The 142072-nt window shown below is 47.1% G+C and overlaps 5 protein-coding genes, 1 long non-coding RNA gene and 1 other non-coding gene across 9 annotated transcripts in view; 5 read left to right on the top strand and 2 right to left on the bottom strand.

Annotated features, from left to right (window-relative positions):
• LOC112314007 (disintegrin and metalloproteinase domain-containing protein 30-like) overlaps nt 1-2050 on the top strand; it is a 2232-nt gene extending 182 nt beyond the window's left edge. Inside the window, exon 1 of the mRNA XM_024570609.2 lies at nt 1-2050. This exon is cut by the window's left edge and continues 182 nt beyond it. Coding sequence (XP_024426377.2) covers nt 1-2050 — 2050 coding nt within the window.
• Nucleotides 2051-14267: 12217 nt separating this feature from the next.
• On the top strand, nt 14268-19459 carry LOC112314006 (disintegrin and metalloproteinase domain-containing protein 30-like). Its single transcript, XM_071220104.1, has 2 exons — nt 14268-16449; nt 19389-19459. Exons 1-2 carry the CDS (start codon nt 14268-14270, stop codon nt 19457-19459), a joined length of 2253 nt encoding a protein of 750 aa, XP_071076205.1.
• A 12019-nt stretch (nt 19460-31478) lies between these two features.
• Nucleotides 31479-47556, top strand: REG4 (regenerating family member 4). 2 transcript variants are annotated; one of them, XM_024570607.3, is made up of 6 exons: nt 31479-31616; nt 37035-37209; nt 40143-40240; nt 42813-42950; nt 44900-45005; nt 47363-47556. In XM_024570607.3, exons 2-6 carry the CDS (start codon nt 37143-37145, stop codon nt 47440-47442), a joined length of 489 nt encoding a protein of 162 aa, XP_024426375.2. In that variant the 5' UTR covers nt 31479-31616; nt 37035-37142; the 3' UTR covers nt 47443-47556. The 2 variants fall into 2 exon arrangements, with proteins under 2 accessions (XP_024426375.2, XP_045059655.2); XM_045203720.2 differs by having other exon boundaries at nt 31542-31632.
• Nucleotides 47557-59542: 11986 nt separating this feature from the next.
• Nucleotides 59543-77219, top strand: HMGCS2 (3-hydroxy-3-methylglutaryl-CoA synthase 2). Its single transcript, XM_024570421.3, has 10 exons — nt 59543-59718; nt 63567-64021; nt 67083-67208; nt 67797-67961; nt 69329-69494; nt 71094-71264; nt 72332-72438; nt 72999-73124; nt 74642-74753; nt 76395-77219. The coding sequence occupies exons 1-9, from the start codon at nt 59615-59617 to the stop codon at nt 74746-74748; spliced, it is 1527 nt and encodes a 508-aa protein (XP_024426189.2). The 5' UTR covers nt 59543-59614; the 3' UTR covers nt 74749-74753; nt 76395-77219.
• On the bottom strand, nt 64876-72297 carry LOC112313794 (uncharacterized). 2 transcript variants are annotated; one of them, XR_008425838.1, is made up of 4 exons: nt 71977-72297; nt 70645-70763; nt 69646-69744; nt 64876-65570 (listed from the first exon to the last, which is right to left on the bottom strand). It is a non-coding gene; the product is annotated as an uncharacterized lncRNA (long non-coding RNA). The 2 variants fall into 2 exon arrangements; XR_002975729.3 differs by having other exon boundaries at nt 71984-72297.
• A 3482-nt stretch (nt 77220-80701) lies between the features above and the next one.
• On the bottom strand, nt 80702-114845 carry PHGDH (phosphoglycerate dehydrogenase). Its single transcript, XM_053914834.2, has 12 exons — nt 114578-114845; nt 106294-106445; nt 104083-104148; nt 100491-100545; nt 100299-100397; nt 89069-89201; nt 88525-88673; nt 86949-87101; nt 84293-84425; nt 82970-83100; nt 81761-81998; nt 80702-80992 (listed from the first exon to the last, which is right to left on the bottom strand). The coding sequence occupies exons 1-12, from the start codon at nt 114713-114715 to the stop codon at nt 80838-80840; spliced, it is 1602 nt and encodes a 533-aa protein (XP_053770809.1). The 5' UTR covers nt 114716-114845; the 3' UTR covers nt 80702-80837.
• LOC112314105 (small nucleolar RNA SNORD62) lies at nt 103117-103201 on the top strand. The gene has a single exon (XR_002975771.1). It is a non-coding gene; the product is annotated as a small nucleolar RNA SNORD62 (small nucleolar RNA).
• Nucleotides 114846-142072: the final 27227 nt, after the last annotated feature.

The raw sequence follows: 142072 nt of genomic DNA, 5'->3' as shown, positions 1-142072 counted from the left end.
CCACGTGTCCTACCTCCTGCAAGTAAAAGGCAAGAAGCATGTCCTTCACCTGTGGCCCAAGAGGTTTCTGTTGCCCCGACACCTGCCGGTTTTCTCCTACACAGAAGAGGGGGAACTCCTGGAAGACTACCCTTACATCCCCACGGACTGCAACTACATGGGCTTGGTAGAAGGAGTGGAGGATTCGGGAGCTACTTTCAGTACATGCACCGGGGGTCTCCGAGGCATATTGAAAATTGATGCCGAACATTACCAAATCGAGCCCCTTAAGACCTCTTCCACTTCTGAACACGTCGTCTATCTTCTGAAGAACGAGGAGGAATTTCAAGATCAGATCTGTGGCGTAACTGAAGAGGAAATCGAAAATCAGATGAGCCAGCCTGAGAAAATGGCTAGGATCAGTGACTTTAGTGGAAGTGTTAAGCACCAAAAGTACTTGGAATTAGCCATGGTCTTCGATTATGCTAGATATATGTATGTGCAGTCCAATAGTAGTCGAATTATAGATGATGCCGTTCTTCTGACCGGGATTATAGACACTTACTATCAAGAGATCAGTGTGAGAATACAGCTAAAAGGTATTGATATATGGTCCTATGGAAACAGAGTAAGACTTTCATATGATGAATTAGCTGCAGCTTTAACTCAATTTTTAATATACAGATATACTCTGCTAAACACGAAGATCCCGGCAGATTGGGCACATATATATATTAAAAGAAATTATACAGATGGTTTTGCATGGTCCTGGGGAAGAGTGTGCAAATCCGCAGTGGGATCTGCAAGTGTTATTCCAGATGTAAATGTCCTTTTACCTGCCACTTGGACCACTCATGAACTGGGCCATGGCTTGGGGATGATCCATGATGTAGGGTACTGCCTATGTAAGGGGAAGCGGACCTGCATCATGCGCAATGGACGGACTGGGTTTAGTAATTGTAGTTATGACAGTTTCATAAGCTTTGTCCACCAAAAAGCAAAATGTCTAACTAATATCCCAGGAGTAGGTTATGTGGTTAAGAGATGTGGAAACAAAATTGTGGAAGACACGGAGGAATGTGACTGTGGTTCCAAGGAGGACTGTAAAAACGACCTTTGTTGTCAACCAGATTGTAAACTCAAGCCAGGTGCCAATTGCAGCACTGGGCTTTGCTGTCATAACTGTCACTTTCGTCCTTCTGGGTATATGTGTCGGATGGAAGAAAATGAATGTGACCTTGCAGAATACTGCACCGGGGCCTCACATTTCTGCCCAACTGACACGTATAAGCAGGATGGAACCCCGTGCAAGTACGAAGCCCGTTGTTTCAGGAAGGGCTGTCGATCCACATTCATGCAGTGCCAAAGCATTTTTGGACAGGACGCCAGGGAGGCTCCTATCCAGTGCTACGAAGCAGTTAACTTAATAGGTGATCAATATGGGAACTGTGGTATTTTAGAGGTTTCTCAGTACCAGAAGTGTACCAAACAGAATTCAATATGTGGCAGGGTACAGTGTATAAATGTCCAAACCCTCCCGGACAGGCCAGATCATACAAACGTCATTTCTACTCATCTGCGGGATGAAAACCTCATATGCTGGGGCATAGGCTATCATCTGTCCATGGGACCCATGGGGATTCCTGACACGGGTGCGATCATCGATGGGACCTCCTGTGGCAAGAACCAGATATGTTGGAACAGAACCTGTGTGGATAGTTCGATCCTGAAGTTTGACTGTCTGCCTGAGAAGTGCAACCACAGAGGCTTTTGCAACAACAGAAGAAACTGCCATTGCATGTATGGCTGGGCCCCGCCCTTCTGTGAGGACGCCGGGTTTGGAGGAAGCGTGGACAGCGGGCCGCCAGGAATGCGGAAAGTGGAGGTGCCTGACTTCATCCAGGTCTTGTCCCTTATGTTACTGCGCCTTGTTTTGTTTGCCATCTCAGTGATTTTTGTGTTTTTCAGGCAACTGATAACAAACTGTTTAAAATCCATACAAAAAAAAACCAACTACCACTGGAGATGGATAATCCAAGGCAAAAAAATGTCAAATAATCAAAAAAAGTAATCAGGAAATCCATAGTCACTTGGTAACACAGGGACATATATTGAACAAGCTTATCATTTATCCAAATGGCTCTTCATTCTTCCTCCAATTCTTTTTTACTTACTTTCCTTCTAGTTTTGATCAGCAAATAAATGATATTCTTGTTTGGGAAAAAATCACTGCCTTTTACTTTCCTAGTATTTCCTTGCCCCTTAGCTCGTGATAAGGTTTGCATGTCCTGAGAAGCATGCCCTGATGGCTTTCTGACACCAGAGCTCGGAATGTTGTGAGTGTCATAGAATTCCAGTGGCTTCCAGTGGACTCCTGTCTCTCAGAATCCCAGCAAATGAAGGGACTAATCTGCCTTTCTCTCTGCCTCCCTCCGTGTGACCAGTGAGATGTCTGTGCCTGTGTCCCATGCTGTGATAAATGGTGACTTCACACTTTGTGGATAGTGACACTTCACGAGGGGTGTCCCCCAGATAAGCATTTCCCTGTGCAGTCACTCTGTGGATGTGTGGTCTCTGTGTCAGTGTTTGGGGTGGCCTTAGTTGGTTTAAGGCGCGTCAGTCTATAAATGAAGACAAGCCCACCAGTGTCCTGGGGGCAAGGATCTGAGGATGTTCTGTGCTTTGGGATTCTGCTCACAGGGACAGGTCTTGTGTGCCTGTGTGCAGAGGGACAGCTGGCTCCAGGCTTGCCACACCCCTAAGTAGAGCAGAGGAGAGTGAGAAAAGCCTTCCACTCCCCAGTATCCCCACGTCTGCCAGCAGAAATTCTCTCCCCTTTGTGCGGTGCTTTGGGGGCAGGAGAGGAGGACTGAGTGGCCTGCCAGAGGAGTCAGGCCCCCTCTCTGCTGCCCAGGGAGGGCCTCCTCCTCCCCAGACCTTGTCAGCCCAGCTGTTTTCAGTCTTGCTCTAGGCTGAGCCTTCCTGCTGTTCTCTCACCTTGCCCCCAGCCCCGCCTTCCCCAGGCCCCACCCCAGGCCCACTGTCCCCCACCCCATTGCCCTCTTTTCTTAGTCACATCATTCCACTACTCACAGAAGTTGGGGATGCCTCACAATAGTGGTCCCTCCAGACTGCTTGGGGGCTCTGCTCACTCAGAGAACATCAAAATAACCTCTCTTTTGTGGTTATGAAGCTTGGTTGTGACTAGAAAGTGTCCTTATAAAGCAAGGACACTGGCTGACAGCTCAGTACTGATGAAGAGGGCCACCACTGACAGTTTGCTGTGCACCTGGCGACAGTCTGAGTGTCTCACGTGTGTTCATGTCACACTCCTGAAAGTCACTCTCTGAGGTAGGTGTGATGACTGTCCTGTTTTCCAAAGGAGACATTGAGGCACAACGAGGTTAAATAATTAGCTTGAGATAATGTACCTTATAAGTAATGACATTATTCAAGGACTCATTATGTCTTTCTTCAATAGATATTGGGGAAGTGAATTTAGGAAGAGGATTTATTTAAAAACTGTAAGGATACTGATCCATTGGGAAATGTTTTTATGAAGGTTTTCATGGTGATAAAATGTTCATATTTACCATCCTACTCATTTTTTCTTCTACTGTATTGAGAAATTACAACAAATATACTTGTACAGGTATAAAGTGCACAATGTGGTGATTTGATATACACAGGCATGATGGAATGGCTTCCAAGATTAAGATAATTAACAGAACTGTCACCTCATACAGTTTATTTGAACAGGGGGCTGAGAACGCTTAAGAGAACTCTCAGCAAACTTCAGGTACGTTATTAACTGCAGGTCTTAACTATAGTCAGCATGCTGTGTATTAGATGCTTGGAATTTACCTTACGTGTCATTGAAAGTGTGTCTTTGACTTACATCTACCCATTTCTCCCTCCCCCAGCTCCTAGACACCACCATTCTATTCCATTTCTATGAAACTGGTGCTTTTTCAAATTTCCCATATCAATGATACCACATAGAATTTGTACTTTTCTGTGTGGCTGGCTTCATTGAGTTACCAATTGAAATTGATGGTGGGAATAAAACAGAGACTACTCAAAAAAATGATTTCACACAATTCCTTCTACTATACAATTTTCTAGAAGGCTATAGGTAACTAAATGCCTAAAAGTATCTCAAGAATTAAGGGTTGGGTGGGGGGCGGGGGAAGAATTCTGGGCACTTGGAGTTGTCCGTGACATTACTATTACCTTAATTACATTAAGAACAAACTGTTTAATCTACTTCCAAGTTTCTGAGTTATTACAGAACCACATCTACCCAAAGAAACTTTCATAGGGAAGAAGTGTTTATACTGCAGCACCTGTCTAAAGCTGTATAAGTACATTATTTTTTTAATTTATTGATTGTTTTTTTAAAAAATATATTTTGTTGATTATGCTATTACAGTTGGGTCATTTTTTTCCTCTCCCCTTTATTCACCTCTGCCCTGAACCACCCCTCCCTCCAGCATTCCCCCCCACCCTTGGTTCATGTCCATGGGTCGTACATATAAGTACTTTGGCTTCTACATTTCCTATACTATTCTTAACCTCCCCCTGTCTATCTTGTACCTACCATTTATGCTTCTTATTCCCTGTACACTTCCCCTGCAATCTCCCCACTCCCACTCCCCACTGATAACCCTCCCTGTGATCTCCATTTCTGTGATTCCATTCCTGTTCTAGTTGTTTTCTTAGCTGGTATTTGTTTTTTACATTCAGTTGATGATAGTTGTGAGTTTGTTGTCATTTTACTGTTGATAGTTGTGATCTTCTTTTTCTTAGATAAGTCCCTTTAACATTTCATAGAATAAGGGCTTGGTGATGATGAGCTCTTTTACCTTGACCTTATCAGGGAAGCACTTTATCTGCCCTTCCATTCTAAATGATAGCTTTGCTGGATAGAGTCATCTTGGATGTAGGACCTTGCCTTTCATGACTTTGAATGCTTATTTCCAGCCCCTTCTTGCCTGCAAGGTTTCTTTGGAGAAATCAGCTGATAGTCTTATGGGAACTCCTTTGTAGGTAACTGTCTCCTTTTCTCTTGCTACTTTTAAGATTCTCTCCTTACCTTTGATCTTGTATAATGTAATTATGATGGGCCTTGGTGTGTGCTTCCTTGGATCCAACTTCTTTGGGACTCTCTGAGCTTCCTGGACTTCCTGGAAGTCTATTTCCTTTGCCAGATTGAGGAAGTTCTCCTTCATCATTTTTTCAAATAAGTTTTCAATTTCTTGGTCTTCCTCATCTCCTTCTGGCACCCCTATAATTTGAATGTTAGAACATTTACAGTTGTCCTGGAGGTGCCTAAGCCTCGATTCATTTTTTTTTTAATTCTTGTTTCTTCATTCTGTTCTGGTTGAATATTTATTTCTTCCTTCTGCTCCAAATCATTGATCGTAGTCCCACTTTCTTTCCCTTTACTTTTGGTTCCTTGTATATTTTGCTTTATTTCACTTTGCATAGCTTTCACTTTTTCCTCTATTTTGCAACCATACTCAACCATTTCTGTGGGCATCCTGATTACCAGTGTTTTGAACTCTGCATCTGATAGGCTGGCTATCTCTTCATTGCTTAGTTCTATTTTTGGAGCTTTGATTTGTTCTTTCATTTGGGCCATACATGTGTGTGTGTATAAAATATATATATTTGTCTCTGGGCAGCTCTTACGTTGCAAGGGGTGGAGCCTTAGGTATTCACCAGGGCAGGGCAACCCATGTCCCTGTGTTGTGGTGTTGTATGTGGGGAGGGGTCAAAGAGGGAACAATGCCACTTGTTCAACCCTCGGCCGGCTTTCAGTCACTTCCCCCACTACCCACAAGCAAATTGGGCCCTTCTGGTGCTGGTTCCCAGGTAGGTGGGTTAGTATACATTCTAGGACCCTGTGGGTCTCTCCAACAAACTCTCTTGTGAGACTGGGAGTTTATTCCACCACTGCAACCCCTGTGGATTTTTATAGTCAGAGGTTTTGAGGCTTTATTTCCCAGCACTGGAACTCTGGGTTGTGTGGTCTGTCTTGATCACCAGTTGGTCCTCCCAGGTTATCTGTACATAAATGTAGGACCACCCAGTCTGCCAATGCTGCCTTGCTTGCCTGGTACTCCAGCCTCTGCCTTGCTGCATGTCCTCTCCACCCTTTTTGCCTGTCTTTGCCCCTCCTACCAGTCTGAATGAATGTTTCTTCTTTAACTCCTTTGTTGTAAGACTTCCATACAGTTTAATTTTCTGGCAGTTCTGGTTATTTTTTGTTTTAAAATTTGTTGTTGTCTTTCTGTTGATTGTGCAAGGAGGCAAAATATATCTACCCATGCCTCCATCTTGGCCAGAAGTGTCAGTATGTTCTAATTGAAGGAAGACTTGATCTATATCTATTTATGTTTTTATTCCTCAAGTGCCTTATAAATACTAAATGCTCAATTGTTATCTGCTACATGAATGAATAGGAAAAAGGAAAAGGAAACAAATCAGAGAGCCTAGCAGCATGCAGCAACAAAAAGGCAGAGCAGGGAGATGGAATATGCACTTTTGCCTTCACTTTTATAGCCCTTCTTGCAGCTACACCTGTATCCATTCACCAGATTTTTAAAAGTTCCTTCATTTTGATGCCAACCCAGCCTGTATCACAGAAGCACTGTATCTGAAAGAAGACAGAATTATTTTCTGTGGGAGATGAATGTACCATTGAGTCAGAGTTGAATACAGGACTTGGTGAAGACATGAGACACAGAGGAGATGAAGGTAGGCTAATCTCATCTAGGGACCTAATGTGGATCACCATGGACATGGTGTGAAGCACGTGGGCCCATCTGGGGTATGGGCCCTTCCTGATGTTTCCCTGGTTCACAAAGATGCTGGAGAAAATAATTAATCAGTTAATTATACTGAGCTTCCATATATAAACAGTGGTTGATACAACATATCAGACCAATCTGATAGACACATTAACATGGATAAATCTGCACAGCTTCTCTTTTTTTTTTTTGTTCTTTTTTAAATTTAAATTTATTGAAGTGAAATTGGTTGATGACATTATGTAAGTTTCTGGTGTACAACTGCATGCCATCTCTATACTCCATTGTGTGCTCACTGCCGAAAGTCTAGTCTCCTGCTGTCACCACATATTTTACCCCCTTTACCCTCTTCATCCTGCCTCTCTTTTTATATATAAAATGAAACTAAAGCAAACCTTCAGATCACTACTTTCTGGTGCAAAACAGACGCCCAGGAAGTAGATTAGTATGAGAGTCTCAGCCATGCTGGAGATCTCCTGGAATGTCTGACTTCCAAGATATGCTTTGCTCTGACCTGAAATGCTGCCCCTGAAAGCACATAGGGTGCTGAATAGAAAAAGGACCAAAAATGAAGGTAAATGTTTGAAGTATATGGACATTGTTCAGAATTTCAACATCATTGGCCCTTCGAATGTGGTACCAAGAGATGAAAACCTCCTTGTTGGAGATTCTTAGGGAAAATGTGGTTGGGTTGGGATACTTTGAAGGCTGCCCTGCTCTGAAGCAGGAATACTGATGAAATTCATCTCAGAAATGACCTGATTTTCTGTTTGCCTCTAAATGTACTTTTCATTCTTTCACCTGTTGTAAGTATGGCAATGGCAGTCAAGTTGTGCTACACCCACTTTTCCATGACTCGTACAATCACAGCAGCACAATGGGATGTGACCCAAGTCTCTGTCATTGTAAGTGATGAGGCTATATTGCCTCTCTAGCCACAAAGGAGGCAAGGGTTTCCACACTCTTGTACACAAGTGAATATTTTTAAGAGATGTGTCCAACCCTTACCTAACAACCCCATTAACCCACATTTGACCAAGCAGGCCCCAGAAAGCCAGGTGGTCCAGTGTGACTCCACCCACAAGCTGGGCCAATGGGATTTTCTCATAGGAATGTAGGAATATGAATTGTGTGACCTATGGTCTGCAAATGGCCCTGCTTCCTGCTAATCTCTGCAAAGCCTTATTGTTCCAAACTCACCTGAAACCCATGAGGTGCTTTTTGGTGCTTTCACTAAATTCCTTCTGCTTGTTCTATTGTTGTTTGTGTGGTTGTTCATAATTCTTTAAGCTAGTCATACTGAATTCTGTGACTTCAAATAACTTACTTAAAACAATGTCCCATCATAAGAGCACAGGTGAGAGAAGGCATGAGAAGTCATTCTGGGTAGTACCTCCCACTTGCAGTGCCAGTGAGTGAAAAACCACAACTATAACCATAAAGTATCCTTTCTATCTACACACCCATCCATGCTTCAACCTATCAACCTAGGACTGTCTTATGAATGGGTCATGGATTCTTACTCTAGAACTCAAGAGTCTATTCACAAGGATTAACTGAATGAATGCTTTCACCCAGGGCCCTACCTGCCAGGTCTTTCTCCACCCATTACAAGATTTCTTTATGTTGCCTGGGTCTCTTTGCTTTAATTCTGCTGACAGCCACAGCAATGAATTTGGCAGTTCTCCAAGAGATTCTGGACCTTGCCTCTCTATGCTGCCTGCACACCACTCACATCTACTTCTTGCTTTTCTCAGTGGTTGCCTTTGCTGTCCTCCCCAGGGAACACACCTGATACATCCTGCCATAATGATATCATCACAGAGAAAACAAAGTGCTTGCTAAACTGCCACTCACCCAGGTTCCAGTATGCTTGTTATAATGGGAACGATAGCAAGGCCTAAAACAGCCCCGCCATTCTAAAGGCATCCATTTCAATTGCTTGTAAATCTCTCAAATTTCTTTTCGTACTGCAATTTCTCATGTCTGGGGACCAGCCCGGAAGCAAATTGCTTTTGGAAGGTTTCACAAAGATCTATTCAGCCCTTTTAGTGAGTTATCTAAACGTGGGGAGGGGGGGAAGGCATTTTCAACTGTGAAGGCATGGGATGTTTTTCATATTCCTGAACAACTCAAAAGGACTTTGTTTTCAAACTTGGCATGTATGAGGTCCTGGATGAAGCCCAGGCCCCTGACAAGTTTGAAGGAATGCAATTGGAAATAACAAAATACAATGAGGGCAGCTAACCACCTCCCCCACCTTTGCCCCCTACCTAAGCCCTTTTCCTTAAATCGAGAGTGAGCTCTCAATAAATCACTCTGTTGTTCTGGCAGGTTCCCTTCTAACAAAGGTACACACTAGTTAATCTTCCACTAATACATTTGCCTTTGATCTGAGACACAGTACTTCTGTGTCCATTAACCACAATTGTGACCATGACTATTCCTCCAATAAGTAAAACAGAATCCAGTGGAACCTGTGAAACACTGCTGCCCAAGAAAATAATTCAACATTACTATTCTAGACCAGAAAGCACAAATTGGCAAAGATAACTACATCCTCTATGAGCACGAATACTCCTGCAGAGGACAAGGGGGCTGTGCCATAACAGTGACTGTTCCATCACACAGGGGAACCCCCTTGGGATATCCCTGTCACTGTGAAGAGGGGGAAGAGGTTACCTCCAAAGATACTGGTATGATATAGCATGCCAATGAAGACGGTGCCACATTCTCTGACTTGTCCAGGCTTTGCTTTCAGGACAGTGCCAGGCCCATAGCATCCCCACTGCTTATTCCTAAAGACCAGCTGAAGTAGAGATATTGCTGCTCTCAGGGTGCAAGTCAAGGTCAGGAGGGCCTACCAAGGCTAGAGCGTCTAGCATCATTAATGAGGCAAGCAGCCATTGTCAGCCTCCCTTGTGACCTGGACCAGCTGTGGGCTCTGAGAGTTCAAGGACTGGTCTCTGCAGAAGAGCTCCAGAATACAACTAATTAGTCATGTGTACATCACTCTGGGTAAGTGGCAGGTTCCTATATAAGTATGGATAAAAATAATTTCTGTATGTTATGGCATGTTATTTGTAATATACAAGTGAATCAGGAAAGTCTGCTATTTGAAAGATTCTGATGGTAAATACTTTATTAAATTAAAGAATACTTGCATTAAAACATTCACTTTTGAAATTTTCTGAGTTTTGACATAATGGGCTTAAATGTGGATGGGTTGGTTCTGTGTTGTTTGCAGAACGCAGGTGGGGGCTGACCTTGGCCTGCATCAACGGAAAACCCCAGAGCCTGTGCACCCAGTGGACAGCTACAGACCACATCAGAGCACCACTATCCCTGCACAGCTGATTCTCCATGGAAGGCAGAGGTTTGTGGTCAATGGTCACAGCCAATCCTTGCAGCTGACTGGGCTGGGAAAATCCCTGCCATGGACATGCTAACAGCAATCAAAGCTCAACTACAAGAGGAAGGTGTACTCAGCCCACACAGAGGGTGCACCCCGAGTACCCAGCTTGGGTGATGGGAAGGCTGTGCCACCAGACCCAACAGGACACCTACTATATTTGGCCATGCTACCAAGACACAGAATCAAAGCAGCTCTACCTAATTCATAGAGACAAACACAGGGAGGCTGCCAAAATGAGGAGACAAAGAAACATGGCCCAAATGAAAGAACAGATCAAAACTCCAGAAAAAGAGCCGAACGAAATGGAGGTAAGCAATCCATCAGATGCAGAGTTCAAAACACTGGTTATAAGGATGCTCAAGGAACTTAGTGAGGACCTCAACAGCATAAAAAAGATCCAGTCAGAAACAAGTGATACACTAATTGAAATAAAGAACAATTTACAGGGAAACAACAGTAGAGTGGATGAAGCTGAAATAAAAACAATGATATGGAACAAATGAAGCAAAAACAACTAAGCAGAACAACAAGAAGAAAAAGAATTCAAAAATAATTAGGGTAAGCAGCCTCTGGGACAGCTTAGCAGTGCAACATTCACATCATAGGGGTGTCAGAAGGAGAAGAGAAAGAGCAAGAAATTGGAAGTGTATTTGAAAAAATAATCAAAGGAAACTTCTCTAATTTGGTGAAGGAAATAGACATACAAGTCCAGGAAGCACAGAGAGTCCCAAGCAAAATGGATGCAAAAAGTCCACTCCAAGACACATCATAATTAAAATGTCAAAGGTTAAAGTTAAAGAGAGAATCTTAAAATCAGCAAGACAGAAGCAGTTACTTACCTACAGAGAGTTTTCATAAGACTTTCAGCTGATTTCTCAAAAGAAACTGCAGGCTAGAAGGGATAGGCAAGGAATATTCACAGTGATGCAAAGCAAGGACCTACAACCAAGATTACTATATCCAGCAAAGCTGTCATTTAGAATCAAAGGACAGATAAAGAGCTTCCCAGACAAGAAAAAACTAAAGGAGTTCATCATCACCAAACCATTATTATATGAAATGTTAAAGGGACTTATTTAAGAAAAAGAAGATCAAAACTATGAACAATAAAATGACAATAAATACATACCTACCAACAAATGGATCTAAAAAAAAATAGCAAACAAGAACAGAGACAGAACCATGGATACAGGAGTATTTTGATGGTTGCCAGATGGGAGGGGGGTGTTGGGGAGTGGGTGAAGAGATGAGGGGATTAAGAAGAACAAATAGATAGTTACAGAATAGCCATGGGGATATAAAGTATAGGAAATGGAGTAACCAAAGAAGTTACATGCATGATCCATGGATATGAACAATGGTGTGTGGATTGCCAAGGGAATGGGGGTGCTATGTGATTGGGGTAAAGGGGGAAAATAGGGACAGTTGTAATAGCATAAACAATAAAATGAAATCAAAATAAATAAAAAATAAAACTTAAAGTTAAAATAGAAACAGTATATAGCCAATAGGTCTGCTAAAAAAAAAAAGAAATGTGTGTATATATATATGTGTGTATGTGTATACATTTACACATATATATAAATTATTTTAAATGCATACATTATTTATATTTATTACAATAATATAAAATACTTATACATAAAATAAGTGCAAAAATTAGAACAATGCAACTATATCATCCATACACAAAAATGATTAAATTAAGGACTGTGAATACCTCGAATATTATATATCCATAGGGGCAATGATCTAGATCTATATAAATATGACCTAAAAGCTATTTATAATATATTATTTAATGAAAAATAACAGTGTCAAAAACATTGAATAGTATGTGTGATTTTAAATATGACATAATATCTAGTTGTTTAGTGGCATATCAAAAGACAGAATCACCTACATTTTCCCACCAGCACATGAGGTGTCTGGGATCCTTCCATCGAACAGTCCCTCTTTCTACTACAGCGTACTCTCAGAGACTTCTCTTCTTTCTCTTCACATTTAATTTTTTTGAAGAGCTGGTCTAGATTTGTGACTTCCCCTTCCTAATGCCCCAGTCACATCACAACCTTCTGACACCTGGCATCGCTCCCCAGAAATTCCTCACAAATCACTTCTCACCGATGTGACTCTGACATCCCTTTTGCTAAATTCAGTGTTTCTTCAACTCCACTTAATATTTCACCTGTTGACCACATCTTCCATGAAATGCATCTGAGACCACCTCTGATCCTGACTTTCCTCCTATACAGAGAGATATCTGCTTCTTCTCAGGCCATTGCAAGCTTCCAGTCATCACCCTGGCCTTAAACCTGAGGGTTCCAGACCTGTCTGTCTCTGGCTTCCATCCACACAGTCCCTTGTGGCATGTCATCAGCATTCATGGCTTCAGTCAGCACCATTGTGGTGATGACTCCAGGCCAGCTCTGGCCCAGGCACCTCACCACCCTGGTGCTGTCCATTACCAGACCACAGCTTAGAATACTCACTTCATGCTCTGCCAGCACCTCAAAATCAATACTGCCCCAGAGGCACTTGTCATACCACTTCCCCTTCCCTGAGGGTACTTTGTTCTGATGTTTTCTCCCTTCTGGGGGACTAGAACCACAATACAAGCATTTGTCTAAGCCAGAAAGATCAACATGCTTTTAAATGCTTGCCTCTTTCATGCTGGAAAATCCATTCAATCATAAAGTACAGCACAGTCTGCGTTCCTTCATACTTTTTGAAGCTGCCCACTTGTGTCCTTCCCCAGAGAGACAACAGACGTGACTGCTACAGGCTCTGGGGTGGAACTGGCTAAATGAGTGTAGCGACTGTGTCACAAACATCACCATCTGAGCCCAAGACAGTCTCAGTTTCCTCATATGAAAAATCAGAATGACAACAGTGGGGCCACCATTATCTGCAAAGTAGGGTTATTGTGAAGAATTCATGGGCTGATTCGCACAAAGAGCCCAGAACGGTGCCTGGCACACAGTAAGCCTTCCACAAATCTTGTGTTTCTTAGTAGCCCCAATGCTGTTATTTCCGGCCCGTGGAAAACATTGCTTGTCTGGATTATTACAAGAGCTTCTTAAGTGGTCTTCCTGACTCAAGCTTCATCCTCTGTTAACCTTTCCCTGGAATGTAGCCAGAATGAATTCCCTAAGAACTAACCTGAAAATGTTCTTCTTGTGACAGAATCCCTCAACAGACCTTATGACCTTGGGATTTATCTTTTCCATGGACACGTCCTTCCATTGTCCCAGCTGGGGTCTTCAATAGACCTTTGGGGTCTCCTTTCTCACCCATCAGCCATACCACAAACACAAACAACTATTTGCCTTTCTCTGAAACTTCCTGGGGTTTGTGCTTTCTCGGGTGCGTTTCTCTTCCTAGATTCTCCCACCAGTGCACAAACACACCAACAAATCACGCTGAACCCGGGCACCCCGAGGACACACAGCAGAAAGAATGACCTGGCATAATGAAGCCCTCTGGGAAACCACCTCTTGCCTGCAGCCAGGTGCTTCCAGGGGCGGGGGTGGAGGTGTAGCACCTACACTGATGTTCTCAGGCTCTGGTGCTACTCTGGCAGGCTCCAGGCTCCTGCCCTTTGCTGCAAGCGAGCCCACTGGGAAACTGGGAATGGTGGGGTGACGATGTGGGCACACGGGCCTATTAAGACACCCGCATCCAGCCTGTGGAAAACTTCAGGGGTGTCCTAGGTCCTGTAGAAACAGACTAAAGGGCACAGGAGAAAGTCAGCCTCAACAAGGTCTCTTTTCTTGCTCCTGTTTCTCTCTGTTCCTTCTCCTTTTCTCCCTGCCTGACACCCTCCTTTGTCTTCTGTTCTCGCGCACCTTTCTCGCGTTTCTTCCACGTGCGCCCAACGGCACCGCCCAGAAAACGAACCAGGCGTCTTGGACAGGACATGCGCCCTGACCCATCCTAGACCAAGGCCAGCGCTCCCGCACACCCGGCTCGCCCAGCCAGACACTTTGCGCTCCCGCGCCTCTAGCGACGGCCCCTGGAAGTGCAGGGGCTGCCTCACTGGGGAACAGAGCTGTACCATGAGGCCAGTGAGGACTGTCCTCTCCCGAGGCCACTTGCTGCTCGTGCTGGTCCTGGCGGTGCTCCTGGTTGACACCTTTGGCGAGGATTTAATTTTTCACCCGGAGTGGGGCTTCGACTCCTATGAAATCACCATCCCCAAGAAACTGAGCTTCCGGGGAGGGGAGCAGGGTGTGGCCAACCACGTGTCCTACCTCCTGCAAGTAAAAGGCAAGAGGCATGTCCTTCACCTGTGGCCCAAGAGGTTTCTGTTGCCCCGACACCTGCCGGTTTTCTCCTACACAGAAGAGGGGGAACTCCTGGAAGACTACCCTTACATCCCCACGGACTGCAACTACATGGGCTTGGTAGAAGGAGTGGAGGATTCGGGAGCTACTTTCAGTACATGCACCGGGGGTCTCCGAGGCATATTGAAAATTGATGCCGAACATTACCAAATCGAGCCCCTTAAGACCTCTTCCACTTCTGAACACGTCGTCTATCTTCTGAAGAACGAGGAGGAATTTCAAGATCAGATCTGTGGCGTAACTGAAGAGGAAATCAAAAATCAGATGAACCAGCCTGAGAAAATGGCTAGGACAAGGAGTTTTGCTCGACCCTCTATGCACCAAAAATACCTGGAATTAGGCCTGATCTTTGATCGTGAGAGATATTTGTATTCAAATTCCAATGTTACTGAAGTCACCAATGATGCCATTCTCCTGACTTCGATTATGGACACTTACTTTCAGGAACTCCATGTGAGAATACAACTGAGCTCACTTGAAGTATGGACAGATCGAGACAAAGTAAATATTGCCTTTTCAACGTTACAGGAAGCTTTAGGCCAATTTTTGATATACCAAAGAAATGTACTAAGTCCTAAGTCTACCGTAGATTGGTCACAACTCTACGTTAAAAGACGTTATATCGATGCTCTGGCATGGTCCTGGGGGAAAGTGTGTACTAAGAGATATGCTGGATCTGTAAGTGTTTTCCTAGATAATTCTGTCCTTGGACCTGCCACTTGGGGTGCTCATAACCTGGGCCATAGCATGGGGATGGAGCATGACCAGAAAAGCTGCAGATGTAAGGGTCGGCGTAGTTGCATCATGGGCAGTGGACGAACTGGGTTTAGTAATTGTAGTGTTGTCCAATTTTTTAACCACGTACGTAGAGAAGCAAACTGTCTCGATAATATCCCAAAACAGACATTTGTGCTTAAGAGATGTGGAAACAAAATGGTGGAAGATGATGAGGAATGTGACTGTGGTTCATTAGAGGACTGTGAAACAGACCGCTGCTGTCAGCCAGGCTGTAAATTCAAAGAGGGTGCCAATTGCAGCACTGGGCTTTGCTGTCATAACTGTCACTTTCGTCCTTCTGGGTATATGTGTCGGAAGGAAGAAAATGAATGTGACCTTGCAGAATACTGCAACGGGGCCTCGGGTTTCTGCCCAAATGACACGTATAAGCAGGATGGAACCCCGTGCAAGTACGAAGCCCGTTGTTTCAGGAAGGGCTGTCGATCCACATTCATGCAGTGCCAAAGCATTTTTGGACCGGACGCCAGGGAGGCTCCTATCCAGTGCTATGAAGCAGTTAACTTAATAGGCGATCAATATGGCAACTGTGGCATCATAGGAAGTGGCTCCTATAAAAAATGTACCAAGAGAAATGCAATATGTGGCAGGGTACAGTGCATAAATGTCAGAACCCTCCCTAATATGCCAGATCTTACTAATGTAATTTCTACCCCTCTTGGGGATGAAAATCTCATCTGCTGGGGCACAGGCTATCATCGGTCCTTGGTACCCATGGGGATTCCTGACGTGGGTGCAGTATATGATGGGACCTCCTGTGGAACGGACCGGGTATGTTTGAACACAACTTGTATGAATAGTTCAATGCTGGATTTTGACTGTCTGCCTGAGAAGTGCAACCACAGAGGCTTTTGCAACAACAGAAGAAACTGCCACTGCAGGTATGGCTGGGCGCCGCCCTTCTGTGAGGACGCCGGGTTTGGAGGAAGCGTGGACAGCGGGCCCCCGGGAATGCGGAAAGTGGAGGTGTTCGGCTCCATCGAGATCGTGTCCCTTATGTTACTGCGCCTTGTTTTGTTATTCACCTCAGTGATTATTGTGCTTTTTAGACAATCTATAGGAAATTATTTAAAACCGGAACAAAATGAAACACCACGGAGTAACACTGGAGTTACGGAAACACCACTGCCTAGCACTGGAGTTACACAAACACCACTGCCTAGCACTGGAGTTAGGGAAACACCACGGCCTAACGCTAAGGTTAAAAAACCCAAGGCAAAAAATATTAAAAAAACCAAAAAGTAATCAGGAAATCCATAGTCATTCCATGACACAGGATCATATACTGAACAAGCTTATCATTTATCCAAATGGCTCTTCATTCTTTTCCCAGCTCCTTTTTTTTTAACTTAATTTCCCATCATGATTGATCAGCAAATAAATGATATTCTTGTTTGGGAAAAAATCACTGCCTTTTACTTTCCTAGTATTTCCTTGCTCCTTAGCTCGTGATAAGGTTTGCATGTCCTGAGAAGCATGCCCTGATGGCTTTCTGACACCAGAGCTCGGAATGTTGTGAGTGTCATAGAATTCCAGTGGCTTTCAGTGGACTCCTGTCTCTCAGAATCCCAGCAAATGAAGGGACTAATCTGCCTTTCTCTCTGCCTCCCTCCGTGTGACCAGTGAGATGTCTGTGCCTGTGTCCCATGCTGTGTGATAAATGGTGACTTCACACTTTGTGGATAGTGACACTTCACGAGGGGTGTCCCCCAGATAAGCATTTCCCTGTGCAGTCACTCTGTGGATGTGTGGTCTCTGTGTCAGTGTTTGGGGTGGCCTTAGTTGGTTTAAGGCACGTCAGTCTATAAATGAAGACAAGCCCACCAGTGTCCTGGGGGCAAGGATCTGAGGATGTTCTGTGCTTTGGGATTCTGCTCACAGGGACAGGTCTTGTGTGCCTGTGTGCAGAGGGACAGCTGGCTCTAGGCTTGCCACACCCCTAAGTAGAGCAGAGGAGAGTGAGAAAAGCCTTCCACTCCCCAGTATCCCCACGTCTGCCAGCAGAAATTCTCTCCCCTTTGTGCGGTGCTTTGGGGGCAGGAGAGGAGGACTGAGTGGCCTGCCAGAGGAGTCAGGCCCCCTCTCTGCTGCCCAGGGAGGGCCTCCTCCTCCCCAGACCTTGTCAGCCCAGCTGTTTTCAGTCTTGCTCTAGGCTGAGCCTTCCTGCTGTTCTCTCACCTTGCCCCCAGCCCCGCCTTCCCCAGGCCCCACCCCAGGCCCACTGTCCCCCACCCCATTGCCCTCTTTTCTTAGTCACATCATTCCACTACTCACAGAAGTTGGGGGTGCCTCACAATAGCGGTCCCTCCAGACTGCTCGGGGGCTCTGCTCACTCAGAGAACATCAAAATAACCTCTCTTTTGTGGTTATGAAGCTTGGTTGTGACTAGAAAGTGTCCTTATAAAGCAAGGACACTGGCTGACAGCTCAGTACTGATGAAGAGGGCCACCACTGACAGTTTGCTGTGCACCTGGCGACAGTCTGAGTGTCTCATGTGTGTTCATGTCACACTCCTGAAAGTCACTCTCTGAGGTAGGTGTGATGACTGTCCTGTTTTCCAAAGGAGACATTGAGGCACAACGAGGTTAAATAATTAGCTTGAGATAATGTACCTTATAAGTAATGACATTATTCAAGGACTCATTATGTCTTTCTTCAATAGATATTGGGGAAGTGAATTTAGGAAGAGGATTTATTTAAAAACTGTAAGGATACTGATCCATTGGGAAATGTTTCTATGAAAGTTTTATTTTTTAAGTTCAAATTAAAATATCAAAGTTTATTGCCTTCATCTTTTTTTAAATTGTTTACAAATTATATTTTATTGATTATGCCATTACAGTTGTCCTGGTTTTTCCCACTTTGCCCCCCCTCCACCCAGCATGCCCCACTTCTCTCAGGCAATCCCCCACCATTGTTCATGTCCACGGGTCATACATATAAGTTCTTTGGCTCCTCCATTTCCTATACTGTACTTTACATCCCTATGGCTATTCTGTAACTACCTATTTATATTTCTTAATCCCCTCACCGCTTCACCCCCTCTCTCCCTACCCCTCGCATCTGGCAACCTTCCAGAAACTAACTTCTTTCTCTTGTTTTTAAGAGTCTCTCTTTATCTTCACTTTTGGCATTTTAATTATGATGTGTCTTGGAGTGGGACTCTTTGCATTCATCACAGTTGGGACTCTGTGCTTCCTGGACTTAAATGTCTATTTCCTTCACCAAATTAGAGAAGTTTTCTTTTACTATTTTTCAGATAGATTTCCAATTTCTTGCTCTTTCTCTTCTCCTGCTAGCACATCTGTGAGGTGAATGTTGGACTGCTTGAAGTTGTCCCAGAGGTTGTTATACTATCCTCATTTTGGGGGGAATATTTTTTTCTTCTTGCTGTTCTGCATAGTTGTTTTTTGGTTCCTTATGTTCCAAGTCATGGATTTGATTCTCAGCTTCATCCACTCTACTGTTGCTTCCATGTGAATTGTTCTTTATTTTAATTAGTGTATCCTTCATTTCTGACTGGATCTTTTTTGTGCTGTTGAGGTCTTCACTAAGTTCCTTGAGCATCCTTATAACCAGTGTTTTGTACTCTGCATCTGATGGATTGCTTACCTCCATTTTGTTCAGCTCTTTTTTCTGGAATTTTGATCTGTCCTTTCATATGGGCCACGTTTCTTTGTCTCCTCATTTTGGCAGCCTCCCTGTGTTTGTCTCTATGTATTAGGTAGAGCTGCTCTGACTCTGTGTCTTGGTAGTGTGGCCCAATGTAGTAGGGGTCCTGTAGGATCCAGTGGCACAGCCTCCCCTATCACCAAGCTGGGTACTTGAGGCGAGTCCTTTGTGTGGGCTGAGTACACCCTCCTCTTGTAGTTCAGCCTTGGTTGCTGTTGGTGGATCAATGGGAGTGATTTACCCAGTCCAGTCAGCTGCAAGGGGACCATCAACCTCTACCCTCTGTGAAGGATCAGCTGAGCAGGGGCAGGGTGGTCAAGCTCCAGTGTGGTCTGTAGCTGTCCACTGGGTACACTGGCCCTTCAGTTTCCCTGGTGGTGCAGGCCAAGGTCAGCCAACACCTGTGCTTTGCCCAGGGCACCCTGCCGGAGCTATAAAGCAATCTGAGATGGCTACTACTTGTGCTGGGCTTGGAGATTCCCAGGTGAAACCAAGCTGTGACTCTAATCTGGGTGCTGCCAGGGCTGACTGAAGCCAGCCATTGCTTGTTTGATAGGTTTTAGGAGCCCAGACCAACCATTCTTATGTAAAAGCAGCTTTGGTGGGCCTGTAAGTTAGGCGGCCTAGAGTCTCTGTGGATTTCTAAGGTGGTTCACACAGTGTTAGCCAGGTTGATGGAGTCTCAGATATGGCACCAGCCTACTGGCTCTGTGAGGGGAGGGCTCAGCCAAGGGACAATGACCTCTGCTTGCCCAGATGCTAGACACTTCAGTCTCCCTATATACCACTAGTACTCTTCAAGCTGCCTCCTTGGTGCTGGAGCTCAGGGGAAGTGAGTCTGAGTAGGTGAGTGCATGTATGGGTTCCTCAAGAGGAACTGCTTAGGGCTCCAGCAGCCTCCTCCACCGACTCAATTCCCACTGGTTTTTGCAGCCAGAAGTTGTGGGAACTTATCTTCCTTGCCCTGGAATCCTGGGCTGGGGAGCCTGGTGTGGGTCTGGGACACATCACTCCTGGGATATCCCTCCCTGATTATCCACTTGGGTGTGGAACAAGCCCATTTCGCATCTGTGCCCCTCCAACCAGTCTGGATGGATGTGGTTTCTTCAGTTCCGTAGTTGTCAGGTTTCCACTCAACTTGATTTCTGATATTCCTGAGTGATGGTTGTCCTATATTTTAGTTGTAACTTTGATGTGGCTGTGCGAAGAGGTGAACCATGTCTGCCTATGTCTCCATCTTGACCGGAAGCTGAAAGCTAAATGTGATAAAGTGTTCATAATATTTACCATCTTACCCACTTCTTCTTCTTTTGAAAAATTAATGACAAATATAATTGCATAGCTATAAAGTGTACAGTGTGGTGATTTGATATACATATACATCTTGGAATGGCCCCAAGAAGAAGGTAGTTAAGAGATCTCTCACCTCACATAGTGAATTTGGGCAAGGGAGGTGGTGAGAACGCTTAAGCGAACGCTCAGCAAATTCCAGGTGTGTTATTAACGGCAGGTCTTATTGACTGCAGCCACCATGCTGGGTATTAGACTCTGAGAGGCACGTTACTCACAACTGAACATTCGTGCCCTTTGACCTACATTGACCCTTTCCCCTCCCCCCAGCCTCTGCAGCCGCCATTTTATTCTCTGTTTCTATGAAATTAGTGGGGTCTTCATTACATTCCACAGACAAGTAACACCCCGTAGAATTTGTATTTGTCTGGCTTCTTTCAGTTAGCATAATGCCCTCCAAGTTCTCCCATGTTGTTACAAATGGCAGGAGTTTCTTTTATGGCTGAATACTAGTCCATACGCATACAGACACACACATCACTTTTTACTCATTCATTCGTCCCGTGAAGGAGATTTCGGTTGTTTCCAAATCTCAGTTACTGTGAATAATGCCACAAAGAGCATGGGAGTGCAGCTATCTGTTTGAAATATAGATTTCATTTTCTTTTTATAATAATATATATCCAAGAGTGGGATTGCTGGATTATATGCTGGATCTATTTTTAACTTTTTGAGGAACCACTATCCTGTTTTTCACAGTGGCTGTGCCAGTTTATATTCCCACCAACAGTGCTTAAGTTATCTTTTTCTCTGCCTTCTTGTTAACATTTGTTATCTCTTGGTTTTTTTTTTTTAACAATAACCATTTTAGGAGTTATGGGATGATGTCTTATTGTGGTTTTAACTTGCATTTCCCTTATGATTATTATTGTTGATTATCTTTTCATATGCTTATTGGCCATATAAATGTCTTCTTTGGGAAAATATTTATTGAGGTCTTTGCCCATTTTTTATTGGATTATTTGCTTTTTTGTTGTTGAGTTTATAAGTTCTTTATATATTTTGCATATTAGACCCTATCAGATATATGGCTTGCAAATATTTTCTTCCATTTTCTAAGTTGTAGTTTCAATTTATCATTTTCTTTGCTGTGCAGAGATTTTTAATGTGATGTAATCCCACTTGTTTGTTTTAGCTTTTTGTTGCTTCTGCTTTTGATGTCTTATTCGGGAAATCATTTCCAAGACCAATGCCAAAGATCTTTTCCCATATATTTTCTCCTAAAAGTTTTACAGTTTCAGGATATACCTAAGGATATGTTTATTGATTCTAGGGGGAGGAAAGGGGAGAGAGAGAGAGAGAGAGAGAGAGAGAAACATTGATGTGAGAGAGAAACATCAATGGATCTCCTCCCATACATGCCTCAACTGGGGATGAACTTGCAGCTAGGCATGTAATCAAAACCACCACCTTTTAGTGTGCGGGACAATGCTCCAAGCAACTGAGACACCTGGCCAGGGCAGCAGGATGCTTCTTTATCATTTCAATAAAGCCACTTGAACTTGAGCTTTCTGGAGTATAGTTCTCCTTCATCACAAACAAATATTAACTGTAACAATCTCCGATGAACTGTGATTATGGACATCAGGCCCATTCCTGCTTCAGTTCCACTCTCTCCCTTGTAAGACAAGCAAGAGGTGCCTCTAAATTCTCCTCTGTCTTTGACATTCTGTAATTCTGGTTCCTTTCCAACTGCTTTGTATTTGGAAGCACATATCTTAAAGGAGCCCATTGAACACCTTCTGTCTCCAGTGTCCTGGCATTCCTAGGGCTATTTCAGATAAGAGGCTCTCAGACTGCTGTAATCACAACCCTGAGCCAACTCTGCGACCATCTGTATCATGGCCAAATGTTTGTTCATTTGACATGTACATAAAGGGAGGAGGCAGAAAGCTTGCATACTATAAACTGTGTCATCCTAAAAAGAAAACAAACACAAGACTGTACAATAAAACCATACAGTTTATCAATATTAAGGCTGAACCCCATGAAGGATGCCCATAAAATTCTTATCTAAAAAAATGTTTGGGAAATTGTTGAACAAGGACATTGTCATTCGAAAAGCTATAAAGATGTTTTCCTGGCTAAGCATATGGGCTATATCAGAGGAGAAAATAAACAACAATAACATCCTTTCTCTGGAAAAACAACTGCTGGCTTGTTCCCCAAAACTTGTGTATTTGACCCAAATTTGATGCCTCTGTCAGTGTCTTGTCATTTAACCCTGCATTCCTCTCTTTTAAATCTTACCAAGACCTGGGTTGATAAGATATCAAGATCTAGATATGATACTATTTTTTGACCACCCTTATCTTTGAGGGTTACCAAGAAGGAACAAAAAATTTATTTCCCTGCCCCGGAAGCATAGGTGTACTGACTCACCACGAAACACTTCCCTACCGTGGCCCCAGAGCCAGCTCTGCCCTAGTCACTTGAGTGCCCCGTGCCATCTGATGGGAACTCACCCTGGTCCTAGAGTTCCCTACGCAGTTAGCCTACTTTCTAAAGCCCAGGGTGATGATGGTGGTGGAAGTATCCCTGGATCCCATATTCATGCCCCTGAAGTGATCAGCCATGTCTCTGGTTAGACAAATGCCCACATATAGATGGAAAACCACTTTGGAAGTAGCAAAATCTCTCTCCCCTCTCACACATAGCTGGTGGGAATGTAAGTGGTTTAACCACCTTGGGGAAAAGTTTGGCAGGTTCTTACAAAACAAACAACTTCCTATTCTATTACTCAGTAATTGGTAGATAAGTTTCTATCCAAGAGAAATTAAAGCATGTCCACGAAATGACTTATAGGAGAATGTTCATAGTATCTTTATTATTATAACAAAAACTGGAAAAAATTCAGGTTATCTATCAATAGAATGGATCAACTGTGATGTATTCATTCTACAGAATACTAAAAGAGAACAATGAGAAAGAAATTACTGATACACAAAACAGCATAAATAAACCTCAAAAACATTTTATTAAGTGAAAGAAGGCACACAAAAGAGAGCATGTACTCTTTAATTCCAGTGATAGAAGTTCTGGAATTTAAAATTAATCTATGATAGAAAAAATCAAAACAGTACTTGCCTAGGGATGGAGTAGGAATTGATTGGGAAGGGGCACAAGGAACTTTCTAGGGCGATGGAGATGTCCTGTATCTTCATAGGGGTTCAGTTAACATGTTAGTAGGCACTTGTCAGATTTTGCAAATGTAAACCAGAGATGTGTGCATTGTGTTATATGTAATTTTACCTCAAAATAAAAAAACTGCAAATAAATATTGAACTTTAGTAAATGATATGTATTTAGAGGAAAGTGTACTGATGTCTCCAATCTACTTTGAAACGCATTTTTTAAAAACCCAACATGGATTTATAGGTGATTAGAAGATAGTAAATGCATCACTATGTGATATAGCAAGGATAAGAAAATTCTAATGATAGGTTCTAAGTGATGGGTATGTTCAGGAGGGCAGACAGTGAACCAAGGCAGGGAGGAGGGGGGAGATGTGTCTCACCCACTGACTCAGCAGGCCTGAGCCTGGTCTCATAAGATTGCCAGGTGTTCCAAACTTCATAAGAAACACTGTGCTAGTACAGAAGGAGGGGAGCCCCTGAAATTCTGTATGTATCATTAACACTCTCCGGGAGAAAGCCTTTGAAACTGTGTGTTCATCCCAAGGCCTGAAGGGGGTCCACAGTGCCCAGAGAAAGAGCCTGTAAGACGACTTTGGTTAATTGCCTGCCTCTGGTCACTATCTGTTTTGCAAGGGGGTCCACAGTGCTTAAGGAAAAACCCACAAATAACTTTAGTTATGCCCTAACTTTGATTAGCTGCCTCCTGTCACACATCTATCTGTTTTACATCAAGATGACCAAATGTGGTCTGGAGCAAAATAAGAATTCAGGGGAAAAGACCCCCACACGTGCCTATGTTTAGGTGGTCATGTCCCCCAGGGGAAGCTGGCACCACCTTCCAATGCCAGCCACAAAATTAGGCAGTACAGAGCTTTATTGGGGTTTGCGAACCCGGGCGAGGTTCCTGGTCCACAGACTGGGCAGGGGAAGTCGCTCCCAAGCAGGGAATATGCCGGGGTTTTATGCGCCAAATTCTGGTTGGCTCCCCTCGGAGGCTAGGGATTGGTCTCCTGGAACAAAGCGGCAATCTATCATTGGTGGTTCCCTGGTTTGACGTCAGCCGTCTTTTCTGGGTTGTAGTTCGGCTGCCATTTTGTCCTACCCCACCCATCCTAACAGTTACACGGATGTATAGATTTGTCAAAATCCTTCAAGCTTATATTTAAGATGTGTGCACTTTATTCAATGTAAATTAAACCTAATAAAGTAATATCATCATAAAAAATCTTCTAAAAATGCAAAACAAGAAATACTAGACGAGGAATTTGGCAACAAGGGGAATTACATTTTCATCTAGTCGTCTTGAAGATGTGATATGGTAAGTCCCCCTGCTACCCCCCATGAGAAAGAAGCGGATAGTACAGTGGAAATAAAGTGACTTAAAGAGTGAGGAAAGGAAGGGAGGGAGGGAGGCAGGGGGGGAACTAGTTAGGTGTAGACTCTTCAGTTGACATCTCTGTGGCATAATTTCCATTACACGCCTTGAGCAAATCAGCCGATGCTTTCTAGGCGACAGAGCTTTCCACAAAATAGATAACTACGCTGTCCAGGAAATGTGGGGAAGAGGTGATTGCTCTGTGCCACCTGTCCCTACATCGGGGCTGAGTTAGTGGGCATAAACTCTACATCCTCCAGACAAGAGTTCCCCCACGGTTGTAAAAGTTAAGGAACACGTCCCCGGTGACTCATTTGCTCTCGGTGACTCATTTCCTGCTGATAGGACTTGTTCCAGGATCATGGGATGTCACAGGGTTTGCTCGAAGCAGCGTTCGTGACCAATATCCTTGTCAAATACAAAAGCACATAGTCCAAGACTGTAAAAATTTATATCCTGGGGTGCTGAGGAGGAATTCTTCCATAGGTTTTTTTTTTTTTTTCAAATAATGAGTAGTTTATGCTGTTTTCTCAGGATTTAGAATTTTGTAAAAATTCAAGGCTCACTGTTTCATTATATGGCCACTTTAGATTTTTCCCAGATCCCTCTACCAGACTTCATTTCCCACATTCTCCTAAAGCACCTTTCTTGCACTGGCCATTTTGTTAGAATGCTACCCACCCCACTGCCCCAGCCTGGCTGAAGTTCTTTTTGCATGCCAACCTAATAGTATTGAAATGTTTAAATATCCAAAAAATAATCGACCCTTTAAAAAACTTCCAACAGGCACCACCAGTAAAATAAGAACTGTTCATTAGTTAAATGAGTACTGAGTGACTTGCTGCCACACCACAGCTGGAGACAACTTATCCTTGACCTCAGACGAAGAAGCGATGAGAAGCATCGGCGTTTGACTCGAAATGAAGTTCACTGGTCATTTGAAGAGGAAGGCCGAGATCCCAATCATCTGAGCTTCAGACAGGGAAACTGGAGTCAGAAAAACATCCTGCAGATACGCCAGAGGTTTCTTCGTGAAGCGTGACCTCGGTGTCGTCTTGGACATCTAATTCAATGTGACTGAAGTTCAAGTTCCACACCTTTCCGCCCCAAACTCCCTTCAATTCTGTCAAGTTCTCAGGACCCACTTCTCCAGTTTCCCTCCGTCTCTAAGCTTCCTTGCCAAAGGGGACAGTTTCTCTTTTGTTTCACATTTACGTGTTTCTACAAAAAATCAACTCCCATCTTCTTGGTCTGTCCTGTGTGGCAGCCCCTGGCCACATGTAGCACCGGTCAGTGCCAGCCTGGGGCGGGAACCTGGGGAACCGAGGGATCCCCTCTGCCTGCGTTAAAGGACACCGCACTGCCCACACGGCAGTTCCAGGAGCCACCTCTGTCAGTATGCTCCCTCCTTCTCCCTCGTCCCCTCCCCCAGTTGCTAGTAAACCTCTTCTCTTCTGAACTGGTTTCACGTGTTCTTGATTTCTGCCCTGAAAGGGGGCAAGAACCCCTGTCAGTGACGTGAGGAGTTGTGCAACATGGAAGGTTTTTATAGGAAGCTGGATGGGACAAGAAGCTTATTAGCAAAAGGAAAGGAAGGATTGTCCCAGGGAAGGCCACCTGTCTTTGGAGGAAGGGAATGGCAGGGGTCTTACCGGGCAGGTGACCTCAGTTGTGTCAATCAGGAAATTCCAGCTTCAAACTCCACTCCCAAAAGTGAGGCCGTGGAACTGCTGCTAAGTCTTGATTCGCTGTCCTGGGGACAAGCGGCTCCACCTGGGGCCTGTGGGTCCTTATTTTATTTATTTATTTATTAACAGAAGCTCACTGAACATTTGTGAAAACATCTCAAGGGGTCTTATTTTCTTTTCCATCAGAAAATTCACTTCATTGCAAGCACTTTTAACCGCCCTCCTCTTTTGCGGAATGTGTCACCCATCTACGGAGAGGTAGCACTGTAAGCGTTCGCACTTGCAGGCTCTTTTCATAAACCCGGGTGGAATCACCACGTAGGTGAAGGTAAAATGCTTCAAAGGAAACCAGTTCATTTAGAGCATGAATTCTGCCAAGAAAGAAAACATTCAGAAAGAGGCGAACGTCTTCTCGAAAAGAAAAAAAAGTGAGTGAAGCTTTTGTCTGGGGTGGGGGTGGGGGAAGATATGCATGAGCTTGCTTGTCCTCTGGAAGGAAACACCTACGAAGAAAAAGGAACAGGTTTGGAAGCACCTACTCTTTCTTAGGTTTTGGGTCCACTTAGCGTTCAAACTTCCTGAGCGTAAGGTTATAAAGATGATGAGGAAGTAGCATAGAGATTTGTTAGGAAGACAGGCAGGAAACAACTTACCATATTTTGCCGTGTATAAGCGCACCCATGGTTTTGTGTGCATTATACATGGGATTATCACACCCATTATTATACTCATGGTGTGTAATCAGTATGTATACTCATGGTATGTACCCATGTATAATGAGCATCCTTATTTTTCCCTCAAATTTTGGACAAAACATTGCACATTATACATGGTAAAATTCGGGTAAGTACAAGTGTGCCTCAGGCGTCTTGGCTGTCAGAGAGTGGAAAAAGGACAGGCTTGCAAAAGGAAGTTGCCAACCAAGCCAAGCTGAGTCACGGAAGCTCCCGCAGGGTGGGGACCAGATGGACCCTCTTTAACTTTTTCTTACCTCTCTTTCTCTTCCCCACTGCGCCCACATCCACGGATCTTGCATTTAATAGTATTGATGTAAGAATGTCCAAGCCTGTAGAGACTTTCATAAGAATTTATTTGAGCCAAACTGCCAGGAAGGAAATTCTCAGATGCCCTGGAGAATGATAGTTTTGCATTTCTTGTTATGCTTTTGAGATTAAGGAGGGAAGGTAAGAAAGATTACATGGGCCCTGGCTGGTGTGGCTCAGTGGATTGAGCACCAGCCTGCAAACCAAGGGGTCACTGGTTCGATTCCCAGTCAGGGCACATGGGTTTGTGGGCCAGGTCTGCACTGGGGGGCACGTGAGAGGCAACCACACATTGATGTTTCTCTCCCTCTCTTCTCCCTCCCTTCCCCTCTGTCTGAAAATAAATAAATAGAATCTAAAAAAAAAAAAAAAAGAAAGAAAGATTACATGGAAGTGGTAGAAAGCAAGGTGGAGATTGGATTCAGGACAGTTAATGCTCTTGAGGGCAGGTAGCTTATTTCAAGGGTATGTTGACCCATATGTACAAAAACAATGGTCAGGGCTTGCTTAAGGCGAAGATAAAACTTTTACTAAAGCGGTTATATGCCTTGTGTGTGAGTACCCACCGTGACCTACCCACTTAAAACTTTATTGTCCAATCTCCCTATGAGATTACTTTCCATAGAACCCCTTTTTCATCCACAATTGCATTCAACATTTATTGAATGAGTTAATGAAAAGGTGAATAAACATGACCAATCAAACAAGAGCATTGCAAAAAGAATGGCACCAAAAACAAAAAGGCACGGGGACGTGAGCTGGTACGGGGCATTAATTCCAGGAAACGGCAGCCTGTGGTGCAGAGGGAGCGCAAAGTTGAGTGGGTGGAGGGTCGGTGCAGGAGGCTAGAGTCACAGACAGGGGCTCAGACTGGGAAGGTCTTCCCGCCGTGCTTAGGTGTGGGTGGAGGTGGGGCTCAGTTTCAGTATTTCACCATAGATGTTACAACATCAAGTTTGCATTATACGAATGATACTCTGGAAATACATATATTCATTAAAATGTTCTAATGGAATCTAAATGTAATCAGCACCACATGTTAGCACATTTTAACTTTATTCCAAACTCTCTTCCACTCCAGCAATTATTGTCTGGTATTTTACTTCTGGTTTGTATTTTAAAAATTAAATAAAGTCACTATTAATCTTATTCTAAACATCATTATAATTATTTTCTACAGTCAACACATATTTCTGTATTGAACCACATTCTTTTCTTCAGCAGTCATTTTAATTTTTGCTAAAGGACGTGTTTGAGCTGTAATTTCAATAAGAGTCTGTGGACAATAACCTTTCTAAGTTTTTACAATGTTAACATGCCTTTATTTCACGCTTACCCTTAGTGATTGGTTGGCTGAATATAGAATTCTAGGTTGAAAAATCTGGTTCCCTTCATAGGAGGGAGGCATGCTGTGGGAACCAAGCGCGCCACGCTGGTCTGGGCCTGAGTTCCATTTTTATTTCTCCAGCGAAGTGCCACTCTGATCCTTGTGGGTTTGTAGCTAATTGTGTTGATTTGTGATTTTTGGATTCTTTCTAAATTTCATGTAGAAAATATTTTAATAAATCCACTCGGTATTCAGCGGGCCTTTTCAATTCAGATATTTCTCCAGTTAGCTATGGTGTTGTGTCCCAAACTTTTATGTGAGTTCTATCAATGCCCACCTTTGGTGCTAACTAGTGGGGATGTAACCCAAATGCAGGCCCAGCTACCTGCCACTATGAAAGCCAACACTGGAGAGGCAGGTGCTGACGTAAAGGAAAGTGGTGCACTTGCAGATGTCCGTCTGCAAGATGGGGGACTCACGTCTCAAAGCCCATCTCCACCTCTCAGGGGAGGCAGAGGTTTTGATGAGAATGAGAGGGGAACAGACAAAGAGACCAAGGGAGGGGGGTGAAAGGTTCTTTACGTGCAGACGGGCACAGTCCATTCTGATAGGCAAGTGATGGTCCGGTGTGCGGCATCCTGGTTTAGTCATCCTGGCTTCGCGCCATCTCGGCTTCATTCACGTCATCCTGGCTCCATGGATGGATGGAGGTCAGCCAGTCTCCCGGAGCTGGGCTGCTCAAAGGTCAGAGCCTGTATTTCCTGAAGTTGGTTCCTAGGAGTCTTACGCAAACATGTTGTTCATCTACAGGCCACATATTAGTCAGAGTCTGCACTTACAGAAACAATTCAAAAGGATGGTGGGGTGGGTTACAATTTCCCACTGTTACAATTCCCTGCTGTTGCAGGGATTCAGTGAAAGACCTCTTAAAGTCTTATGAGCATCTTCTTCTCTTACCTAATGTCCTTCTTTTTCCTCTCTCAACCCTAGACTTAAAATGTTTATATAGTGGCGTGGAGATAGCAGAGTGAGAGGTAGAGGAGGGGGGTATTTGTCTTAACACATATTTGGTCAAAACTTTTCTCTCTTGCATCTGGACTAGTGCGTTTGAACTGAAAAGCCTTGGAGTTCATATCTTTGTACTGTGCTGTGGCGTGAAGTAATGATGATTCTCATTCAGCCTCCTGAAGGGGAAGGGACTTGCATTCAACAGGTAGTGGAAGCAGTAAAACTAATCCGGTAATATTAAACACACACAGTTAGTTAGGAAACTGAGGCTCAGCGAGGTTCGGGGGCATGCCCAGTGTTACACAGTGAGCGGGTAAGAGAATTAGGACCTGAACCAAGGCCCTTTGGAAGCCAACCCGGTGGTCTTTCTCCGGCGCATCAGCAGAGTGGCAGAGGCTCTCTAAAACGCCCTTTGTAAACTGTGAAAACATCACTCTCTCCTGTCCTACCATGAGTTTATACAAAGGCTGGAGAAATCCAATGAAAACGGCGGAGGACATTGGGCTGGAAATAAGGAAGCCTGACTTCTGAAACCACAGGCCTGACCCGCTATGTACTGAACCAGTTGTGGGGCTCCTCTGGGCCTCGGGGTCCTCGTAAGTAGAGCGAGTGGGACTTGATAATCAACACCATTATCCTGTCCAGCCTTCAAATTCTAGTCTGTTGAGGTTCTAGTCTAGTTGAGGTTTGAATAATCTCTGATACCTGCAACATAGTTAATCCTTTGCTTTCTTCACTAGAGAAGGAAATCTTGTTACCCTTTCCAAATAGGCTGTTTTTTAATAAGGCTGTGACTCTGCAAAGCTAGAGAGCTAGATTTAGAGTCAGGAAGCCTGGGGTCAGCGACCAGCTCCACCAGAGACCAGCAATACGAACCTGGGCAGGCTTCCTAATTCTCTTAATATCGGCTTTCCTGGATGTGAATGAGGATGCACGTCCGACATTGCTCCCAGGGATTCTGTTAAGATCTCATTTGACCACTTAGGTGAAAACACTTTATTGTAAAATATTGTGTGTCAGTGTGAGCTATTTAGACATAATTGCCCCGCATTAGGACAAGATTCAGGGCAGAACCAGGGGCATGCTGAGAAGGGTGGGGTTGGTGCTGTAGGGAGAAAGTCTACATGTCTTCCTCAGACTCACCACTTATACATAACCGAAACCCTACCCTGATGGCAAATCCTCCCTGCGGTGGTCTCCAGAGTTGATGTGGGGCATCTTTCTAGAAAGGAAGGAGAAATAAAAGAAATCAACAAAGAGAAGGGATAAAAGGAGAGACCAAAGGAAAATCGAGTGAGTGGAAAGGCTGTAACCAATGACAGGATATTGCTAGTTTTGACAACCTGGGAAGGGAAGGGAAGAGAGGGAAGGGGAGGGGAGGGGAGGGGATGGAAGGGGAGGGGAGGGAAAGGAAGGGGGAGAAAAGCTTCTGTGTGCGAACAGGGAGAGGTTTGCATTTGTTGTCAACTCATCTCTCATACAGTCTGCTCTGACTGTAAATAAGATTTTATGGATGGGTTACTATTTGTAAACAATGTTATTGCCCTATGATTAAAAAAAGGCCATACAATTCCTGAGGGCAGAAGATATAAGAACTCCGGAAGCTGCCTGGGGTCTCTCTGGAGGCTGAAGAAGGCAAGACGTCAGAGCCTTGAATGCAACCCAGGTAATCCTCCCTGCAGGTGAGGGCAGAGGGCTTTCTTTGAGTATCTGCTTTCCTCTGCCAGCTATTAACTGGGCCAGACATGACAAGCTGCGGCTCTGATGATGGTAGGCATGCTTTGTGTCGCTGTTTTGTTTGATTCGAATGACTTGTTTTCTTTCTTCCTTGATTATAAAAAGCGTTGGTGGCTTTGGTGTCAAATGGTGTTAGTTTAGATCATGGCTCTGCAACACAGCAGCTGTGGAACTTTAGGAAAGTCACTTAATCTTAATGCACTTCAGTGTCTTCGCGCGTGAAATAAGGTAACGATACCTGCCGTGCAGCCTAGTTGTGAGAATTAGATTAGAGGAGATAGAGCATTCAGTGAGCATCAGTCTGGTAACATTCGTTTATAGACGACTTGAAAAGATGCTGTAAGTCCCTCCCCGCAGCCAGTTGGCTTGACAGAGAAATTCTGACCATTTGTGTTTTAAGAGGGTTTCAGGACATTGAAGAGACCTCCGTCACTTTCGGAGGGGGAGTTTGTCAGAGGAGTGCAGGGTTAACGCAGCGATTTAAAAAAGGGTGGGGTCATCAACCCCCACACTCTTCAAGCTTTTGTCTCTTCTTCATTAACACTGTCCGAACGTTCACATGGACATGAATATGGAGCCAACCTTTAAATTTTTCAGGAAAGTTTCCATTTCAATTTTTATAGGTTCCATCATTCCCTTTAAACAATCTATTATTCGAGAGTTAGAACATGTATCCTGATTTTTGGATCACAAAACCACATGCTTAAATGAGAATTCAATGAATTTCCCATCTTAATAATTATTTGGGGAAAAACCTTGGACCCAATCCCATGCTTACACTAAAATAAATGCCAAATGGAAAAAAATAGAGGAGAATATGGGTGGATATGTGGAGGGTGATGGCCAGTTTTTTCCTGATATAAATTCCAAAACTTATAAAGGAGAAAATAGATATGACAATATTTGAAATGTTCAGTATGACACATAAGATAAATAGGAGAAAATGCCGAGTGGAAAATATTCTTAGTAATATACAAAAGACAATAAATGTTCTTGAAGGAAAAAATGTGATTATTTCACTTGATGCAGAAAGTCTTCACAAATTCCTGAGGGGAAAATAAACAACCAAACAGCATAGTGTGCAAAGCTGCAAGCAACAATTTACAGAAGAAATGTTAAAAGGTAATCGCTACATAAAGAAATGTTCAACTTCATTAGCATTTTAAAACGCTAACAAAAAAATGAAGTTTCTCTCTAATAGACCAAAATTAGGAAGAAAAATGGATGAATTAGGCAAGCACTGGGGTTTGGGGAAGCGGCATTCCTGGGCGCCCATTGCTGGGACGTACACTGCAGCCCAGCTGGAGGGCATCTGGGCCGAGGGGGACAGGGTGTCAGTGAGCGAGCTCGCAGAAGTTGAAACCCTGTGTGTGTGAATTTGCACTCAAGAAAGAATCGCAACTATGTAAAAGTTATGTGAGTGGAAAAGTCTCATTACAATCAACTTGTTTCTGAGAAAGAAGACCAGGTTACAGGACTATATGACTCCATTTATGTCAAATCACCCCCCCCACACACACACAAGTATATATAGAAGGATGTCTTTAAGCTAGCCACTAAATTATTTCTCTCTGGGAGATGGGATTCACTTCCCGTTTTCTGGTTTTTCATTGGTCATTTAATAATTCATGTACTGTTCGATGATGGAAAAAGATAAGTTATTTTCTTTTTTATTATTACTATAAAATGAAATTTTATTGTTGAGATAAATAATAAACCATGATTGCTCGAGTTTCCATAAATTTTTTTGTTTTACTTGGAGTAAATAATTGCCATGTTTATTAATTTCCTTTATTTTTCAGTACATATAATCCCCAGATGCCCTAACAGTTTTATAAAATAGTCTGCATTATTATGTTATACACAGTCAAATGTGCTAGGTCACCCATAAAGTGCAAATGTAATGGCTTAGTACCCAACATTGTTAGTTGTGTAGCCATAATCCTTCCTCCCTTCCCCTTTTATTAATGCAAGCCTGGTGTTTATTCAGTGCAGCAAAATGTAACTTTAAAAATGTATTTACTAGTCTTTCTTGCAGCAATAAAATACAAGCCAGCCAATTCCATCAACATATTAAAAAGATTATACACCATGACCAGAGGGAGTTTATTTTTAGAATGTAAGGATGGCTTATTAAATGAAAATTGATTAATATAATGCAACACATTAAAAATGAAGGAAAAAATGTAATTATTTCACTTGATGCAGGAAAAGTATGTGACAAAATTTAACACCCTTATTATAGTAAAAAACTAGAAGTAGAAGGATACTATCTCAACATAATAGAAGCCATAAATAGGAGCTTCTGGCCAAGATGGAGGCGCAGGTAAAAATGCTTCTCTTCCTTGCTCAATCAAAAGAAGTATAACAACCAATTTAAAAACAAAAAATACCAGAACTTCCAGAAAATTGAACTGTATGGAAGTCTGACAACCAAGGAGTTAAAGAAGAAACATTCGCCCAGACTGATAAGGGGGGCACAAACGGGAAGCTGGGGTGGAGAGGACGTGTGGCAAGGCAGTTAGTGGACCAGGAGGGTGAGGCGGTGGCTGGTGGACATGGAAGTCCCACATTCGTGTGCAGATAAACTGGGAGGAACAACTGGGGAGTGAGGCAGACCCCACAACCAAGCGTTCCATCGTGGGTAAAGAAACCTTCAAAAGCTTCGGCTGTAAAAACTTGTGGGGGTTGCGGCAGCGGGAGAAACTCCCAGCCCCACAGAAGAATTTGTTGGAGAAGGCCACAGGGTCCTAAAATGTACACAAACCCACCTACTCAGGAATCAGCACCAGAAGGGCATAATTTGCTTGTGGATAGCAGGGGAAGTGACTGAAATCTGGATGAGTGCCAAGCAAGTGGCGGTGTTCCCTCTCTGGCCCCTCCCCCACAGACAGCACCACAGTGCAGTGAAGTGGGTTGCCCCACCCTGGCAAATACCTAAGATTCTGCCCCTTACAATTTAACAGGTGTGCCGAGACAAAAAAAAAAATATGGCCCAAATGAAAGAACATCAAAACTCCAGAAAAAGAACTAAGCAATGAGGAGATAGCCAACCTATCAGATGCAGAGTTCAAAACACTGGTAATCAGGGTGCTCACAGAAATGATTGAGTACAGACACAAAGTAGAGAAAGAAATGAAGGCTATGAAAAGTGAAATAAAGAAAAATGTACAGGGAACCAACAGTAAAGGGAAGGAAACCAGGACTCACATCAGCAATTTGGAACAAAAGGATGAAATAAACATTCAACCAGAACAAAATGAAGAAACAAGAATTCAAAAAAAAAAATGAGGAGAGGCTTAGGAACCTCTGGGAGAACTTTAAATGTTCTAACATCTGAATCATAGGGATGCCAGAAGGAGAAGAGGAAGACCAAGAAATTGAAAACTTACTTGAAAAAATAGTGAAAGAAAACTTCCTCAATCTGGTGAAGGAACTAGACATACAAGTTCAGGAAGCTCAGAGAGTCCCAAAGAAGCTGGACCCAAGGACGCACACACCAAGGCACATCATAATTACATTAGCCAAGATTAAACAGAAGGAGAGAATCTTAGAAGCAGCAAGAGAAAAAGAGACGTGTTACTTACAAAGAAGTTCCCATAAGACTATCAGCTGATTTCTCCAAAGAAACCTTACAGGCAAGAAGGGGCTGGAAATAAGCATTCAAAGTCATGAAAGGCAAGGTCCTATGTCTGAGATTACTCTATCCAGCAAAGTTATCATTTAGAATGGAAGGGCAGATAAAGTAATTCCCAGATAAGGTCAAGTTAAAGGAGTTCATCATCACCAAGCCCTTATTCTATGAAATGTTAAAGGGACTTATCTAAGAAAAAGAAGAAGATCAAAACTATGAACAGTAAATTGATAACAAACTCACAACTATCAACAACTGAACCTAAAACAAAAACAAAAACAAACTAAGCAAACAACTAGAACGGGAACAGAATCACAGAAATGAAGATCACGTGGAGGGTTATCAGTGGGGAGGCAGAGGGTGGAGAATGGGCGGAAAGGTACAAGGAATAAGAAGCATAAATGGTAGATACAAAAGAGACAGGGGGAAGTTGAGAATAGTATAGAAAATGGAGAAGCCAAAGAACTTATATGTACAACTCATAGACATGAACTAAGGGGGGTAGGAATGCTGGAGGGAAGGGGTGTACTGGCAAGGCAGAGGGGAATAAGGAGAGAAAGAAGTGGGACAACTGTAATAGCATAATCAATAAAATATGCCTTAAAAAATAAAAGCCATAAATAAACCCACAAGTGAACATCATACTCAGTTGTGAAATACTGAAAGCTTTTTTTTCTAAGATTAGAAACAAAGCAAAAATGTCTGTTTTTACCATTTCTATTTAACACAGAATTTGAAGTTCTAGCCAGAGCAGTGAGAGGGGGATCAAATGCAACCAAATTGGAAGGGAAGAAGTAAAATTACCTCTGCTGTCAGATCATATAATTTTATATGTAGAAAACTCTAAAGATTACACACAGAGAGAGAAAATAAAACTACTAGAACTAATAAATGAGATCATCAGAGTAGCAGGATACAAAATCAACTACAAAAAGCGTTGCATTTCTTCCCACTAGCAATGACAAGTCTATTTACAATAACATAACAAAAAGGACAAAATACTTAGGATTTAATTTAACCAAGGAGATAAACTTGTACAACAAAAACTACAAACCATTGCTAAAAGGAAGGGGTTATATAACAGGAAACAAAATTTCCCCCAAATTCCCAGTAAGCACCTATTCATATCTCCTTGGGCAGACTGTTCGTGGACAATATTTGTTGCAAGTTATTTTCTTTTTTAAAAAAATGTGGTATCCCCCAAGTATAAAAGGATTGAGCTGAAGTCAGAAGATCTGGTTGTAGCTACATGACAATGAGCAAATGACTTCAGATCCATCAACCTCAGGTTTTCTCATCTGTAAAATGTGGGTTTTAGAGCATATACTCACTTTTGAATCTATCATCAAATAATTCACTGTTGGGACTGACTTAATCGACTCGGCTATAGGAAGCCCAATGCCGCCTCGTCTGTGAGAAATCTTGCCTCTGTTGCCCTCTGCTGGCCCTCCTGAGAATGGCAGTGGCCTGCTCTCCACAATATATCAAATGCCTCCATTTGGTCACTTCTAAACCATTCAGACTTGCAGTTAGGTCCTGGACTCTGGCCCAGAGACCTTGCAGGAGAAAACAACACCTTATAACTTAAAGTGTCCAGTCTCCTAAATACTGAATTTGAGATTCCCTTTACTGGTTAAGCCAGAAAAAATTTTTTTCTCCGCGTGATTTGGCATCTAAATTCCTGGTCCATCTCACCAGTGCAAATGTGTTCAGATTGCAGATCTAAGCGAACCCAAGAGCTTCAAGCAAACACTGTCGAGGGCTCTGAGGTCCTCTCAGTGAAGGTTTCCGAAGCACCTCTGTCCCCAGGGGAAGAAGAAGATGGCTGCCAGAAGCACGTGGCTGCTCCTACTGCTCAGCTGTGCAGCCAGCACTCAAGTCCTGGGGGGTGAGTATCAGCCACTCAGCTGGGCCTGAGCCCACAGCCAATATTCATGCAACTCGTATGGCACAGCGAGCCTCATTCACCCCCAAATACTTAGGCACTTCAGGAGATAGGTGTTAGAGGCAGGAATGAAAGACACTGTGATGCGGTTATTTTTTAAAAAGCCAGGAATTTAGACTCAAACAATTCCAACTTCTTATGATTGTGAGCCATAGTTGAATCATCAACTACATGTAGATTATAATGATTATTTTGGTTTATTGTGAAGGGTAGAGATAATGTGTTTAAAGTACCTGACACCTCGCCGTCAACAAATGAGAGCTACAGTCAGAACTACCAATGTTTAGACATCACTTTCCCAAGTGGACATACAGGGGATTTGGGTTGGAAACATAGCTCCTGCACGGGTCTAGACCCAGCATCACATGTAAGGTAACATGTCAACAAGGTGGGGACCAGTGCCCTAGAGTCCACCAGGGCAGAAAACAGGAAGAAAACTGCTTGAGTGAGCTAAAAGTAATTATCACTGAATACCTGAAATGGAAGGAAATGAAATGTGGGCTCATCTGTGTAACTCCATTGTTCTATTGATGCGGAAGGGTAGAGACCTGCCCCAGGTCACTCTGTAAGGTTATGGGGTGCTCTGGCTGCTGGTCCTGGGTGCCTCAGAGTCTCCAGTGGCCTCTCTGGGCCTTGCACGTGGAGGGTAAGTGAGGAAACCACGCTGAGCAGCAGTTCTGTTGAGAAGAAGGCCTCTGGAGGGTGTGCTGTGCTGTACGTGGCCTGGCACCTCTCCCAGAGGGGGGATCGATTAGAAGGGAATACAAAGAGAAGCAGGGTTCTTTGGGCATCATGCGGGTGGCTGTGGCTGAAGTCTGTGGCCCAGCCACCAGCTGTCTCAACCATCTACGGCTGCTCAGGACCTGGGCACTCAGACACCTTCTCTGAGCCTGCTGGAGTGTGAGAGACTCTGACCGGCCCCTCCCGCAAGCCGCCTTCCATGGCCCTGTCTAACCAACTAGTCAGGTAGTTCCTGTTGCTCTGGTTCTGGCTTCCCTAAGGCAGCTTGAGCCTGAGCTCCATCCTGGGACGTGAGACCCAAGCCCCCTCCCCCACTCAGGGATCTCACCGAACTTCTCCAGTTTCTCTCCTGGAGAAGGTGAAGCCAGAACACAGCCCTGGTCCATCCATCCCTTTTTTACAGATCTTCCTGCCAGCTGCACAAAGACTTTCTACTTGTTCTTACTGTCTTGGGAGAAACTCTCATGACCCATCCTGTGCATTCCTCGCATTGTGGCTTATGGGAAAGTCTAATCTTGCATGTAAGGCGGCTCTGGGGAACTAAGAAGCGCCTTTTCTCTGCCACCGAGACTTAATGGTCAAGACCACTCCCTTGTTGCCTCGGCAGTGATTTCTTTGTCCTGGCCCTCAGCGGCCCTCGCCTGAAACAATTCACTCAATGTGTGGAGAGAGGAAGAACAATGATTTGTGGACAGTAGTCCATCCAGTGACTATTTTCAAAAATATTACACTGGTTATAATGATAATGTGATTATTTTCATAGCTACAATTGGTTAAGTAGCTACTATTTATTGAACAATTACTACGTACCAGCTCTATGCTAATCACTGTCCATGCATTATTCCATTTAATCCTCCCCAAAATCCAATGAGGAAGGTATATATTGTCAGTCCATTGTTCAAACAAGAAAACTAAAGCTAGAAGAGGTTAACTAATGTCCCCAAGGCCACATCTGGATGTGGGGGAGTAAACAGGTTGTTAGCAGTCCAGGCAGCACGCCGTCTGCCAGAGGCTCTTGGCCCTGCTCACGGTGGCAGGAGCTCTAGCCCCATGAGAGCTCGGGCCGGGGCCCTAGGCTGCTGGAGGAATGCTAGCTCTCTCCCAGGTCCCACCTCCCCTCCATCTAAGTGACCTCTGCAGGTCCCTTTACCTCTTTGAGAAGATTTTCTTATCTGTGCAGTAGGGGTGTACCACTGCATCTCTATCTCTCAGGAAGGTTCTGGTCATTAAACAAGGCAATCTGAATGATTCAGTGACGTGGCCCAGTCACCAATCACCTCGCAGGAGAGCTGTGGTCTCCTGGGTTGCGCTGCCTTGGGTCCTAGGCCCTGACTCCCCTGTCCTTTCATCCTGCTTGCCTGGCAGACACCCTACACTTCAGGCAAACAAGTGCTTGTTCTTCCTGCACCCACCTTGCACATTCCTGCCTCTATCCCTCTGCTCAGCCACCCCCTTTGCCTGACATGAACCCTCTTCTGGGGACTGACTCAGAGCCCACCTATTCTCAAGCATCAGCCAAGTTGCTGTTTCACCTGTCCTGTGTGTTCCTGGACAAAAAAAGAAGAAGAAAAAAAAACCCCACTCCCTTCTTGTAATGCCTGAAGCTACCAGTGTATGCCCTTCACCCACTCTTGTGATACCTGGAACGATAGCTATTCAATCTCAGATCTCAATACCAATGTGGGGTTGTGCCTGTTGCTGAGTATGCCTATTCAATTCTGCATTCCCTGAGAGGGAGAATAACTGCAGGGTGGGCGTGGGGCCCACCAGGCCCACCGTGAGACGGGCCTGAGCCAGAACTCCACTGATCAGCCCATCGCTGTAAGCCCCTGCTCCGACACTTTGGCTCTCCTGGAATTAGAACACGTTCCGAGCCAGTGTCCAATAATCCACAAAGGATCTGATGACGGCCTTTTCCCCGGCGCACAGTTACCCTGGTAAAAGGCCACAGTTCCCTCCGGGGAAGGCTGGGAGACAGATGCCCCGTATGAAGTGTTTGCAGCATAGGAGGATCCTGCCTCCAGGACACCCAGCCTCCCCTTCAGTCAAGGGATCCCGGTCTGTAAACTGGACCAAGTGCGGAAATGGATTGTTTTCACCATCGTAACTTGTCGTCGCCTTTTGTTTATGTGCAGACGTCATCTTGCTGCACAGCTGTCCTACTGGGTGGTTTTACCACAAACTCAGTTGCTATGGATACTTCCAGAAGCTGAGGAACTGGTCAGATGCTGAGGTAAGAAACGTGGCCCATACTTGGACTGGCTTCTCTAAAGCAAGGGGCCGCCCTGGGCTCCAGGCCGCATTTGACTCAGAATCAAGGCCCTTGCTTGGCATCCTGAGAAGTCACCCAGCTGGAGAAACGGAGAGAAGAGGGTTGTGTGTTCCGCTCACTCGATTTTTTGAGCACTGATGGAGCTCTGTGCCCACACCCTCAATGGGCTGCAAAGATGTAAGGATGAACAGGAAGCAGCCCCTACCCTCCAGGAGATCACTGTCAGTAAGAAAGACAGACAGATGTCAATCTGAGGAGGATGAGAAGCTGAGGAACTTACAGGACGAATAACTGGGTTGCAACAGGAGGTTTACCCGAAAGAGAGCCAGGGCGTGGCCAGGCCTGGAGCGCCCGCCTCAGAGCCCTGACGGAGAGTGGGGCAGGAAGAGGCGAAGCTTTGTAGTCTGCACAGCCCAACCAATACTGATACGCCATTGTTGTTTCTCCCCCGACTGAGGCTGGGTCTAAGAGATGCCCAAAGAGCCAGACTAACTGAGTTACCAGAGGTGCACGGGGAGTCCATGCCACTCTCTCTGGATTGTGGTTGCTTAACAGAAGTGACTGTGGGGGCGCCTCCTGGGGAAATATGGGGTGATCTGGGCCCAGAGAGGCCCCAGAACCCCTGGTACAAGCAACTCAGCAACGATGGAGCCCCTACCGCAAGATGGCCACTGAGCATACAAGTCTTCTCTGGCCTTAAAAAGCACAGAATTAATGCAAGATTGTGACATTTAAATGGAAAACTCCAGTGCAGTGTGAGCACATGTGGCCTTCCAAGATTCCAGCAAGATCAACTAGCAAGCCCAGGGAAGCCAGCCCTAACGCGACACTTTCCCGAGCTGCCGTGAACTAAACAAACAAGGTCCAGTGAGAGAAGAAGAGCTCACAGAGAGCGGTGGGCTTTCTCCTCAGGGCGTGGGAAGCAACTTGAGGAAATAAACCTTGGGAGGGCACTTGCATGTGTACCTGTCGCTAGAGATTCCAGCACTAATCCTGCCAAAACAAGGAGGAAGCTCTCTGGGGATGTGGGAGCACCACAGACCTGAGTTTAAGTCACGACTGGTACTCATTAGTCACAGATGTACCTCACTTCACAGGAGTTCTTGCTGTAAAATGGAATAACACTGCCCTGGCCGGTGTGGCTCAGTAGGTGGAGCGTCATTCTGCAGGTCAAAACATTGTGGGTTCAATCCCAAGTTGGGGAGTATGGGAGGCAATTGATTGATGTTTCTCTCACATTTACGTTTTTTTCTCTCTCTCTCAAAAAGCAATGAAAAAAAATGTCCTCAGGTGAGGATTTTAAAAAATGGGATAACACTTTTACCCCTTGGGGTTGTCGGGAAGATTTATTAAAATAACTTGCCAAAAGCCTATGGCACATGGTAGATGCTTAATTCAGGTTTTCGAGGCCAAAAAAAAAAAAAGGTTCACAGGGTTGATACCAAGCTTTGGCAGAGTTAACCATACAGAACCAGAGCACAGAGAAGGTTCTGGACCCCATGTTGCTGCTGCTCTTTGACTCCTTGGCAGTGCTGATGGCTGATCTTAGTTCTTGAGACTCCTGGAAGCTGACCAAGGGGACAGTGAGAAGGATAAGTAGACCCGATCTTGGACTTCAGAGGCGGAGGTCTGAGTTCTGTTCCAGCTTCGTCACTACCAAGTGTGAACTTGGATGGGAAATATCACTTAAACACTTCGAGACCATTTCCTCTTCTGTCCCAGGAATTTCTGTGACTGGTGCACTCACTAAATGCTGACTGGTCATCCGGCTCCTGTGCCTCACACACTTGAGAGTCAAATGAAATTCCCAGTATGAAAGCATTTTGGAATTGTGAAGTGGTGATAAGTGTGAGCACTGAATTATCATCAAACAGTAACCGCACCTAACCCCAAGCACAAACCTAAAGGCACGCATTGGAGTAGCAACCACAGCCAATCCATGTTTTTATTAAATTAAAGTTTTACCACATCGGCAGATCCCATAACACAATTCTGAAAGAGCGCAAAAATAAAGTATATATCGCTATCTATAAAATACGTATGTATAAACTGTTTCATGGGACTGTAAGTTTCTGGTTAGAGAATAGCACATTTTATAGTTCCAATCAGTGATTTCTTAGATTTATTTGACATGCTGTATTATAATGCATAACTATAACCAGAGTATCCTCCTAACAACTCCCTGTGCGGTGGCCATTATTTTCTCCATTTGCAGATAATGCAACTGGGCCACAGAGGTGAGGTGACTTACCAAGGTCACACACACTAAGGAGAGGCAAGACCAGGACCCCAGCATGGACCCTAAAGCTCATGCCCTTGCCTGGAGCTGCCTCTTCCTCTGAGATCTGACGCTTGTGACCGTGTGTTCCCTCCTGTGGTGACAGGAAGGACAGGAAGCCTCCTGTGGGGTTAGGTTACTACTTCCCGCGGAGGCAGGGCTATGTGCATGCAGGAGGCCTGGCACACCAGGGTCCTGAGGTGAGGGCTATGCTCCTAAACATCCATTGTTACGGCCACTTCTCCTTGCCCACAGCTCGAGTGCCAGTCCTTTGGAAATGGAGCCCACCTGGCGTCTATTCATGATTCAAAGGAAGCCGAAGTCATAGCAAAGTACATACGTGGCTACCAAAGAAGCCTGTCCGTGTGGATCGGCCTGCACGACCCACAGAAGGTAAACCCAGACTTGGTTCAGCAGTGCCCCCTGGGGGCAGCCCGAGAGATAGCCTCTCTCTGGGAACTGGCCGCCACACCTCCTGACCAGAGGCACACTTAGAGGGTCTTCTTTAGTTACCTGCCTCCAACTGAGAGAGAGGGCAAGGCCTCAAGGTCAAGTCCAGTTCTGGCTCTCAGTGGGGAATACAACATCCGTGGCATCATTTGGTAGACCTTTTGCCTAAATAAAGTCCTCCCGAATCTTAGAGCACAAAACTGCCAGCTTTACAGAGCTTTCCAAACCACGGGTACATACGTGTATATATAAATACACACAGGCCTGTTACGGGACCTAGCTTAATTAAGTCCCCGTTAGATCTTGGCTTACAGCTGAAAACTCTCAGCTAAGCTTTTTCCTAGATGCTATCACGGTTCTGGGGTTATCCTTAACTTTTTGCAAGGACCCTCATTTTCCCCTCCATCAGCACCTCACCGGAAGGCATGGCGTGTGAGGCCTTGGGGCTGGTTGCTGAGGCTTCTGAGGGGTCAGCAGTGTGCGGGTCCTTGGCGGGGCTCCTACAGCTACCCCCAACAAACACAAGTCACACGGGGTGGAACACCAGGCTGCTTCTTGACCAAACTCTGCCGAAGATGTTACAAATATTTTTTACAATTAATTTTCTGTTTTTTATGTATTTATACTGCTATCAACCAGAGCTCTCTCATTCAGAGATAAATATGTATACTCTTTCCACTAGATAGTTTTTGTTATTTAATTTTGTAAATTAAATTACAAAATCGCATTTATGATTCTCATTTATATTTATGACTGAGGAAAGTAAGCGACAAATAAGTGTTCTAAAAAGTGTTACAATAGCCCTGGCCCGTGTGGCTCAGTTAGTTGGAGTATGGTCCCGTAAACCAAGTGGCGGCAGGTTCTATTCCAGGTCAGGGCATATACCCAGGCTGTGGGTTCAATCCCTAGTCAGAGTGTGTACAAAAAGGCAACCAATCAATGTTTCTCTCTCCCATCAATGTTTCTCTCTCTCTCTTTCTCTACCTTCCTGTCTCTCTAATGGCAATTAAAAAAATGTCATTGAGCCCTTGCTGGTGTGGCTCACTGGAGTGAGTGCTGGCCTGTGAACCACCGGTTTGACTCCCAGTCAGGGCACATGCCTGGGTTGCAGGCCAGGTCCCCAGTTGGGGGCGTGAGAGAGTCAGCCACACGTTGATGTTTCTCTCCCTCTTTTTCTCCCTTCCTTCCCCTCACTCTAAAAATAAATAAAATCTTTAAAAAATAATGTCTTCGGGTGAGGACTAAAAACAGTGTGCAATGTCTCTAGTTGTTAAAGAAATGCAAATTAGCATGACATAACATGACTTATGTTATCAAACTCTTGTTTTGTCTTAATAAATAATATTTTTAAGGCTATGGAGAAATCGCCCAGTAGGTGGGGATGTAAATCCCTCCAGATGAACTGTTTTGGAAAGCGGTTTGGTGATGCATATCAACACCTCTAGCTACTCATGCCCTGTGACCATTAATTCTATTTCTGGAATTCTATCCTAAGAAAATGACTTTAAGTACAGAAACAGCTTTAGGAACAAAGTTGTTTAGAGCACTACTATTTGTAATAATTGTAAGTTGAAAACAATATAAACATCAATCCTTAAGGGAACTATAAGGTAAATTATGGCACATCCTTACCATTAAAAAACGTTTAAGAAGCAAGGTACAAAGCTGAATATATATTTTAAAGATCACCACACTTTTAGTACAAAAGATATTGTGATAGACAGAAGTGTTTACACCAGAAATAAATGCACCAAGAGATTAGTAGTGTGTACAGAGTGACTCTATTTTCCCTTCTCACACATTCCTGTGCTTTCCCAATTTTTACAATAAAAATTGCATTGGAAAGGGGCCCAGTTGGGGCGGCTGACCCCGGTGTGTCCTCTGTCTCGCAGAATCGGCAGTGGAGGTGGGCCGACGGCACCTCGTTTTCATACAAAACCTGGTCTGGCAAGCCCGTGCGTGCGAGCGAGCACTGTGCTGAAATGAGCTCCAAAGGCGGTGAGTTCGAAGGCAGCGCCCTCACCTCTGCCCGTTTCCTGTCAGGCACAAAAACGGACACTCGCCCCCACCCTCCATTTCCCATCAGCACTCTTCTGTTCTAGAGGACAGTGGCCTTGTCCCAACACTGTACACCAACCCCAGTCCTTTGGGTCCATCTCACTGTCTGCCGTGTCACGTACCAGCTGGTCAGTCATTTACTTAACATTTCCTTCATGCCCACTCACTTTTTTCCCTAAGTACATCTATTTTTCAATCCCATTTCATACCGTGGTGCCGGGGTGGGGTGAGATGTGTCACCTTGAAGGAAACCCAGGCCACAGGGATCACATATGGGTGACTCTTCTCTGGCTTCTTTATGGTGAGGGTCCCCAGGAGCCCAGAAACCTCGTCCTGGCCTGGGTCCTTCCTCTTGTTGGTTTCCCTGAGCTTCACCTACAGAACCCAGTGCCCAGAATCTCACCTGCAGGCTGCACATGTCACTTGAGCCTCCTCGTTTCTTTTGCGTGCCTTTCCTTCACTCTTGGCTTTGAATGCTAACATGCTAGAGTTTTTGACCTTGACACCAGGACATTCGGATATAGTAATATCTGTCCCCTACACGGTAGGTTTGGCATACCCTGAACTTCGCTCAGCAGATGCCAGTAGCCCCCGCATGTGCGCATACACACACACACACACACACACAGGTTGTTATAACCGAAAAGGTCTCCAGACATTGCTAAGTGTCCCCTTGGGGGAGCAAAATCACTCCCACTTGAGAAACACAGCCAGTAAGCGATATGTAAGGTTTCAGGTGTGAAACAAGAAAACAGAAAAGCAGAGATGAAAAGGAGACTTGATGCCAAAGAGAACATCCCAGTGGGTTTAAAGGCCATTGTAGCCTCACCGGAACTCCCCTCTGAGGCGAAGAGCGGGCCTGGGGCAGCCTGGACTGAGGACTCAGGGACCAGGGCTCAGGAGGAAAGGGATGCAGAGCAGGATTAACTTGCATCTGAGGAATAAAATTATATGCACAGGAAAGAGCAAGAAAGCTTTCTAAGAGCAAAGGATGAATGGTGGACATGAGAAGGCAAACTCCGAGACCAGGTCCAGGGAGACCCTCAGACATAAGAGCGCTTTATCGCCAAAGAAGGACGGACTTGCACAGACTGACAAGCTGTGGTTAAAGTCACAGGGCAGCTCAGATGAAAGGAAACCAGCAAGACCTATAGGTAGAAGCTACCAAAATGTGGATTTTTTTAAATGAAATTTTATTTTATTTGATTGATTGATTGATTTGATTTGATTGATTGATTTATTTGATTTATTTATTTTTATTCAGTTACAATTGTCTGCATTTTCTCCCCTTCCCTCCACCCCACCCCAGCCAGTCCCACCTCCCTCCCCCACCTCTACCCTCCCCCTTGATTTTGTCCTTGTGTCCTTTATAGTAGCTCCTATAGACTCCTCTTCCCACTATCCCCTCCCCACTCCCCTGTGGCTATTGTTATAATGTTCTTAATTTCAATGTCTCTGGTTATATTTTGTTTGCTTTTTTCTTTTGTTGATTATGTTCCAGTTAAAGGTGAGATCATATGGTATTTGTCCCTCACCGCCTGGCTTATTTCACTTAGCATAATGCTCTCCAGTTCCATCCATGCAAAATGTGGATTTTTAAAATCTGAACTAAGGAAAATAAATTTGAACCATGAGCACTGTTCAAAAATATAACAGGCTACCCCAGGAAGTAGTGAGACACTTGTCACTAGAGTTAACCAAGCAAAAGTGAACATTATAGTTGTTACTGAGGTTGCAGCCTCAGAAATGTGAGAAAAGATGCTCATTGGCACATAAGAATCTACTGGGGAACATTTAAAAAATATAAATTCCAGGGATCACTGAACCTACAACATCAGAGTCTCTGGGGCTCGAGGCCAGACCAGCTGGAGGGAAGTGGTAGGCCAGATGCCTCCCGCAGTCCCTGTCAGGAATCTGAGATTTCAACTGCACAAAGTTCTCAAACAAAAATCTTTCCCGTCAGTCTGTGTTCACAGTCAAGGGCCTGATGTTCTCCTGAGAAAACCAGGTCTTCCTTTCCAGATTCCTTCACTGATTGGATGAGTATCCACATTATGGCGGGTAATGGGCTTTACTCAAAGTCTGCTGATTTAAATGCTAATCACATTTAAAAAAAATACCTTTACAGCACCATCTAGGCCAGTATTTGAGCAAATCATGGCACCATGTCCCAGCCAAGTCAACATGTAAAATTCACCATCACACCTTACCTCTGCTTCCAAGCAAGACACCCAGAAAAGGCTTCTACGCTCAATATAGAATCGATGCATCAAAATGTTTGTTTATTTTCTTAACAGATTTCTTAACTTGGGATGGCAATGAATGCAACAAACACCAACACTTCCTGTGCAAGTATCAACCCATGTATCGACCGTAGAGCAAGAATGGAGATTTCTGCCAGCCCTGCGCTCAAGCCCCTTCCTCTTCCTTCTCGGCCATACTGGCCATGTCTGATCATTGGCTCAGAGAGTAAACGCAGTACCTAAGGCTGGTGAGGTTCTTACTGTGCTGACTTTGTCAGGCTCAGGGGCAGAGACCTCAACATTGATACAGGAGTGGGTTCTAGCTCCACGTGTTCACCCCACAATCGCTGTCCTTTATATTCTTCTTTCCCCCCCTCCACTTCCATTTGGCTTGAGCAGACTAGGAGCACACATCCCCCTGACGAAACAGATGGGTGTTTGGCCATCAGGGATACAGATTTGAAGATGGGAGGAAGAAACCAGGCAGGAGCCTCTAGCCCCCTCTACTTCTACACCCTCCTGTCCTCTCTCTATTGCCCACATCCTCCTCCTCAGCCATCTGCTTATTTTTCCTTTGGCCATGGGCCCATCCAGCTGTATGGTCCCTAGTAGGCTGATGAGGACCATAAATTCCAGGGCCATCTTTTTAAAAAATCCTCACCTAAGGACATGCTTATTGATTTTAGAGCAAGAGGAAGGGAGGGAGAGAGAAACATCGATTGGTTGCTTCTCATACACACCCCGACCAGGGAACGAGCCCGCAGCCTAGACATGTGCCCTGACCAGGAATAGAACCTGCAGTTTTCAGTCTATGGGATTGCACTCCAACCAACTGAGCCATACCAGCCAGGGCTTCCAGGGCCATCTTTTAACAGTCAGTTGCATGCACAGAAGGTTGCTCTGGTCCAGTTCAGTTGTGATGGAAGAGAAAAGGTGAAATGAGAGTGAGAAAATATATCCAAGTCTTTCTTCATTTCCTTCCTCCTGGTCTCTGCTCCCCAACTCCTTGTAATAGCTCCTCCCCAGGGACAGCCCTGACTTGAATAGAGGAGAGATGGAGGGACATGCCTGCCCAACCCATCAGCAGGGGTGAGTGGCAGGGGGTTATTTAACTCTGCAGCCGGCAACCTATGAGGGGTGAAGACAGTCAGAGCAGGCGCGGTGGAGCTGACCTGGCCCTTGGGTGCTCATCTTTTCCCTGCTACTAACAGCCCGTGTGGCCTTGCTCGAGGCTCTGTGCCTGTGAGCTTTAAGATTCCTTATTGGAAGTGGTCGCTCCAATACCAAGGACACAGTTTTGCCCTCATGAAGATTCATGGCTCCCTAGGTCAGGGACCTCCTTGGCAACCTAAGAAGAAACAACATGGACTTGACAATCACGGAAGGCGTGGCTTCGCCATGATCACGTTTGCATTCCGTACAGGGAAACACCACCAGAGAGGAGAGGACATGTGGCCGGGCCGCGTGTGGAGGGTCACACGTGCTTCACCCACGCTGCACTGCTAACCAGTAAACACACCGCGTCACACCCTGACCTGAGAATGCCCCAATCCACTTAGCGAGTGCTAGCTGGGAGGAGGGTACCCCGACGAGGGAAATGAAACAGACAGAGCATCAGCTCTACCCACACCCCTTCTCCTCTCCTTCCCTGTCTTCTTCCTTCCTCCCATCACACCCTTGTCACTCCTCAATTGTCAGAGAGGAAAATACCAGAAATAATGCATTTCTTCCCACCAAGCATTAAGAAGCTACTTAACCCAAAGGAAAACCTCTTCCTAGTGAGTGTTCAGAGCAGATGACAGGGAGATGGAAAGGGATCATTCTTGTGAAGCACACGGTTACTTCAGCAAGAGCCACCATGGGCTCCTGCGAGGCTTCTGGGCAAGCCAAGGTCAGAGAAGCTCACAATAGTATCAGATTCCATAGTAGAGATGGTAGATAAATGGGGTATGCTAGGCTGATATGGGCCAAAAAAAAAAAAAAAAAAAAAAAAAGACCCCTGTTGGATCAGTGCCAGATTCTGTTATTACAATGAAAAAAAAAAGTAAAGGAAATTTGGATGACAATATCCCAAAAGGTAGACATTCTCAGGTTTTTTGACAACAGCACATATGAGTGAGAAAAGACACCTTGACTCACCTATTTCAGTTGAATCTCCGGAGGAAAAAATACCTCGTTATAGCAAAAAAGTAGAGATGAACAAAATAAAAATACAATAAGTAACAAATAGCACGCGCACCAATGCACAAGTAAGTAACGTCTCACAGTCGTTCTACAAACATATTAAGATATTTAAAATATATTTTAAAACAGTTCTAACTGAAAAGCATCAAGCTTCAAACAGCCGTGGCGATGTCACAACAGCTAAGTGCCCTCCCTGCACTTGTTGAACGAGCCGCGGTTAGTGTGTGTGCACGCACGTGCAGTGTGAGCCTGTGACACTCCTGAATGGGGACATGCAGTCCCTTGTCTGACTAGAAGGCTGGTCCTCTGCTAACGCTAGAACTATGCTGCTTTGCATTTACGCATATGGACTTTTAGTAATTCTCACCATTCCTTGAGGAGATACAGTACTCAAAAAAATTCATTTGAATGCCTTCCATGAGCTAAGAACTTATTTCAGAAACTAGAAATCCATTCATGAACAAAAGGAATAAAATTCGTGACCAGTATAGAATGTACACTTCAGTGAGGGTGAGGAGCGGAGGTAGAAAAACGATGAAACACATGAAGAAATAATGTAGTATGAGGAGGTGACAGATGTTACGATGAAAATGTAAGGCCAGGAAGGGGAACAGGGAGCAGGCATGTGGGGTGTGGACAGAAGGGTTAGTGTGCTTTTGGTCACAGCCGACAGCCAGACTGTCTCAAGCAGAAAAGAAAATGTATTGGTTCCTGTTCCCCCACAGTCCACAAGCAGAGCTGGGCTTCAGGCATAACTTGACCACGGGCTAACAGAGTCAGTCATCAGGATGGGGCTTTCTCTCTGGGTTTTGGCCTTTTTTGCTGGGCATTAACTTCATTATGCAGCCCCGCTGAGTTGCAAGGTTGGCGAGAGCAGCTCCGATGCTCCCCTCATCAGGACAGAGGCCACAGCCCTCACACGAGAGCCTCCAAATTAAGGCACAGTGGCCAGGGATCTTGCGTTACGTGCTTGCTCACCGTGGCCAGGAGGGTGGAAGGTGATGCCTAACCGAGCTCGCTGGCATCCCATGCAACTGCCTTCAGGCCCAGGGGTTTGGTCGGCTTCACTTCAGGGACGGGACCTCTGCTGCAGATGTGGTGCCTTTGTAGGAAGGATGCCCCTCTGGGAAGGCACAGCCCATGGACCCACAGGACCGAAATAGGCTGGACTTCGACCCCCACCCACCCTCTTAGCTGTGTACTTTCGGGCAGTGCTCACACCGCACCGAAGTCCCCTGTGGCCCAGCTGACGACACGCACGGCTGGGAGTGGGTGAGGTGGCTCCCAACCTGGGGGCCAAGGGCCACCCTTTGCGAAGCTCTGTCCTAAGGTCCCACCGCAGGATTTAGAACCAAGCATCTGAACTGAGACTGGGGAAGCATCTGACGCCCAAAAAGGGAAAAATCGGGTAGGTGTTCATTCCCAAGATGTGCTCACTTATATGAACGCCAGCCACAACCTCGGCAGTTTATCATAGTGGGAAGAGCAAAGGGTTTGCAATTAGTCCGCCCCGGATTATGTGGCTGCCTCCAACTGGCTGTGTGACGTGGAGCCTGAAGTCTCTGAGCCTTTGCCTTCTTTCCCAGGGATCTGAGGGTTAAATTACTTAAAATAGGTAAGGCATCTGTAATGGGGCCTGGCATAAGTGCTTCACAAATGTGATTGTCCTCTAGGAAAGTCACACGAGCTGTCATAATCAGCTGCCTCCTGCTGTGACACAGGCTGACACCCTTTGCTGGGGCACAGGCGGACAGCAACACAGGAGAAAACCGGATCCAGAAAACCCTGCGGACATGTCAGTCTGGCTGTGCATAGGCACATAGGCGGCAATACAGGCACTCCATAGTTTTGTTTTGTTTTTTTTTTTTGAAGAGCAAAGATACAATTTCTTTTTTTTAATTTACTTTTAGAGAGGAAGGAAGGGAGACAGAGAGGGAGAGAAACATCAGTGTGGTTACCTCTCAAGTGCCCCCTACGGGGGACCTGGCCCGCAACCCAGGCATGTGCCCTGACTGGGAATCGAGACCTGGCTCACAGACCCATTCTCAATCAATCCACTGAGCTACACGTCCGGGGCAGACACGGGATAGTGAAGGAGGCACACACCAAGCATCAATTCAAACATTTCGCACATGTTTCCGTCAGACATGTGAAGTCCGCATAGTCCCTGTACGGGTAGCAAAGGAGAGCCATCTGAGGGCATAAAGATTAAGCCAGAAACCATTCATTTTAAGGTTACATGGACATGCAAATCTTTGCATTCTTGGGTTAGATGCCTTAGGATGTAGAAAGTAAAAACCATAGAAGAAAAAAATGATGAATTTTACTTCAAAATTAAAAACTCTTGCTCTTAAAATATACTGCCAAAAAGCTCAAACACATGCCAGGAAATGGGAGAAAACATTCGTACAAAATACATCTGAGAAAGGACTTGCAATTCCATAAGAAGACAAACAACACATTTTAAAAAAAATTTTTATTGTTATTCAATTACAGTTGTATGCCTTTTCTCCCCATCCCTCCACCCCACCCCAGCTGAACCCACCTCCCTCCCCCACCTCCACCCTCCCCCTTGGTTTTGTCCATGTGTCCTTTATAGTAGTTCCTCTAATCCCCTGTCCTCACTGTCCCCTCCCCACTCCCCCCTGACCATTGTTAGATTGTTCTTAACTTCAATGTCTCTGGTTATATTTTGTTTGCTTTTTTCTTCTATTGATTATCAAACAACACATTTTTAAAAAATGGGCAGAAGAAGTGAATACTTCATCAAAGAATATGTACAAATAGCCACTAAGCAAGCACACAAGATATTCAACACCACGTGGCCTGAGAGCACTGCGGATTAAAACCAAATGTAGTTATCCCAGGAATGCGTGATTCAACTCAAGAAAATCAGTCAATCTGTGTAATGCATAGCATTAATAAAATGAAGGAAAAGCCTCACGTGGTTATTTCAACTGTTGTTTGTAAAGCGGTTGGCAGTCTATTGTCCTTTTTTAATTAAAAAATGCCAGGAGGAACTAGGAATCGAAGGGAACTTATTCAACATAATAAAAGGCATTTGTGAAAAGCCTGCAGGTACCATCATACTCAAAGCCAAAAGGCTGAACGCTTTCTCCCTGGATCAGGCACCAGACAGCATGCCTGCTTTCACTTCTGCTCTTCAACATTGTTCTGGAAGTTCCAGCCGGAGCAGTCAGACAAGAAATAGAAGTAAAATTCCTTGGATCCAAATTGCAAAAGATGAAGTAAAACCCTATTTACCAATGACATAATCCTGTTGCTGAACAATTTACCACATACTGATTTCTACAAAGCAGGCATTGGATTTGTATCTGTTGACCCAATCAAGGGTGAATGAAAGTTTCTGATACAGTAAGAAGTAAGAGTTTCTAACCACCCTCCTGACACCAGAACAGTGTCCATGCTGCCTGTCACCACCAGAACCAATAAATAGAGACAAGGACTGAATCTTCATGGGTGCTTTGTTTACAAGGCCGGCCATCTGAGAAGATGTTGGGTTAATGACCCTCAAAAACCATCTTAACATCTCATTTAAAGCCTACATTTTTATAAGGAGAAGAAAGCGTAGGGAAGGGGTTTGGAAAAAAGATTAATTGGCTAAGAGTTGCAGTCCAGCAGATTTTCCTAGCACTTCTTTATCTGTTGATGAACAATTCTTCTAAGACACAGCTGTTCCCTCCCTGCAGCACAATGGTTCAGATATCATCTCCATCACTTGCAGACCCCCTGGGGCACAAAGGTTGAATTGCTTGTTGACCTCCTGGAGTCACATGGTCATATATTCCAGTTCCTGGAATAATAGCTTTCCACATGCATTAGTGACAGAAGCCTATCAACTATAACTACAGCTAAAATCTTTAATTCTTGAGTTCCCTTTTCACTCTCAATCCTGAGCTGCAGGAGGTGAGACATGAAGGAGATGGTACTGTTTGAAGATCTGTCACTTGGAGCCTGGGATTTATAAATTGGGACTAGGGGCTACAGAGGAATATGGCTGTGTCTAGAATAGTCAGTTCCAGACAGCCAGACATGAGCTGTGGGGGATGGTCTGGAAAGTGTCTTGTGAGGACGCATCAGCCTCTAGAGGATGGGTGGCCTCGCAGAGCTGAGAGATGTAGGGAGACCACTTCTTCAGGAACTATACCATGAACAATACAGTGTGAACAGTGTGTAAGCAGAAAGTGAAGAAAAAGAGCAACTTTTAAGTTGGACTTGAGGAAAAACCAGTATGGGATGGGGACATTGGAGGTAAATTTGCTCACTCGGTATCAGCTGTAGGTGCTTAAAGAGTTCCCTGTGGATGTTATGTTTGTTCACCTTTCACGTATCTGTTGGGAAACCATCCACAAGGACACATGTGAAGGTGTTAACCATGGTTGTGATGGCCTCTGGCATGTTCTCTGTTCGCTTTTTTGCATTTTTCTGAAGTGAGTTTTGTCTTCATATTAAGAAGAAAACAATCAAGGAAACATCCTTTGTGGGGAAAAAATTTACATTTGCTGTCCAGATGTTTTTTTACTAAGAATTCCAGACATTTAACAGTAATTGCAGGCATCAGGATTTTGACAGGAATTAAGTCCAAAGTCCTTGGCACCGCGAGAGCGAAGCGTCCCAGTCTCCTAAACCTGTTTACTCTGTAGGACAGCTTCATTTCCTGACTTCTCCTCTAGATCCTGCTGCCCAATAAGCAAACAAAAACAGCTTTCAAAAAAGTTTCCCAATGAGTACAAGAGGATATTTATTCTGCCTCTGATCTGAGCCGAAGCCAGACATTGCAATTCACCAGGCAGAAAAAACCCTTTTGCCAAGTTACAACCAAAAACGATCTGCGAATATGATGGTGGTGGTTTGATGTCCAACACCCGGAAGCCAGCAAAACTGCAAGTTGCCAAGTTCCTTCCTTCCCAGCCACAAGATTCTTTTCCTTATCTTATGAAAGGTTGATGACATTCCCACAGCAGGCCCTCCCTGGATTTCCCGAGGTCCCACCCACACGCACCAAATGAGAGGCACGGGTTCTCCAGTAGAGGACAAGGGCAGCGGGCGGTGAGAGGGAGCTTCAGGTCTTTCTACAGGACAGTCCTCTTCAGCCTGTGGATACTGGCTCTTCTCATCCCCTCCCCAGTGCACAAGGGCAAAAGTAACAGCATTCACTTACTGGACACTTACTGTGTTCAAGGCACTGTGCCCAGCGCCTTGCATGCATCATCCCACTTACCCACAACCCAATGATGCAGGAACTATTATTCTCCACACTAAATAGCAAAGAAACTGATTCTAAGAAATTTTAAATGATTAGTTCAGTTTACCCAAGTACTATAAGTCCTGTAGTTATGAATATAAAATTTGTGTTTCTATTATTATTTTTTCTTCCACTCCAGCTCCCTCCCTCACTCTACCTTGACAACAATTCCTACTGGTAGCTGTTTTTGTAAACTATGCATTTTGCTTTGTGAATATTTACTTTAAACTCACATAAAGGTTGCTTGGCCCTACTTCACAACGCTGCTGTGGGTACATTTACCGCCTGTGGCCAACCACCTCATGGCACCGGGTGTCACACCTCCAGCCACACTTCACGGAAGTCTCTCCAACGATGGGCACCCTAAGCACCTTCAACTCCCGATTGGAGTTCAGGTTTATATTTCTTTACAAAGTTTGTATCTATTAAAGAATCTATCCTCCCCCAATTAATTTGTGATGCAATGTATATCATGAAAATGTCTGTAGCCAGGAGCCTGCTGCTGAGTGCCCTAGTTTACCCCATGGCCTGTTCTTGCACCAGAAGCACACTAGCTTCATTACTAGGGATTCCTCTACATGGAAGAAGTCTCCTTCATTATTCTTATTTTTCAAGTTTCACTTGGTCATTTCTGAAAATTTTTTAAATATATGTTTCAGAAAAATAATCAAGTTCCTCAAAACTCCAACTGGAATTTTTATTGGGTTTCAATGAATTTGTGGATGAATTTTGGAAGAATAAATATCTTTTTTTTCCCCTTAAAAAAAAAGCTTTATATATTTTTTTATTTTTATTGTTATTCAATTACAGTTGTATGCCTTTTCTCCCCATCCCTCCACCCCACCCCAGCTGAACCCACCTCCCTCCCCCACCTCCACCCTCCCCCTTGGTTTTGTCCATGTGTCCTTATACCCTTTGCAACAGCATGGATGAAACTGGAGAGCATTATGCTAAGTGAAATAAGCCAGGCGGTGAGGGACAAATACCATATGATCTCACCTTTAACTGGAACATAGTCAACAAAAGAAAAAAGCAAACAAAATATTACCAGAGACATTGAAGTTAAGAACAATCTAACAATAGCCGGAGCGGGGGCGGGGGGCGGGGACAGTGGGAAGAGGGGATTACAGGAACTACTATATCTTTATAATATTAAATTGTGCATAGAATGTTTCTCTATTTTTTCAAATTATCTTCTATGTTGTTTATAGTTTTAAAAGTTTTTTCATAGAGACATTACATAGTTTTGTTAAATTAATTTCTAGACATGATATAGTTTTTGTTGCTATTGTTAATTGGATTTATTTTTTTATAGTTCTGAGTCAGTTAATACTAATGTAGAGAAATCCTATTGATTTTTTAAAATTGATGTTGTCTCTGACAACTTTGTTGAATCCTTTCTTTAATTCAAATAGTTTATTAGTTTTATTTTTAAAAATTAATTTTATTAATTTATTAGTTGTAGTTGATTTTTCTAGAAAATCAACATATCACCTACAAATAAGAATAATTTTATATCATGTCCTCAATTCTTTCAACTATCATTTCTTTTTTTAATTTTAATTTATTTTAATTATTGCCATTACAGTTGCTCCCGCTTTCTCTCCCTCTACCGCCTCCACCCAGCCCCGCCCTCTCCCCTCCCTCAGCCAATCCCCACGTTGTTGTCCATGTCCGTGGATTGTGCACAAACGTTCTGTGGTTAATCCCTTCACTATCTTTCACCAGCCCTCCCCCCCTTTCCGACAGCTGTCAGTCTGGTTCATGTATCTAAGCTCTGTTGCTGTTTTATTCATTAGTGTATTGTGTTCATTAGATTCCACGTGTAAGTGAGGTCATGTTTCTATCACAGTGTGGTAAACAACAGTGGTCATCCTCGTCTTATTGCCGATCTTTTTTTTTTAAAGATTGTATTTATTATTTAGAGAGAGGGGAAAGGAGGGAGAAAGAGAGGGAAAGAAACTTTGATTAGAAACTTCAGTCAGTTGCCTCTCACATGCCCCTAACTGGGGACCTGGCCTGCAACTCAGGCACCTGCCCTGACTGGGAATCTAACCGGCGACCTTTGGGTTTGCAGACCAGTGCTCAATCCACTGAGCCACACCAGCCACGGCTTATTCCTGATCCTAAATTAATGTTTCTCCTTTAAGTATTTATAGATTTTTTTTTAATGTAACATTTACAAGTTCTTTCCTAGCCCTAGTTTGCTGACTTTTTATCAACGATAGGAGGTGAATTTTGTCAGATACTTTTTCTACAAAAAGACCTTCCTTTTGTCTTTAGCTGAAGCTGGCACTTAAGGTGGTGGCCTGGGCCATTTGGGGGGTTTTACTCAGTTTTCCGGGGTCTCTCCCGTGTGTACAGGCGGTACACATGTTATTAAACTTGTTTGTTTTTCTCCTGTTACTCTGTCTTTTACTGCAGGGAGGTAGGTCCCAGCCAAGAACCTAGAGGGGTCAATGGAAAATCATTTTTCCTCCCCTGCAGTTTCTTAGTGCCTGACCGTATGAAATCTTCTCTCTCTTTCTCCAGCACACAGAATGTTTATCTTATCTTCTCGGTCTGTCTGTTTCCCAAAACTCTGTTTTCGATGGTATGAGTCGTTCAGCATGCTCTTTCTTTTACCATCTTCAGAAGATTGTTATCTTGGCATTCGTGTTCTCTGGGGGTAACGCCCACTCTCTGGTGCCATATGTAGGGAAGCACTGAAGGCCTGGCCCTAGTAAGTGTGTGTGTCAGGTGAGGGGTGGGGACAAGCCCTCAGCAGAGAGCCCCAGCCATTGCGTAACCATTGTTGACAACCCCTGTTTGCTGCCAGGTCACTGAGACACACCCCTGACCAAGGTTTTACATTTGAACTTCAGGGAAACAATAGCAGCAGGAGGGAATATCGCTGGGCCATCAGTCTGAGGTTTTGAGAACAGAGGTTCGTTACAGGCATCAGAGGAGTATGACTGGTCAATCTGCAAGTCTTTGCATGAACCGGGCACCGGGGTGGGCTTTTACAATGTCCCTCCCTCCACCGCCCACCCACTCCAGCCGCCCTCCACCCCAGGCTCCGGCCCCCTTTCCAACCTCATCTCCACCTCTGCCCCCACCCTTCAGACTTCTCAGGGATTTCTCACAGCTTTTTATTTATTTCCTTTGTAAAAGTCCTCACCTGACAATATGTTCTTTGATTTTTAGAGAGAGAGGAAGGGAGAGAGAGAGAGAGAGAGAGAGAAAGAGAGAGAGAAACATCAATGTGACAGAGAAATACTGATTAGTTGCCTCCCATTCGTACTCCAACTGGGGATCGAACCCGCAGACTTTTGGTGTGTGGGATGATGCTCCAACTAACCAAGCCACCCAGCCAGGACTCTCGCGGCTTTTATAAAAAATCGCTCTTCCAATTCATACTTTACTCACTTTTCTGGTGCTTTTTGGGCTGGTTTGGAAAGAAGCAGTCAACAGCCATGTTGCCAAGTGGAAAAGTTTTCACATGATCAGATGCTGTGCCAATTACCTATTGACACAATTCTGAGGCCTCAAAAAAAGCAAAGGAAATCGATTACATAAACTGGTTACTTTGTGACATATTATTGTTATTGGCAAAGAATGACTGTGAGCAAGCAGTCTTTTTCAAACTGTTTAAGTGTCTGTGAAGGTGAGAGTTGACATAAACGCCAGAGAAGGAATGAGGTACGACGCCGGGGTTTGCTCACCGAGGATCACGAGTGACTGTGCCATTACCACACTGTGTCTCCCCTGGGTAAATATTGAATCTTCCCTCCCAGGACTGCGCGTCGGCTCGCTGGCTGTGTCCCCTGGATGGTCATAGAGATCGCCTGGAATGGGGAAAGTCAGGAAACGAGAACACCGGGTGCTCAATAATTTTCTACTGAGAAATTCCACCAGACTCCATACCCTTCCCCCTTCTTTTCTCAGGACCTCTCACCTAATTAGACAAAAACGTATCCACATGACCCATAAGCGTCAGTACTGCTCCCTCACAAAACTCCAGATCTGAATGTCACCCCAGGTAATAAAAAAAGGCAAGACCTGCCAACGTAGAGATGGGTTAACCCGTAACAAAATCACCCACTGCCTTGGATCTTCCTCGCCCACAGCAGAATCCTTGTGTGGTTGCGGGGAAAGAGCCTTAGATATGGAGAAACAGCCGTGACAGCCAGGCCATGCTGCAGGTCCACCTGAGACATGTGGTTGTACCTGTAAAGCGAATCTGTCAGTACAGTGCTTCCCTGCTCAGGTGCAGGCAGAGTGTAAGACCAGGGGTGACTTCAACCAATGCTGACGGTGTGCAGGGCCACCCTTTCTGATACCGCCCTTTGCCTATGTTCCAATACTCCCAACTACTTAAAGGGCTGCCGTCGTTCCTTTTGGTTTTGAAAGATTTTTCTTATTATGCATAATACATTAAGATCATAACAGCTGACTCCACAGAGAGCATTCTGGACCACCAAGTGAGAGTCTCTCAGATGAGGAGCTAGGGCCTAAGACAGGCGCGGGGGATCTACCTTAGGACGTGTTACCAGGAACCTCAGAGCCACCTGTGGGGGCTGGACATGACTAGGGCTGCTGCAAGAGCCCGAGAAAGGAGGAATCAGAGCTGCACGTTCCTGCACGCGCCCGGGGGCAGGATGACTACCTACATGCTGGAGAGATGTTTTTCTTTGACTTGCCGGTGTTCTGAGTGAGACCTTTGACCCAGTTTGAGAAGCCAGCCGAGCTTTGGTGTGCTGGGGCATGACTCAGAGGGCAGGTGTCTCAGGGCTCTATAAAGCCTCACTGAACACCCCCAGGCGCCTCTCCCGAGGACTGTGCGTCAACTCTGGCTTTCTGCTGCTCCTCTGAAAATGCAGCGGCTGTTGAGTCCAACGAAGCGAGTTCTGCAGGTGAAGAGAGGGATGCAAGAAGCACCTGCTGTGGCTGCTCGCCTTCTCCCTGCAGCCCTCCAAAGGTGAGTCACGCTGTTCCCAGGTCTATACAAGTCACCCTTAGAGAAGTGTCACGGAGCCGGTGAAAGACAGGCAGAGGACCTGCCGTGAGGAAAAGCTCACTAGAATCCGAGTCACGTCGCAAGGCTTGTGCACAGCCTTCGATAAGCACATTAACCTCCTGTGGCCTGAGTTACTCCATCTCTAAATGGACAGCCCCTCACAGCCACAGAGTTCCAGGATCTCAAACCTCTGACACTCGCTGTTTGTAAACGAGGACATCTGTCACTCCCCTGGCTGCATGAAGCAGTGGGAATATCAGTACCAGGGCCTGCAGCCTTCTCCTCTCTGCCACCGTCCCCCCTCTGCCCACAGCCTCTGCTAACACCTGCAGGGTCTGTGCCAATGGCAGTGTTAGTAAAACTAGTAGCTTCAAGTTGCACAGCAATTAAAAAATGACTAAGGATAAGAAGTGTCTTTCTCTGCCCTCTGATTTCATGAAAGGGTAAGATGAGATCTAAAGATGCGTGTGTGTGAATGTGTGTGCATGCATATGTGTGCAATCTGCTTGTGCACAGAAGTACCTATGCTTTCCTTTTTTTGTAAATGCGTCCCCAGTCTGGCCCACGCACTTGCGGTCTGCAGTGTGGACAGTAACACACCTATGGCTGGTCCCCCAGGGCCCCTAAGCCATCGACTACATGCTAGAGCCAGCCCTTTCTTCCCTGCTGTTTCCACGCAGCATTCCGTGAATGCTTAGAAAAATGACTTTGATCTAGTGTTTTAGCGTCTTCCTTTGCCTGGCTCGCAGAGAGCCCGGGTGTACGAATGTGTGGCATAGGTGACACTCTGTAACCTTCCTGTTTTCCTTCAGGACTCCACCATCGTCCACACTCTCCCCCACCCCGTGTACAGATCAAATGTCCCAGCTCTGAATTTCCTCTGTTTTTGTATTTGTGAGGTCAGGGATGATGTGGGTTTGTGTGTTTCCATAAGCAACATTTGGCTGCCCGCCAAGAATCAAACCTCAGTCCTCACTAACCTGCCCCTTCTTCTGACACTCTTGGCTGAAGCTCTTGGAATCATCATCCACATCTCCCTTGTTGGTGCATTCACAGCTAATCCCATTTTCTGGGGTCTGAATAAGTGTTAAGAATCTTCGTTGAGGGTCTCTTTTTCTCTATTTGGCTACCCCCTCTAATCCAGCCTGCATCAGCGCTAAAGCTGTCCTCAGAGCTCGTCCCGTCTCAGCATGGGAGTCACTGCCTTAAAATGAAGGGAGACTCATGCCTTCCACCTTGTGGTCCCCACCTGCTTTTCTCGTGTGTCATCTGCCTCCTCCCTTCCCTCTGCACTCCAGGTGTCCTTACCTGTTTAGTCACCAGCACTGTGGTCACTGCTTCTTCAAGCCCCCTCCAGTTCTTCTTCAGCAGGAGCTCCACTCATCCATCAAGGTCAATCTCAAATGTAGCCTCTCTTATGAAGCCTTTCTGAGTCTGCTGTCTACAGGGAATCTGCTTCCTTTGAAGTCATGTGGGATTTTGCCCATCTCTCTCTCTTGGGGTCCTGATCACACTCTGACTCCCAAGTGAGGTCAATGCGCCCGTCGCATCCCTCCCTCTGTCGCGGGGGTCCTTGGCCTCCTCTTTGCCCACTCCCTTCAGCCTGCAGTCCTTCCCTAGCACCATGCCTGGTATCTAAGAGTTAATTTTGAAACACAAGGGAAGGCGATGAGAGGAAGTGGAAAGACACAAAACTCGTTCTTGAACCAAACAACTCTGGAACAAAACCAATTTTAAAATAAATAAAATGATTATTCCATAAAGAAAGTACAAAGTGTGAAAGATACTCTTAATTCCAGTGGTCTGATATTTCTGGAAACCTCTACATGTTAACTTTTCTTCAAGGCTCCGGAATCCATTTCTAGAAGTAGCCCCCTATTCAGTTACAAAAGTTGCCAAGTGACCGATTCTTGGAACCCCTTAGATTTCTAGCTGGGAGGATAGGGAGGGAGGCAGCTCAGAGAAGGCAGGGTGAGACCGAGGCTGAGGGGAGAGCCAGCCAAGCACAGGCAGGACCGCGCGCTGGCTAACCATTGGCTCCTAGGAAGTGGGGAAGAAGCTCCCCCACAGGTATTTGAGAGCACTAACTCCAGCTATGGGGGGACACCAGATAAATAGGGAGGATAACTGAACTCTAACCCCCTCTTGTCAGATGTGAGTGGACGTTTATCACTTTGCCCCACTCCCTCGTGATCACGGGGTCCACTTGCCTCCCAGCAGTCCTTCCGAGCAACCATCCCGATGGAGAAGGGGCATTACCAGAAGCCCAGAATCCTCAGGACGACTGACAGACACACAATCGGAGCTGCAGTTCCTGTGGCAAAGGGCTAAATGTATAATTCTGTGGTGCCATCCTGTCCCTCCTCCGTGGTCAGAAAGTCTGTAGCCAGATGCACTCATGAGTGTCACGCACGCCGGATGGTGAAGGGACAGAAGATTTCTAACACGTGACGAACTGTGTTGTCACTCTGAGTGCGACACCTCGCTCGTGGGTGCCCTGATCTCACTGTCTGCAAAGTGAAGGCTGTCACTAAAATGGCCAGACTTCGGGTCCTCTCTCGTGGGAGTGGGCAGGAGGTGGACTGGGTGAGCTCTATACTTGCAGACGGAAGGAGACTTCCCGCTTTTCAGCAGGGCACTAGGAGTCAGGGTGGGAGAGAGGTGGGTGGGTCCAGGAAAGAAACAGAGTCTCTGTCTTCTTCACTGAACCTTTCCCTGTTTTTTTCTGCTGCCACTTAGAATTGCTCTCTGCCCTCTGCATTCTCACGGCCTTTGCTTGTTCCACTGTGTGTTTATCTGTAAAAATATCTGCCTCTTCCATTAGACTGTGCCCTCATGGTGGGCACAAAGCAGGTCTCGCTCACTCCTGGGCATCGGGAACCCAGCACTGTGTCCAGTGTGCTCAGTGATATTGGGAGGGAGGCCCGATCAAGAAAAGCAGAGAGGATGAAATCAAGCAGAAAACTTCTTTAGAAAGTAGAAAAGCAGTAAGTATGCTCTTGTATAGAAAAAAAAAAAAGGAAGAAGAAGAGAAAGGGGAATGATAGGGACACTTTAAAAAATGAATGAATTTTTTAAAATTATGTCCTATGGGGTTATAACATACATAGCAGGAAACTATGTGACAATAACAGCTCGAAGGGATGGAGAGGACAAATGAGGTCAAACTGAGGTGTGGTACCATTCAGAAAGTAGTAGAAGTAGTAAGTTATAAGCCACACATGTATATTGTAATCACTAACATCTTTACTAAAAGAAAAAGAGGAGGTAAATACTTGCTTAATCCAAAAGAATACAGGAAAAGATAAATAAAAAGGTGTGAGGCTAATGGAAACAAACAGTGACATGTAGACTTAATCCCAACTGCATCAGCAATGGCCATCGACATAATTGGATTAATTACTCCAACTACAGCCCCAGTATCGTCAGGTTTGTTCAAAATTTAAAAAGGCCCCACTACATGCTGTTTAGAATAGATGCATGTGAACCATAAAAACCACAAGAGGTCCAAAGAATAAGAGAACAGGAAAGGGTATACCAGGCAGACAGTAATCAAAAAACTAAGAGCGCTTTATTAACATCAGGAAAAGTAGATGGTGTGGCAAGAATATCACACAGATAAAGAGGGACATTTAATAGGAATAAAGTGATCAATTCAAAAGAAACAGATAACAATTCTAAATTTGTGTTCTTCTTACAACATAGTTTCAAAATACATTTTAAAGTTGAGTGAAACTATTGCCATATTGTTTTTTGAGGAGACTGGCTAGCGACCATTCGTGGGATTTTGATTCTTATTTCCACTGCAGGTTTTCTGCAGTCCCTGCTATCCCCTTGGCCAAAACGAATACTTGGCCAAAGGATGTGGGCATCCTTGCCATGGAGGTGTATTTCCCTGCCCAATATGTGGACCAAACAGACCTGGAGAAGTATAACAATGTAGAAGCCGGGAGGTACACAAGGGGCTTGGGCCAAACCCACATGGGCTTCTGCTCAGTCCAGGAGGACATCAACTCCCTGTGCCTGACGGTGGTGCAGCAGCTGATGGAGCGCACGAAGCTCCCGTGGGACTCTGTGGGCCGGCTGGAAGTGGGCACCGAGACCATCATCGACAAGTCCAAGGCTGTTAAAACAGTGCTCATGGAGCTCTTCCAGAGCTCAGGCAACACTGACATCGAGGGCATAGATACCACCAATGCCTGCTACGGTGGCACTGCCTCCCTCTTCAATGCGGCCAACTGGATGGAGTCCAGCTACTGGGATGGTATGTGCAGCTAGAGGTCTTACCGAAGAAAGGAGCTGGGGTTGCAGCTTGACCCCTTGCTTTTGCTTCTGTTTCCCCAGGCGGTTTCATCCAGGGAGGGAGGGAGGGAGGGACAACTTATTGACACAACCACCATGATAGTAAGCGCTTAGACTTGTATAGCTTTATACAGCAATGAGGTGGCATGTTCACAGAGCCACATCCCAGGAAGTGGGTGTTATCCCTGATTTATAGATGAGAAAGTGGAAGATCTGATACCTTACATATTGTGTGTGGCAAGGGCAATACACCAAACCAAATCCAACGCATTTACCATTTCACTGTCCCTATTTCTCTAAAGTGTCTCTTTAGAGTCTGAGAGTGAGAGATTGGTGATGTTGAAAGATTTAAACAAGTTAGGTGTTAAGGGAGAGACACCCTGGTAAAAGCAGGCCCGAAGAATCATAGGATAGACTAATTACACAGAATATTTCTACTTTCTCCCTCGTCTGATTCTTAGGAATTTTTGTTTGCATATTAACATTACGCTGTCTCTTACTTATGTCTTTATTGCAAGAAAGAACCCCTGTTGTAATAGCACGAAAGATCCAAGAGAAATAGTTCAAGTTGAGAGTTAGAAACCTAGTTCTGTCAATAATTGTTGGCAAATCCCTTAACCTCTTTAAGCTCCGTAGTCATTCCTTGCCTACTTGCCTTGCAGGGCTGGTAAGAATTGAGTAAGATATCCACGGAGGTGAGAAATAACAGTGCCCGGGCGATCAAGGCCCTCGATGTGTAACGAGATGGAAACCAGAATTAAAACCTTGGAAACCATAATGAACATTAATTATCAAATTAATTATGAAGCCTTAACGTTGGCAGGGGCCTTAGGGATGATCTCACACAATGTGCTTTACTTTAAAAAGAGGCCAACAAGTGTGTAATGGTTTGTCTCTGGTCACACAGCAGAGCAGTGTGATTCCACACGCCCATTCAGTGTTTCTTCGGTTGCCCTGCGTAGCCTCCCCGACCATCGACTCGGGGAGTTCCAGCCTCTGCATCACCAAGTCTGTCCTTACAGTGCTGCTCCCACTGGGCACTTACGTGATTGCCTCTCCAGCAGCCCCTGTTGCCTTCATCGCCAGTGTGTCCAGCCAAGCGTTTTGTTGGAGTGTAGAAATAAAAGGCAAGGGGCACTCGCCAGCCTGTAAGCAACATTCAGAGCCTGGACTGGGGACGTCATCAGCTTGAAGCACATCATTTCAAATAAGAAAATTCTGCTGAGTGTCAGGGCATCCACAGGCGCAGGCTGCAAATGCATCCTTCTTTAGTATGAGGTTATTGACATGGGAATTGTCAGTCTGTATAAAAACATAAAGCGTATTTAAGCTGGAGCGTAGTGGCGCCTGCCAAGGCCAGGCAAGGTCAGTGTCGATGAGGTAGATCTCCGCTCTGGCCCGGCCAGCCATCCACCTGGGGGCCAACTGGCCCTCTGAAGACGGGGGGTGGACCCCTGAGAAACAGCAGGTACCGGCTCAGATGACCTGGGAGTCCTCATGCTTTCTTGTCCCTTTTTATGAAAACAATTGAAATTTATGCTTAAAAAACATACACAGATACACAAAAGGTTGTAAGGTGCAGAAAGAGTTCCCTTTGACATCTTATTACCACTTCCCAGAATTTAACACTAACAGTCTCCATGCGTTCTTCCCCATTTTTTTTTCTACGCACCGGCAAGTAGACACATATCTATTCAGTTTTAGATTTTAACATTATACTCTATGGTGTGCTGGAGGTTATTTTACATCAACATACATGAGGTCTACTTTGTTATTTTAAAAGCTACATAATAGTCTATTCATTGATATGCCAAACTTAATTAGCCCCATGTTGATGGATATTTAGACTGTTACAACTTTTTTGCAGTTACAAATGATGTTCTAACGCACATTGTACGAGCTTTGTGTGTTCATTGGACTGTGTGGTAAGAATGGATTTCTGGAAGTGGAATCGCAGGTCTATTGTGTTGGTTTAAGAGTTTGACAGAATGTGACCAGTTGTTCTTCAAAATGGCATACTAAAGTATATTTCTACAGTACGTGCTATCAAACTTTCTAAGTAATAGTGTCATCGCTTTGTCTTCCTTTCATTATAAGAGAGCTTCAATAATTTTTATGATGTTTATTGGCCAATTTCCTATTTCATACGTTGTCTTTTTTTAATGAGACCTTTACAAAAGAAGGAAAATAGCTTTTTGTTGATTATAAATACTTCCCCACTTTGTTTTTGAGTTTGTTTCCGATAGGTTTTAATTTTTAAGTAGTTAAATTTACTAATTTTTTTCTTAACGACATCTAAATACATACATCCATATAGATAGAATAGACATAGATATATAGATACATATATTTGGAGAAATACTTTTTTGTTGGGGATGGAGTTGTTATAGTTCTTAAAAGAAGGATCTTTAGTGCCAATGAATTTGGATTAGAATCCTGACTGAATTCTCATGGTGCCATCTATTAGCCGTGTGGCTCTGGACAAGTGACTTAAGTTCTTTAGGCCTCAATTTGTCTATAGAAAGGGGTTAGCTGTATCTGATGCATAGGCTTATCATGAGAATTAAACTATATACAGCTATGGCTCCCAATGCAGCACAGCCTCATTGGATGCTTTTGAGTCTTGCTTGGGGATAATGAGTGTGTAGCTAGTTTTTCAAATGGTAGTTTCCCTCGCTACCTCTTGGCCTTCTGTGGGAAGGAATTTCAGCCACGGAATGGCCACAGGTGATGCGTACAAATCTAAATTACCCCCCTAAAGTGCCAATTAGTAAATGTTTTCATTGATTTCTGAGTAAATGAGCATTTTACAACTAGAGTAACCGGACCCTGAGTTTTGACTTCGCGTTTCAAACGTGCCGGGATGCGTGCGTTTCACTGGAATGTGAGCTCCATGGGGCGGGGATCTTGGGTCTTGTTCACCAGTCTGTCTTCAATGCCTGAAACTGAGCCTCGCATCTAAGGGGCACCGATCCACTCGAGATTTGGTGGTGAGGGTAATTGCTTCTTGTCTGTCGTTACAGGTCGCTATGCAATGGTGGTCTGTGGGGACATCGCAGTGTACGCCAGAGGAAATGCTCGCCCCACAGGCGGGGCCGGGGCTGTGGCAATGCTGGTTGGGCCCAAGGCTCCCCTGGTCCTTGAGAGAGGTCTGTAGGAACCTTCAGACCTCTGGAGTGCGTGGTGCCGAGAGACTGTGCGCAGCCTGGCCTAATGCGTAGCTCCTGATCCTAAATTGGCATACCTGCTATGCAGGGCGGAAGGGTGGATTTGAGGATATCGCTTGCTTTCGAAAGGCTGGACTGGGGACTGGAGAGCAGAGGGCAGGGAGAGCAATCAGGGAGGTGTCCTCTTCTGCCCCGTCACACGATGGGCTAGTGATGTGTGGAACAGATGGTGCTGATCCATCAACAAGGACCTTAGGGAGCTACACTGGCAACTGGAGATGGAAGATGGTATTGGGTATGAAGTAAAAGCCTTTCCTTTCAGACTTTTGGCACCTATTCCAGATTTCGTTAAGCCTATATAGGTGTGGAGAGAGAAATATAAGTCTCATTTATGTAAGTGCAACAATCTATTCAACTGCCTTCGTACATGTGAGGGAGGCTGAGCGGGCTCCGGCTTGGGCATGAGGCAGACAGCAGCCAGGAGACTGTGCATGTTGTCATCCTCCCATCCTCTCTGCTCTGCGTGGGCTGCACTGTGCAGCCCCTGAATCCCAACGTGTGCCTTGCCAGGGCTTCGGGGAACCCATATGGAGAACGTATATGATTTCTACAAACCAGACTGGTCTACGGAATACCCAACGGTAGATGGGAAGCTCTCCATCCAGTGCTACTTACGGGCCTTGGACCGATGTTATACAGTATACCGTCAAAAAATCCAGAGCCAGTGGAAGCAAGGTATGGGGCTCAGAGGGCAGAGAGTGGGGGCTCTGTGTACATGGGGCCAAGAGTTTGTCCTAAAAGCTTAAGACCAGGTCTCTTCTCTCCTCTGAAAATGATCTCATGCGAATGGTTTCGTGTCCCCTTTTTCTTACACCCGTCCTTGGGTCTATGCTCAAGTGCACTTGGATGTCATCCAAGTTCAAGTATGAAAGTGCCTCTACTTGAGCTAGATAAAGAAAGTAAGTAATCTAGACCAAAGCCACCAGTATGAAACCAGTGAATGTCAGCCCCCAGGAGAGGTACTCTGGCAAGTCAGAGCGGCCACATCCTGCTCGGCTGAGGAATTGCTTCTGCTTAAGTCAACAGCAAATTGACTCTTGGTGTATAGTTTGCCGCCTTTTAAAGTCTGGTTGATGCCGAAAAACCTTACCTGTATTTTCGGTACGCTATTATCAGTGATTTTTCTCCAGCTAGTAGTGTTACAAGTTGATTTTATTTTTCACCTTCAGTTTCTAAATTTTCCTGCTTAAAAATAGGTACTACTTTCATAATCGGAAAAGAAACAAATTTTATTTTAAAAATACAGAGAAACCGACTTTTGAAATATAAAAAGAGTTCTTACCTGCGTAGCCATGCCCAGACAGGCACCGACAAAAGGCAGGTGTCAGTGAGGGAAAAGGCAAACGCAGAAGCGCCAGAGTATGACGCTGTGGGGGTGGCATAAGGAGCCACTTCTTGCCCCTTTGCACTGCAGTGGGCGACGTGCCAGCTGCCACAGCCGCCGCCCATGGGTGTGGAGTCACCCCAGACCTCCCTGCCTCTGCCCACCCACTGTCAAGCTGCTATTGGCTAATCGCTGCCACCTCCTCTAAATTTTGGTGGCGTTCTGATTTCACTCCATATTCTCATATGGAATTTGAACGATGCTGCTCTGGAGTCAGTGCTAAATTGTAAATTTTCTAAGGACAGAGGGTGCGTTGCTCTCCTCTTCCAAGTGAGAAAAACGGTCTGGAGTGTCGAGTTGGAGACTCAGAACCTGAATCCAAAGACAGCCGTTTTCAGGCTGGGTGACCTTGGACACATAACTTAGCTTCATATTTTGTGGACATTGTTTCCTCCTCTGGACAATAGAGAAAATAATAGAACACAAGGTTGACTGGGAGGAATTGTCTGTCATAAAGGTTGGCAATAGTAGATAGGAAGAACATATTTTTTTCCCTTATTTTTTGTAAGTAGGGTGCTTAGTGAGATGCTTGTACCGTATGAGTGTTTGCTGGAGGCAGGACCCAGCATCCCTCAGCACAGTTGGATCTTGGAGCGAAGGTCTAAGTGTCTTATCTACCCATCATGCCACATCCTTGTTTTCATACTTCCTCCTCCAGCTGGCATCGACCGCCCTTTCACTCTTGATGATTTACAGTTCATGATCTTCCACACACCCTTCTGCAAGCTGACCCAGAAATCCCTGGCTCGCCTGATGTTCAACGACTTCCTGTCTGCCAGTAGCGACACTCAGATCAGCCACTACAAGGGGCTGGAGGCCTTCAGGTGAGTCCTCTTTGTGGGGACCGTAGAGGCTCATGATCGGTGAGGAAGGAGGGGGCTTCCTCACACCTTGAGTCTGGCCAGCAGCCACTCCTGTGGGAAAAAAAGACACTCCTCCAATAGACATGACAATAGACAAGACATCGAGCCTTACCTGGGTTACTGGGCTATTGTCTACATAGGGTCCTCCACCTTTTATCTCAGGGAGTACAGGGGGGCTTCCAGCACCTCTGGGTCAGGTGACTGCAAGAAGCTTCAGAGAATAAGAAAAAGGAGAGAGAGAGCGTGGCTCCGTCATTCAGTCAATAAACATCCCGTGAACATCAGCTCTGTGTCAGGCATCAAAAAAGTCTAGGGGAACGGGAACAAATGTGACTCCATGATCTCTGCCTAGAAGCTCTCATGGTCTACATGGACAGAAACACCCAGAAACAAATAATCTCAGTACAGGACAGCAACTCAGGGGGTGTCCAGTCCATTCTCACTCACCATTGACCTAATGAATGTCTGGCTCATTGCCTCAGTTTACCCATCTATGAAGTCAAGATAGCCTAGCCCTCCCTCTGAGAGGCCAATAAAGCAGGAAGAATGTCATTTATTGATGCATTACTCCAGGATATTTGGAAAATAAGAATCTTCAATACAGAGAGTCCCCACTAAGAAAAGAATGTTCCCTTTCTTCTTAGTAACTATTCAAGTTTTGTAATATGCTACCAACATCTGCCCCTATTACACACTACTACTACCACTAACCCTGCCACTAACTAAAACACTAAAACTAGCACAAGCAATGCTATGAGGCCTACTCCATGAAAAAATATTCCAACATATACTAAAGATAATAGCCTAATATCTTTAATATAAGAAAATCTCATCAGTAATAAGATAAACACTTCAGTAGAAAACTGAGCATAGGATACGAGCATGAAATTTCCTCAAAGAAGAAATGTACACAATCATATTTTTCAATGTGCATGCTCATTATAACAAAGTTAAACAAGTTACCATGTTCTTTACGCAGCCTTTTTAAAATTCGAATACCCAGAACTGACGAGGCTGTGGGAACATGGGCGATAGTGGATGTATAAATCGATACAAGGGTTTGGGGGAGCGATAGGGAAACACGAAACAAAGGGCTTAAAGATGTGCGTACCTTTTAGCTGAACAATTTCACATGTTTAAAAGAACATGTAATTTTTCACTGTAGTATTTTAACTGGTGAGGACAGGAATGGGCAGATGGGCCAATCCCGTCACGGCCCATTCTTGCAGCCTTTAAAAAATAATATCATAGGAGTGAGTTAACGTACAGAGAAAACAGCGAAAGAGGCATGCTAAACAGAAGGTAAGCGTGACTTTATTTCCCAACAAGCTGCGTGAAAGCAGGGATGCATTCCACAAGAAAAAGATGATTTAAGTGCTCTCTCTGAATGGCAGGAATGTTAGTGAGATTTTCTTCTTTGTGCTTTTCTGTATTTCTAAATATTCCATAATAAAAACATGTGCCCAAGAGTCTTCTCTCCAGAAGTGTCTCTTTTCTCCTTGCCGCCTCCCTCCCCTCCTGCGGTCTCTCACCTGGCCCATTGCTCTGGCTGCCTCACAGGGGGCTAAAGCTGGAAGACACCTACAACAACAAGGAGCTCGAAAAAGCTTTGCAAAAGGCTTCTCTGGACACGTTCAACAGGAAAACCAAGGCCTCCCTTTACTTCTCCACGTACAACGGGAACACGTATACCTCCTCCCTGTACGGGTGTCTGGCCTCACTTCTGTCCCAGTGAGTACTGCGTCTGGTCTGAGGGGTCAACCAGGTTTGTTCCTCTTCTGGTTCAGAATTTTTTATTTTATTTTAGGAAGAAAGAGAGGAAGGAAGAGAGGGAGGGAAGGAGAGGGAGGAAGAGAGGGAAAGACGAAAGAAACTTGTTTTCAAGGTATGTATGGGAAGTTTCCCGTCAGCACTAAACAGTCATCTCCAAAGTGAAGTTCATGTATCGTCAGGGGATGTGCAAGATCTACCTGATGCAGCGAGAGAATAGAAGAAATTTTGTGTATATTTTTATCTCGTCCATTTAAAATCTCTATACCTCATAAAACATAGTAGTTAAGAGAGTCCAGCTTTAGATCCTTCAACCTAGGTTCAAATCTCTTTATCACTCATTAGCTTTGACCTTGGGAAAGTACTTAACCTCTATGTGCCTCCCTTGCCCCATCTATAAAACACGTACAACAGCAGTATGTACCTTCTAGGGTCTTGATGAGTGTTAAATGTCTAGAGCAGTTAAGACTGCAGCGGTCAGCAGATGCTCAAATGTTGTTTGTTATTTCTATTGACATTCTATTTTATGGGGTTTTGAAGGAAATGCTTGTACTATAGTACCTGCATACACTATAGGAGATACACACACACACACACACACACACACACACGCACTTGACAAAATTGTTACTAATGAGGGGATGGTAAAAGAGTTACAGGGCTGAAGCATTACCAGTCACCTTGGAAGCCTGAAGGTGGCTCAGTGGTTCACGTGGAGATGCCTTCAGAGTTCACTGAATTCTACTTGTCTTCCTGGGGGGCGGAAAGCTCCTTTCCCAGCTTAAAGTGTTGTTATCTTCACTGTGCCTTCCATATCTTGGGTTTTATCTGCTCTGCTCTCTTCTTGGCACATTTTTCTCCTTCTGGGCCTGTCCTCAGGGTCCAAAAGCCCCTGTTTGTATAGAGTGCTGGGAGCTCATTTCCAGCTGCGAGAGGCAAACTGCATTGGGCTGATAGGTTGGTTGGTTGTTAGAAGCAAAGAATATGATGCCTATGTGTTTTCTAGCTTTTGATTTCTTCCCCTGCAGGCACTCTGCCCAGGACTTGGCCGGCTCCAGGATTGGTGCCTTTTCCTATGGCTCTGGCTTGGCAGCCAGTCTCTTTTCATTTCAAGTGTCCCAGGACGCTTCTCCAGGTGGGTCCCATCTTTCTAGCAGGCACTCCTGGCAAAACTCATCTGGTAAAAGGAATGAGTTTCTGCCTCCCCAGCACTGAGGCTCCCAGTGTGATTAAGAGCAAAGGAACCCCCTAAAGGGATTTGAGCAATGGAGTGAGTGTGTCTAATTTATGCATTTGAAGCACTTCCCAGGCTGCTGCTGAGAGACTAGACTGAAGAGGAACGAAGGTAGATGCGGGAAACCAGTCCAGGCAAGAGTAATGATGGCTTGGTTGCAGCTGGTTAAAGAGAAGTAGGTACATTTGAGATATCCAGTCAATAGTTGTTGATTATTTCAGGACAAATGTAACAAAAGTAAGACAACTTCTTTGACTAAATGAGTGTGTCTGCCCTTATCTTCTGCTAGCATCGTGTTGGCTGACCTTTTTCGTTTCTTGGCATTCTAAGCCACACACTAAACAGTGTACTTTCCTCCAGGGTTTGAGCTCCCACAAAACCTGCCTCTGTGCTGGACTGGTGATTGGTAGCAGTGATAATGACAGTGAAGCAGGTTTTTCAATCTTGCTTTTGCTTTGCAGGCTCCCCCCTAGAAAAACTGGTATCTAGTATGTCAGACCTGCCGGAACGGCTTGCCTCCAGGAAGCGCATGTCTGCTGAGGAGTTCACGGCAATAATGGAACAAAGAGAACAATTCTACCACAAGGGTAAGGCAAAGCAGGAAGAGAAAAGGAGAAGGCAATTTTTTCTCAGATTCTGTGCCAGGAGCTGACAGTCAGGGATGCATGAGAAGTCTAGAATATGGTGAGCCAAGGTGAAGCAGTCTCTAAGATATGATTGGGAGGAGATCCGTTAGGTGCCAAGGGGCAAGGACTGGGTAGGGAAGCAAATGACAGAGTTGGGAAGAGGTAGCGGGCGACGTGGCTTCTCAGTATGGACTGTAGCTAACCACCCAAAACAGGGTACTGGCAATGTAGTCCCAAGGAAGCCAGGAGTATGGTCTTTGGAAATGCCATCTATCTAACACCGGAAGAGCCCAGACTTTGGAGCTAGATATCCAAATGTACACTGACCTGTGACACTCACAAGCTCTTTATCTTTGGAAAATTACTTCCCAGTTGTCTCATTTCTAAAATCATACCAACTTTACCCTGGCTGGTGTGGTTCAGTAGATTGAGCGCCAGCATGCGAATTGAAAGGTCACTGGTTCGATTCCCAGTCAGGGCACATGCCCGGGTTGCAGGCTGCTCCCCGCTGGACGTGAGAGAGGCAACAAACTGATGTGAGCAACCGACTGATGTTTCTCTTGCACATCGACGTTTCTCTCCCTTTAGTTCTCCCTCCCTTTCCCTCTCTCTGAAAATAAATAAGTAAAATCTTTAAAACTAATAATACAAAATAAAATAAAATCATGCCAACTTTGGTAGATTGCCAAGCAAATTAAAGGAATGAACATCTTAAGTTATGCACAAATTTGACTCACTCCCCACCAAACTCAAACTGCCCTCTCTCCCCACAAAACATAAAAACAAAATGTTGCCCCAAAAATAGCAACAAAAGAAAAGTAAACCAAAGCTAACGGTATGACTGGAGAGACCAGATGGGGATTTTAGAATCACGGTAACTGTATTTTCTCAAGCAAACCTTGAGACACATGGTTTACACTGTGGTCTGAAGATGGGACAGAATATACAGAATTGGGAATGTTCCAGAAAACTTCAATGTAGTAGTCATTGATCTCATCTGGAACAGGGGACATGCTAGAGCAAAAAGAGAAGAAATAAAAATAAAAATAGGACATCGGAGATGAACACTAATGGACAAAACACTGAAACACTATAATAAATCAGAACCAGACAACTTAGGATGCGGAAGTGTCTCTGAGAAAACAGGAAGCTCTGAGGGACACCTCGAACTAGGTACCATCGACAAAAGGACACGATGAAGATTTCAGTGGAGACGGAGCATGTTTACTGCAGGGAAACGTCAAAGTGCTGTAATAAAATGTCTAATAGCCAAGCCTGGAGTGCCGGATCCAAGATGGCTGCTTCTGGTCCTTCTGCTGGTCCAGAGCTCTGCTGGGTGTGTACGAGATGACCTCACAGCCCTTGCCGCCCAGCCAGGACAGCATCACCATGAAGCTACAGGCGTCCCTGTTACTATTTTCTCCTCCCCAGCCGCACAGAGCTCTTTTTGAGTGCTGCCTCTTCTCCTCATTCCGCAGTGAATTTCTCACCCCCTGGTGACACAAGGAACCTTTTCCCAGGCACCTGGTACCTGGAGAGAGTGGATGAGCTATATCGCCGCAAGTATGCCCGCTGTCCGGTCTGATGGTGGTGAGTGAAATGTGGCGGGGCCGGGGGCAGAAAGCCTTTCCTCCGAGAGGCAGATGCGGTTCAGATAGTGTAACTAGACCCAGTAGCTCCTGAAATGACCAGAGGTGGGGAGTTTGTACCGTGAAGACCAAGAAAAACACTTAGGGCTCTTTGCCCTAGAAAGCCAAAAGTACAGGGGACAAGCATGTTCTTAAAAAGAGTCTACTTGTTTATCTGACCTGCTCATGATAGGAAGCCCCCCTAAGAGCTTGATAAAATAAAATGAGCACCCAAAGGGGAAACAGACTGTGACCACGAACCCGTGGAACTCATTACCCCAAAGGGGTAAGATCAGGAAAGGTACACACCAGTGTGGTGGGGAGATTCATATAGAAACGGGGGGTCTTAAGGAGAGAAGCATTTAATGGAAGAGGATTGAGGCCAGAGGAGGACTGGAGAATCCTTTGAGATACTTTTTAAAGGAAAATTGAGTTTTCGGAATTAGAATCTTGTAGTTCATGGACCCAGACATCGGCCTTCAATTTATCTTCCGAGTTGGTAAGATAAGCAGAAAAGTGAGAAGCAATTTCTTTTACAAACCTTACATTTCGGCAAATACAGTCCCCTGCCCAAGTACTTCCTCCATATTTTTCCAGTGTTTTTCTTGTTTCCCTCCTTTGGTGGATGAAGGGGGAAGAATAAAAAGGTTTGCCAAGGGCCAGGTGTGGAGCAGGAGACCGAGAGGGAAGAGCCCACAGATGAAGGGGGTACTGAGATAAAGCAAGGAAACTGGGCCGAGGGGGCCTCTCTGCCCACTCCCCGCCACGGCCAGGCCTTTCCGTGTGCAGCTGCCAGGCCGGGCCAGGTGGACGGGGCAGGGGTGGGGGGTGGGGCGCTGCAGGGCGTGGGTGAGAAGGCAGGTTCAGTAAGCAGGTTCACCAGATTCTGATACTGCCAGAGTCGTGTTTGCTTGCTTATTTGTTTGAAATGTGGTTATTAAGGGAAGGTCAGTGGCAAAGAGGGAGCTGTTAGATGCATCAAGCTAGTTTACTCATCAGCAAGGGGGCAGGGGAGGAAGAGAGAGGCAGGGGAGAGAAGTAGGGAGGGAGAGAGAAATTCAGGTTTTTCGAGGTATGGTTTGGAGAGAGAGGGGAATGAAATGTGGCATTTTGAAGGGAGAGTTTCGAGGTCCAGCTCCTTCCTCTCCTGGTCGACAAACCTCTTAGGCAGCATTGTCCCCATGGAGGGAAAAGCCGCAGCTCCTGGACTTGTCTCGTGAGGATCACTCACACGGGAGTGAACCTGCACCAGCGAGGTTTTAGCTGAAAGAGGACTTTAACTCACCGCAGTGCTCTGCAGAGCTCCAGCAGCCTCTGCACTGCCCAGCCTGCCTGCACTGCCCGGCTCTCCGCTCAGACAGACTATGTCACGGGGACTCTGCCAGCCTCCCGGCCTGGGCTCCCTGGCATTGGGAACAGGCCCCGCAGGAGTCAGGGCTCAAAGCTGGGGGTGGGGGGAGAGTGGAACACCCCAGACCTCAGTGCGTTTAGGAGAGCCCCTGAGCACAGCCCTACCTCTGCAAGAAGCAGGTCCTGGGGGTAGAGCTGCCCTGGATGAGATTCACGATTCAGTGTCCTTTTTTTGTTTCTTTAAATTCTACAGCTCCATGGAGTGGTCCCTGGGAAAAGTACGCTAGCAGAGCTTCTGCCCACGAATCATGTAAAGAAAAACAAACAACCCACTCGTAGCCGGTAAATAGATTGGATTGGACACACCAGCTCTGTAAGCCCTGGCTCTGTAGAGTGACAGTCACCCTCAGTGGGTCCTTCATGCCTTTTCCTGCTGTAGCCACTGTCATGGGTATGTGACTCTGTGGGTCAGGGGCCCTTTGTGAAAAAAAGAGAGCTGGGGAAAAGGCCTAGCCTCGACCTCCAGAAATGTGGCAGACCAGTCGTGTCCAAGATCCAGACACCTTACCTGTCATCAGCTGTAGCTTAGTTTTTTTTATTATTACTAAATTTCTGTGCTGTTCTGTCTTTGTTCTGTCTTTCAGTTTTCTGTGAATGTCTAAATTTCATACCTGGTACTAAGCTAGTATAACACCATTAAAAAGATAGAGAAGCGAGGGGGAAAGAGGTGAAGGAGGTCCATTGTATGGTACCAGATAAGAACTAGACTTTGGCCGGGGCCAGCACGGCTCAGTTGGTTGGAGCATCGTCCCGTAAGCAAAAAGTTGCGGGTTCGATTCCTGATCAGGGCAACATACCTGGGTCTGAGTTCACTCCATGGTCCGGGCCTGCACCTGAGGCGACCAGTTGATGCTTCTCTCTCGCGTGGGTGTTTGTATCTCTCTCCCTTTCTCTCTCTCTAAAAAGCCATGAAAAACATGTCCTTGGGTAAAGATAAAATAAATAAATAACTAGACTTTGGGAAGTGATGACTCTGTAGTGTATACAGATGTTGAATTATAATGCATTTTGTACACCTGAAATTTATATAATAAATAAAAGTAAAGGCAAGAGAGGCAACCAAGCTCCAACTGTGTACAGAAACAAAAATCACAAGCAAGAAAACGAAATGAAATACTCAAGAGAAAAAGAGGAAACAATTCTTCTATTTCCTGGAAACCAGGACATAAAAAAATGCACACCGGCTGCCACACAGAGCAGCCTGCCCTGCCCCCCGGCCCCTGGCTGGGAGGCCCCCTCCTGACCTTGCGTCTCCCCCACAGCAGTGGTAGTGCTGAGTGGGCACCACCCAGCCCCCCTCTCCCGGTCCACTCTGTTCTCTGAGAGGCTCTGGGGCAACTTGGGCGGGGACACACACAGCTTGGGCCCCCAGCTTCCTTCCGTAATCTAAAGATGCCCCACAGAGGACAGCCCCTGACAGGGCCCACAAGTGACTGCCAGAGCTTATAGATCAAAGCTCCTTGTCTGTACCAGTGTTATCTGAACAAATAAACACAGGGCAGAGGTTAATAGGTCGACTTTTTGGCTCCTCCAGCCAAAAAAAAACATTGTTGATACCTAGCGGGGAAATTTCTCCCTGAGAGGGGTGTTTGTACCCTTGGGCTAGGGCCCTGCTTGTTCCGAGATTCTTTTACAAAATTGCCATGGTTCGGGCAGGTGGGGGCTGAGCTGAGGAGGGCCCTGGGAGGAGGGGGAGGACATCAAATTGCTGTCATTCGTTTCCTTTTAAAAAGTTTCTTCAGCCCCCCTCTTGAGTAAGGGCACTTTGGAAGAGAGACTGTTCCCATTGGTGGGGGGCAGGGCTGGTTGGGGGGCACCAGCGATAATGGGGTAACGGACACAGGGGAATGAGGTGCTGGGCCTGCCCACTTTGCTCTTTGCCCAAAGCTGTTCATGTCCCAACAGGCACCAGAAAATCTGAGATAGACCTCGATTTGAGCAGCTAATCCAGCATCAGCTGACTCCCTTCCCAGGCTCTCCCCCAGGTGCTTGCTCTATTCCCGCTCTATCACACCAGCTGTGGCTGCCCCTGAGCAGCCCTTTGCTAACCCCTGCTGCCTGCTCCCCCCGCAAGCTGTTTGGGGGCCCTCAGTCTAATTGACATGCCTGGCAGGACAATACATGCCCTGAGATATTCTGAGTAGTGTCAGTAGCTGCGGGAGAAAGCCCATATTCACCTGCCTTCTCCAGGTTAGAGACTCTGGGACTTGCCTTTGTAGTTCACGGGGTGGGGGGGGGGGTGGCTCTTGATGCTAGAACTGCCTCCATCAGCCTCAGCAACCGAGACCTTCCATAGCACCCGCTGCCGGGCCAGACCGGCCTCCACTCAGCAGTCATTTGGACAAAGCACGGGGATGATGTTAAAAATATTTAACAGTGAAGATATCGGGGTGCTGGCCGGTTTGAATGGATGCTGCCCATACCCCTGCACACCGGCTGGGAGTCAGCCCTGGCTCAACTCAGGGCACTCAGGATGACACTGGTCATTGCCACCGACACAGAGGTTCCCACTGCCTTCAATGACCCTTCTCCACTGACTTTGACCCCAAGCCCTATGCCTCCCTCTGGCCGCTCTGGGGTCCATGTCATGGAAACAGACTCCTGTCAGCTCCGAACAAAGCCCTCTCCCCTTGTGCAAGGTCGACCAGGAGGGAATGATTTTCCAGTCACCCCGTCGCCACTTCACTATAAGGACAGCCAACATCATGCAGAGAAAGAACTTCCCAGTGTGGGCAAAAAATCAGCCAGGGGGACCCAGAGAAGGAAAGAGGAAGTGATTCCTAGACTAAGACATGGAGCCATGGTGTGTTCATCCCAAGCGACAGCACTCGACATGTGATAGTAAAACAGAGGTGGAGAATGGTCCATCCAGCCCACTGACCCCAGACCACCCCAGGTCTCCAGGCGGCACTTGAACACACACACACACACACACACACACACACACACACACACACAATTTCTAGATCTCAGCATCCCGCAATTCTGAGGCCAGTTCCCTCCTGTTCCAGCATTTGCTGCCTCCATCCCTGAGCTTGGGAGAACCTTCTGACTGAGAGTCTTCCCGGCCCAGATCCATAAGACCGAAATTCCACTGTAAAGTCAGGCAGTACAGAGATGCCACAAAGCAGAGTAACAGAGGAGCAAACAGCACTTCCTGTGGAGCACTAGCTGGGTTTTTTAACAATCTTGGCATTTTAAATTTGGGAAAATTTACGTGGACAGTCACTAGACAGGGCAATGCAGTGAAATTGCCTCATGCCTTGACGGGCCACTCCTGTCTGGGAAGATGCCGTGGGATGCTCGAGTAATTTGGGTTTCTAGAATTGTTCTGGCCACCTTAGCACAGAATATGGCTTGATCAGGGAGTTTGGAGGGAAGAGGCTAAGGCTGAAAATTCAGCTCAATGTTTAATTTCATTAATTCCTGCCTGTTTTTTCAGCTCTCAGTGGGCTCAAGTGCGCCCCCCCCAACCAGACGCCACGTGGCGCACAGATCTCTCTTCAGTAGGAGGGGGAGGTGGCCGGAGTCAGGACACCCTGTCCAGACCTGGCTGAGTGTCACAAGGGGAAGGCTCTTTAGTGTAAGTTCTCTGGAAAAGACTGAGACCCGCTTATCTCCTCAAAGGCAGAGGGATGAAAAGAACAGGCCTTGCCAACTGCCTGTTACTTCCCTAAAACACCACATTGAAGGTCAGAGCTGCTCAAAGCCAACCTCGCTGGCCTCGTCCTGGCCCATCCCCTTCTGGGTCTGCTGCAGCCAGGTGACAACACGCCAGTCCTCTGAGCTGTCGACACTAACACAGCAGCTCCCGGTGGCCCTCCTGCCACCCTTTAGCCCAACCACAGCATGGAGGCCCAGGTGGAGGGCTCGCTCCTGTCCCTGCCCATCAATGCCCTGTGCCAGGCTTTAAACCTGGGCAGCAGTCTCAGAAGCTGCCGGGCACAAGGTAGAGATGCATCATCCCTACTAACAGGGAAAACCCTCAAAAGGTGAAATCCTTAGGATCAGGGAGCACCATTCTGTCATCTTTCAAACATCAAATGATATACTCTCCAACCTATACAGAGCTGGCTTTGTAAACTCTCCTAATCTTCCCATGCCCCACACCTTGCTTTCTTCCCTTCATGAAATCCTCTCAGACGTCTCAGAGACCATCCTCGGCTGGACTGCTCCCTCCCCTGGGCTCCGCAGAGTTCGCAGGCCCCTGCTGTGGCACCTCCCACAGTGCTCCCAGTGACCTGTGCGTGCCCTGTCCCCCGCCAGGTGCAGACTTCTGCAGAAGCCTGGGGTGCCGTGCTCCTCTTAGGCAAATCACCCATTTGTTCTGTGTATGTATAGTCCCTGATGGAAGGGATCTGAAACCCTGCCTGCAGTTCGCCCATCCATCCACACCCTCCGCCCCACGCCCCAGCCGCCCGAGGCCAAAGCCAACCTGTGGCTGCCTGTGGACACCTTCTAGCAGCTCTTGCGAGTAATGAAAACACGAAGACGAGGAGGCTGGGGGCGGGCTCTTTATTACGTGGCTATTGCTGTGTTACAGGGGTCAGACCACATAAGCAGTGTCAGCCCCAGGCATGTGCTCTCCCGCTGGTGGTCGCAAAGCCCCCGAGGCCAGGCCCGGAGAGTCCCAAGGTTAGAAGTGAAACTGGAAGGCCTCGGTCACATGCTGCTTCCAGGAGTCCAGGCTGGGCAGTGGGGAGGAGATGCCCATGACGTGCCAGGTCTCCCCATCTGCCACCACCGAGGTCTGGTAGGACACCAGCTGCACACCTGCCTCTGCCAGGAGCCCTGGGAAGAAAAAACCCCTGGTTGGCACAGGCACGGGGAAGGAGAAGCGAGGGGCTGGGAGTCTCGGACTGCTGTGATCCAAGTTGCAATGTTGGGTGACGGTGTCAGATGCAGAGAGCCAAGCGAGGGAACACCCGTGCAGCTTCCCTCGCTGTCCCAGAGGCTTCAGTACTCCCTGACTGTGAGACAAGGCAGGAAGGCACAGCGCTAGCACGACAGCCTGACTTGCAGGCTGCCAGCGTTACCCAGACCAACAGTGAGAGAAAAGCAGGGGAAAGTTCCTCCGGGCGGCTGGCAAGATGGGGAAATGAGGCCCTCTGAGGACACTCCCTGCCAGGAAGTGCTCCCAGCTCCCAGCAGCAGGGGCGCCAGGGCACTGGGGCAGGTGGGCATGCCCGACAGGCTGGCTGCGGTCAGGAGAAGGAAACCCGCCCTCCACGGCCGAGCTCCTGGGATGTGGCTCCGTGAGCAGGTCCACACTGTGCGCCTCACACGGTGAGCAGCCCAGGGGCTCTGGGGTCCAACCCCTGCCACACTGCCCTGCGACCACACTGCCTGCAACCTCAGGTACAGCACTTCCCTGTGAACTCCGTATCTACTTCCCCATGTCCCAGTAACCAGTGTGACAGACCCTCTGTCTTCTGCAGATCCAGAGATGCCCCGAGGCTGGAGAGGTCTATGGAGCCCAATCCCAGGACAAAAGACCCCCTTCCCCAACCAACCACCCCTGCCTCAGGACACTGGCCAGCCCTGTGGGCCCCTCCTCACCAATCACGGTAGGCAGCAGGGCAGGGTTGGAGGGCTGAGCCCGGAACAGGAGCAGGGGCAGACCCCTGCGGAGAGGCACTTCTGGTCTGAAGACAGCGCCGTTGAGTGCCTGCAGCACGGGTGTGGTGCCCTGGACCAAACCCACAGCCTGGTAGGGGGCACCTGCCAGGGCCACGGTCAGGAGGCCCTCCCCGCAGCCTGGCTCTCCTGGCACAGCAGGGTTGTGAGAGGTGATCACCTGCAGAGAGAATGCAGGTGACAAGACATAGTTATGTCTCCTGTCTGCATCGCACCTACCCTCTCCCTCGGTCCCACTGCTGATTTGTAGGGGTTCAGCCTGGCCAACCCGGTCGGCAACTCAGGGCAGGGGGCGAGGGCCAATGGGCTAAGCCTTGAGCCTCTGAACAGTAGGTTCTTGGAACAGTCAATCAGTGGCCCCCCTAAAGGAGGCCAGGTCTGCCAGGTACAGGTAACTGCTTGGAGGGGAGGGGTAGGAGTGAGGGAGGAGAGGGGGAGGCAGGGCTGTGACGACCTGGATTAGCAGGTCTGCCTGGAGGGTGACCCAGTCTGGCTGGCCCCTCCTGGCCACTTCGTACACACAACCCATGGCCTGACTGGAATGTACGGGTGGAGAGGGGGGCTATGAGAGCCCCACTTCCCACTGCTTCTGCCAGCTCCCACTGCTTCTGCCAGCTCCCACTGGCTGAGAAACATGGACTTTGATCTACAAAGGGAACCAAAGGGAAAGATGCCAAAGAAAAGCCACGGGGGACAGCAGAGGCTAAGAGGGTGTACTGAGAGCTCCAGCAGAGTTTGCAAGGTAAGCAAGAAACCGGTTCTCTGGTGAACAGAGCACTGGGCGGAGTCAGGCTGAGCGCACTGGGCTCACTCCCATCCTCTGGCCAGATGCAGCCTGGCCCCTCCGTTTTCTCGGCTGTGAAATGAGGCGCTGTCACAGCACGTACACGCACATCACTTTCTCACACGTTAGTTCACGCACAGCAACGCTCGGAGTCAGGCGGTATCCCCACTTTACAGACGGAGACTTAACTTACGCCACCTTCATGGGTACAGAGTGTCAAAGGCAGGACTGCACCCAGGGCCCCACCCACCGAGCAGGCTGTCTGCCAGACCGCTCTGCAAATGGAGGGGGAGGAGAAAGGCAGGGCCAACAGGGTGAGGAGGTGGGGGAGGGCGGGGGGCACCCACATTGAGGCCAGCCTCCTTCATCAGCAGCTTGGCGTTCACCAAGTTCACGTCCGCCTGATGGGAAGCATCTTTCAGGAGGCCGACAATGACTGCAGGGCTTAGGCAGTTCCCGGCATTCTTCAGGGATGTTCCTGGGGACCGAAAAGATGTAAGGTTGCTGTTTACTGAGCAACACGGGAGGGGCAGGGGACCCTGGCACCCAGCGTTGGGTCACAGGCTCCTCACTGCACAGCTGGGGGCCCGGGGCCAGCCTGCCTGGGCAGCCCTGCATCCCCTGGGGGGTGGAGACACTGTGGGTCAGTAGGCCTGGCCCTGTCCAGGTCAGGACCCTGGGACACTCTCAACCAGTCTGAAAACTCCTCTCCAAAACTCAGCCCAAATCCAGTGCCCTCACACACCTGCTGTGGCCTGGCCACCTTAGCCTGCCTGTCATCCTCCAAAAGGACGCTTGAGAAAAGTACTGCTCCCACCCCTCCCTGGCACTCACACCCCTGCTGGCCTCAGGCCATGGAAGAAGAAAGGGGTGATTGAAGCAGCTGTGCTCCAGTTCCCCTTCGTGTTGCCTCTGGGGCCTTGCCCAGGACCAATGATACTCTGGGCCTTCCTGCCCCAACTCCAGTCTCTCCCCAAGGGAGTCCCACGCCCAACCATCAATGGGGGGGCAGCTTCTGCAAGATTTAGGGGACTGGGCACCTCTCTGGTCTCTCAGGCACATCTGCAGAGGGCTGGACTGACCGCAAAGGTGGCTGAAGCCTGCTCAGTCACTGATGGGCCAACAGGGGGCGCTGTTCTGTTCCCACGCCTGCCACAGCTGAACAAATGCCCAAGGCCATCAGCCAGTCCCAGGGCCCATGCCAGTCTGTCCTTCAGCACAGAATGTCCCCACCACCTCGTCTGGCACACCCACCCTGACTCTCACTTCACACATGGAGGAACTCACAGCTCAGAGATGGGAAAGTCACAGAGCAGGTACGTGACAGGGTCAAAACCAGAATCACACCCAGGACTCCCGCCTCCAATCCTACCGCGCCGCACGTGAAACTGTCTCTGTGGAGGTTTGTCTTGCACCCCAAACACGCACATCTTTAAAATACCGCACAAACATGATTTATGAAAATTAAGTCTATTTCCCAATGACTTTTGGTCCCAATTCTCTTCTGTCTCAACTCAGCAGCAAGTGAGTCACACTCAGAATGTGAGACATGGAGTCCCAAGACCAGGGCCACCTCCGCGTCCCTCACCGTCTGATCTGCAACAGGCAGACCGAGAGGAGTGCAGAGTCCGCGCCCCTCTCCCCCGCCCTCTGCAGTGTCCCCGGCTCACCCTGTGTTACCACCTGGATGGTCCCTTTGGGGGACCCAGCCCAGGCTTGCATCAGTGTCCCCAGAGCCTCTGCCAGGCCAATCCAAGGCTTGGTGTGCGGAGAGAAGGCGCTGGTAAGGGCCTGGGCGTTCACCTGCAGAGACAGGAGGTAGGGCGGAGGTTAGAAGAGGTCGGACAGGGCACACCTGTCCAAACAAGGTCCGTTGCTGGCTTTCGGTGCCTAGGGTTTGACAGCTTCCATCAGCCAACAGCAGGATCACTTCTTGCTGCCGCAGCTGAAGAGAGCTACAGAAAAGGGCCTCAAAGGCTAAGGCCACTCCGAATTGCCAGAATGGGGTGGGGACTAGGGAGGCATTTCCCCCTCCTGGAACGGAGCCAGCCCCACCCCCACATCGCTTGGACACAGAGGGGAAGGTCTCTCTGGGTGGCATTCCTAATATGCTTTCCTCTTTTTCACTTTGAATCTTGACTTTTTTTTTTTTAAAGGAAGTATTTACATTGTCATTAAACACTTTGACCAAATTAACACAATTTATAAAGCTGGATGGATTCATATACTTTTGACAATTCCCTCACTCTTCAAACATGAACTCCTGTGAAGCCCACCACAGGCACAAGGGGCAGTTGAAGGAGGTGGAAGCCACATATCCTGCTAACATTGTAAGTCTGGGGTCTGGCTGGCTGGACCCCCACCGGGGGTGTGGTAACAAAGCCAGCTTATCCTGGGTCAACATTTCTATCCCATTTTGTGGTTCAAGAGGCTCTGGCTCCGAGCCTCTTTCGTGAGACCACTTGTGAAAAGAACCACCTAAGAAGGATTTAAACTAGAAACCTGAGTTTGACAGAAATCGACAGGCTGCTACAAGATGTGAGAAACAGAAAACACGGATGCTTGCATTCCCGTTTCATAAAGATGAACTGGCGGGGGATTAGAAGACAGCATCAAGATGTCGCAAGTGACCAAGAAGGAGGGGCTTCCCACCAGACCCTGCCGTATGGGCGGCGGCCTGGTGAGGGCCTCCCTGTCCAGTGCTCCCCTTTCGCCTCTCCAGGGGATCCAGAAAAGAGCAGCAGCAAGCCAGGAGATGGGACAAGAGAAGGCCAGCTGCTGGGAGCAGAGCCAAAGTGTTGCAAAACTGCTGGGTGGCCTTGGAGCCTGTGGCAGGTAGAGGAAGGTATGCAATTAAGAAGCTTCTAGAAGCAGGCACCCTACCTGGATTCTGACCTCTGTGCAGCACCTGCAGATCCCAACTCTGGGGGGTGCTCATGGCAGGTCTGCCCAATACAAGGAGGCTCAGTCTTTTCTAGAAGCAGGAGGGCTCCAGGAAGCAGGGTGCCTTTGGGCACCAACCTAACCCTAATGGTAGTCAGTGTCTAGGGCTGGAACAGAACTGAACTGAAGAGGACACGGTAAAGAAGTAGGGAGAGACACAGGTTCGACATGACCTAAACATCTTTACTTCCAAAAGCCTAACCTAAGACCATCGGCTGCTTTGGGTGGAGAGTTAAATTTGCCCAATTTTAACTATTTTGACCAAGGGACTTTTACCTCGAAAGATGGGGACATTTTGTGGTTCCATGTGATGGAGCTGGTGTTAGAAGAGTCAGTCCCTTCACAAAAAGGCCTGAAATGCCACCCCTACCTAATGACAATGTGACTGTCTCCCAGCTGCTGCAACAGCGAGGGCAGAAACCTGCCTGAGAAATGGCTGGAGGGGAAAAGCCGAGCCCACGCTGGCTGCCAGCAGTCACAGCCCAAACCTCAGCCTGGGTTCCGAACAGCATCACACGGGAGGCATGAACCTGCTCAGAGGCCTCGGTTGTGCGAAGGCAGTGAGAAAGTGTGCCCTGTCCTGAGAAGCCAACAGACAGACAGGACGAGTGTGCTTTGACCGCTGCCAGCTGGTCCTGAGGGGTCCTCCTGCAGGGCAGCAGCTGGTTCCCTTATAGGATGTGGAGGACAGGGTGGCCCTCAGAGCTGGGCTGTCCACCCAGAGCTGAAGGGGCTGAACCAAGCGGCTTGTGTCTCTCCTGCCACAGTTCTGTCCTATCAGTGAAAATCCCTGTGCGGAGGGTCAGCCAGCAGGGTCAGGGTGGCCCAGCCCTGCCCCACCCTCACTCGCTCTAATCTGAGAGCACTGAGTAAATGCTCCGGGCAAAGCCACCATTTGGGGGTTCCTCGTGGGAGGAAGGGGCAGGTCAGAGGCACAGGTGAGTCCCCACCCAGGGGCCTGCGATGGGCAGGAGTGCTCAGGGCTCTGAGGTGAGAGCGCCCTCGTCCTCACGGGCTTCCTCCACAAACCACCGCCTGCCCCCCGCCCCCACTGCGCTCACCCAGCCACACTCCCTCACTCCCAAGGCTCCGGAGAACAAAGGAACCTTTCTCTGAACACTGGGCACTGGGAAGAGCTGCAGGCTCTGCGCGGGGCTACAGTCTATCAGGGCAGAGCTGGGCTCCCCAATGCCAGGCTAGAGCTACGGGGATGAGGGGCAGGCCAGCTCCAGCCACCCCACCCAGAGGCTGACCCAAGGGGAATCCCTGATCTTCAGCACCCAGAGCACCACACCTCGGCTGGTCCCTGCTGTCCCCATTCCCGTCACCAAGACTCCCGCTCCCTTCCCGGACCACCAGCCCCACCCACCGGCAGATACTTACAACCCCCATCAGAGACTTCCCCTTCACCATGTCCACGAACTGCACAGCGATTTCCTCCCCGCAGCGGCTCTGGGCCTCCCTGGTGCTGGCGCCCAGGTGGGGGCAGCTGATGACGTTCTCATGGTCCACCAAGGCTCGGTCCCGTGGTGGCTCCTGCCCAGAAAGAGACACCTTTGCTTGGCTGCCGTGGACTGCCCCGGGGCATGAGAGAAGTCAGAGGGGAGCGAGGTGGGAGGGATGTCGCCTTCTACTGTACTTCTATTTTTGTCAGGGTGGTCACTCGACTCCATAACCGGCCTCCTCATGGATGCCCCATCACAGCAAAGCTGTGGACAGAGCCGTGGACCACATCTGCCTGTGCCTTTGGGCAAATCTCCATCTCTGTGAGCCTCAGTTTCCCTGTCTATAAAATGGGTTAGTGCCACCTACCTCATTAACAGCGTCATGGATGTAATGCTAGAGGTTCTGAAGCAGCGGTAACTATCATTGTTGCTGTTCTTTCCTGAAACCCCCCTCCTTCACTGCATCCTTACATCACTACCACCACGCTCCTTGCAGGAGCTCCACACAGTGGTTCTCACCGGACAGGCAGCCCGCCCGGTGCCTCCACCCCTCTGCTCACTGAGCACCAAGTACTGCCCTTGGGAATGTAACTTAGGCCTCGCCCAGCCATTCAGGCCAGGGCTCCGTGGGCTCCCACATCACCTGGTGAGTCCCAGGGTGTGGCAGTCAGTGCTCTGTGGAGGCCGAGGAGAGCAGGGAAGGCGCGGTGCTGGGGAGACAGCGGCGCACACCTGCCGTCAGGGACCCGACGGTCTAGCTGAGAAAGGTTACCAAGAACACAAACCCAGTGCACTGCCCACCCTGGGCAGGGAGTAGACTGAGTGCTGCGGGGGCTCAGGGTGGGCAGGGGACTCGCCAAGGCCACACAGCTGTTATACGTGCTGCGATTGCCCACTGCCTCACCAAAGCCCACGCCCTTTCCCTGATCTCTGATGTTTAAGAGAGGCCACTGGATTCAAGTAGAAATGCACCCTTCATCACTCTGTCTGCTGTGACGGCAGGGTGGGCGGGGAGTGCATGAGGGAGCCCTAGGGAGAGCAGCCCCTCACCCCGCCCCGGGCACTGGGAGACCCCATCTAACCACTGGCCTGGGGCTTCCTCTCCCACTCTCCATAGAGAAGAAGGAAAGGAAAACCAGTGGACACTGGGTAGACCAGGCGTGGGGTTCACTTCATCAGAGACCTGAACCTTACATGAAACCCCCTCTCCCTGCCCCACATCCTCCACCTCAGAACTGACTTGCTGCTGTCTTCTTTGAAGTTATCAACCCGGCAGCAGCCGAGGAGCAGACCACGGGTCCTGTTTAAAGCTCAAGTTTTGCAGAGAACATAGCTGCCGCTGGACCAGACTCTGCAAGGGCTCCTCCAAGCACAAAGGTGTTATTTTTGACACATATATGCCCATTTCTCCCATTTACTGCAGCCCCAGAGACTGTAACCGGAAAGGCTTTCGGCACCCTGAGCCCCCGAGCTCCTGCCCCTCCCCTCCCCCTACCCGCTGGCAGCAGACTTACATCCGTGAACACGTCCAGCGCGGCCCCTGCGCAATGGCCGGACTGCAGGGCCCGGAGCAGGGCGCCCTCGTCCACGATCCCTCCGCGGGCACAGTTCACCACGCGCACCCCCTTCTTGCACTGGGCGAAGGTGCCGTCGTTCAGCAGGCCTGGGAGGGAGGGGAGAGCTTGCTTGCAGTGACGGTGCCGTGAGGGTGCCAGGACCCCAAGTGCCTGGATCCGGCTCCAGACCCCCTTCCCTGCCCAGCTCTTCCCCACCGGCCTCCTTCCTTCTGGACAAGAGCCTCTCTGGTCTCACCTTTCCCTTGTCAGGGGCTCGGGGCCAGATTCAGTTTGGAAACATGCTAGAAGTCAAGTCCCTGAGCTATTGTTGTTTCTGGTGGGGCCGGAATCAGAAAGGTCTGCAGTGGCCCCAGCAAGCGTCCACAGGGCACTGGTCACACATGTTGCCCCAGCTCACCTGAGAATTCCCTGCAGGGTCACCCCTCCCATCTGATGCCTACGGACCAGGGTCTGGTCTGCGGCTTTTGTGGACCACACCTACCTGTGGTGGAGGGCAGGAGAGGGGTGTGCACAGTGATGAAATCACAGAGAGGCCAGATCTCCTCCAGGGGCAGCTGCTGAACACCGAAGGAGGCCGAGACCTCTGGCGAAATGATGGGGTCATACCCTACAGTCTGGTCATAGGTGAGAGAGGGAGTGTCATTACTGATTACTGGTATGTGTAGTATTAATCATGGCGACCACTGCGCACTTTCCCTACACCAAGCACTATGTGAAGCCTTTGGCAGACACGAGTTTACTTCTCACAACACGACAACGGGGTTGGTGCTACCCTCCTTCCCACTTCAGAGCTGGAGGCAGCGGGGCTTACAAGCTGGGAGGGGGCAGGGCCGAGGTGACAGGGAACTGTGTCTGCCTGCACGTTCTTAACCACGAATGCAGAGCAGCTCTGTGCAGACAAGGTGCAACTTAGAAGCCCTTAGAAAGCAGGAGCCCATGTGAAAGAGGATGGCCATGTGGGGGAGCAGCATGGGGCACAACCAGGAAAGGGAGGGGAGAGGCTGGCGGCAGTCGGAGAACCCACAGGGCTGGAACACAGGAAGGGGCGCTGGCTAGTTGAAGGAGTGCAGGGGCGGGGGCGCCGAGGACTCGTCGTCAGGGAAGGGGTGAAGTACCCGTGCTGACACCAATAGGGAGACGATGGTCCCTGGCCTGAGTTACTTTCTATAAGGCTTAAGACGTGGCTAGTCTTGGATAGTATATCGTAGTGATTAATCACAGGAGGGTGTAAAGGACTAATGACAGATGCTTTCGACAAGGCAGGGCCAATGGGTGTGGGGAGCGAGGACATCAGAGGAAAAAAGTGAGACATCGAAGCATCATGGGTGAGGAAGGGCCCAACAAGGACCTTGGTCTGGGGAGGGGTGGGCCCCCAAAGCAGAGGGGCCTCCCTGAGGCTGCAGAGAGGGAAGGAAGGTTGACTCCTGGGAGACGGGGGCAGGCAGGCAACTTGGGGTGTAAGCTTCATCAACCTTCTGAAATCGGCCGAAGGTCATCGCATATAGTGATGGGAAGAAAGAAGCAAAGTTGGAGAAGACAGAGCTCAGAGGAAGGAACAAAGGCCGTGTAGTGACAGGTAATAATGGCAAAGATTGAGGTAGCATTTACTATGGGTCAGGTGCACGCAGTAGTACCTGAGGGGTCAGGTACTACTACTGTTCCCCCATTGGACAGATGAGGAAACTAAGGCAGAGACGTTAAGTGATTTGGCCAAGTCACAAAAATAGTGAGGGGCACAGCTGGGACAGAAGCAAGTGTTGACTCCAGAGCCTGCACTCCTAGTGCGCACTCGCTAACCTGGAGTGGAGCGGGGAGGCCCGCAGCCCCCCTGAGAAAACGAGGCTCAGATGTAAACATCTCTCCTACATCAGAAACAGCTTGGCCGCCAGACACGCCTCACTGAGAGCAAGGGCAAGACTGAAGGAGACCAAGGCAGCATGAGCAGCTGGGAAGCATCTGCAACAGGTGCAAAGCATCTACCTCTTGCAACAGCAAAGACCTACCCAGACACTCGGCGCCTGTCAGCAATGCTGACTCGAGGGAAAGGTGCTGGAGCTCTAAGAATCTCAAAGAAGGCAGGCCTGCAGGACCCAGGGGACATGGGACTCTGAACCAGGACACCTGACCTGGTCCTGCCTCAGCTGATGTCAACTGTGGCCAGGCTCATGTTGGTGCCCTTGGGACCTGGGGTCTCAATCCTAAGTAAGAAGCTGGGTGGGTGGTTTCAAAGTCACCTCCTGCTCTAACTTCCAACAGTTCAATATTCCTTGAAAGGAAAATTTCCCTAACAGTGAGAGGAGAATGTTCAGAGTTGGCCCAGGATTAAACAAAAGCAAACAGAAAGAATAGTAACACTTAAACAGTGGTCTTCTCGGGGCGGTGGAATTCATTTTCTTCTACTTTGTGTTTTCCTATGCTTTTTAGATCTTTGCTACTGATTATGAATTTCTTTTGAAATTATAGAAATAAAGTTATATTTCAGAAAATAATGGCAAAGAAGATGGCTGTATGGAATCCAGAGCTTCTGGAGCGGAAACTGAAAACGGTTATGGATGAGTGTAGCTTTTGGATCACGTTTTCCTTGTGGAAGACAGAAAGCCTCGTGGGCGCCAGCCCAGCCACCAGCGGAGCTTTGGGGGCAGGAGGTGGCCTCCCGGTGCCCTGTGGGACCAGCAGCTGGGGACCACCACAGGCCCACGGCCGTCCCCTCAGTGAGAAGCTCACTTCTCGTGGGGAGATGAACTGTCCAGGCAGGAGAGAGGAGTCTGCACATATTCTCTCACGTCTTCTTCGTCTTCTTCGTCTTCGGGCTCAGAGGCTGGCTGGAACAATGGCCCCATTATCTCTAATCCAGATGTATTTTTTCATGTAGAAAGGGGAGAGGACCGGACACCAACAGAGGTCACAGAGCCAAGTCTGAGGGAGCAGGTTCACACAACTCTGTGGAACCCCCAGCTCTCAGAAGGCAAGAAGGGGGAAGGGGAGACTGCCTGGAGGAAGGGTCCCAGGCAGAGGCTGGCCCGGTGTTGCCTGGGGCTGAAGGGAAGTGGGTGGGGACGGGAGGAGATAAGTGTCCCCCACACCCCCTCACAGCCCGGACTCTGCTTTCTCTGGCACAGAGACAGTATCTGCTTTGTCTGCACACTCTGCAGGGAAAGACCTGGGGAGAAAACTGTTCTTCCTTCTCACTGGAGACGCCCAGGGCAGACAGGAGCTGAGCTCGCCTAAGACTGGGGACCTTGTACCTAGAGACTATGAAGGGGTGTGGGGGGGGAGGAAGGTGATACCAGGCCCAAAGACCAGTGCCTCAGTGGGGTCCTGCTGTGTCCTGGAAAGCGTCAGATGTCCGAATGCGCAACAGTTGGGGCAATTTCGGATACACTATTCCACAGAGGAGCCTTGGGGAGATAAATAAAGAACCCCCCACCTCACCCTGGCTGGTGTGGCTCAGTGGACTGAGTGCTGGCCTGCGAACCAAAGGGTCACTGGTTGGATTCCTAGTCAAGGCACATGCCGGGGTTGCTGGCCAGGTCCCCAGTAGGGGGCACACAAGAGGCAACTACCTAATGATGTCTCTCTCCCTCTCTTTCTCCCTCCCTTCCTGGCTCTCTAAAAATAAATAATAAAATAAAATCATTAAAAACAAAAAAAAGAACTCCCCATCTTAATCACAGCCCCAGGACAGACCCCTGAGGTTGGAGCAGCAGAAGAACACCCGCTTTTCTTTTTTAATTCATTTATTTTTACAGAGAGAGGAGGGGAGGGAGAAAAAGGAGAGAAACATCGATCAGTTGCCTCTTGCCTCTCACACACCCCCAGCCAGGGACCTGGCCCACAAGCCAGCCATGTACCCTGACCGGGAATCAAACTGGGTTCACAGGCCAGCGCTCAACCCACTGAGCCACACCAGCCAGGGTAAGAACCCCAGCTTTTCAAGTGGAACTCTAAGGAGACCTCCTAGCCCTCTAAGGGCCTCAGGAAGGCAGCTCGGGGGCCAGTCCTGCCCTCTCCAGGCCCCAGGTCTGCAGCAGATGGAGCACAGCAAAGCCGCCTTCCAGGGACAAGGGCTCCAATAGCCACACCCACTCTCTACCCCGCAGCCAAATTTTCTGGCTTAGCCTTGGAACTCTGCCCCCCCCCCCCCCCCCATGAAATCTTAAACAGAAGCTCAGTGGTAAAATCAGATTAATTCAAAGCTACAGATGTGAAGGCCCAACCCCTCCCATGTCCCTGAGGCACCTTTCTAGAGCCTGAGGCTCTGGGAAGAATTTGAAAACTACTGCTCTGGGGCAGCAGGAATTCCTGCTACCAGAGTGGGATAGGAGAGCTTCTGCCGCAGAAAGAGCTCTGGGCAGGGAGGGGCTGTGTAACTCACACAGGTCCGAAGGAAGACCGGGGTGGGGCAGGGTGGTAGTACAGGGCAAAGACACCAGATCGGAAGGCAGGAGACCCAGAGTCTGAGCCGGACTCCACCGCTTACTAGTCTGATTTTCTTGAGCAGGTCATGTAACCTTCCTGAGTCTCGGTTTCCTCATCTGCAACTGAGATAATAATATAAACTCCCCAGGGTCACAGTATCGGACACAGCAGACCTCAGTACACATTAGCTGGGCGCTGAAGAATCAGTGACAACTGGTGCCTCAAGTTCAATGTCCATTCCTCTGGGCTAAGTCAAATTCACCACAACACTGGCCACAAAGCAACTTGAGACGTTCGTCTGCTCCTCACAGAAAACCATGAAAACAAGGGCAAGGCTCAGCTCCCAGCTGACTTGGGCCTTTTAACACATTCTAGAGGACATACTGAGGCAGGAGATGGCACAGGAAGGACTCTGAGACCACGCTGCTGTTATTGGCCCGTGTCTAGCATCCTGGTTGCCAGGAAATGCCTTTTAGCACTTAGGCAGAATGGTAGGATGGTAAACCAAGGCAGGGATGAGGAGGGAAACATGTCTCACCCACTAATTCAGCAGGCCTGAGCCTGGTCCAGTAATATTGCCAGGAGTTTCGACATCACAGGAAACATCACGTTAGCACGGGAGGAGGGCAGTCCCTGAAATTCTGTGTATCGTTCCTGGGAAGGAAAGCCTTGAAACTGTGATTTCATCCCAAGGCCTGGAAGGTGGGAGAGGGTCCATGGTGCCCAAAGCAGCCCATAAAACAGCTTTGGTTAATTGCCTGCCTCTGGTCACTATCTGTTTCATGAGGGAGTCTCTGATGCTTACAGAGAGCCCATAAGTAACTTCGGGTAACTGCTCCAGCTTTAACTAACTGCCTCCTGTTTTACAACAAGATGAACACATAGAGTCTGGAGCAAGATAAGGATTCGGGCTGACAGGCCCCCTCCCATACCTAAGTGTGGGTAGTTGCATCCCCCCGGGGAAGCTGGCACCGCATTTACCCGTCCATCAGTATGTAACTTCTTCACCCCATCCCGCCAACTACGTAAGTCCTCAGAACAAAGGACCTGACGCTCTTGCCACCCCTGCCTTGCTTTATCCCGAACCTATGCTTCTCTCCCCTCGCCCCAGCAAGGCCCACTCTCTTTCTTGAGAATGTACCACCAATAAACCCTGCCTTCACGCTAGTACACTTCCAGATCTGTAATTCTTTACTGCGGAGGCAAGAAGAACCGGATTTTTCCTGTAACGTAAATGATGCCGAAACCCGGGATCCTGACTTGGGTCCCACCCTTTGTCTCCTCTGGGTAACGATACCAGCGTGACTGAGTTATGTCTCCAAAGTTAACACCTGAGATTCTCAAACTTTTGAGAAAAAGCTTCAAGAAAACGTTACAGAGTAAGACCCAGATGATTCAGACCGTCAGCAGGCCGCCAGCTGCCAAAATTTCCCTGAAACCTGCATCTGTGTCGTGTGACCTAGAGCGAGTCAGCAGCGGCTCTACGGTGGCTGGACAAGGCTCCTCCTCGGCCTGTGCCTGTTGGGAGGGGCAGTGTAGGTGGGCTCTCCCTCCCCAGCCACAACATGAGTGCACGCACACCAGGTGGTAGCAGGAAGACACCTGGCTAAGCTCCCGCCTCTAGAGCTCAGGTCTAGGATCCCCCTTCCCTACGTGACCAGACAGTCACAAAGAAAGGAGGGAAAGGGGACAGTGCATCCCCAACCTGTGAACAAGACAGTCTCTCCCTACAACTCCTGTGATATGAAGGGGTCAACTCTTAAATCTTGACACCCTGAAAGGGGTCAGATGTTAGCCATTCATTAACAGCCTCCTTAGTGATTAACAGCCTGGGCGACAGATCAAGGCACAAGACAAGACCCCAGGTGCCAGGGAGAGAAGGGGATGATAAAAATAACCTCCATGCGCTTTGCAGCTCCGCCCCAGCCAGCCCAGCCGGAACGACTCAGAGTGTCCCCTGCGCCTGCTGGTCTACTCCAAGTCTCCAGTTAGGGGCTCTCCCCAGCTACTGCACCAAACCAGAGCCCTCAATACTCTCACATCACTGCCCGGGACAGCACAGGGAACTCACTGCTGAGGACTTCTCCACAGGGTGACGGATGTCCAGACGTATCAGGGCTCACCCCTTCTGCCAGTGCAGTGCTCAGGTCCCCTCTTCAACCAGTGGTTACCCAGTCTCGTGCACCTGCAGTGACGGGAGACTCACTCTCTCCCAAGACCACCCAGGCCACTCGGGGCCAGCTCTGTCTGGAGCTATTTGAAGGGCCTCCCCTGTGACTACCAAGTCTTGTCTGGGCTCAGTGACCCCAGGACCTTCAACCCTTCCTTAGGAAGTCCAGCCCTGAGACCCTCGCCGTCTCCTCTACCTCCAGAGCTACAGTCTTGCAGAGCACGGGAGCCTCGACCACTCACAGTGCTCGCAGAAAGTCTGACCAGTAGAAACCATGAGGAATGTCACTTCCCTTGCTCTGGAAGCCATACTTCTTTTAATGTTGCCAAAGTCACGTTACATTTTTCTATCAGCCGTGCCACTGTTAACCACACTGTACTCTTGTCAATCAGAGGCCTCCTCCCCTAGAAAAGCTTTTTATAAACATCTCCACACTACAACACATGTCTACTTGTTTGGGGCCCATAGGTAGGGCACTGATATGTATTCTAGCTAAATTCCCTGCTCGGGTGCCATTCTAGCTTGCCTATGTCTTTATGGAGCTGAGTCTGCACACTGCACTGTTAACTACCTCTCCCGGCTTCCCATCATTCACCAATGACAAGTCATCCAGGCTACCCATGAGAATGGCGGATAAAGCAGAACCCTGCACCACCCTGCACAATCTCCCTCCAGACTGGAAAGGATCCACCCTTGGACCAGTTACTAACCCCTTAGCACCAAGCTCAGTCTCCCCAAGGGCATCATGAAAGACCTGAGTGATGTCTGGCCAAAGTCCACATTTACAGACACTCTGAATGTCCATCTCTAAGGGAATGGCCCAATAAAAAAAGGCAATTTATCCACAGAACAGACTTCCACACAACAGTTTAAAAACATGGTAAATCCATGCGCACTACTCTCTCTGGAGAATGCACGCATTCCATACAAAGGAATAGGAGAAAGTCTGAGACGGCACAGGCCAAACTGGCGTTACCTGAAGACACTGGAATTGGGATGGTTGATCAAGGAGACCCTATCTACACACTCTTTAATTCTTATGACAGTGTCTTCACTTACTACATGACTAACATACAATTTTAACTAGCCCAAGAACTGACATCTAGGAACCTCTGGCTCTACCAGTAACATACCAGTTTCCAAAGACAGAGTCAGGCTGCCCTGACCCGTGTGGCTCAGTTGGCTGGGTGTCAGCCACAAGGCAAAAGGTCGCTGGTTCAATTCCAGGCTAAGGCGCACGGCTGGGTTGTGGGTTCAGACCCCGGTTGGCCCAGGGCACGTGCCGGAGGCAATCAATCGATGTTTCTCTTTCACATTGATGTTTCTCTCCCTCTCTTTCTCCCTCCCTTCCCCTCTCCCTAAAAATAAATAAATAAAATCTTTAAAGACAGAACAAGGCCAGTTTAAAGTAACTTGTGCTTTCTTCTCAGAGGAAAACAGCAGAAGACGCTGGTGCTGCGGGAGGCTTTGGCGGCTTCTGTGAAGGACTCAGCAGCAGCATGCAAGGCCAAGGCCCCGGAGCTCACTGAGGCAGGGCCAAGGACAAGGAGTGGACTCATGTGACCAAGATGGGCTGCCTGGTCAAGGGCATGAGGATCAAGTCCCTGGAGGAGATCTTCTGTTCTTGCTGCCCCTCAGAATCTGAGCTCATCAACATTTTCCCTGGGGGTAACCTTCAAGAACGAGGTTTTGAAGACTACGCCCATGCAAAAGCAGGCCTGCTTAGGTCAGAGGACCCAGTTCAAGGTGTTTGTTGCCATTGGGGACCACAATGGGCACGCTGGTCTGGGTGTTAAGTTCCCAAGGGCAGGAGCCACTGCTACCCGTGCAGCCATCATGCTGGCCAAGCTCTCTATTGTCTCAGTGCAGCGAGGCTGCTGGGGGAACAAGGTCAGGAAGCTCCACACTGTCCCCTTCCAGCTGCTGCGGTGGCTCCGTGCTGGTGCGCCTCATCCCCACCCCGCTGGCCACTGGTATTGATACAGAGAAATCTCAGCAGATTACTGGGGAGGAGAAAGGAGGGGCCGTAGGAGGAGGTTGCCCAAGGCAATAATAAACAGTATAGGATGGGATTGGCTGAGAAGCTGAATGCCTCCATTGTGCCCAGAACTATGGGCCAGAAGATTTAAACAGAAGGAAGGCAGAGGCTGGCTCTTTCTATTCCTTGGGGGTGCCTGGATGATCACGCTGCAGCCACCAGCGTTTTCCCAAGGATGGTATTTTAAATGGGAGAAGGAATTCTGGGCACAGCCGAGGATTGGTCTGGCCTGGCAGAGGGTGGCGGGGTTATTTTTCTTTGGGTGTTCTAGAGGGGACAGGCTCTGAGGCAGAAGCCTGCCATTCTTCCAAAATTGTGTAGCTTTTGAACCTTACGATGTTTCAGTTTGCAAACTAACCTTATAGAAATAAGATAATTAATTAAAAACTAACAGGGGAAATGACAGGGAAACTCAAGAGTTAAAGATTTTAGCCTTAACTGATAGGCTCAAGTGATTCAAGCTGGAACTCAAGAGTTAAAGATAGGCTTTGGTCCATAGGCTTAGGTGACTACTGCATGTTGAAAGTTGTTAATCCAAAATTGGGAAGCTTTTGAATACAGACTCCTTTCCTTGATCACCAACCCTTAGCCTCTGGAATTTTGCCTAGGGGGTGGCGGCGGGCAGCAGGACCCTACTCACTGTTCGGTGACAGTATCATTTCAGGCCCTGTGCCCAAGAAGCAGCTGGTAATGGCCTGTCCTCATTGCTGCTACACCTCAGCCAGGCACTGCACTGCCACCCTGGGCAACTTGGCCAAGGCCACCTTTTCAGCCGTCTCACCCCGGGCCTCCGGAGAGACGGTGTTCACCACGTCTCCCTGTCAGGAGCTCAATGACCGTCTAGCAAAGACCCGCCCCAGAGTTTCTGTGCAGAGGACCCGGGCTCCAGCGGTGGCCCCGGCCACCGTGTAATTTTATAGTCTACTAAATAAGTGAATAAAATACCTCGCGTTTAGCAAACACTGAGCATTGCTTCCTATCTGGAAGCTGATATACCATCTCTTCTGCAATGCATTCAAGAATCTTCCTTCCTTGCCCTTGAGGAAATCGTGCTCTCCAGGAGGGACCCCTCCAACATCAACCAAGGCTTACAGGTCTGTAATCTGTCTGTCCTGAGACAGAATCCATCTGGACCCAAACTGTGTTAGGGAGCTCCATCCAAGTGAGCAGCTGAACATGAAGAGAGTCCCCCTGAGTCCCTCCAGAGCGACCAGGGCCAGGGAGCTCGAGGGTTGGGGTGGGGGAAACCAACCACGGCATGTTTCAGGGGTGTACAACAGCATGTCTCAGAAGGGGGCCTGACAGAGCCCCCGAAAGTGAGGCAGCCACACCAAACGTGGGCATACCACGCAGGATGTGCCCAGGAACACAGATTAACATCAATGAGCAGGTTCTAGCCGTCTCTCTGAGTCAAACACATGTCCGAGGGTGTCAGTCACTTCCACTGCCGATGCTCAAGGTTCTCCACCCCCTGGGCCTCCCAGAAGCAGCTCCTGCAGGAGTCGAGTAATCGAGTGTCGCCAGATGAACAGACAGCTGACTGATCACATCAGTTATTGAGGAAATGAGGTGAGGCCTTCTGTCTGGGTTAAGTCACTGCCAAAGTCTCAAGTCCTAGACAACACATGTCCCTGAATTAAAAGAATCCGAAGTGCGATGGCACCAGGGCCAGGGTGTAAAAGTACCAATAAGAGAATGGCCGCTGGGCCTGGAACTTCTTCCCTCCAAAGTTACTGCATCAGCAATGAAACCCGGGCTCACCTGTTTGGCAATGTGTCCTCTGAGTTTACCTGACCCCTGACCCCTGCTTTTAGATGATCAGAATTCCCTGTGAGCTAAACCTTTACCTTGATCCCTCACCAAAGAGGCAGGAGGAGAAAGTACTCTTTGTGGGGTTGGCATCAGGCCTCCCCGGCACAGGAAGAGGTGGGGTTGGTTTGTTTTCCTGATCAGTGGATCCTGCTGGGCCACACCCTCCGCTCTCAGAGATTTAGGGAAGTGTACCTGCCCTTCCCAGGAGAGATGGCAGCAGACCGGAATGTGGTGGGGACTGCAGGCAGGAGGCAGAAAGCAGCTCAACGTGGTTTAGTGGGGTGCCCACCTGCGTTCTTGCTATCATTCACTCGCTGTGAGCCCTTGGCAAAAATGTAAACTCCAGAGGTCAACATAAAATTAAGGGTTCATCTGTAAGGCCCCTCTAACTCTATGAAGGTGGGAGGGACAGACAGAGAGGGAGGGAGCAAGGGAGAAATGGGAAATTCTGTAACAATGTTATGAAAATTTTCTAGATCTGATTTCAAAGCTATTTTCTTTAATGTTTAACTAAAGCCTCCCTGGTTGCAATTTGAACCCACAATCCCCTCACAGCCACTGTAAACGGGGATGCCCGCCAGCCCCGCCAGATGCCTGTCACTGTGGCCGACACTGAGGATCCCTCTCTTGGCTGAGTGTCCTCCTTTGCCACGTCCCCAGGGGTGGCTCTGCTATTGATGACAACCCTCCCTCAACCAGAAGCCTCCCAGGATAGGATAAGACAGGGCCCTATCAGGGGGCAGAGGTCAGGGATGACTTCCAAGAAACGTATGGGGTCTTCCAGCCACCACTGGCTCTACAATCATATCAGTGTACAGACAAGCGCCTTTCAATCTCTTCTGGAGTGTGGAGGGGAACTAGATGGATGGAATTGCTCTGTTGTAAAGCTATCAACTTGCTCGTGTTTTCTGAATTATCACAGGCGACAGACAAAGCAAAGAAGGTGGCCCTCACAGCAGGGGAGGAAAGGTTGGCAGGAGCAGGACCCCTCTCTGCTCCACTGGGACTGAGGGCTATTCCTACTCCCCCCGCCCCGCCCCCAGCTGAAGCACCTCCACCAAGCATTTCTTGATTTTGCAGATTTTGAGTTCAAGAGTCCACATAGGCAGGAATCCCTCCCTCCTTCCCTGGCTTTACCGCCTATTTAAGTCAGGGTTCTCAGAGTGGGGGCGGGGAGGGGGGGAGGTCAGACCCTTAGGACAAAGCCTTCAGCTTCTCTCAAACAAAGCTGCCTCTTCCAAACTTTCTACAGAAAGGCCGCTGACCCCTTACCTTCATCCCAAAGGACTGCATCCGGGTGGCCACCTCTCTCCCAATTCTGCCCAGGCCAAGAATTCCCAGGATCTTTCCATTCAACTCGGTTCCCATGAACTACAGCCAAACAGGCAAAGAAGCCAAAGTCAGCATCAGGAGTGAACCTCAGGCACTGGGCTGGGGGTGGGGGAGGCGAGGCAGGCTACTCACCTTCTTCCGTTCCCATTTGCCATTCTTCATGGATGCCGTCGCCTGGGGAATCTGCCTGCAAGGGTAGACACAGGTTCAGCCGGCCCACGCAGACCTCCGCCAGCTCAGGAAGGAGGTGTGACGTGCCGTCTGCATGGCCACCACCTCTGCCACTCATGAACCACGCTCAGCTTGGGTCTGGGGGCCTCAGGTTCAGAAACACGGAGGAGGTTAGAGCTGGTGCAGCAGAGCGGAACCCTTGCAAACCTGACTTGGAGTTTGGGGTATCAGAGTGACTCTGGGGCACATAACAGTAGGAACGACAAAATGTGGTGTCGCAGAACTCTGATGGCATCAAGCGCTCCCGAAATTCAAGGATTTTTATTTTCCTAGTCCCTCCAGGGCCAATTGATTATTTATTCTTCTTGAGGAGTTTCCTAAGACCCAAAGGCCTCAGGCTAGATTTCAGTGGGTGGGTGCCATAGTCCAGACACTTCTAACTTCTGCTCCACCTCCTGTCCAGCTGTGCACGCATGCTAATGCCACACCCCACAGAGTCTCTCCCCTCCTGTTGGTTAACGGTGCAGCTCTGAGTCTTCTAGTGGTTTCTGGAGGAGGCAAAGGGAGTAAGGGCAAAGTTAGAGGTCACACGGTAAAATGTCACATGGGACCAGGTCATCCAAGCTTCTCTGGAAACAAAAAAGGGAGAGACAAGAAACAATGTTTAGAATGTTTAAGGAATATCTTCTCTATTTTAGACACTCTTATAGGAAACGTTTAGACATGCATTAGCTTTTTTAACACTCAACTGCGTAACGCGTGGCACTGAGGGTTAAACACCTCACCCAGTATCACCCAGCTGGAGTCAGCTGAACTGGTTCAAAGCCAAGGAAGACCCCACCAGGTAGCCAAAGTACTTAAATGCAGGCTTTCTTGACAGCCACAAAATTCAGTGGTGTGTGTTGTGTGTGTGAGCACAAAAAAAGAGATTCCAAGATATTGTTCCTATGTTTCTACTTTGCCGACTTCTTATAAAAAATTTAAAAAAAAAATTCTGCCCTGGCTGGTGTGGCTCAGTGGATTGAGAGATGGCCTGCGAACCAAAGGGTCACCAGTTCGATTCCCAGTCAGGACACATGCCGGGGTTGCGGGCCAGGTTCCCCAGTAGGGGGCATGTGAGAGGCAACCACACATTGATATTTCTCTCCCTTTTCCCCCTCTCTAAAAATGTATAAGTAAAATCTTTAAAAAGAAGAAGTTTAAAACAAATTCTTTCACGTTTCCACATTATTGTGACTCGCACCTGAGGGTAGAGCTGCTCCCCTGTGATGAGAGCCCCATGGACTTGTGGGTAACTTTGGCCAAACTTAAGGAACAAGCTTCAGGGGGAGAAGCTCCACCTCCCTGCTATTGCCCATCATGCCTCATTTCAGGAAAGTAATTACGTAGAGTGACTCGCCTTGAGGAAGTGCTCTCTTTTCAGCAAAGCCATCCTGACAAATGCCTCATCTAGTGTGAGGGAGCCCCCACCCCTCTACCTGCCTCCTCTTAGTTCCTTACCTCCTGCTCTCTGGCCACCTGACTCCACAGTGCTGCCTAAGATGCACCATGGGCCACGAGAAACCCCCAGACCCTCCCTCTAGCTGCTGCACCCAGCTGGTCATAGAGCCAGGTTAGGTCCTCACCAGGCCAGACTCGGGGACCAAGATGTGGGTGAGGGGCCTCCCGAATGGCCTGACTTACAAGAGGAGAAGGTAAAGCAGGCAAAATGGGGAAATCTGCATTTGTTGCTTTCTCCTGTCTTTCTATGTCACTGTTCTTCTCCGGCACCTGAGAACTCCTGTCATCTGTTCAAAGTGCCCCTCCCCCGCTGTGAGGCCTATCCAGGGCCTCTACACCCCCAGGGCCCAGTGCTCTTGACCTGCCCATTCGCAGCTCCCATTCCCGCCTATTACTGCCCTGTTAGGAAAGCAGTCTGATTAAACATACAAGTTATGAGAAACGGCAATTCCTTTTTCACGGGTACTTGTTTCTTAGTTTTGAGGCATCTTTGATGAGTGATGTCATGGATGAGGGACTCGGCCTGGGGCGCCCCCTTTAAGTCATTCCATTTTTCTGACTCCTGGATAGGGAAAAAATTATTCCTGCTTCCCAAGCCTCTCTTTCCACCTCCAGAAATAAAAAGGTGAGAGAATGAATTAGATAGAAAGGAAATCCCTCCCTCCCTCACTCAAACAAACAAGAAAACCCCAAAACCAGCAGTGAATTTAAGAGCACAGGTAACACCAGGGCTCAGGCCCCCCCGACTTATCCAGGGGAAGTACGTGCAGCCCAGATGGTCTGGGATACCCAGACAGCCCGCTCAGCGACCCCTCCAGGCTGCCTCCCTTCTGCTCTGGCAGTTGTCCCTGTTCTTCTTTCTCCGACCTCCTCCCCTCTTCACTGACCAGTGAACACCAGTGAATATCTAAGAGGATCGCAGGTAGAAACCTCAGAAGAGTGAGACAATGGTGAGTCTCTCGGGGTCCTCCCCAGCAGGGGAGAGCTGGTCTTGAGAAGGGGAAAGAGTGACTTCTTGGCCCCAGAAGATTTCAGGCCTGAGAAGAGAAGCAAGGAGACCTGGCTGCCTGGCTGCAAGGATCCAAGGTCTCAGTGATTCAATTCCCGTAGAGCCTCTGACCCTCCACTGTGGACTCAGTTCCAGGGAGATGAAGAGGAAAGCACCCGAGAGATCAAGGAAAAAGAACCCAAGGTTCTGCCAAGGGACCTAGAGCAGCTCCCTGCCCCACACCTGGCTCCATGCCTTGCCCCTTCGTCACAGAAACGCCTGTTCAACAGTCATTTCACTGCCCATCACAGTAAGACTCACGCATATTATGTGTCCGTCCAAAGGTTCCTAGGCTGTCCCCACTACTCAAGAGGCCCCCACCCCCAGGATTCTGGCTAAAAGAGCAAAAGATTTAACCATTTGTGTTCCCTTGTGTTATGAAGGGCACAGGGATCTGAGGGCAGCTTTCTAGTCTACTCTATTACAACACAGACCTGTGAGGACGGTGACAGAGAGGGGCTAAGCCCTGTCACCAAGCCAGAGGAATCTGTGAGAAACAGGGCCCAGCTTAGGAATCCAGAGACAGCTTCTTGGATGAATTAACACTGGAGCTTAATCTCGAAGAACGAGCAGTTCCCCACGCGAAGGCATTGGGGAAGGTGCTCCAGGCAGCAGGAAAGCATTTGCAAGGCTCAGAGCATGGAGGTTCATGTGTAGAAACCGACCGCCAGAATCGGCATGGAGGATGGATGCGGAGGGTGGAAAGTGAGAAAGGAGAAGTGAAAGATCACGCATAATTCTTCCTCCACGACCCTGCTCCTGGGCGATGAGCAGCAGCCCGGTAGCCGCCCCTCCCCGTGTGCAAGCACTGGGAACCGGGCCTCGGTGCTCCAGAGCCAGTGTACTGAACCTTCAGCCGCCGACTGACAGCCTTGAAGGTTCCTGGCAGTCCGCACGTCGCGAGGCTGAAGCGTTCCTAAGTTTCTGTGGGTCACTCTGCTTGGGGAATCGTACTAACTGACATACCAGAGGGACTGGCTCTGCTGTGAGAAGTCAGCGACTTACCTGGCAAGACACAGGATCATCCCACAGGTGAGCTCCGCGGCACTGAGACTGTTCCCATTGGGGGTGCTGAGGAACCAAGGAAAGAGGGGACATCAGCAGGCCCAGACTCAGCACTCCCACCCCCGGCCCAGCAAGAAGCCTGAGGACACGCTGTGCTCCCTCTCCTGCTCCATGAGCTTACCTGCTCTCGATGCAAACCCTACTCCTCCGCCCCTGGTTTCTCCGGTGTGCCCCTGCTACACCCCAGGGCTGGGAGGAAATGCTGGCTTTATGTTTCCATGCGGAGGGACCTCCAGTAGAGAAACACGCCTGGTCTCTCCACCGAAATTCACTTCCCGGAGGCACGAAAGTGTCTCCTCGATTGGGAAAGGTGTGTGGCCCAGACCTTGTGTGTCTCCTCTCATTTCTGAATCTACCTGCCTGCAGGAAGCACAGATCCGCCGCGGCTCCCTGATGCCCATCGGACGGGGACTGTGCTCGTGACAGGTGATGCATCTATCAGATGCAGAGGTCAGCCCTTGCCCACTGACCTCCACAAAGGTGCCCGCATGGCCTTTATTAGTAACAAAGTGAACAGTTTTATCTCCACCTGTGGGGCTTCTCCTCCCACCCTTCAACCAGTTCTAAAGTGAGAAAGCTCCCTCACACCCTTACACTCAGAGCAACACTGACTCTGCCCATTTTACAGAAAGGAGAAGAGATGGTGGCCTATGCACCTGTTTTTCTTTTTCCAGGGCTTTTTTTTGTTTTTGAAAGGATTTATTAACGTACTTGTTCACCCTCCTTTTTCCCCTACTGGGTCTTTTCATCTCTGGAAATGACGGTTACAAGGAGAGAAGAGGTCAAGAGATTCCTCATTTTAAAAAAGGTCAACATAAAGGGATTCTCAGACATCTTGGTGGCTGTCTTGGTTGGAGGCCATCCTGCACCTAAGGCAGGAAGATGATGGCCGCAAAGAAGATGAAAAAGTCACTGAGGTCGATCAACTCGAGGCTCCGACTTTTGTTACAAAAGGTGGGAAGTACGAGCTGGGATACAAGCAGTCTCTGAGAAGGACCAGAAATCCTCGCCAACAGCTGTCCAGCCTGGAGGAGGACTGCCGTGGAGGACCAGGCCACGCCGGCCGAGATTGGTGCCGTCACTAGGTGGCGATGGTACTGAATCGGCCGGCGTGTGGGAAGCACCAGAGCACGCACGCTGGCGTCATTCACCTGGTGACTCCGGTATCATTAGCGGCGTGCCAGGACAGACCAGTGTAAAGTAAATCATGCAAAATCTTTCTTTAATAAAACTGGTTTTATGGTTTGGCTTAAAAAATAAAGAAAAAAAGGATTCTCAGAGCCCGTCTTTGCACCGGACCCTGGCTCCCCAACTCCCCAGGCAACAGGCCAGATGGGGATGCGGGAGGAGGGGCAGGGCTGGTGGGCTGCTGCCTCTGGGGCCAGGGCCAGAATGTCGCAGGGGCGACTGGTTAACATTCCTACTGCTGGATATTGTCCTAAGTCAGGTGACAAGCCAACTCACCCCTACCCTACAGGGGGAGTGGAGGGAAAGGACTTGAGGACTATGAGGTTCCCAAGGGAAGAGAAAAGGACTCCAAGGGACAGAGAAGTGGATGGGGGATAGTCTTGCCTCACCAAGTGCCAGATGGGAGCCAGAAAGGAGTGTCCCCTTGCACTGGGGTGCTGACGTGACGTTTCCCCTGAATTTCTGCAAAAACAGCTCCAGCAGGGACACTTTTCCTATTGGCCCTGGGGTGTGAAAACGAAACTGTGCTTTTGGCTCCAGGGGGTGCAGGGAAGTGAGGAAGATGAAGACTGCAGAGTCGCCCTAGTAGCAAAGGCTGTGCATTTGCAATTACCGTAGGAGTGGACCTAACAATATCTGGCTCCAGACAGAACAGGGGAGCTGCTGAGGGCAGAGCTGCAGCTGGGAAGACAGACAAATTCCCTAACTTTCTTCTGATTCCTGAACCAGGCTGCAGACTACAAACACCTGTGGGGTGGTTTGTGAGGCACTGAGTTTACAAGAGAGTCTCAAGGTCAAACCCTCGGGCGCCACTAAGCTGGAAGCACTGACCCCCTCCCTTGTCTGGACTCGACCTAGACCAGGCCTCCTCCTCCTGGAAGCCCTCTGACTCCGACCCAGCGTTCTCTGAATTAACTTTTCTCCTCCCTCCTCGAGGTCTGTCTCCAGGCCTCCACGACTCACTTCATGACCAGGACGCCCTTCCTTGTTGCGGCCTCCAGATCCACGTTGTCCACGCCCGTGCCGGCCCGACCCACAACCTGGAGCTTCTCTGCTGCGTTGATGACATCAGCGGTCACCTTGGTGGCCGAGCGGACGATGAGGCCTTCGCAGTCCTGAGGCAGAAGGAGAAACATCTGGGTGCACAGAGCTGGTCTGAAGGCCTCCTGGAGCTTCTCTGCCCAAAGTGGGGGCTGCCACACGCTGGCAGACTCAGGATGTTCTCGAGGAACGGGAGGCAAGGGCACCCACGTACTGTTTACACACCCGAGAGGCTCCACTAGTCGTGTCCGGGTTCAAACCCAGGCCCCATCCCTTAGGAGCTACGAATCTGAGCTTTAGCCTCCTCAACTGTGTGGGAAGAGGCAATGACACAGGACAGGTATGGCACCTGGCACAACAGCTGGCCCCGCTCAGGGGACGCCACTCCTGCATCGACCCTGAGCGACTGGAGGAGGTGGGGCCGAATTCTACTTTGGAAGCCCCCACGCTGGAACATGGACGGCACTCAGTGAATGTTCTGGTTGGCTGAATGAAAAGGTGAAGTGCATAAAAGGCAAAACGGTTGAAAGAAAAACATTTCCTAAAATAGAGACCAAAGTAACGGGAAAGGGGAGAACAATGAAACTGGTCCATAATTGCTCAGAAATCCAGGCAACATTTGACTAAAAATAATACATATGTGAAAAAAAAGAGATTTTAGTCATCACAGCCACTTTACTTGGGCTAAGCTAGACCCCAAGACCGTCTTCAGAGGCTCATCCAGGACCCTGGGGTATCTTCCCAGAGTAAGGACATTGTTGCCACTATACCCCATGAGAATCCCTAAGAAACAGAGCGGGTGAGCAAGCACACGTCTGCCCCAAACTGGCTGTCCCAGGTGGGTGAGGAAGCAGCAAGTGTCGTCACACGAACAGCAGGCTGGGGGTCGAGCTGGGAGGCTGGAGTTCTAGGCCGAGGCCAGTCACATCACCCCCAGCCTGGTCTCCGCCCCTATGAGGGTGGGAGCAGATGGCCCCTCGAGTCCCTCCCACATCTGACCTGACTCCCACTAGTAAAGTCTCTGGATTTTCCTCAGTGAAGCTCTCGACTAGATCCCACGAGAACTTTCTTTCCTCCTTTCGAGGTCTGTCCGGAAAAGTCCAGCCATTGTTAACCGGAACAATTTGCACAATGTCAGCGTAACCTGGCAGCCAAGGCGAGTGGACTGGAATGCACACACGTGAACAATGATGACCTCACTGTACTAGTCAGTGGGGGCGGTAGATGCCCTTGAGTGAGCACGTGTACTGTGTGGTCGTCACATTCAAAATGACTGAGAGACTACAGCAGTGAACCTGCATCAGATTTTGCATTAAGCTTGAACATTCCTCTGTGGAAACTATTTGGATGATTCAGAAGGTTGCAGCTACGGGCAACTGGAGACTGGCAGCTTCATCACAACAATGCACCCGCTCATGCCTCACATCTCAGGCAGAGTTTTTGGTGAAACATCAAATCACCCAAGTGACTCAGTCCCCTTACAGCCCAGATTTGGGGCTCTGCAGCTTCTGGCTTTTCCCCAAACTAAAATCACCTTTGAAGGGGAAGAAATTTGAGACCACTGATGAGATTCAGCAAAATATAACAGGGCACGTGATGGCAATTAGGAGAACTGGGTGAGGTCCCAAAGTGTCTACTGTGAAGGGGACTGAGGCGTCATTGTCCTGTATACAATGTTTCTTTTATATTGTGTCTTCAATAAATGTGTCTATTTTTCATAGTGCATGGCTGGACAGACCTCGATCTGGCATTATGCTAGACCCTGTCAGCACAAGGTAAATTCACAGCTGCACCTCTCAAGCTCACAGTGACAGACACAGGGGAACTCCCCATTGCACGTGAGTGGTGTGACCTCAGCGTGCCCAAAGCATGGAAAGCCTAGAGGAAACAGACAGGAGCCACCCTGTCTGGGCTGACGGCCAGCACCAGGTATTCTGAATACCTCCCTAGTTGAACATCAGCCAATGCCCGGGCAGAAAGGGGCCACTGCTGTCTGTCCTACATTCAAGTCCACCGCACTTGGCTCCAAAGAAAAGGATCCCCCTGCCTGGCCACATACTGCCAGCTTTTCAAGACACAATCAATTTCCCTTCCGTGAAACCTTTGCAAACAACCCTGGACTCCCTCACTGCGCCTCCTCTACTTTCTTATCATCTGTCTCACATTTAGACGTCCTCCCTCTGACCTGCGGTTTGCTTTCCTCATCTGTATTTTATGTCTCTATGGCAAAGATTACTTTAATAGCTGATACTCGGTAAAACACCCCGCTGAAAAAATGAATCCCATGTTTAGAGAGGCCCGTGGAAACCTAACCTTACCATTCTCCCCACCCCCACCGTCTTTCCCAAATATCTGCACAGGTCACATGATTGAAAATCCAGCATCAGAAATCCCCCTACAGACTATGGTAAAGAGGACTAGATCTACATATACAGAACACTCAAGAGTTTTCCGAAAAGGGAGAACACGTTGGGAGGGAGCCAGGAGGAAAAAAGGTCAGAAATTGCGAAATCAATGAACAAAACCCAATGGGCACTAGACAAACAGGTCCACGTATGTGTGGGGCCTTCGAAAATAAAGGTGGAGTTCAAACTCATGGGAGAAGGAAGGTCTGTACAATAAATGGCACCAGGAAAAGGTAGTGAACAAGATATTTAATTGCTACCTCGCTCCACATTTTTGAAAATCCAGATGAATTAAATAACTTTTTAAAATACAAGCATTAGAAGAAAATGCGAGGGGATTATGTTTGTGATCTCAGGACGGGAAAGTTTCACAGGCAAGGCGTGAGTCCCAGAAACCACCGAAGAAAATACGCACAAATTTGATTACATTTGAAATTTGAACTTCCGTATGGAAAAGATCCGGTAAACAGAGTTAAAGCCAAGCTTGACAAGGAAGAAACTCTTCGCCACATGTGTAAAAGAACAAAGATTCATCCCCCAAAATAATCAAGGCTTCCTACATATCAATTTCTAACTTAAATGATAGAAAACACAGTTAAAAAAAAACAGCAAAGCTGTAGTAAGTAGGCAATTTATAGAAGAACTAACACAGTGGTCATTAATTGATAAAAAAAAACTTTAAACACTAGACATCAAAGAAATGCGAATTTTAAAGTGTATTTTTGTAGTTACAAAATAGACGTGGGGTTGTCAGGCACAGCATGGGGAACGTAGGGCGGGCACACGCAGGTTTACAGCTGTGAGTACGTGAAACAGATTTATTCTTGTACTGTTATTTAGCAAGTATCGTATCGTCTTCCACGCAAACAACTGTCAACCTATGTTCGTCCCGCCCTCCAGTCCATAATACCGTAGTAACTATGTGTGGTGCCAGGTGGGCACGAGGGTCACCGGGGGATCACTTTGTAGATTGTATAAATGTCTAATCACTATGCTGTATGCCGGAAACTAATGTAAAATGATATTGAATATCAACTGTAATTGAGCAAAGTAAAAAAACAAAGAAGCTACCTTAATGACAGTTTAATGTACCCTTTTTAGTTTACCCCGTTTTCAGATCAGAGTATTACCACCCTTGACATTTTCTCGCGAACCAGTGAGGCACACGTCACTTTAAATTACTTTCACATTATTAAGATGTTCCTTGCCAGACATCTCTGTGAATGGATGTTTTAAATCAAATCAAATCAGGAAACTTCCTAATTTGCCATGGGACGGTAGTAAGGCAAAGTCGTGTATTAGGTTCAGAAGATCAAAACACGATGCTTTCTTTTATTTTTTACTTTAATTTTTTTATCCTCACCAGCAACCTTTTATGTTTACCAGTCGGTGCTCCGTGTGGTAACTTCAGGGATCATATTGGCAAAAAGAAAGTGGACAATACTCGGTGGTGGTGAAAAGGCAGGGAAATAGGAGTGGAAATTACATACCCTTCCTGGAGGGCAATTTCGCAGCACAGCACATTTTCCAGGCATATTCCTTTCCCACCAGCAATGGCACCTTAGGTAATTGGCAGCACAGAGGAAACAGAACCTCCTGTGAAGTGGGCAGTCCAAGACCAGGGGTCAAAGTTCAACTACCAAGAAGTGGGCAGGGACCACCCAAAGAGTCACAGTCATTACCACTTTGCCTCTTTTTCTGGGCCCACATCTCAGGCCCAGTCCTGCTCTGCACATGCTACCCAATCACCCCCTTGAGTCACCCCCAAGGGTCTGGCCTCCTTGAATTCTCTCTCCAAAGCTGCCACCACCCTCCCCAAACCTCGGGCATCTGCTTCTCAGAGAACAGAACAGACTGGCTGTGGGGGCGGACGAAGGCTTCCCAGCTGTCCACTCCATTATTGTAGGCCAAGGACAAGTTCAGGAACAGCAATAGTTTTTCTTTAACCAGCCCAGCCCCTCTCCATGGAAGGATCTCCCTTAGGGAGATTTACCCTGCAGCCTCTCTCTACTTTTCCCTAAGGGTGGTGCCCCTCAAACCAGCTTTCTTAGGAGCCAGGAAGTCTGAAAAGTCTCCACGCAACCCAGCACGGATGCACACTCAGGGCTTGCCCGAACCAAGAGGACAATCTGCCCTTAGAGACTCCCATTCAGCAAACCCTGGTCCCACCCCTGTTGGCCAGAGTTCACTAGCTTCCTAGGCCTCTTACACCCTCCACAACCCCAGCTTCATTCAGCTGCATCATCAGCACATATCTAATGAGAAATGATGCGCCCACCTATCTCCTGCTGATCCCTCAACATACTGGGCACCCTCAGGCACCACCCTCTTCTCAGGCCACATGTCATTCCTCCCAAGCTTTGGCTCCATGCAGCCTGCTGCTCTCCTCTCCTTTCCTCATGTAGAAAACTACAGCCTTTTGCAAATCCTCTGTAATGGGATTCATCCTCAGTTTGCTGTGACCTTTTCTCTCCAGCATCTCCGAGGTCCTCTTTGGCGCTCCCAGGGCGGAGTACAACTCTCTCGCCACTGTTCTCTGCTCTGTGAGTCCGCTATCAGTGTTCGGAGCATCAGCTGGCACAGGCACACCTCCTCCCCACCCCTGCCCCGGCCCCATCCCCCAGCTGCCTCAGCGCTGGAGAACAGCAGGCCCCTGTTCTGCTGGATCGATGGCTGTTCCGGACAAACTGCCAACTCAGCAGTGGAAACCATTCACGTTTCCCAAGTTCACACATCCTTTCTTTCCTAACAAGGACAGGCTTGGCCTTGGGGGCGATGCTAGCATTGCTCATGCGTCTGACTTAAATCATGCAAGAAGTCCAAGAGAATTTCCAGGTCAGTTCCCCAGCCACAAAGGATGCAGGTAGGCACTGTTGTGTACAAGGGATGTGATCCTGATTAAGTTGGGGATTATTTAACTTTTGCAAACTAAATCCTGGCGTACCGTCTGGAAATTCCTACTTTAAATGAGCCTTTCAAAAGACTCTTGCATGGAAATTTATTCCCTTCTTTATCTTTCCTAAAATTCTGAGATAAAGGTGTCACTGTGCTTCCCTAAGTTATTACCAGCATGTAGTAACCCTAAGTTATTACCAGCATGTAGTAACTGGATTCTGACCAGCACTGCTGTTTAATGCAACAGGAGAAAACAAGCCAACACATCACATACGGTGAAGGTATTCTTTCATGAAACCTAAATGTGTGCATGTACACGTGTGTGTGTATGCTGACTCGTGATGTAAAGTGAATTTCTGGTTGTGGGTCCCAGTCACGGTTTAAAAGCCACTGATGTGCGCTCAGAGTTAAATGTTCCCTGCATATTGAAGACATGGCACCTGCCCACAGAGGAGGAGGGCAGTCTCGGTTTTGTGCGTTCAGAACAAGATGCTTTCTCTTGCCAAGTCAGTGTTTTCTAAACGTTTTTGAATTAAGACCCACAGTTAAGAAACGTGAGATTAAATTGTGATTTTAAACTCACACCCCACACACCCCTCTCAACTACACACATAATTGAAACAAATTTCATGACATACTATTAGCCTTGGTATCTCCGCTGCTCTCTGATGTTTCTTATTTTGTTTTTTTAAAATGCTAATCATGACCCATTAAACCGACTTCATTACCCAGTAATGGACTAGCTGTGACTTGCTTCAAGTCTAAAAAGGACCGTTCTGAGGGAGAGAGAGCAAACCATGCCTGCCCGGAATACCAAGTGGGGGCCGAGACCACGCCCGCTTCAGGCCACGTGCTGAACTGAAGCTTCCTTCAGTGTTAACAAAGATTTAAATGGGGGGCGGAAGGCGGGGGCGGGGAGGGAGGGACACTAACGCAGAGGCCTCTGCACGCAGAATAAAAAGGCACAGAGCAGAGAGAAGGACCCTCCAGTGGGCTGCCAAGGAGACTAACCAGCACTCCCAACTGAATGCTTTACAAAAACAGACAGGAAGACTGGGCGCTCCCACACAGCCCAAGGATGCCTGGCAGCGTAGCCAAGAAAACACCCTTTCTGTCCTGCAAGTTCGCAGGGCCTTTACAAAGGCCTCCAGACTGCAGCTCCAGACTCCCAGCATCCACCTGGCCGAACTCCCAACTTCACAGAAGCCTCCACTCCTGCGGAGGCCTCTCGTTCTTCCCAATTCCGTACTTACCCCTCCCTGGTTCTTCTCAATCCTGCAGTTACCCCTCCGTGGCCCATCTCCCCCCAACCCCAATCCCCATAAAATCTCAAACTTCCATAAGAAAGCCACAAAGCCCCCAAGGGAAGGCCACTCCCCCACTCCAGTGATCTGGTGGAGGTCGTTGATACTATCCATACAAAAGAGGAGGTGAAGAACGTGAGGAGCTCTGTCTCACCTAGACCTACCCTGCTCCTTAGGTCAGAACCTGGGCCCTTGCCCCCACCCCGTCCAGGCTGATCGCCCCTTCTCTCCACTTTTTCAGCGGGCGGATCAAGCAGAGGCTGGGCTGCTGCTGCATGGTCTCATTTTCCACTCATCTGGTCAATCGTCTCGATCGCCGCCTGGCCAGGCTCCCTAACTCGCCTACAAGCTTCCTGAAGGCAAGGACCGGTCAGGTACTTCTCTGAGTACAGGACAGGGTGGATATGGGGCCGGGGATTGGGGGGAAGAGTCCATGGAGCAACCCAGCAGCAGATACAATGGCAGAGAAGGCTGCAGACAGTGCTGAGGACCATGCGGTAGCGGAGGAAATAACAGTAGCTGCCTCTTTAGGGGGAGCGAAGGGTGGAAGGGGTGGATCCATGCTGAAGCTGGTTGAGGCTGGTAGGAGGCTACACTGCGGGGTGTGGAAGTTGGGGGGTGCGGGGTAGACACCCAAGTGCTAGGAGTATAGAACTGCAGGAGCTGGAGTGAAGAGTTCACAAAACAAGTGACATTCACTGGATGCAGCCACCAAATCTCACAGGGCCCTTACAACCAAGGCAGATTAAGACTGGAAGACGACTGAGCTATTTCTCTATCACGACAGAGATACGTTCCTTAGAAAGATTTGCTAAGAAACAGTATATCAATTTCCTAGGGGCTCCTGGGATGGATTCTAGTCCAGTCTTGTCATTCCTGACCAGCGATGAGGCCAAGGCGAGGCCATCTGCCGGGCCACGTGCGGAGGCCAAGCCTGGACCTCCACGGCGGCGGCGGCCGCGTGGGCGGCCCGGGAAACTCTGGCGCCCCCAGCCCGCGCGTTGCCTACGAGCTACCAGGAGGCGAAGGGGCGGTGAAAACTCGCAGCGGTCTTGCGTCAGACGAGAAGCGGGTACGTTTGCTGCCTTTTCTGCAGCTTCTCCAGCTGCCACGAGACAGGCTGGGACTCGGCCAGCGCCGCCCCACCCCCCGCGGGGAAGGCTTGACTCCGCGGGGCGATCCAGGGCTCAGTCGGGGTAGAATCGCGGGCCCCAGCGCCGGAAGCCACTTTGGCGCGCCTCCCCCGGTGCCCCAGCGCGCGGGGCCCAGCTGCCAGGGCCACTGCGCACCAAGGCGCTGGGGAGCCGCGCTGGCATCCCGCGGGCAGCTTGCAGGACCCGTTGGAGCAGCCTACACGTTGCACTGCTCGCGGGTGGCAAGCCAACGTGAAAAGCGCGGTTGCAAACTCAACGGAAAGTTTACATTCTGCAGCTGGCTGCCGTTTGTTCCTCCCTCTGTCTCCCCCTCCCCCAACCCCCAAATCAGGAGGCCCCAGGACCAACTGATACCCGCGATGGGGAGTGGGGGTGGGGCGCGCTGGCCGGGGCGCAGCTGCCAGCCTGCCTCCGCGGAGGATGCTTGTCTTCCTCCCGCTCGCATTACCTGCAGCTCGGCAATCAGTTCCTCTTTGCTCATGTTCTGCTTCTCCACCACCTGCAGCCCTCCATCTTGCAGGATCTTCCGGCAGCAAGGGTCCAGGCTATCACTGATGAGCACTTTCCGTAGATTTGCAAAGGCCATTGCTGGAGCCAGCCTCGGAATCGACCGCCCTCGCAGCGCAGAAACACCTAAGCCCAGGAGCTCGCGACCGCCAGGCTGGAGTAACTGGGCGGGACTCACGATCTCCCGCTCCCCCTTTATCTCCCCCTTCTGCTCCTACCGCTCCTTTTGATTGGACAGAAATGCTCCAACTCGCGATGGCTCCGCCTTCTCCTCGAGGTTCTCAGCCTTCAGTTCCCCTCCCATTTTATTATTCTCCGGCATTGAATTTCTCAATCTCAGCCAAAACCCTTCCCTGCACCTGGTGAGCATATAGAAGCACGTTTTACGCTGACTAGCTGATTTATATCTGAAGTGAACTGAGAAAGATTCCTTCTCACTGAGAGCAATGTTTCACCTTCACCTCTTTCCTCCTAAGGACTCATTCATGAATTCCTGAACAGCGTTTATTCCTGAACACCTAGCACGGTGCCTTGCACCCATTATGTGCAAGGCACCGTGCTAGGTGTTGAAGGGGGCTGGAACGTTAAAGAGACGTAGCCCCTTTCCTCCGGCGGCCAAACATCTGAGAGCACTAAAGCCATAGGAAACAGTTTCTAAGAACTCACAGAGCAGTGATTAATTCCAAGAGAATGATGCAATGAGAATCCTGAGTTTAAAAAATGCAAGGACCTGGTGAATTTAGACAGAATGTTTGTTCTGTCAAGTTGATTATTCTCCTCGTCCTCCACTTCCTCTCTGATAATAAAAATGAAGAGAAGAAAAATGGTATGTCCGTATGTCAGTATGTCTGGACTAATGTACACGCTGATGGAGGAGGCACTTCCCAGCTCCTGACTTTCTGTCTAAGCCCCACAAGCGTGCTCTCCTGTGCCCCACTTTGTAGGAATATTGGAGAATTCCAGTGTTGGATTATTTCTCTTTTTCATAATGTACTTCAGTTATAATTGACATACAGTGTTCTGTCAGTTTCAGGTGTACGACACAGCGATTCAACATTTATATATCTCACCTTGCAGAGCGACCGCCACAAGTCTAGTAACCATCTGTCGCCTTAATTATTATGATGTTTTTTATTCTATTTCCTATGCTTTACATTATGTCCTGGTATCTTATTTTATAACTGGAAGTTTGTACTTCTTAATGCCCTTCCTCTTTCCTACCCCTCCTCTCTGGGGACCAGGAATTTGTTCAGGTTTGGATTACTTAAGGCCATCTAGGATGAGAAGCAGAATCGGGGGTGCTCATGGACGGCTGGCCCAGTTAACTGCTGTGGGCCACTGTTCTGCACCATTCAAAATCAAGCGTAGACCCTTATCCTAGAGAAGTACACAACATCAGTACTATAAAGGAATAAATGGACTGACAGTTCCTAGGCAGAAATCGGATTTGAGACCAAAGGCTCCCAGCGGGAAAGATCATTTGCTATCTTGTTTACTTGTTTGGGTGATTTCTTGTTCCCACATTCCAGCACTTGGGAGTTTTCCACTTCTCTTCCTCTCAGGAGGGGGCCAGCAGCCCTGGGGGTGCTGGGGACACACACTAGACCCAGAGCTGGAGGCTAAGGATGGGACTTGGGAAGCACCCATTTTTGTTACTTTCATTCAACCCCTCCCACAACTCACCCTCTGCTTCCATTCAAGGTAGAGTCTAAACCCAGCTCTCTCTAAGCTATAACCTAACCCCTCTACCCTTGGATACTATCGAAGTCACACCCCAGAAGACCTTCCACATCTGTCACCGAGGCATTATTTTCTTTCTTTTTTAAATTTATTTATTTTTAGAGAGAGGGGAAAGGAGGGGAAGGGAGGGAGGAAGAGAGGGAGAGAAACTTGGGTGTGTAAGAGATACATCTATCCAGTTGCCTCTCACACTCTCCCAAACTGGGCACCTGGCCTGCAACCCAGGCATGTGCCCTGACTGGGAATGGAACTGGCGACCCTTTGGTTCACAGGCCGGTGCTCAATCCACTGAGCCACACCAGCCAGGGCTGTTCCTTTATTATTTATGCCACATGATGAAGGATACTTCTAAACCCATTAAGAAAAACAGTTAACAGATAAGAGTCAATTTCCAGGTGGAAAGGAGGGTGTGTGATAATTTTTACCATCAATAAGTCAGAAATGTTCTCAAATTTCTGTAGCATTATTTTCAAGTTATCTCACAGTACCTTGTATAACATATGCGAACGGTTCATGTCCTGTTCCCCTGCCCCCATTAAATCAGAGATGCAGCTTTGTAACCCTCTAATAGTGCCCAGCATGGTGGTTTCCATGTTGTGGAGATTCAGAAGAGATTTCATTCACACATCAACTTACTGAACGTCTACTACGTGCCAGGTACCATGTCTTAATACTGGGCATGTAGTGACGCATGAGACACATCTCTTTCCTCAGAAAGAAAGAAAAACAACATTTAAAGTATAGCATTAGAACTATAAGGAGGGATGTGCTGAAGTGCTTTGGGAGGAAGAAGGAGAGCCCCCCTCCCCCACCCCAGCACAGCTTAGGGGCACCAGGCAGGCTCCTCCCTGCAAGGCTGCTTCTGAGCTGACACTTTGGTGCTCCCTGAAGACAACCACACTGAGAGGCTAGAGGATATGGAGCTAAGTAAAACTTAATCTGCCTTCAAACTGCTCTTCAAATTGCCTGGCCTTGAGAGCAGAAGAGGAAGTAGCCAAGTGGAGAAGAAGTGACGTTTACAAAGGCCCAGAAATGTAAAGAATTGCAAGGGGAGCAGATGAGACTGCAGAGGGGCCAGGGGCTGCCCCTGAAGGAACTTGCCCTGAGAGGGAGTTTAAACTTGACTCTAAACTTCACTCCGAGGTGCTGAGTAATTTTTTAGAAGTGATATGATTAAATCAGCCGGCTGAGCCCTGATATTGCTAATGTAAAGAGTATCCCTCCCCCCGACATAAGCCCCCAACAATCACCTCTATTCCCAACATCTATTGCAAGGTGAGGGTTTTACTTTTCTGATTGAGGGTGGGCGCAGGGGAAATATTCTCCCTCTTGCTGTGTTGTTCTCTCCTTCCATAAAACAGGAACTTCGGCCCCCTTGGAAGTATTAGGAACACAGTTCTCCTTTTTCTCCAGACTCCTCACTCCTCCCCCTCCCCTGGCCCCAGCCCCTAGGGAACTGTTCTGATGAGTGAGTCTGGGGGGAAGGTCTTTGTAGGAGCCCAGGCCAGCCTCTTCTCTGCTGGTGCAGGAAGCCCACAAACAATATGCACCCTCCTGCTTCCAGGTGTGTGGGGACCCCACCAGGCCAGGCCAGCTGCTCGCCTGTGGAGGATAAGGTTCGTGGGGGAGGGAGGAGCCCGAGAAGCAGGAATCCCATTTTTTCAACACTGAGCCCGCCTGTAATCTCCAAACCCACATCAAGAGGAACAAAACAGATTTTGAGAGGTAGGTGAATTGTTATCTGGAGAACAGGCGCCTGTGGATTTGAATTCCAGCTTCTCAAGTTACTCATAGCGTGACCTTGGGCAAATTACATTGCTTCTCTAAGCCGAAGTTTTCTTCTTGATCATGTGGGACTAACAGTAGGATAGCGCTTACTTCGTAAGGTTGTTGTGGGGGTGAAATCAGGCAAAGCACGCCAGTGAGGGCCGTCTACGGTTGCCTGGCCCTCATTCGTTCGTTGGTTCAGTCAGTCTGTCAGGCGACACTGTGTCCTGAGAGCTGGTGACTGCCAGGCACCGCTCAGGGTGCTGGGAATGCAGCCTTGAACCAGAGAAGCACGGTTGACGACAGAAAGTGACTGTCACCAATTCCTGTTGGTGACAGAATATAACTAAATAAATGAAAAGTGGAACAAGGTAATCTCAGGGTGTGATAAGTATAATGAAGAATACAAAACAAAGTGACATAATGGAGAGGATGGGGAGCAGGGGCGTGAATTTTAGACTTCATCATCAGGGAAGACCTTTCCAAGAAGATTATTTGTGTTGAGACTGAAATAAGGAGCCAGTTACGTACAAACACTAAAGCAGGAGCATTCCAGGCAAAGGGAAAGCAGAACGAGTCTGGCACATTCAAGGACCTTGCCCACAAATATTTCTGTAAGACTTTGTGCGTGCCAGGTCAATGTCGGGCCCTGGGATGCAGATGCTGAACAAGTCACATGAGGTCCCCAGGGTTGGCAACACCAGCATCACTCCACCAAGGCAAGGGGTTTAGATTTTGTTCTGAGGGGGATGGGAAACCACTGAAGGGGCAAGGAGGGGCAGGTATCACCTGAGTGTAAATCACTTTACAGGAACACACTCACAAGGCTCCTTTCCCAGTGTTTTTATCACTATGATAATGATGACAATGGAAATGACTAGCAGAGTTGGGTCTCTTGTTCCGCACCTGAAGCAACTCAGCAAGGCACTCTCTGAACTTGACAAGGCAACTCTGTGCATCTAATACAACTCAATGGGCCCCAACTGGTGGAGCTCAGTGGATTGTGTGTTGTGCTGTGAAGCTAAAGGTGGTCAGTTCAATTCCAGGTTGGAGCACATGCCTGGGTTCGGGGTTCAGTCCCCAGTCAGGTGCTTACGAGAGGCAGCTGATCAATGTTTCTCTCCTCTTTCTCCCTCCTTTCCCCTCTCTCTAAAAATAAATACATAAAATCTTTTAAAAAAATCAATGAATAATGGATGAAGTTAACCACCTAAGAAAGTAACCCATCCTGAGGGAAGGTAAATGCTGGACAAAGGAGTTTGGGGCACCACCAAATCAAACTAAGGGAAGCAGAATACTGTTTCATCCAAATATATTGGATGTCAAAAAGAAAATAATTGATACAATCAATTGTATTCTGATTTCCCAGCAGGAAGAATATATTATAGAAAGGCTGGGCTGCCTGTTCAAGAAGTGGATCCAGGCGAGTCCTGGCTGTTACCCAGCACCGTTCCAGCAGAAAGGGAGTAACACAGGGCAGGTGACGGACAGGTCATCAGCGAGATGTGCTTTGACGTGGTACAGGGAGGATTCACCAAATGTTATCGTGTCTGTACAAAACATACCTCTTCAGATTGTGCGATTCCCTTTCGTTACCATTCTTCTGAGTAATCTACATCCAGATACTCTGATACCAGGTACCGGCTGCCGGGTGGGCCTGTTCTCTCCAGACCTTGTCCTCTTTAAGTCCTAGGGCAGAAGGAGAGACAGGCAGAAGTGGAAAGGCTGTTTTTGAAGGGCCCCTGTCCACAGGGACATGCTGTCAAGCGACACGGGGAGAGGGAAGTGAATATTAATGTCACCGTCACTAGACAGGAAATGCCCCTGGTTATGAGGGAGCATTCAGGTTTGTGCCCTGGTCTCCTGGGAGCGAGGCTGGCGGTAGTCTTTGAAATTCGGATCCAATTCGGATCCACACCGGGACCCTGATAAAATCGCACTGTGAATTCTCTGACCTGGGAATGGCGCCTGAGCCCCTGCCTTGGGAGTCCAGTCTGCAGAAAGCTTCCCTCTTCAATCTCCAGCTCTCCCTCCTTACCGTCAACGGCAGTGTCTCAAAAGCTGTGTAAGTCCTGAGCGCCGTAGGAATCTGATGGAAGAAGGGCCTACAAGCCAGGAATGCAGGTGGCTTCTAGCTACTGGAAAAGGCAAGAAAATGGATTCTTCCCCAGAGCCTCCAGAAGGACACTTTGACTTTATAGCCCTGTGACACCGGTCTCAGATTTCTGAACTCTAGAACTCAAAGAGAATAAATGCGTATTGCTTTAAGCTGCCATATTGTGACACTTTGGTATTACAGTGACAGAAATCTACTATACTCGGGACCATGCAAGATAAAAAGAACAAAATTTTATCCAGGACAGAGAGATTAAGTAGCAGTGAAACAGACAATTTTAGGAGACACGAAGGGTAGAAGGAACATGAATGGACCCACTCCCAACCTTGCCTCTAATTAACCATGGAGTTTACATTAAAACAAACACACCAACCCCTGGGTAGTCCTGGTTAAGAATTGTTAAAAAAGAAAAACCAAAATTTAACCGAGTTAATTAGACGATCCAATTGGCTCTATTAAGTGATTCATGAGTAGGGCAGCATCCCATTTAGCCATTAGGAGTGTGTGTGGAGAAGCTGTACAAATGGAAGGTGTTTATAGGAAGAAGAGTGAGGCAAGGGAGCTATTAACAAAAGAAAAGAAAGGATCACTTCTAGACCAGGACATCTTTGGGGGCGGAGACCAGGGAAGGGTTTTCGTGAAGCAGCCTGCCTCTTCCTTCTGTGGGAACGGAGAGGGCCCATGTGACTCATTATCTCACTGGTGCTTGAGCAGAGAATTCCAGACTGGTTGGTTGAAATTTTGTTTCTGCAAGAGATTGAAACAGCAGTTAGGTCAGATAGTAGCTCCAGGTTTGGTACCTTGGGCTTTAGCACAAGTGATGCCATTTCGGGCCTGTGGTTTTCTCTTTGACAGTGCCAACTGAAAAAAAAAAAAAAATCAACTAGCTGTTTCATCCCCAGAAAGAATGTATTCAGAAAAAAGAAACGTTTGCAACCCAATGCGTGCAGATATGGCAAGCCACGTGCATTCTCTGCCTGCATGCCAAGCAGGAGGGGTATTTACAGAAGGGAAAAGAAAGTTAAGGGAAGGGGAATTTAGAGCCATAGATCTTTATTACAAACATAGAGTTCTCCCTGTAGGGTCCTCACATGCAGCATTCATACCATTACACAGAGTTCGAGGCTTCCACAAGCCCCAGCTCCTCCCATAGGCCCTCCCAACTGATTGTTTGCCTGAAGTCCCCCTGGCCTTTATCAATAAATAGCCTAAAGTGAGAGACAGGACAGATGGGACCAGAAATTGCTCCCAACTGTCCCCTCACTGCTTACTCCTCAAGCATCTATTTCCTGGAGTGATTATTGATTAAGGATGCCTGAGACCAGAGAGGAGAGACAGAAAATGAGGGATGATACACTGCCCACCCCCAACCACTTCAAAGGGCTGGATTTTGAGCCATGGAGTGTGGCACTATAGGCAAAATATTAAAGAGCTATTTGAGGGTGGTGACCCTGGGTCCCGGGGAATGCTGTTCTAGCGCACTCAGGTGGTAGAGACACAGGGTGGGGGAGGGACAGGGATGCATTGTCCCCACTCCTTACTCATTCTTTCCACAAACACTGGATCATTGAGCAACTATGACATGCCAGGAGGTGTTTGGGTCCTGATTTCAGGGAGTTTACTGTTAGTGGAGGTAACAAGATTTAACTGAAATCTAGGCCAAATGTTATAGAGAACTGGTACTGTGAGATTCTTGAATGAGAACTTAATCAAGACCTGGGGGCTGGGGGAGGAAGGGGAGCAAGAAGGATTCTTTGAGGGAGTGAAGCTGCAGATGGTATCTGAAGAAAGAATAGATGTGAACTTGGCTCTTAGAGCCTTTCAGGGGAGAGAGACTAAATGGAAAAGGGAAAGAATGCTCCACACAGGAACAGTGAGTGCAGATCCTTTAGGGGTGTTGGGGGTGGGGGAGACAGCATGGCCTGTTGGTGAAGCTGAATGAAGAAGGCCCTTTGGCTGCATCACTGGCAGGGATTGTGCCGTCATCACGGTGAGCACCAGCAGAGCAGCAGGAGGGAGGCAGACACATGCAGCCCTGTTGGCATGTGGGGCAAGAACCACGGAGGCAGCCTTTCACTATTAATGTCATGTAAGAACATGGAAGGCACGTGTGTGTAAAAGGATCTTCTGTGGCTTGAAGTGCAGTCCCCAGACACACCTTTGAAGACTGAAGCACAGTGATCCATGCCGAGAGGAGATGCAGCTGGGTCTCCTCATGCCCCCCGGGCCTTGGGCAAGGCTGAGAGGGGACAGGACCCTGGCGCTGTCACTCCTTCAGTGGTTGTCATGTATACAGGAAGTGGAACTCAGGACAAAATGGGCATCTCTAAGTAGACACCAGACAGAATGTTTCATCCCGTTTCATCTCCCATCATTAGCAAAATGAATCAGAGAGACCTGTGGAAGACAGAGGTACGTTCCTGCAAAAGCCTGAGCTCGAGCTGCTCTAACAAAATGCCATAGACTGGGTGCTGGAAGTCCAAGATCACGGTGCCAGCGTGACCAAGTTTTTGGTGAAGGCCTTCTTCCTGGTTTGCAAATGGTTTCTTGCTGGTCTTCATATGGCAGAGAGAGAGACACAGACAAAGAGAGAGAAAGAGAGAGACACAAAGAGACAGACAGAGAGAGAGAACTCTGGTCCCTTAATCCCCTTATATGGGCACCAAACTTATCATGGGGGCTGCATCTCCACGGCCTCATTAAAACCTAATCACCTCCATAGGCCCAGCCTCCAAATACCATCACTCTGAGGATTAGGGCTTCAACATATGAATTCGGGGGCAACATAAACATGTGGTTTGTAGCACTCTCCAAATTTTAACATTCCTCCCCTTCCCCCTGCCAACAAAAATATAGGTTCCAAGATCAGGCTTCCTCAACGTACATGAAGCCCACGTCCATACTTCTATAGCTTAGGGCACGGGGGATTTCCGAACAGAAATGTATGTGAATGAGATGAGTTACAAATTCAAAGTCTCCACTTGCTCAGTTTGTACTGGCTCTACTTCACTGCATTAATCTTTCTTTTTTTTTCCAGGCTCTTCCGATTTGATTGCTTTTCCAGACAGCAAACTCCCCACTCCTGATCCCGACCCTGGAATTCCTGTGCTCCCTTCTTAGGTCACCTCCTCCCACTCTCAGGTCTGCGTCGCCCTCCCTTCAGGCCCCCTGTCCTCAAAGAAGCAATGTCCTCTTCTACCCAGGCTCCGGGGTAGAAACGGTAACTTCTGATAGGAACATGTATCATGACATTTTAGGACAATCTGGAATAATTCCTTGGCTAATTTACATTTATCTAGGCTGGCTTTTCTATATCGGACCCCTAATCTCTGTCTTGTATCATGAGGAGTGAGATGGCTTGGAGCAAAAATGGGTTGCTACCTGCGATCCTGGGGACAGCTCTAGATCCGTCCTGTAAAAACTCTGATTAACTCACTCTCAGTAATGAACAAATGACTGATACAATCTTACTATAATTTCTCTCACAGCTATCTGTATACTCCTTTCACCTATTCAAATAAGGTCTTGTATTTACTTAGGAATCGTGTAGCTCATAATATAGTGATGCCCAGTAAAGTAGACCAGACTGATATCAACACCATTTCAAAGATGAGAGAAATTGAGGCTTAGAGAAACTACATAGGACTTCTGCTTTTGGCCAAGATAAAGGAATAGGGTCCAGGTTTACTCTTCTACCTAAAACAGTGGACAAAATACATGAAATAGTGGTTTTCAGTACAAGGATGTCAGAACAACGGAGAGTGATGTCTGAGAGATAAGAAACAAACAAGGTAAGCGCTGTGACTGGCCCAGCTCAGGGTCTAGAGAGAGGTTAGGGGTCATGGGGCAGAGATGGGGAAACCAGGTGGAGGAGCTCAGTGGTCTCCTTGAATTGAGGAGATGGATGTACTGTTATTATTATCAATATTAGTAATTACTGTGTTTTGCCGTGTATAATGCACACTTTTTGCCCAGTTTTGAGGGGGAAATAAGGATGCGTGTTATACATGGGTAGTACTAATTCCGTATCTATATAAATGTTTTTAATTTATTTATGCTTATGCATTAAAAGTGTAACTCTGGAAAGCAATAACAATAACCATCAGCAAAATAATGCCCTGGAACACAATAATAGGTTTTATGTATAAATAAAATATTGAATTAAAAAATTAAAACGAAAGATTATTTTCCTGAAAGTTTGGGCTAAAAACATGGGTGTGCATTATACACAGGAGGCCATAATACACGGCAAAACCCGATACCGAGAACATGGAACGGACCAAGCGTGTGGCGGCTAGCTCAGAGGAGAGCTAGATCATTGAGGAACATTTCCGAACGGGTTCAGGGAAAGGCTGGGTTTGGATAGGATAGTCAGTGAAGAATAGTGAGCCTTTCCAGAGGGTTCTAAGCACAGATGTGGAGGCAGCAATGTGCAAAAGAGGTTGGTGGAGGTGAAGGAGGAGGAGGAGCCTGGTCTGGCTATGGCAGAGGTTTCTTGTTCGGGAAGAAAGGAAATGAGTTTAGAAAAGTAGGTTTAGAAAAACCTTTTATGTCATGAAGAAGTTTTTAATTTAGATTGACACAGAACTTGGGCTGTTAGTAAGGGAAAAAAAGACGAGTTAACTGGTAAATTCTCAAAAAAAAAACCCCCCATGATTGTATCTTCATTAGCAACTTGTTCCAACTAGGTATACAGCCAGTTATAAGAAGATATAATATACGCAGATAAGCAATATGTTTCTGTATTCCCAAGAAGGTACAGAGAGGCTCTTTGGGAATTACATAGAAAAATAAAATACAAATTGGCAATCCAATAATCAGAAGCTGGCCCAGTGGCCCCATGTTGAGTTAAAGGCCCGAGCTGATGGACATTCACGATTGTGGCTACACGATCTTTGAGAAATAACCGTCCTCTATGTAGCTCACTGTCCTCATCTAACAAACAGAGTTGGTGTGAACATGCCCTGAAAAAATGGACGTGAAAATGATTTAACATGTGTCCTAATTTGTTATTACTGCACAATGATGAGAAAAAAGCTGCTATTGTTCTGGATATGATTTAAGAGTACACACTTGACCCCCGTCTGTGTTCAAAGATGACCATTTATTTTCTGTTATGCTATAACCATTTTCACTGGACTTCTTTTCCTTGTAACCATTTTATTCACTGATCTTTCCTCTGCTCCAGTGTCTCTTCTTGCTTCACCCATCTGTTCAGAATTATAAAAGGTACCTCAATACAAGTCAAACAAACAAAAAGACTTGAAGCGCTGCTGTGAATCTTCACATATTCGTTTATGCCTTTGTTCGGTCACATTAAGGTTCCATTTAAATATGCCAGGAGCTATGTAAGAAAGAAAAAGTCTCCACCCTTAAGGAGCTTCCAGTGTGTGGGTCACACAGCGGGTAAATCAGCGAAACTGGTACAAAACAGAGTGAAGAGTGCTCGGGTGAGCGTGTCCTCAGATGCTCTGCTGGAAATGAGATTGGCTGAAGATATGGAAACAACCCAAGTGCCCATAAATAGGCAACTGGATGAAAAAGCTGTGGCACATATCTGCAAGGGAACATTAGTCATAAAAAGAACAAAATCTTACCATTTGCAACAGCATGGGTGGACCTAGAGAACACTATGCTAAGTGAAATAAGCCAGACAGAGAAAGACAAAATACCATATGATTTCATTTACATGTGGAACCTAATGAGCAAAATAAACAAACAAATAAAATAGAAACAGACCCATAGATACAGGAAACAGACTGATGGATGCCAGAGGGGAGGAGTTTGCGGGGGCTGGGTGAAAAAGGTGAAGGGGTTGAGAAGTACAGATTGGTAGTTACAAAACAGTCACTGGGATGTGAAATACAGCCTAGGGAATACAGTCAACAATGTTGTAATAGCCACGTTTGGTGCCAGGTGGGAACTTGAAATACCGGGGTAACACTTTATAAAATATGATTGTCTAACCACTATGCTGTACACCTGAAAGTAATATAAAATAATGTTGAATGTAAACTGTAATTGATATATAAAATTTTAAAAGTAAGAAATTGATGGACTGGTAGAGCTGCAAGGCTGCCCTGATGAAACTCCTAATGCTGGGCCAATGAGCTGAATATCGAGAGACCCCTGGAGCGATCTAGGAAACGAATCCTACTCTGTGCAGAGGGCATGGGGTGCCTAAAAGCACCAGTGCGAGAGAAACTGTGACATAGGAGGGTGCAAGTAGATCAGAGAGATCAGAGTACAGGACGTGAGGGAGGAATGACGAGTAACGACACAGGAGAATGGACACCAGCCAGGTCAAGAAGGGCCATGCAATCCAAGGCGTGTGCACGTCGTCAAGGAAGAGATAGGGAAGCATTGAAGGGCTAGGGCATTGATCAGATGGCAGGGTTTCATCTGGAATATGTGAGAGATTCTAGGTGTGGATGTGCTGACAGCATTCAATCATAAAACACTGTGAACACTCAGATTGCTTCTATACCTTTGACTATTGTGATAATGCTGTGAACATAGAGAAGCATGTGTCTTCTCTAATTAGTGTTTTGCATTTTTTCAGATAAATACCAACAAGTAGAATTGCTGAGTCATATGGTTGTTCTATTTTTTTAAAGATTTTATTTATTTATTTTTAGAGAGAAGGGAAGGGAGGGAGAAAGGGAGAGAAACATTAATGTGTGGTTGCCTCTCGAGCGCCCCCAACTGGGAATCTGGCCTGCAACCCAGGCATGTGTCCCGACTGGGAATCAAACCGGCGACCTTTTGGTTTGCAGGCCAGCACTCAATCCACTGAGCTGCACCAGCCAGGGCTAGAACAGATCTTTACAAAATAAAATACACAGATAGTCAATACGCACATGAAAAGATGCTCAGCGTCACTACTTGTTAGGACCATGCAAATGAAAACCAAGATTCTACTACATTGATTAGAATGACTGAAATAAAAAACACTGACAGTTCCTAGTATAGATGAGGATGTGGAACAACTAGGACTCTCAGACATCACTGGTAAGAATGCACGATGGTCCGGGCATTTTAGTAAATAATATGGCAATATCAAGTTTAAGCATACATTTGGAAATGGCACATGATAGCTGGGAGGACTAGTTCCTGCGGACTCAAGAACTAGTTAGGAGGACTGGAATTAAAATTTGAGGACCGCCCTGATAGGCGTGGCTCAGTTGGTTGGGCACCCTACCACAAGGCGAAAAAGGTCACGGGCTCGATTCCTGAGTCGCGGGTTCAGCCTGCAACTGGGGCACATACGAGAGAGAACCGATCGATGTTTCTCTCTCACATCGATGTTTCTCTCCCTCTCTTTCCTCCTCCCTTCTCCTCTCTGTATACATAAATATACATACATAAATAAATAAAATCTTTAAAAAAATAAAATAAAATTTGAGGACTGAAATTTCTGCAGAATGAGGGGAGAGAATCAGAGAAATGTGATCTGAATGCCGTTCGTGTGACCTGACGTTCACCCCAGGCTGGTCTAGCCCGTGGCCAGAAAATTAGTCTTGTGTATTTGTGAGTACGGAGTACGTGTGTTTTTTACTGTACCTCTGTCAAAGAAATAGACAACCCTATGGATAAAGTATGAAACAGAACATATAAATTAAAACATAGTAAAATGGTAGTATCGTAGATCATTTTTCCTTTTGTTTTGATTCTGCTCAGTTTATCAGTATCTTCTTAGAACCTAATGTGTTACACACTGCAATCCTCCAGTTGTCCTACAATTTCTCAATAATTTATTCCCTCTTATTCTCACAGTATAGACATTAGAAAAACAGAAAGAATAAGGCAGCAAGATCTTCCCTGACCAGGGTATATTCGAAAACAAACATACATCTATCATAAAGGATATTTGGGAGTTAAATTTTTTTTCTTAATTTTAATTTTCTGCTTCCTGTCTATCAACTCGGAGCAAGTTTACTGTTCTCTTGGATCTGGTCGTGGCCCTGTTTATGGAAAGAAATCTGAGGCAGCAAACAAAGAGAACTTTCCCTGGGCCAGCAGTGACAGGTGAGTCAGCAAAGCTTGCAATTTATTACCTGGCATTTCCAGTCTGTCCTGAAGCCCTGGCTCACCAGTGACTTACCTTGAGGAAGGACAAACTGCGAGTCTCCCAGCTTAAAATGGATTAAAGGCTCTCCTGATACCTGGAGGTCCCAGGTGTTTTCCAATCCCATCTAATCTTAGAAAGTAATTTCTTCACATTCATTCATTTATTCATTGGGTGTTTATTTACTTATTCATCCAACCTCTGTTTACAGGCCTGGCCTTGGGTTAGATGGTGGTGATAAACTATCCCATTAAGCAAATGTTCTTGAGAAAACAGATATATAGAAATTAGGTATCAAAAGTATTTCCTATTAATGATGTGTGTTGTGAAACATAGTTGAGAGAAATGCTCACTTTTGTCTAGGAGAAGAGAGGGAAGACTGGTCTGCCTGCCACAAGGCTCGCCAGCTTTCTGGGCCCCAACATCGCTTGCTGCCTACCCCCGACTGCTAGGTTGATGTTTCTTATTGAAGATCTTTTTATGGCAGCATCCATTTCCAGGTTCCAGTGTTTACATTTATTGGGAAAAGTTAAGCCGCTGTAAGAAAGGCTCCAATACACAGTACTTAGAACACTGCAGTTCATGTTTCTCACCCATAACGACCGGCAGGGTGCAGTTCCCTTTGGTTGGCATCTCTCCACCATAAGGTCTCTCGGGACTCCTGTTCCTCCTGCCTTGTGGCTGTGCCACCTCCTTCGGTACTTTTTCTGTTGTCGTCATCAAAGTTGCTTTCGTTGCAAGAATATACCATCCTTTTCCAAACAATATCCCGAAGTTTCCAACACGAGCATGCTTGTTCTTGTACACTTGTAAAGTCTGTGTCTGAAAAGAAGAGTAGACATATAGTAAAAGTGTGATTTTACAGGTGATTTGGGGTTTCAAGGGAGTGTAGAGACTGTGATAGTTAATTTTATGTGTCAGCTTGGAGGATGTTTTTGGAGGAGGTGAACTTTGAGTAAACAGATTGCCCTCCCTAATGTGGGTGGGTCTCACTCAATCAGGTGAAGGCCTGAATAGAACAAAAAGACCAGCTTCCTGGAGCAGGAGGGAATCCTCCGGCAGACTGCCTTCAGGCTTCATCTGCACCATCGCCTCTCCGGGACTCCAGCCTGCTGCTGGCCCACCCTTAGGTTTTAGATGAAACATAATTGCATGAAACAATTCCTCATCATAAATCTTTCAATAGAACCCTATCTAATATGGAACTCAGTACTGCTACTCTGTTTAATGACAAGCTCTTTTCTTTAATTTATTCTTTTAATGACACTCTTTAACTCAGAATTATTGAATCACAATCCTTTCTTTCTTGACCTCCTTTTTCTTTATTTTTTTATTCTTTCTTTCTTTCCCCACTTTCCTCTTCTTCTGAGGCAATTCCTATTCCATCTATATTTGGTGCTCAGTCTTTCCAAACTTCTTAAAACTTGGACACAAAGTGAGTACTAAATGCCTTTGCTTTATGTTCGCTGCTTGATTCGGCAGACACGTCCTGCAGTCTCTCACTACGGGGCCTCTACCATGAACAGGGGCTACAAACAAGAACTGAACATGGCTTTTGACCTTGAGCACCTCAAATCAACTGGCATTAAACAGTATTTGAATAAACCATGTGTTTCTTTTTTATGTCCTTAAAATTTGGCAAGTTTGAGGGGACTGCCTTGTGTGAGACAACATTTAATTTCATTACCTTATGAATTTTACCGGACAGTTGCTTCTCCCTGTCAAAGTATTGACACTTACTCTTCAGTCTTAAGCAGACACTTCGGGTTCCAGAAACCAAGACCCAAATATATTAGGGCTAAGTCTCAGTAGGTCCTTGGAGTACTGTGCTCATCACCTCATGCCACCCCCGTTCTGTCACCATTATGGACCATTTCTTCAGCACCTCCTTGTCCAAGAGATTTCACTTCAGACTCCGGATTCCTACTGAGGTGCCTGGTGTCATAGAATGTGTTCAGTTGCTTTGTTTATATGCCAACACAGTCAGTGTTTATTATGTGCCAGGCACTGTTAGAAACACTTTTGTATAGATTTATTCCTTCATTACTCATAGGAACGCCATGAAATGGGTTCTAGTACTATCTTCCACAATATGAGAGTGTATTGCCCTCCCTATGAGGAATATGGAGATTTTAAGACATGCCAGTGTCATGCAGCTCACCTTATGACAGAGTTGAGATCTGAACTCAGAGCCTGGTTCCAATGTTCATACGTACAACCACACACTGCTGTTTTTCTCCTGGCATCTCGAAAACAAATAGATAAATAAAATGAAGAAAATATCCCTAGACTACCTGCCTCTGGCCTACGATATGTTCAGTGCTGACTGTCCACCTGATGGTCATGCAATATGCCAGATGGATGGGCTTGCAGTGACATTTCTGTTGGTCCCTGCCAGGCTCCCTATCCCCTGAGAGCCCCCAAACCCTCTAATAGATCTATCTGGTCCCCGCTTGCAAGTTCAACTGCATCTGTGACTCAGAGATGGATCGATACCTAGGAGGAATATAAGGAACTCCAGAGCCAAAGCTCTTTGACTTAGAATCAGGCCAATCTCACTGCTAGTTCTGCTGGGAGCTTATTCTTTTGTTTGCGGAGCGTGTCCTTCTTTCAAATACACCGCTTCCTACGGCAGCATCAGTGACTGGATGGCTGTTTCATTCCCTGTAGCTCATCTTACTTTGACTCTTGGTTAAGAACTCTAGTTCTTGTATGGCTTCTTCCAATTCTAGTGATTAAGGCCCTGGCACTGATGCTCCCTGATATCCTTCCAGGTTTTCTTGGGGCTCTGTGCTGCCTACCTGCCCAGTTACTTAGATGCTACAACTCCCTGAACATCTTCATGTTACCCACTACTGAAACCTAGCCTAACCTGGGACAATGGTCAGGGTTGGGGGTCTTTGCCTTCTCCTGGTTAGCCCAATACCAGTGCTAATAGAACCTCAGTTCTGACCCTAAACCCAACCCTGATCAGAGTGAAGGGAGAGAGAGAAGGATAGATGGAGGAGACAGGACCCAAGCAAAGTTAGAGGTGGGAATGCTTGGTGGACTGATATGATGTTAATAGGCCTTAATGGCACAGGGAAGCTTGCATAGTACAGGGCCCTGAGGTACTAAAGGAGCATAAAAAGGGTGTCTTGGAATCTTGGTTCAGTTCTGCTGAGAGGTGTGATGTACTGAAGGAGAGTTTATGGTCTATAGGCCAAGTTCAAATCAAATTAGATTTACAGGTTCTATGCAGTTGCCTTGCCCCTCATGTATGGGGGGCGGGGCAGGTTTCTTAACCTGGTGTCCTTGTTTTCCTCGGTGTCTCTGTGCAGGCTTTGGGAACTGGCATGCCTATGAGTGTTTTTCTTGAGAGAAGGCTCCGTTGCTAAGATCAGGGTCTTATACGGGCTTGTGACTGACAACCCCAGAAATTTTCCCACAACTATCTGCAAGGCTGAGTTAGGGGATCAGACATTTTTCATCAACTCTTTCTTCCCACACTGAGTTCTCTAGAACTTTGAAGTCATGAATGAAATGAAAATATGTGTTTTGATTATAACAAATTATTACATATATATGTACCTACAAAATTAATATATGTTTATATTCAACCCTGTTCTTTTTAACGCAACTGGCAAAGTGATTCAAAACTTTAGCATGGTGGTGCTTGATTAAAATTAGTTTAATTTTTTTAACAGTTGAGAAACGTTCTTTTTTTATGGTTTTATTTTTAATTTTTATTTAAAATATTTTATTGATTATGCTATTACAATTGTCCCATTTTTTTCCCCTTTATTCCCCTCTGCCCTGTACTCCCCCTCCCACCATCATTCCCCCATGTTAGCTCATGTCCATGGGACGTACATGGGAGTTCTTTGGCTTCTCCATTTCCTATACTATTCTTACCCTCCCCCTGTCTATTTTGTAGTTTCTTATTCCCTATACCTTTTCCCCCATTCTCCCTCCTACCCCTCCCTGATGATAACCCTCCATGTAATCTCCATTTCTGTGAATCTGTTCCTGTTCTAGCTGTTTGCTTAGTTTGTTTTTGTTTTTGTTTTTTTAGGTTCAGTTGGTGAGTTTGTTATCATTTTACTGCTTGTATTTTTGATTTTCTTCTTTTTCTTAGATAAACCCCTCTATTTTATTATTATTTTAATATACTTATTGATTATGCTATTACAGTTGTCCCATTTCCGCCCCTTCACTCCACTCCATCCTGCCCACCCCCTCCCTCCCACATTCCCCCCCTATAGTTCATGTCCATGGGTCATACTTGTAAGTTCTTTGGCTTCTACATTTCCTACACTATTCTTACCCTCCCCCTGTCTATTTTCTACCTACCGTTTATGCTACTTATTCTCTGTACCTTCCCCCCTCTCTCCCCCTCCCACTCCCTTGTTGATAACTCTTCATGTGATCTCCATTTCTGTGGTTCTGTTCTTGTTCTAATTGCTTAGTTTGCTTTTGTTTTTGTTTTAGGTGTGGTTGTTAATAACTGTGAGTTTGCTGTCATTTTTACTGTTCATATTTTTTATCTTCTTTTTCTTAGATAAATCCCTTTAACATTTCATATAATAAGGGCTTGGTGATGATGAACTCCTTTAACTTGACCTTATCTGAGAAGCACTTTATCTGCCCTTCCATTCTAAATGATAGCTTTGCTGGATAGAGTAATCTTGGATGTAGGTCCTTGCCTTTCATGACTTGGAATACTTCTTTCCGGCCCCTTCTTGCCTGCAAGGTTTCTTTTGAGAAATCAGCTGATAGGCTTATGGGAACTCATTTGTAGTTAACTGTCTCCTTTTCTTTTGTTGCTTTTAAGATTCTCTCCTTATCTTTAATCTTGGCTAATGTAATTATGATGTGCCTTGGTGTGTGCTTCCTTGGGTCCAACTTCTTTGGGACTCTCTGAGCTTCCTGGACTTCCTGGAAGTCTGTTTCCTTTGCCAGATTGGGGAAGTTATCCATTATTTTTTCAAATCAGTTTTAAATTTCTTTCTCTTCCTATTCTCCTGGTCCCCCTATGATTCGGATGTTGAAATGTTTAAAGTTGCCCCGGAGGTTCCTAAACCTCTCCTCATTTTTGAATTCTTGTTTCTTCATTCTGTTCCAATTGAATGTTTATTTCTTCCTTCTGCTCCAAATTGTTGATTTGAGTCCTGGTTTCCTTCCCTTTATTGTTGGTTCCCTGTACATTTTCCTTTAATTCACTTTTCATAGCCTTCACTTTTTCCTCTATTTTGTGACCATATTTAACCAGTTCCGTGAGCATCCTGATTACCAGTGCTTTGAACTGTGCATCTGATAGATTGGCTATCTCTTCATCGCTTAGTTGTATTTTTTCTGGAGCTTTGATCTGTTCTTTCATTTGGGCCATATTTTTTGTCTCGGCGCCAAAATTAGTGTAATTAGTTTGATAGCATCATAGGCTTCTAAGTAAATGAAGAGAGAAGGTTTATAAAGGACCTCACCCTGGGGAAAGAATGCAGAGGCTTGACCTAGTTCAGATGCACAAAACACAGGTTGTAGAGTTCTGCGGCAGAAAGAAGCCCAGGAGACAGTTGTACTTTGGTGTGGTGGTACTGGGGGCTTCAGGACAGGGGGCTGCTCTGGAAGATATTTGACCTAAAGAGAAACATCTTGGTCTTTTTCCTAAAAAGAAGCTGATTGTCCTGAAAATTAAAGAAAGAACACTGCTGATCTCCTGGTTCACACTGAGCCAGGGGTATCACTCGACCTCATCTAAAAACCAGCCATGCATAGATGTGGGCAGAGATCAGAAGAGTGGAAAGAAGCTTAGAGATCCTCTAATTGATGGGTCGCTAACTGTTGGCTGTAAACCCATGTGTTTTTGGCCCACTGAGTGTTTCAGAAGTAATCCGAACCAATATTTGAAAATTCACATGATAATCAAAACGTCCGTTTCTTTTGAGAAGTCTGAAGACATTGCAACACTGGTCTGAGTATCCACTGGGCCACTCATTGGCAGCTGTTCCCACGGAAAGGGGAAGTTGTTGCTATTCCCCGAAGGTCCGCTCTGAAGGCCGGGAATTGTGTGACTGGAGAATTAAGAGGGGCAGAGCTGCAATGACAAGGACAAGTTAAATTACATATCAGAGCCCTTAGGGTTTGCGTGGGCTGAGAGCCATGAGATATACAAGTCCACTTGGTCAGCAGTTGCCTAAGCACCAGCAGAATTCTGTGGGCTTCCTGTGTTCTCCCCCGAGAGCCTGCTTGGGATCTCAGAAGCTCTCCGGCCTGGAGGCGGTTTTGTTCCTTACTTTCAGACATTGCCCTCGCTGTTCACGACCAGGGTAACCTATTCCTGGTTTTCAACTCCTTCTCCCAACACCAGTTCAGATTTGACTCCAATATCCACTCCCCGTTTTTAATGGGTCAATATTTACTGCTTTGACAATTTCTGTTGTCTATAATCTGTCAATTGTACAAAGTGCTGAGGAATCTAAAACAAGACACAGTCGGGCCAGGAACAGATTTTAACAGGTAAACAGTGGGGAAGATGTGAGAGCAATCTGACTTGGTAATAAAAAACTGTTCACCAGTCCACCAGATGGCGCTCAAGAGATTCCAGTTTAACAAAACAATTACATAAAGAGGGGGAGGGGGAAGAAATTTACCCTGTGGGAGAACATGTAGCATTATGACTTCTATTTTACATGCACTTCGATGTTCTATCTAGTTTCTAACTGTTACATTCCCCAACCCCAGGACTCTGGTTGTGACATTTGAACAGGGAGGAACACCTGTTCCCACAGCATCCCTGCCCAGCCAACACTTGCTGTGAGACTAGGAAAGAACTGGCCATCGGTGAGGTGTGCTCTCGGGAAATATCTTTCTTTTGGACTGAGGGCTGGTTCTGACCTGAATTCAATACCCAGCTCAGCGTCCTTTGAGACCAAGCCACCTTTCTCCTCTCATACCTGCTCTGATCTTGCCTTCTCCCTGTCTGCTCATAGGCTGCATAATTTGATTAAATAAGTTGATTTTTTAATGTGCCATCTCTTCCAACTGTTTATAGCTTTACAAAGCATTTTCTCTGTCTGATTATAATAAGCTCATTAAAAGTAATGCAAACAAATTAATGACTTTTGACTCTTGGGGGATGCTGTGATGAGTTTGGGATAGACTTCAATGGTGTGGCTCAGCGGATTGGACACCGCCCTGCAGGCCTAAAGGTCATCAGGTTTGGTTTCTGGTCAGGGCACATGCCTTGTTTGTGGGCTAGGTCCCCGGCTGGGGTCTCTTGCAGGAGACAGCCTGTCTATGTTTCTCTCTTGCACAGCAAGACTTATCTCCCTCTCTATCTCCCTCCTTCCCTTTCTCTAAAAATAAGTAAGTAAAATCTCTCTTAAAAGAGAGAAATAAAAGAATTTGGCATATGTGCATCTAGAACAAGTTCTCTTAACCTCCACACTGTGGGGTATTTGGGGCCCGAAAATTCTTTGTCTGGAGGACAGCCCAGTGCATTGGAGGATATTTGGCAGTATCCTCGCCTTTAACCACTAGATGTCAGTAGTAGTCACCATCCACCTCCATCACCACCACCCAGTGTGACAACCAAAAATATGTCCCAAGATATTGACAAACGAGTTCACACTGTACATGCTTTCCTGCAACGTGCTTCTTTTTCTTTCTCTTTCTTTCTTTTCTTCTTCCTTCCTTCCTTCTTTCCTCTCTTTCTCATCTTAATAACATACCTTTGTGATCTTTCCATTTGAAAACATCAAATCTATTACATTCTTTACTGTTTCATGATTTCTTAGCTTGATATCTTCTATTGATGATAATGGGATCATTTTAAAATTTTCTAACTAGTATTAAATGTAGCTGGGTGGAAAACAACATTATTTAAAGCCCAAATTGTCTTGTAGCCATTTCTGCCTTTTAAGGAGAGAGGAAAGGCATATTTCATATCAAACAGAAAACAAACATCTATGCAGCTTCCCTTTTATTTTATGGGTAAAAGAGGAAAAGTCGGAGATGTGAAAACCTCTACCCTTTCTGTGTTGCCAGAGCTTGAGGCCAAACTAATGGGCCTGTGAGTAGCCTGGCCTGCTATTGAAGCTTTCGCTATGTAAAGAGATGCTCAGGACAGAACCCATGGTAAGCAAATGTGCCCCGCCTCACAAAGGCAGGCGTTTGTACCCCCTAACTGGCCCAGTGGGGAGCAAACCCTAGAAACACGAAGCTGGTAAGATGTGAGATGAGCCTGGAGGAGAGGCGAGCAGGTCAGGTGGCAATCAGGACAGGAGCCCGTGGAGAAGTGCAGCCAGTGGGAAATTATTCATGGGAGGACTTGTTATGTCTGAGAATGTCCAATACGAATGTTTAAAAATTGAGGTGTAATTAACATAATATATTATTTTCGGGTGGACAACATAAAGATCCAATACTTGTGTACATTGCAAAATGGCCACCACAGTCAGTCCGGTTAACATTCATCACCATGCAGAGTTATAAATTTTTTTCCTCACGGTAAGGGTTTTCAAGATCTATTCTCCTACCAATACAGTATTATTCACTATAGCCATAATACTAGCCTTACATCCCCATGACTTATTAATTTTATAACTGGAAATTTGTATGGTTTGATTCCCTTAACCCATTTCATCCCTCTCAACTCCCCCCATCCAGTTTACTTTCTCACCAACGGTACACAAGGGTTTCTTTTCCCCACATCCTCCCCAAGGCTTATTTCCTGTCTGTATTTGTTATCATAGCCTTTCTGACATGAGGTGATAGCTCACTGTGATTTTGATTTGCATTTCCCTGCTGATTAGTGACGTTGAGCATCTTTTTATGTGTTTGTTAGCCAGCTGAATGTCTTCTTTGGAAAGCTGTCTATTCAGGTCTTCTGCCCATTTTAAAATCACATTGTCTGGGTTTTTACTATTGAGTTGTGGAAGTTCTTAACATGAATTTTAGAATGAGTCCGTTTGTGTGGCTATAAAAATCCCACTTGCTATCTCAAACCTGTAAGTGTTGCTCCGCATTCAGACGCCTTGGGAGGCGTTCGTGTTGTTTTCCTTCGTCACATTTGCAGCACATGGAGAATCAAGGAAGGGGGCTGAATGCGTGAGCAGGTTGGGTCGGATGAAAACGATGAGACCAGCTGTAAGAGGTGAGGTGCCAGTGGGGGTAAGGACTGAGACAGAGCCAGAACTCTGAGCAAGGAACAGGTACACTATGAGAAAACACAGCGAAAACTCACGGAATCCATGGGGAGGGCAAAGAACACCCTACAGGGTTAGCATTTTCCAGCCAACTTCATTTAAACCTCCAGGCACAGAGTGACTGCTGGAGCTGACTCACACAACCAGGACCGCAATGACATCCTTACACACGCGCCTTTAAGTTTTTGTGCATCATTTGTTTTGTTCATTCCATAAACATTTATTGCATTCCTACTGCTCTACGGATGCAGCGATAAGAAAGAAATTTGTGTTCTTTTAGCTAAATTGCTGAGCCAAAGGACATGATAGTTTTAAAATTTGGAAAGAGCCCTGGCTGGTGCAACTCAATGGATTGAGCGCGGGCCTGCAAACCAAAGGGTCACCTGTTCCATTCCCAGTCAGGGCACGTGCCTGGGTTGCAGGCCAGGTCCCCAGTAGGGGGCGAGTGAGAGGCAACCACACACATTGATGTTCCTCTCCCTCTCTTTCTCCTCCCCTTCCCTCTAAAAATAAATAAATAAAATCTTAAAAAAATATTCTGAAAGATATTTCAAAATGTTCTTTACCATTCAGAAATCAAGCATCCTTCTAATCTTTGTTTATATTTGCTAATAGTTTTATATGGTTTTTCCATATTTAAATCTTATCCATCAAAAGGGTATATTGTTGCATCATGTTAATCTCTAGATTAATTTTTCCCCAAGATGTCCAGCCAGGTTTTTACAAGACACAACTTATTCAGTAGCTCAATCTTCCAACATTGATTTGTGATGCTTCCCTCATAATTTTTAACTTCTGTGTGATAGAACCTGTTTCCGTGCTTTTTATCCTGTTTCATTGATTTGTGTACCTATTTTTATGCCAGAACTGCAATTATTGTGTTTATTATTATAACTTTATGAATAATTTAATATCTGACTAGGCGACTGCTCTCTCTTTACTCCCTTTTTCTGTTTAAAAATTTTTTTAGTTACACTTAACCTATTTATTCTTTCAGTTCAACCTAAAAATAATTTTTATGAAGCTCCAAAATCACAAATTCCATTAGGATTATGTTAAAACGATCACCCAATTTGGGAAAGTTGAAATCCTTACAATACAGTCAATCCTCCCCCTCCTGGTGTATCTCTCCAGAGGTGGGGAAGGTTTGCGATTTTGCCTTACTTGCAAACAAACAAGTTAACCTGTGACAGTTTCTGGATGCTGGTAGAACGTGAACATCCGGGGTCATACAGCAAGGACGTTGTTTCACACAGCATTAGCCATAGTCAGGGTGTCAGCATTTTATCAGTTCCTCTAGGTCCCAGGTTGGTGGGAGAACAGTTGGCGGAAGAGTTGTCATTTGTCATGTCAGAGGAGAGAAGACAACTTTGGCGTGTCTCACAGTGCCAGGTAAACATACTGGCCACAGAGTCATATCTGCTTCAAACTCCTTGTCCAGGACTAGTTGCGTGGCCTGCAAAGGGGCCATGGAGCACAGTTCTGCCGTATGCTTGGGAGGCAGACCTGGGAATGCCTGGCCCGCAGCAGCAGTGACTAAGTAACTGAGTAACTCCAGAATTTCTTCCAAACTCCAGCATTCCCTCGGACACCAGGCCCAGACACCTTAGGTGGCCTCTGTTTCCCTGTCTCTTGCCACTGCTGCCAGAGCGCTGACCCACAAGGCAGCACCACCAGGTGAGAATGTCAAGAACATAGGAAGAGAGGGCTGGTTAGAGCCAATTTACCCAATGTTTACCCCAATCCCTTGGAGGAATTGGTCAGCTGTTCCTGCTGTGCCGCTGTATGCTATACTCCATGGGCTGAGGCATCTGGAACATTCTCTTATACGTGTATTTGTTCACGTGCCTGTGTTTTCCTTAGCAATCTCATGATTGTAAGCACGTTTGGGCCCTGTCCGGTGCAGCTCAGTTGGGTGGGCATCATCCTTGCAAAGCGGAAGGTTGCTGGTTCAATTCCCGGTCAGGGCACATACAAGTTTCTCACATAGATGTTTATCTCCCTCTCATTCTTCCCCTCTTACCCTCTCTCTCTAAAAAAATGAAAAAAAAAGTTTGTATCCTTTGTACCTGGCATAGCACTTGGAACTAAGCAGAAACTCAGTAAACATTTGTGGAATGAAAGCATTTATGAATGAAGGGACATGGTCCAGAAAAAAGTTGGATATGACAGCCTGGAAGGGTCTAGAACCTTTAAGTGGCTACACCAGTAGAGGGCGCCATTGGAAGCACGGCTGGCAGAAAGGTCTGCAAGGGAGAGCAGTGGTTCAGGCAAATGACAGGTGCCAGCTGGATAATGACTGGCACCATGAAGGCTCAGCAAAGAGCACAGGCATCTCCAGAGTTCCCAGGCTCCCGAGAGCAGGCCCTGGTCAGGGAGTCACGTAAGGGGCTGATGCCAGGGAGGCCTGGGAGCACGGAGAGGCGCCCTACCACCCCCAGCACCTGGCAGGTGCTTACTGAATATTTTGAGTGAATAAATAGCTCCTGCCCTCCAGAGGCTTATGCTCTGGTTGGGGAACAAAGTTATCACACGCAATCTGTGAAATCAAGAGCTGCTAAGAGGCAGTTTCTCAGGGAACAACCAGCTAACTGCATCCTTAGCTCTCTCCTTGCAGCCAAACCCAAAGCTTCCTATGAGGCTTTGTGACACCTACATGATTTTGAGGAAACTACGAAGAATAATATAATTCTTAGCAGTCAACAGACTCTGAAAACCTTTTCCCTGTTTCATTTCGTGTGCCTCCTCATTAACATGGTCATTTTTTTCTTACAGGTTTTTAGTGTGCTAGTTACTAGCACGGGGAGAATGAAGCCCATTTTGCACAAATGCATAAATCTGGTTGCAGTTTCAAAAATATAAAAACATTATTTCTACGTGACTTTCCCTCTCAGTCTTTTGAATGCTCTAATACACCAGCCCCAGTAGGCCCGTACTTGGGAAACGGCTAAGTCAGTGATGAATGTAAAAGCAGAAATCGTTCTGCAGAATTGAACCGCCTAGGCCGAAGGTGGAAACAAGCAAAGACAACGAATCAGGCACATTCTACATACTGAGCTGTAGACTAGGAATTCGGGAAAGCCCCGTGCCACCCTAGATTTATTTTATTGTCTATGATTCCGTCCTCACAGATTCCTCCATGTAGAATAACACAGCAGCCGCTGGAGAAACACGGTCTTATGGGAAAGCAGTCTCCCTTTTCAAGGTCAATGATAAGAAAGGCCTTGCAGTGCTCACACACATACTGGCCACGGGTCTCCTGCACTAATCTCTGTTCCGGGCTCTTCGGGCCAAATGAAAGGTCCACGTGTTATGTAGAGCCAGACATGGGAGGAGAAGGGGTGCATTCTAGGAGGAAGGGTATAAGCATTAAGCTTTATTTAATGTCTTATGTAAACAACAGCTAAAGAGGGGAAGGGAAACTTCTTGTATGGCCACCCATTCATCTGCCTTTCAGTTTTATTTTATTTTGTTTTACAGATATATTCAACTCCCTCAAAAAGGAGTCAAATTGTGAGGACTGCATTTGGCCAAATTCAAGAATAATCTTAGTAATTAGGTCCACTTCAGGGAATCTGCCAGATCTAAAAATAAAACTGAAAGTTTTATGTACGCCTCACACCTACCAGACAAAAACTGGGGGAAAATAGCGTTGCAAAGGATATAAAGCAACTAGAACTTTCAAATATTGCTTGGGATTTGCATGACCACGTTGGGAAAGTATCTTGGCTGTATCTTCCCAAGCAGAGCATGAGTTTACCCCGTGACTAGCAAGCCACTCGGAGGTGTACACCCAGCAGGGACACATCGTGAATTTACCGAAACACATGCAGTAGTAAGTCCACAGCAGCAGCCTTCATAAGAGCCGCTAACTAAAAGCAGCACAAATGCCCAACAGAAGTCAAATGGATAAACAAATGGTGGTATTTTCATAATGGAATCCTACACAGCAACGGCAATGAATAAACCACAACCTCATGTAACAACAGGGACGGACCTCACAAAGGTAATGTTGAGTGAAAGAAGGCAGACAAAAGAGTAATGTGCGTTTCCATGTGTAGAAAGTTCAACCGAGAACAGACAAAACGAATGTACAGTGTTATATGTCAGGCTGTGGTACGATAGTAAAAAGCTAGAAAAAGTCCTGGGCAAGTGGAAAAGGGAAACTGAGACAAGAAAATTAAACAAGGCCAAACAGTTGCAACAACTTACAGCGGGCTAGTGAATTGCAAGACCTTATCTTCCCTAACCAAGGACACGTGAGAGCAAGTGGTTTATACCTCTCCTCCCTAACCAGAGAGCACATATCTTAAATCACCCTGCTCTGGGAAACATACAACAGAGACCCAATTAATGTCATTTGTGACAGCTAAACCCAAGGACAGATGGAGCCAGGAAAACAAAACCCCAAAATCTGAAAAGGGCCAGACAGACCCAAGATAAAAGTGAAACAGTACAGCAGACTGAGTAATAATCCCGAACTCCCTTATTCAGCATTTTGATACATCAGCATATTAAAAACACTCCTGGAAAGCTGATGAATATTCTACTGAATCTCTC

This window comes from Desmodus rotundus, chromosome 12, assembly GCF_022682495.2.
Source record: "Desmodus rotundus isolate HL8 chromosome 12, HLdesRot8A.1, whole genome shotgun sequence".
Classification (NCBI taxonomy): Eukaryota; Metazoa; Chordata; class Mammalia; order Chiroptera; family Phyllostomidae; genus Desmodus; species Desmodus rotundus.
The sequence above is the reverse complement of the archived record's forward strand: the minus strand, read 5'-3'. Positions and strand labels throughout refer to the sequence as shown.

Coding starts and splice junctions, on each gene's coding strand:
- LOC112314006 (XM_071220104.1), top strand. CDS start 14,268: ATGAGGCCAGTGAGGACTGTCCTCTCCCGAGGCCACTTGCTGCTCGTG. Junction 16,450..19,388: donor ACAAAATGAAACACCACGGA/GTAACACTGGAG, acceptor CTGGCCCTTCAG/TTTCCCTGGTGGTGCAGGCC.
- REG4 (XM_024570607.3), top strand. CDS start 37,143: ATGGCTGCCAGAAGCACGTGGCTGCTCCTACTGCTCAGCTGTGCAGCC. Junction 42,951..44,899: donor GCCTGCACGACCCACAGAAG/GTAAACCCAGAC, acceptor TCTGTCTCGCAG/AATCGGCAGTGGAGGTGGGC. Junction 45,006..47,362: donor TGAAATGAGCTCCAAAGGCG/GTGAGTTCGAAG, acceptor TTTTCTTAACAG/ATTTCTTAACTTGGGATGGC.
- HMGCS2 (XM_024570421.3), top strand. CDS start 59,615: ATGCAGCGGCTGTTGAGTCCAACGAAGCGAGTTCTGCAGGTGAAGAGA. Junction 71,265..72,331: donor CTGGCCTCACTTCTGTCCCA/GTGAGTACTGCG, acceptor CTTCCCCTGCAG/GCACTCTGCCCAGGACTTGG. Junction 73,125..74,641: donor AGAACAATTCTACCACAAGG/GTAAGGCAAAGC, acceptor CTCATTCCGCAG/TGAATTTCTCACCCCCTGGT.
- PHGDH (XM_053914834.2), bottom strand. CDS start 114,715: ATGGCCTTTGCAAATCTACGGAAAGTGCTCATCAGTGATAGCCTGGAC. Junction 89,202..100,298: donor TGCAGTCCTTTGGGATGAAG/GTAAGGGGTCAG, acceptor ACCTATGACCAG/ACTGTAGGGTATGACCCCAT. Junction 84,426..86,948: donor GGAAGTCTCTGATGGGGGTT/GTAAGTATCTGC, acceptor CTGTCTCTGCAG/GTGAACGCCCAGGCCCTTAC.